This window comes from Sabethes cyaneus, chromosome 2 (genome assembly GCF_943734655.1).
Source record: "Sabethes cyaneus chromosome 2, idSabCyanKW18_F2, whole genome shotgun sequence".
NCBI classification, from domain to species: domain Eukaryota; kingdom Metazoa; phylum Arthropoda; class Insecta; order Diptera; family Culicidae; genus Sabethes; species Sabethes cyaneus.
This window is the reverse complement of record NC_071354.1, coordinates 139975083-140095470: the sequence shown is the minus strand read 5'-3', so window position 1 is coordinate 140095470 and position 120388 is coordinate 139975083. Positions and strand designations below refer to the sequence as shown.

The following is a 120388-nucleotide window of genomic DNA, read 5'->3' as shown; positions in this document are numbered from 1 at the left end:
TCACTTCTGGCATCTCTGGACATAATAGACCAAATCAAGGTGACGTCATCTGGCAGATACTGGCGCCCTTGTTTACAAACAGACCGCAGAGTCCAAAAAAGTTTCACCTGTTTAAACGGCAAGTTTGTTGTTTAAACCGAGTTTAACCAGCATTAGGACTAAATTTAAAAGCCAATATGCCTGTAAACTGTTAAAACACTCGCTACATTCGCTATAAACGAAAAGGAAAATTTTCCAAAACGTAAACAAGGGCGTCAGTATCTGTCAATTGACGGTATGATGATTTGGTCTATAGATCATTTTGCGATGACGTCATTTTGCCGTCAAATGACACCACTTGGTGGTTTGTTTACATGTTTTTGTCACATCCAGCAGTTTCGATTTGAAATTTCGTGAAGGATTACTGCATCAATTTCTGTAAAATGCATGTAAGGCACTTTCTCTTCAATAAAAACTATAAATTTCTATCATTATCTGCCGGACAAAGATAGAAAACTCAATTCAAAATTTAACACCACGTAAACAAACCACCAAGTGCTGTCAAAAAAGTGTGGTTAGGAGCTCCCGTGTAATGATCTATATGTCTGATGGCGTTTTGACCAAGGGGTTTCCAACAGCAATGATTACTACGCATCTTCGAAAAAAGTTACTTTTGATTACTTTACTGATTACTTCTGATTACCAGTAATCAATCTCTTGTGATTACTATAAATTAATCATGATTACCAATGATTACTTAAGATTATCATTGATTACTCTACTGATTACCATTGATTACCTAATTAATTCGTAAATGATTACAAAAGTAATCTCTGATTACTACGCACTTATATGCCCTACTGGAAACCCCTAGGTTTTGACGGCAGTGCTGCCCCACACGCTTAGACAGGGCTACTCAGTGTCTGAGTTGAAATTACTCATTATTAAACCGTTGTATGGAGCTGTCAAAAAATGAGTAGAATTGAATGTTGTCACTGTGCAAAAACTACTCAAAATTGATTTTTCCGCTATCAGTTTTTTTTCGCAAAAATTTGTAGCTGGTTCGCTGTGGTTTTTCGTGTGTTTATGTTTTTTGTGCAAAAATGGAAAAATTTAGGCAAGTCGAGTGCAATTGTGTATTTTTTACGACTGTGCCAGCGGTAGCCGATACGGAAAAATGTACTGATCAAGTATTCCACGTAATAATAAGGAATAATTATTGAAGTGCAAATTGTTTCCATTGCCAACAGCGGATGCCACCCGACAGTCTCAGAATCCTGATTTTTTTTCCGACCTGTCGTACTTAGTTACGGAGCCTCATCACGCCCTTCCAGTTATGGATGAAAATCGTTAGGCCAATTAGCATCGAAGAGGCTTTCGTCATTGGCTGCTGTATCAGCTTCTCTTATGGAATCCGCTATTGCAGACAACCTACAGATCACGGTGGGAAACCTGTCGACGAAGCTGCTGGTGATAATGTTGTGCAGGACATATTCACGGCCTCGGATGACGGCAGATTAATGACGAAGAATTAAATACCGGTGAGATCGTTTTCAACTTCACCTGTTATCTATTTGCTTTTCCTATTCCTATCTATTTGCATTTATACCAACATTTTATTATTCCTTATAATTATGATCATTGTTATTCATCTAAGCAAATAATCCATGTCCAGTCAACATATCTTTAGTAGTTAGGTAGATAGTGTTTCTTTCTATTTTCAGAGAGGGAAATAAGCTGCTTCCCAGATAACACAAAATCGTAATAGAAAGTTCACATTAAATTGTTTTCATGTCAATTTCACATTGAAATTGTATAATGGTTAGAGTATGTCAAATCGAAGTGAACAATAAGTTGTTTTGCAGTCGTGCGTGTCTTCATATACAATTCTAGACTGTGAATTATAAAGCAGTATAGACGATTGCAATATTTGATTATATCTTAATCATATATTCAGGAGTATTTAGTTGCGTGTTATAAAAACTACGCAAAATAGAATTACAAATAATTGTCGAAATTTTCGCACGTATATCGCCTCCACTTTGGTACATATATGCTCTTATATGGCGTGAAATATAACTTTTTCGTTCAGATATGATTTCGTATATCTCAGTTGCAATCGAGATATACAAACCAAATGGTTTACTGGGTTAAGCCTTGGCCTATTGTAGCCTAACTGTGGTTAATGCCATAAGTTCATCCCCAATGGTCCGGAGTATCACTTAACTTTTATAAGCAAAAATACTTCCAACCAAATTTGGCATGTGAGGGTTTTTGGAGGCAATTTTTTTCTATGATGAATTAGGACCCCCCGGCCATTCCTTAGGAGGGGGAGCTCCCATACAAATGAACTAGAAATTTCCGCATATCTCGAGAACTAATCAAGCAAATTGAATCAATTTTGACATGTGGGGGTTTTTGCGGGCAAGAATTGTTGGTATGATGAATTGAGACCACTCCCCTCTTTAGGAGGGGGGAGGGGACCTAATACAAATTCCGTCATATCTTGAGAACTAATCAAATAAATGGAACCAAGTTTGGAACGTGAGGGTTTAACGAGACATGATTATTTCATTGGTGAATTGAGACCCCTCTCCCTCTAAGAGGGGTACAAATAAAATACAAATTTCCTCATAAATCGCGAACTAACCTAGTAAATGGAACCAAATTTTACATGTGAGTGTTTTTGGAGGCAAGAATTTTTTCTATGGTGAATTAAGAAGACCCCTACCCTTTTAAGAGGGGGGCTCCCATACAAATGCAACACAAATTTACACATAACTCAAGAACTAATCAAGCAAATAGAACCATATTTGGCATATGCGAACATTTGGAGGCAAGACTTTTCTATGGTGGTTTGAGACCACTCCCCTTCTGGAAGAGGGGGCTCTCATACAAATAAAACAGGTTTTTTGCGTAACTCAGAAACTAATCCAATTCGAGAAATTTAAGACTCCATAAGACATTAGTCAATAACAATACCACCAAAAACTACCTTTAGTAACACTAGATGATTAAGAGTGAGACAGCCGCAGGTCACTGCGAGGATGAGGATGCAGCCCTCAACAGAAATCTGTCTAGATTTATTTATTTTTCTAGGTCTACTGACCTCTATCCAGCTTTCCACGAGCGATACTGGCGGGTATTGGGCACAAGTGGGCACAGTCTTTTGACATACATTCATAGCAGGTACGTCGGGTTTGCTCTGATGGAGTTACTATGGAAACATCCATGCTGTTCGAGTGTAAAAATGTAAACATTGTTTAGTTTTGCCGATCAGCTGAAGAGGAACATAATTGAACGAATTCAAACTTTTGTGGTCATAATTTTCTGAAATCACCCGCTCAAAATATTTTTTATAATCGTACGAATTTAACACTCCAGTGCACTTAGTGGCTAACATTAACTTCATATTGGTCGAGCCGTGGTCATGTTTGCTCTCGAACAGCGTCTCGGTTCGATAAGAAACTTTTAGTTGCGTATTTGGACGTTCTCCCCGAAGTTTCTGCAGGATTTGTCGGAGAGTAAAAATTTGATCCGTAGTAGCACGGGCCCCCATAAAGCCCGCCTGATACTGCCCTACGAATTCTCTTGCTACTGCTACAGTGGACCCCCGTTCGTTTGAACAATTGCTCATGCAAACTAACGGGGTTAGTTTTTAATTTGAACAACTGGCAACCCTAAATATGTTAAAACTTGTAGGAATTGGCCGCCCTGCTCTTTGTTATTGTTTTGGTGGTTTGATTTAGTTCGCACTTGCAAGCAGTGACTATTTCATTCTTCGATCGGATTTCGGTCATAATCGTTGGGAAAACGGAATGTGAAACAAAATAAACACGCTAGGTTAGTACAAACAACCCGTGCTTATGTGCATTGTCTGCATAAGCAAATGATGTCGTATTCATCCTGGTGCCACTAAGGCGGCAAGAAATATCGTACAACAAACGGATATCACCATTGGCGGCGTCGGTTTCACCTTGTTCGGCTAGGGAGTTAGTCCAGGCTCTCTTGTTCCGCCTAGGCCATGGCGTCCCATTACACGTTCAAGATCCGCATTGTTTGAGCCAATCTTCGCATTGAAGTCGCCCATGTGGAATTGGATGTCCCCTTTTGGGATTTTCTCAACCACACTGTTCAGCTGGCTGTAGAAACTCTCTTTCTCCTGCAGGTCGGCATCATCTGTTGGCGCATAGCACTGGATTGCTGTAAGGTTCCTAACCCGTGTTCTAAATCTGGCAACGATTATTCTTTTGTTCAACGATTCTCACTGCATCAGGGCTGCATGTGCCCTTGGGCTCAGTAGGACTCCTCCTCCTTCTCGAGTAGCAATTTCACCTCGTATACCAGAATAAAGCAAGACTTTCCCGGATGATGTCTTGTGTTCGCCAGTACCCGGCCAGCGGACCTCGCTCAGCCCCAGGATTTCAAGCTTCAGGCGGCCAGCTTCCCTGCAAGATGAGCCAGCTTGCCCTGCTGGGCAAGGGTCAGTATATTCCATGTTCCGATTCCTGTCCGTGTTTTCACGCTAAAGGTCGTTGTCAATAATTCAGATAAATTTCTTCTTCCATTTTCATTAACTTTTTGTTTGCTGGTACAGTAGGCTGTAAACCTAAGGTACTTATCCCACTGACGGGGCTGCCATCTTAAGGTGGGTGGGAGCCACTGTGACCCCTTCCCTGTTAGCGTACGACAACCGAGGTTGCGAACCCCAGCCGGCACCACGTGGAGGTAGGGAGAGGAGTTGGTGAACAGAAGTTATGGAATGCACATGTTCACCTTTGCCAGGCCAGCACGTGTCATTAGCCCGGAATGGTTGTTCCAGCTCCTCACGATCTCTGTCCTCCTTCTAGCGCTTTTTCCTCCGCATGGTCGTGGTCAACTCATTCCGCGCTCGTCGGTACTTGACCAAATTCTCACTCGTGGATATGCTTAGATAGTTTTTCCAAGCTCTTTTTCTCCCTCTATCGCATGTTGGCATTCTCTGTCAAGTCAATCACTTCATGCACTCGAGGTTTCTCTTCCTAGCACCGCGCTTGCGGCCTCGTTGACGTCCGAGCGAATCATACTCCATCCGTTTTCGAGGGTCGAAGCATCTAGCTTCACAGAGGAAGACAGAGCTTCATTCAGTACACGCGCGTAGTTTTCGGCAACTGGTGGGTTGTTTAACTGCCGAATATATAACCGAGGAGGGCGGCTTTGTCGCAAGGTATAAACCGTCGATAGTTTTGAACGCACATGTACTACTACTAGGTAGTGGTCCGAGTCGATATACGCACCTCGTAAGTTGGTGATGTTAGAGCACACTATGAGAATATGGTTGATTTGGTTCGAAGTTCGTTGATCAAGTGATCTCCAACTGGCTTTGTGGCGGAAAGAAAGTGCTTCTGACTGTGGGGAAAGAAAGTGCTTCTGACCACCAAGCCTCGGGAAGCTGTAAAGCTGATGCATCGCTGGCTGTTATCGTTCATGTTGGTGTGCAGGCTATGGAGCCCGGTCACCGGTCTATACATTGCTTCCCTGCCGACCTGGGCGTTCATATCCCCGAAGACGATCTTGATGTCCATCGTGAGCAGCTGTCATAGAACGCCTCCGTCTCGTTGTCGGGTCTACCTTCGTGTGGACAATGCAATGTACGCACGGAGAATAAAAATGTAGTTTCAACCATATTTATGGTTGTTTTACGCACAAACAGGAACTTCATGTGGTTTCAAACTGGAATGTTTGATTGAAATGAAAATATTTATTGTTATATCAATTTTAAATTCAAATTTGAAAATACTTTACTTTTAATTCAAAATTGTTATTTTCTTGATTCAAATAGAATTTCGTTTTGAAACAATATTTTCAGGTTGTTATAAAAATATTTTATTGAAGCTTAAAGCAGCCATCATTTTGTTTGAAACAACTGGAGTTTTTTCGCTCCTTGCGTTTATGATGGTGTAGTTGAAGAAACAACCTTTTATCCTTAATACGCACATCCTCCCGTTGATCGCTTTCCAGTCCATTACGCGATCCTGCATTTTGCCCAACACTACAAAGCCCGTTCCCAGCTCGTTGGCCGCTCCACCGCTCTGGAAAAAGAACCCGCCGATCTATAAAAAGAGCGACAAGTTGGACTGTGAGAACTATCGAGTGATCACTGTTCTCAATGCCGCCTATAAAGTGCTGTCCTGAATCATTTTCCGCCGACTATCACCAATTGCGAACAGATTTGTGGGAACTGATAAACCGGCTTCGTCGAAGGTCGGTCTGCAACGGATCAAATATTTACACTGCGGCAAATCCTCCAAAAGGGCCGTGAATACCGAGTTCCCACGCACGTTTATGAGGGATTGTGCACTTCGGACAATTTTTCTTGCAATCAGCAATATAGTTCGAATTTTCGGAATGGAAAAGAATAATATTAGAGTAAATTTAACATGTTATATCATTTATTTGTTCATTTATTTTATGTTTTTATAGATACTCAACATCCAAGGAGCAACGGAAGCTCGCAAAAATGATCGTTCTAAATCGATCGTTTCCCAAGTTGAAAGATACCCTCTTCAAACATTTAGCACTGGATGAAGTAAGCTGCAATAATTATAGTATTTATCATCGAGGCGAATTTGATCAAATTTATACAGCAGAATTGCATCAAAAAAAGTTTACCCTTGTGAAATCGTCACATTTTGTTGTAACAACACCAGTCATCGTCGTCATCGTTGTCAGCAGCATAGAGCCGGGGTGGCTCGTGCTGTTTCAAGCAGTCGCCTCCATTCAACTCGATCCTGGGCCACTCGTCACCAATTTGCCAGACGTCTCAAAAATCGCAAATCACTTTCGACCTGGTCGAACCATCTGGCACCTCGAGCCTTCCTGTTTCCCGATGCCGGTGGGGTTGTTGAAGAGAACTGTTTTTGTCGCACTGTCGTCCGGCATCTTTACGACGTGTCCTGCCAGTAGAATCAATATATATAGAATGCCAGTGTCGCTGTTTTTCTACAGGACTCATTGTGGTAAACATGATGCTAACAATCTGTATCAAGTCTGTGTATCGGGAGCTTCCCCAATAGAAAATTTTGACAGATGCTGTTTTACGCATCTATCGACCAAATAGGATGCCGAAGAAATCAACCAATTAATCAACCGACTTCGTCGGATCGCGTTGGGTGGTTGTCTCCGTCACCCGACGCATTGGTATATTTAATCTGTGACCGTCGGGTAACGATTAAATCAGATGATGATCGGTTTACTCTGTACAGAATGATGTTTTGACAGCTAAGTCTGATTGATTTTTGAACAAGGCCAGTTTACTTCTAATTTACTTGTTCTTTATTTGAATAGTTAGGTAAGTATCCTTTACATAAAAAGACAGCTGCATTGAATTTGTAACTTATTATCGCTATTTTAGTTGGAATTTCGCACTGAAAATTATCGTGCGACAATTTTTTCCTATCGGATTGTGGAGCCACACAACGGAAATAGAGGTTAGGTCCAGTAACAAGCTGCTCTTGACTCGGTTTATATCTTCCTTAAAGGAACTCCGTCCGGATCTGCGTCGCCGTCAATAAGGCATGGAATCGAAAAGCTCCTGCGACAAGTTCATCTCCTTTGTCACGATGGGAACGGATTGGTTCTGCGGAGGAAATTGATCGATTGGCTTCATGAAGGATGAGCAGGTTAGTGAAATTAAACTATAGGAGTCAATATAAGTGTTCGTGTATGTTCCGCAGAAGAGAGAAATTTCTTCAATGAACAGCTTTTTTCGATTCCAATTAATTACCTTCTGATCGTTACAGGTTGTCATCGCGCCGACGTCGCTCGTGCTATTTCAAGCAGTCTTCTTCGTTCAACTCGGTCTTGGGCCGCTGGTCGCTAATTCTCAGAAGTCGAAAGTCGCTTTTAAACTGGTCGAGCGATCCCGCACGGTGGGCATCTCTGTTCCTGAGGCAGGAGGAGTTGTTGAAGAGGGCCACTTTCAGGGCATTATTAGGAGCATTTTTATTAGAATTTTATTAGGTTTGGTTCTATAGACTTCAATATAATGCTCAAATTGATCCACCTATTTTGTCTGTATTGATAAATTTTATGTCCCGAATAATCGACCTATTTCGTATGGTTCCGTAGGTTACAAAATTTTCTCCATCGATTAATCCACCTATTTCGTATGATTTACGTATTTCGTCATCTGATTCCTCCACCGATTCGATCGGCTTTGGTAGGCAAGTTAACTACATACACCAATTAATCCACCTATTTCGTCGATATATTGACAAATTTTATCTCCCGATTAATCAACCTATTTCATTTGGTTCCATCAGACACCTTTATTTCATCACCCGACTAAACAGCCAATTTAGTCGGTTTTAGTCGATCGATTAAACATACCGACGAATCGGTAGATCGCCCTGTTAAACTCCCATAAGCGTCGTTGCAACAATCGGCCGATTCGTCGGGTCCAAAATCGGGCGATCCAGCCGACGCGAACCTACTAAATCGGGGGAAAAGTAGGGGGGATTTTTTATTGGGTCATTGTCAAAGTTGCTCATTGTTATTTATCTGTTCTTTATCTGTGCGCTGGTTGGTGCTGTCATCAGTGCGCTCATCGCTGTGTTTTCATGCCAGTGAAATGTTTTTGAACGCTAATTTTCTTTTCGTCCGGATGATTGAATCCCAAAACTGCACCTGTTTGCACCGATTTTTTCAGAAATCTGAAGCAAGCGAAGTTTACAATCACATTACTTGGCAGCCATATTCGAAATTTTAAACTGGTTGTCAAAGTTTGACAATGAGATTCCCCTTTTAATGAATCTCAGACACACACACATATGCATATATAATGTAAATACATTATCTGAACATGTATGATGTTTACCACGCGCACTGCAGCGACACTGGCATTCTATATATATTGATTATACTGTCCTGCCCACCGCAGCCTACCGACTTTCGCGAGATGTACGATGGGAACCTCTTCAAGCAGGGTCTGAAGCACATCATGATTCATACGCCTCCCCCACTCTTTCCCCCACTCGCTTTCAGTTTGTGCTTCGCCGAATATTGTCCGCAGCACATTTCGCTCGAACACGGCAAGGGTGCTTAGGCCCTTGGTAAGCAGCGTCACAGTTTCAAGTCCATAACAAAATACCGGTCTGATAAGGGTTTCGTATCATTATACGTCGTTACAATTGTTTTTTTTTATTAATTACAAATAAATATTCAGAAGAATACATCATAAAATTCACAATCATAAAATCATATTCGAAATGAGTAGTTTCTAACCATTCCTCTCAATAAAATGAGTAGTTTCCACTCATTAATCTAGTTAATTAAACTGAGTAGAAACTACTCTGTTTTGACAAAATGCCCGGTTACTCAAAAATGAGTAGTTTCCACCCATTTATCCAAGTAAAAAAAACTGAGCAAAAACTACTCATTTTGGAGAAAATGTATGGCTACTCATTTTTGAGTGACAGCACCTTTACTCATTTTTGCGTACCCACGGTTTTTCCGAAACTGAGTAGTTCTTTACTCAATTTTGAGTAGCCGAGGTTGAGCGTGCATGTAAAATCTGTCCTGCTTTCAAATATTGCGACATTTGCCCCTATTGAGCTTGCTGACGTTTATCGTACGCACACATCGACGCGCGATTTGTTGTTGCTGTTGTTAGATTTTACCTCGGTCAGGACCAACCGGCCGGTCTTTGTAATTTTCAGACTTGGCAACCCTAGTCGGTTTTGATTCACTTATGATGAAATAAAAAAAACAGCGGCATGAAGTTGGAGACAGTACGCATTATTCAGCATGTGTTTGAAATTGTACAGTGGACCCCCGTTCGTTAGAACGATTGCTCATGCAAACTAACGGGGTTAGTTTTTAATTTGAACAACTGGCAACCCTAAATATGCTGGAAATTGTGTGAACTGGTCACCCTACTCTTTGTTATTGTTTTAGTGGTTTGATTCAGTTGGAAGTTGGAAGCAGCGAATATTTCATTCTCCGATCGGATTTCTATCATAATCGTTGGGAAAACGCAATGTGTTCCGAACCGTGGAACAAGCGTGAGGACCGATTTCTTTATAGCAGTACGCAAACCACCGGGTTGAAATTTGTGATTGCGAGACAGCTTTAAGCTGTAATTTTAATTCCGTTTAGTTTTACATTAGTTATTTTAATTCTAGTTTTACTTACATAAATCGGTTTTCTTCTCAGATTAGCAACAGATAGAAATCAAGTACAGTTTATGGTGCTTCTTGCACAAATCTGTTCGCATGAAAATCAATTAAGATAGGTTAAGTTTGTCACTTTTAATATTAAGTTTACTTTTTACTCACTTGAAATCAAATCAAATAATTTTAACTGTAGATAGTAGTAAGTAGAATAATAATTAGTGGTAATTTAAGTACTTTTAATTTAGCACTAAGATTTAGTTGATAAGTAATTATAAAGGTCCAAACACAATGCATACGGATTTTACTACGTTGCGGAAATTTGACAGAAAACCCATGTAAAAGCTGTCAAATTGCCGCAACGTAGTAAAATCCGTATGCATTGTGTTTGGGGCTTAAGAATTTTCGCACTGCGTCTAGCCACCGACAACGTGTTCAATCGACTTCCTCTCGTTCGATCACCATTCCTTTTTCTTCACCGGTTTGACAGTTCGGTTCAAGAGCGTAGTTTTCAGGTCGCGCATTTACCCAACGACAGTTGTATGGGTGCGGTCGCGACAGTGCGGCCAGAACCAACATCCTCCCCCCCGTAACACTGACCCTGAGGCTCAGTTTTACCTCCATCTGTTACTTCTAGGACAGCCAATTTAGCCACGGCCCGACGAACCAACCCCCTCGCAGTTTGTACAATAGCCTGACGAATCTTCCCGTCGTTTCCTCTGATGACTTCGAGAATCCGCCCGCGTTCCCAGTTGTTTCGGGTGGACTCATCCACAATTAGTACCAGATCGCCTTCAGCTACTGGTTTCACGTCTGCAAACCATTTCGTACGTTTAGTCAAAGTGGGCAGGTACTCTCGCACCCATCGTCTCCAGAAGGTATCCAGATGAAGCTGTATCTGTTCCCAGGATGTTCCTAGTGCGGCAGCGGTGTCTTTCGATTCTGCTGCTGGCTGGCGAACTCCACTTGAACTGCCCAGTAGGAAGTGGTTCGGCGTCAACGCTTCACTCTCCTCGGACGCGATGGGTAGATACGTTAGCGGACGAAAGTTCACCAGTCCTTCCGCCTCCACAACTAGGGTTGCTAGCGCCTCGTCGTCCAACTTGCTGTGACTCTTAAAGGTAACGTCCATCGCTGTTTTGATGGAGCGTACCATGCGCTCCCAGGCGCCTCCCATATGGAGAGTCCCAGGAGGGATGAATACCCACTTCGTCGTGGTACTGGTAAACGTGGCTGCTAGCTGCTCAATCTGCTCCTGTAGCAGTCGATTTGCTCCACGGAAATTGTTTCCGTTATCGGAGTAGATCGTCGCTGGTGATCCCCGACGGACAACGAAGCGGCGTATGGCCTTGACACAGGAACTGGTGCTGAGACTATGGACGACTTCCACATGGACAGCCCGCACAGTGAGGCACGTGAAGACTGCAACCCAACGTTTCACACGGCTTCTGCCAATCTTCACCAACACTGGTCCGAACAGATCTAAACCGGTGTGCGTAAACGGTCTTTCAAACGACGCAAGTCGAGCTGCTGGTAGAGGGGCCATCCGGGGAATCCTTGGTTCTGCTTTATATATCTTACACCACTGGCAGGTTTTCATGATCTGCTTCACGGCAACTCTGAGTCGCGGCACGTAGTACTGCTGGCGCACCTCATTTACCACCGTTTCCTGGTTACAGTGACGAAATTTCCTATGATAATCATCTAGCACAAGGTAGGTGTACCTATGTTTTCCGGGTAGTATAACTGGATGCTTGGTGCTATCGGCCACGTTTGGAGCAGCTACGATGCGTCCATCCATTCTCAGGATACCGAACTCATCCAGCATGGGCGACAGTCTGTACAGGCTACTCGATTTCTCGAGTTGTAACGGTTGATCTGATGAACTCTGCTGATTCCGCGTCAGAAGCACCATTTCATCTGGGAACGCCTCCCATTGCGTCAAACGTATCAGTGTCTTTTGTCCTTTTTGCAGCTCCTCCGATTTCAAATATCCTTTGTTCGGCGCTTTTCCGATTGCAGTTCGCTTACAGTTGTCGACATAGCGATGAACGTACGCGGCTGCGTTGATTGCCCTGGACAGACGAGAGAATCGATTCAAATTGAACACCATTTCTGGCACGGAAACATGATGGTGCACGTGGCACGGCCGTAGCTCTTCTTCCGTAGCCAGTGTCGTTGACTTTTGCCGAGGCCACTCGGATGGTGGATATTTCAGGAACTCCGGGCCCATGAACCAAGCGCCGGTCACATCTTGACAGGGACCTTTTCCCCACTTGGTTGCCATATCCGCTGGATTGTGTTTAGATGGCACCCATTGCCACTCGCGAACATTAGATACCGTCAGCAATTCTCCAATCCGACATGCTACAAACTGCTTGTATTTTCGATGATCCGCGCGCAGCGTACGGTTGTTGAGTCGCTCCATAGAAACCGCTGTTGAACCTTCACGTTGTGGCTCTCTTCGACAAACTGCATCAACCTAACTCCCAACACTGCAGCTCGTAGTTCTAAGCGAGGAATTGAGGATGGCTTTAAGGGGCCACTTTGGTCTTTGCCGCGACCAGGACGCTTTTACCAACTCCGTCTGAATTTGTGATTCGAAAATACGCTGCCGCGGCATAAGCAACCTCACTGGCGTCTGCGAAGATGTGCAACTGAAGGTTCTGATAATGCCGACTGGTAGCGTTCTGAAAGTAGCACCGAGGAACACGAATTTCAGCGATAGTCCGGAACAAGCTGGCCCACTCACTCCAACGTTCGAAGGCCGCCTCATCGACTTTTTCATCCCATTGGATTCCGCTGCGCCAGACATCTTGCAGCAGAATTTTCCCGTGCACCAGGAACGCACTCCATAGGCCCAGGGGGTCTAAGAATCCCATTAGGCATTTTAGAATTTGCCTTTTGGTCGGCTGCTTTCCTTCGTCAATCAACTTTTGGATGGGTTCTTGAACCGTTGTAGCTAAACACAGGACATCCTCCTCGGTCAACCATAACATCCCAAGTACGCGTTCAAACGCCTTCCTGTCCGGGCCGACATTTTTGTCGATCAACGGCTTCGTTTCACCGAGACGGCTCAAGACTTCTCCACTATTAGACAACCAGTTCCTTAACTGAAATCCTGCCTTTCCGTGAATCGACCGCATCTCCTCAGAAACGCGTACCGCCTCCTCTACACTGCTATAACTCTCCAGCGAATCATCCACATAGTGGTTTCTAATTATCCCTTCGACAGCCCGGGGATACTGTTTCTCGAATTCTGCCGCATTCTTGTTCTTGATGAACTGTGCGGACGCCGGCGAACACGTTGACCCGAAGGTTGCTACGTCCATTAGATAGACGTCTGGAGGACTTGAAGGATCCTTTCGCCAAAGAAACCGCTGTGAGTTGCGATCTTCCTTTCGAATAAGTATTTGGTGGAACATCTCTTTGATGTCCGCCGAAACTGCCACCTTGAACTGCCGAAAACGTGCCAAAACTGCCGGTAACACTGTGAGTTGATCCGGTCCCTTGAGTAGGAGCGTATTCAGGGAAATATTTCCTACCTTTGCCGCCGCGTCCCATATGAGTCGGACTTTTTCAGGTTTTCTGGGATTTATCACCGCCCCAAGCGGCAAGTACCAGATCCGATCTGCGTTTCCACTCGCCAGCTCCACTTCCGATGCCCGGTGGGCGTATCCCTTCTCATAATCCACCAGCTGAAGATGGAGGTTTTCTCGTAGCTTAGGATTCCGCTCCATCCGCTTTTCGAGACACTGCAGCCGGCGGAGGGCCATGTAATAGCTATCCGGGAACTTAATCTGGTCATACTTCCACAAGAGTCCCGTTTCGAAACGGCTTCCCACGCGAACTGTTGTCTCTTCTAGAATCCGCTGAGCACGCTTCTCTTCCTCCGATAGCAGGCTTATTGTTGTGTGAGTGGCGACGTCCTCAAGAGCAAAGTAGTCCTTTACCGTATGGTGCATATCTTCGTCACTGGTGCAGTCGCAAGAATGACAATTCAGAGATTGTATCGCGTTCCCTGCTCCCTGTCCACCATATACACACCAGCCCAGCCTTGTTTTCGCAGCAACTGGTTCACAACTTCTACCTTCTTTCACCTTCAAGGGCACAATCAAATTCACGTTATTTACACCAATGAGCAATCGCGGCACTGCATCAGTGTAGTTGGCTATTGGCAGCCCACGAAGATGCTGATATTTTCCAGATAACTCTTCATACGATACCGTTTGCTTAGGAAGGGAAAGCTCCTTAACCGTGCGCACATCATCCAGTGTATGTTTTATTTGTCCACTTGCCGGAGAGATTGATAATGACACTTGCTGCGATGAAGATTCCGTTCTGGTTACGTTACCAGTCCACATCAAGCATAGTGGCCGGTTCTCGCCGTTGACTCCCAGTTGCTCCACTAATTTCTCTTCTATCAGCGTCATTGACGACCCGTCGTCGAGGAAAGCGAAAGCATTAACAACAGCATGTGGCCCGAAGAGCGTCACCGGAATTATACGAAAGAATAAAGACTGTCCCATCTGTCGATGGGTATGGTTTTCCCCAGATGATACGTGCGGCGGATGGCTGATTGCACTGTATCTCACAGAGTGGAGTAGAGGATGATGACGGTACTGGCATCCATTCATTCCGCAGATACTCGAACGCTTACAGCTTCGCCTGCCCTGACTACACAAACAGTTCCGACACAGCTTGTTGGTTTGGATGCATCTCCATCGTTCGTCGATAGACAGCGACTTAAATGTTCTGCACTCCTGCACACGGTGTCCAGATTTCTTACAGACGTAGCACGATATATCCTTTTCACGCACCTCCTCCGTTGTATCAGAGTGTGCGTTAACTATTCCTCGAAACTTCGGCTTCGATTTTTCTCACAGTACACTCCTGCCACTTTTTCCGTCATACACTGTCACTTTACTCGCGGATATCACAACGTTTGACATAAACTCACTGAAGGTTTTAAGGTTAACTTCCGGGTAGTCGCGCAGAAAGTAACCCCATTCCATCTTCACATGAGCCGGAAGCTTCCCTACGAGTTCCATTAACAGAGAGGGATTAGACAAATGCGCGAGTTGACCTGCTGCCTCGAGGTGATCGCAAAGACATTGGACAGCCATACCGAAATCGATGAGTGTTTCTAATTTATCGACTTTCGGTGCGGGAACAGAACGAACCTTGTCCAGAAGCGCGTGTATTAGCAGCTCTGGTCTTCCATAAAGTAGATACAGGGTATCCATAACCTGAGGGACTGACTCCGGAAGAAGGAGACGACTTTGTACAGCATCATATGCGGCGCCTTTCAGGCTGCGTTGGAGACGACATAAATTTTCAGTACTGGTGTATCCACAAGCAAGTGTCGAGTTTGTAAAACTGCTTATGAATACGGGCCAGTCTGCAGGATTGCCCGAAAACTGTGGCAGATCCCGCGGCATAACCTGTCGCGCGGCTAGTTGCGAGGGGGTGGGGATATATTCGGAGAACGCCGGAGGCTCAATTGGTACCGGCCGTTTTCCGGAATTCAAAATGTAATTTGGTCGTGGCTTAGGTTGGAAAAGATTTCCAAATTGGCTAATCAGATGTTTGAGGTTTGCATTCTCATCGCTCGGTTGAGCGGGATTAACATTTATTAATGATTGGTTCGGCTTACCTTGCACTTTTGGTACGGGGGGTCTAGGGATGGTTCTACCTTCTACATTCCTTTTCACCAGCGTTGAACAGTCCTGCTGCACCTTGGGAACCGCTCCTTTGCTGGGACCTGCAGCATGTCCTTCCAACGGTCGTGTTTGCTTCGTCGTCAGGTTCGAAGTCTGCTTTACTATCGGTCGCTGCAACAGGGTGGAAGGCATTTTGTTGACCAACGCCTTTGGTCCTAAAGAATGCCGCACTTGCGATGGTATAGCTGGATGCTTTAGTGGACTCCCAGATGCTCGAACGTGGGCAACGGCAACATCGTTTTGGCCGAGCGGTGCGGGGAGCAGCGTCGAGGGGGCGGCATCACTGTCCTCAACAGGACCCGTTGCGCCTTCTCCTTGACCTGCATTCTCGTTGATCCACTTCCTAACCTTGTCGATGTCAGCACGTTTGCTGGTTCGCGTCCGACCACTGGCGTTCTCCTCTGCCGCATCCAGTTCGGCCTCCATCAGCTTGTACTTATCGTCGATGTACTTTCGTTCCAGTTCGTGCTGCTCTTTCAGCTTCTGGTGTTGCAGCGCTAGCCGTGCCGAACCTGCTTTCGATGACGTGGTGTGTACCGATACGATATCTTGTGCACACGACCTACAACTCCACGGTCGATCGGCAATCGAGGGCGCAACGCCGGCACAAGAATGGTGCCACCATGAATCACATGTGTCACACTGCACAAAATCGTCCACGTGGTCTGGGCGATTACAATTCACGCAATTCGCCATCTCTTCGTTGTTGACGGGCGTATTTGGCGTGTCGTTTTCAACGGCGGGACCCTCCATGGTCGGTCGATCGATTTATCTTAAAGAATTGTTCCGAACCGTGGAACAAGCGTGAGGACCGATTTCTTTATAGCAGTACGCAAACCACCGGGTTGAAATTTGTGATTGCGAGACAGCTTTAAGCTGTAATTTTAATTCCGTTTAGTTTTACATTAGTTATTTTAATTCTAGTTTTACTTACATAAATCGGTTTTCTTCTCAGATTAGCAACAAATAGAAATCAAGTACAGTTTATGGTGCTTCTTGCACAAATCTGTTCGCATGAAAATCAATTAAGATAGGTTAAGTTTGTCACTTTTAATATTAAGTTTACTTTTTACTCACTTGAAATCAAATCAAATAATTTTAACTGTAGATAGTAGTAAGTAGAATAATAATTAGTGGTAATTTAAGTACTTTTAATTTAGCACTAAGATTTAGTTGATAAGTAATTATAAGAATTTTCGCACTGCGTCTAGCCACCGACAACGTGTTCAATCGACTTCCTCTCGTTCGATCACCACACCATTCCTTTTTCTTCACCGGTTTGACAGTTCGGTTCAAGAGCGTAGTTTTCAGGTCGCGCATTTACCCAACGACAGTTGTATGGGTGCGGTCGCGACAGTGCGGCCAGAACCAACACAATGTGAAACAGATTAAACCCGCTAGATTAATACAAACAAATCGCGTTTATGCGCATTGTCTGCATAAGCATTTTAAGCAAATGATGTCATGTTGAGAATGACATTTGAACCATTTTTAATTTGCACGTCGTGCAAAACAACGGGGTGCAAATTAAAAAGTGATTAAAAACGGTCAAACGAACGGGGGTCCACGGTATATCAAAATCTGCTGCAAATTGTGCAGCTCGTTATCGACAGTTGTTGTAAGCACCCGCAACCTTGCAGCACAGACAAACAGACATAACTCTTGGAAGAAAAATCAACAAAATTATCGTACCTCACATTTAGCCTGAACACTAGCACCATCTATGATCAACATTCCCAAATACCAAATAGCAATATGGGTGTCCCTCGAAGTAGCAAGTATTTTTTATGGGGAATTCCCCTTCTTTCGTCAAAAAGCGCCACTTTGACCAAAACGGAGACATTCCCAACTAAGCCCAAATTTGAAATGACGGTTTTATCGGTACGATGAATGGAAAACGAGTGTTATGTCTGTTTGTCTGTGCTTGCAGTTTGTTCGCATCGATTCGGAACTCAACTCAATTCGAACGGATTTGTAAAACGATACCGCCGGACCCGCTTACCGTTCAGATAATCAACAGCTACATTTGCAGCTGACTGCGCAGTATTTCCACAGAGAACAGACATCCATTCAGGAACAAATTGTTCGGGAATTCTTGGATAAAATTTCAAATTAAAGTCACCTAATATGCTAGCGTCATCACCACTATAGTTTCCCAACTAAATGATTTTTTTGATTTGCACACTGACAACCATTGGCTCCTCTGGCGCTAGTATATATGGACTGTAAGCGTTATGCTAGCGCCAGAAGCTAGCTGTTGTGAGTTTAGTGTAGAATTTTATGCGCCTTTAGCGACATCATCACTATAGTTTCCCAACTAATTTGACATAAGTTTTATCCAAGTGAGGATCTTTTACTTGGATGTCTGTTCTCTGTGGTATTTCCGCATCATTTTTTGCAAAAAGAATCTTCAAGTGTGTTTAATCTATCAACGTTGTCTGATTATATTATTGATCTGCACAAGTTAAATGTAAACAAGTTTGACATTTGCAGCACAGTACTGTCGTATCCGAATCCAAAACACATCCTTGGTTCTCGAAAATAGCACACAGAATGACTTCGCTCGTTATTCTCGCGTTCCTCGACCTTACGGGAAACGTTGTCCCACTCAATAGGATTATATACATGGCTGCCAGAAACAATATCGACTCAAAGTTTGGGAAGTGCTAACATTTTGAAAGTGACATTATTGTTTTATATTTAAGTTCATAACTAAGCTAGCTATGATTACTCTTGATTTGATCATAAACATTTGCTTACATTCAACCATGTCATTGCTATTCACTACATCTGCCCTCTACTGTACTCCCTTTAGTTTATTAATTAATTGTTAACAGTATCAGAAAAATCAGAGGGGTTGTGTACAAGACACGACCGCATATATAGGTGACGCAGGACTACGTAAGTGTCTTTGTAGTGATAGTAGCATGTATTCATGCTTGTAATCATTCGATTCTTCATGTATACATGCTATATGCAACATATATACATGCTACATGCGTTGTATGTAACATTTATCAAAGTAGTAACATTGCATACGTTCAATTCTCAAAAGATTGTACATTTGAAAACAATTTAACAAAATCAAGAACACAAACTATTGCTTTCCTGCTACCTTACTGAAATTAAAGATTGTTTTTATTATCCATGGTTTCCCACGTTGCCACGACGTTACCAATTCAATCCTATTTTATCAACAGCACATCTTTTCACTACACTTCTAATGAAACGGCAAGCTTTCGTATTCATACAGAGCCGTATTATAACCGAACAGTACAGCTGTAGCACATTTTTCCAACACAGATATCAAGTTCGCCGAGGTTTAATCGTCTCGCAGTAAAGAATTTGCGATCTGTTGGGACAATGAACTTGTGTCATTTTTTCTGGCACACTTCCCTAACACAGACATCAAATTGGACTAGGTTTAATCGCGTTCGTAAGAAATCTGTTAGCACGAGGGGGCTTTGTTACTCTCTCTGGCGTACTTCCCAAACAAGGACATCAAAATGATCTAGGTTGAACCACGGTGTTAAGAAATCTTGTTGAAATAAGGAAACTTGGTCACTTGTTTTGGCTTACTTCCCAAGCACAGATATCAAATTGGTATAGGTTTAGATCATCGTAAAGAATCTTCCAACCAATCACCAAGCAAGAATTCTGGTAAAACATAGGTTTATTATTTTCAATTTTTCAATAGTTCAACATCAAGAATCCATACTTTTCTTCATTTGGGTCAATTCTTAGAAGATTTTCCGGTCGATTGATGTAAGAATATTGAAAATCGATCGGAAAACCGCTGAGCTATTAGCGCTCAAAACCTTTCATTTTTCGTGACGCTCGCATTTTTCGATTTTTTGGAATGACACCCTATCTCAAAACTTGCCGTAAGACGTAGTCCTACGTCAAAAAAAAGACATTCTATTAATTACCAACATCCTCCGTCATAATGCCGCAAATCAATTTACATTTGGAGGGTTTTATTTTCAACACTCTAGAGCCACCACTTGGCCACCACTAGAGCCGTTACGAAACTTGCCCTTTTTATAATTAGTGGTTTCCTCGTGGACGACTAGATTAACGCCAGAGTCTCGTCTGTTCGTTGTTAAAGCTAACGAATAGAGCTTTCTGATAGTTCACACAGACACTCACCCTAACGAACATGAAATAGACGTATATACCGTGGAACAGCTGGATGCAAGGAAATGTGAACAAAACCGAAACACATTCCGAAAATAACGAGTTAGTTGTGTTCCGATTTAGAAATTTAATCAGGAAACTTGGTGACAAATGTATGCAGCTTCTTTGTTTAATGGCTCCTGTTGGCCTCAGTTTCAACCATGGCTCTATTCTCACAGTAACTTCATTTAAATTATTCAGCTGAGAACACAGTTTGCGATTCTGAGACTGATCTACGTGACTCCAGTCACCTGGGTCCTGTCCAGCGATCGGTCCTCCATGGTATCTGGAAGTGCGCACTTCCCAAATTTTGGACCAAACGGTGCAGAGGATCACTTTGACACAACTGCCAGTAGACAAAGAACAGTCTCAATGTCGATTGTCGATCAAATAGGCTGCAAAACACAGCTCTGAGATCCAGGACCCACCTCCAAACATTCAGACCGTACCGATACCACCACAGCAACGCAAATACTAACATCCTCATAACACGTTCAGCAGATAAAGACAGCCATATCGAGATGAACCCATGTAAACGGTGTTACATATCGGCGAACAAGCAGAAGGTTCAATGAGTGTACCAGAAGTACATCAAGTTTCTGTGCTCGAGGCGTTGAAAAATCGAACGTCCCAAATTTTCAAAACATCTGTATACCAGAATAAAGGCCTAGTTCACGTGATAAACCTGCTAGCTTTACAATCGCGAACCCAACTTTCACTGTTCACCCTGAATGCCTCAAACTGATTCACAAGTAGGCACCCCACTCAAACGGAACTGCAGGAATGTCCTTTTTTTTAAGACTAACACCTGCGGTCATATTCAGGCATAATGTTTAAGATTACCAAGCTGCTGCGATGGACTGCGTAGAATCTGTGCTTTACACTAAGATAAAAATAAAGCAATTTATGCAAATATAACAATATACATATAATTTAAATAATACCGAAAGCGCTCTTTGATTTCAATAACAATTAACTCAGAATTGTGCGCTACCAAACTAGCAAACTAAAGAATGGCCCTACACTGAACAACGCGAGGAGAAACGACTCTCAGTAGAGCTACAATGCTGGCACATCAAATCAAGTAGTTCATTCTTGCTGCTTGAACAATTGCATTTTAAGGTCTGTGCTTGTACAGACAACCTCTTGCGAACCGTGACAACGCTGACACTGTGTCCATAAGTGACAGGTGTTCCTGAAGATCCGTCCAAATGAACTAAGCTCCATTTAGCTTAAACTGAAACGTCATTGTCCACAAAGCACCTGACACCTGACACTCGTAAGGAAGCATCTCTTCCTCTTGAAGACAATTAGGCAAGAATCTTAAATATTCCCACCCCATCGACAGACAACCATGCTTTTGCTGCCAACATCACTGCGTGAGCGAAAATGAAATAGTATTTCATCACTTCGTTTCACTCGACTGCCAGCAGCTTGATTTGGGCCCGCTGTCAAATTTTGAGCCCAGGACCTGCTGTCGCTGACGTTCACTGCAGCTCGATATAGAGATGTCGATGGGGTGAATATTCCCTTTGAAAGTTGCCAAGGCTCTGACACACGATGCGACTATACCGGCCTTTGCCGTTGTAAACACTATCCATTCAGGACCACCGTGTCATATCACTCATATTATTTGTCTTGTTTCTATTAATGAATTAAAATCAAGGCAGTTATTCTTTTGCATTTTGCAACACTAAGACTGTTTCGTTACTATTAACTGACATTAACTTTATTTATTGAAACCGCTTCGGTCAATTTTAGCTGTAACCGCTCTGTTAAACTTTTATTTATTTTTTTCATGCTGAGACCCCTCCGCTCAACTGTTTACTACTTTTATTTTTTTTTCATGCTGAGACCGCTCCGCTCAACTTTTTATTATTATTATTGCTGAGACCGCACCGCTCAACTCTTTCATTTTTTTTTTGTTTCGCTGAGATCGTACCGCTCAACGTTTATTTTATTTTTTTTATGCTGAGACCGCACCGCTCACCTTTTTTTTATTATTATTGCTGAGACCGCACCGCTCAACTCATTCATTTTTTTTTTGTTTCGCTGAGATCGTACCGCTCAACGTTTTTTTTTTCACTGTTGCTGAGACCGCTTCGCTCATGCAACTCATAATTGACTTTAATTAGGAACGCTTCGCCCACAAAATTCAACTTTATTCTTAAAAAAAACTACAATTCACTCGATTCAATATTTGATTTTCACTTCACTTACCTACCTACTGCGCCATGTCGTATCCGAATCCAAAACACATCCTTGGTTCTCGAAAATAGCACACAGAATGACTTCGCTCGTTATTCTCGCGTTCCTCGACCTTACGGGAAACGTTGTCCCACTCAATAGGATTATATACATGGCTGCCAGAAACAATATCGACTCAAAGTTTGGGAAGTGCTAACATTTTGAAAGTGACATTATTGTTTTATATTTAAGTTCATAACTAAGCTAGCTATGATTACTCTTGATTTGATCATAAACATTTGCTTACATTCAACCATGTCATTGCTATTCACTACAAGTACATAGCAAAACAGAACATAACCTGTAAGTATCCAGTGATGCCAGCGCCAATACTTGTCTAGAGACTATTAGCGAATTCATTTAACCTGGGTTCGTGCCAGAGATGCCAGAAGTGAAGACATGTCTTCATTTTGAAGACATTTTTGTTACAAAAAAGTGAAATGTCTTCGCTTGAAGACCTGTGAAGACATGTCTTCACCATGCAATTTAAATGGGCGGAAAGCCGAAGGAAGACAAATGAAGACATTTTTTCTTGATTCGTGAAGACTTTTCAAAAAATCACCTGGCATCCCTGGTTCGTGCTAACTCGAATCCGAAATTTATGAACGATACGGGCAGTTTGACAGATCGACCCGTAAACCGTAATGCTAGACAGTTTTAACCTGCGCTTCAAACTGAATGCTGTCAGTTTAACCGAGATGCAACCTCGGTTAATTTATGAACGCTTTGACAGCACTCCGTTTAAAACTGAGTGCTAATCGACCTGAGCCAGGTTAATTTATGAATTCGCTATATGAAGATAGAACTAACAGAAGGGCGAATGTCGCATGCGTGAACAAACCGAGTGAGAGTTGATTTTTCTATGCTGGCCCAGCAAAAAATAACTCTCACTCGTTTTGTTTACATTTGCGACATTCGCCCTTTTGTTAATTCCATCTAGATATGAGGTCTGTTGTTTTTGTTGCATCGAGTGCGAGCTTTTAACCAAGTACACGGAGAAAAATGTATGGCAAAAACAACCATATTTTAGGTTGCTTCAACCAGCTTTTCACATTGAAATTTGCGTAAATATATACTTGATTACTTTGACAAACCGCGATGCTTGAAATTAACTAAAATATTAGGTTGTTTTTGCTTTAGGAATTAACTTCAATTCAACAAATATTTGCTTGAAATAACCAGAATCTTGGTTGTTTGGTTTTGACAGTTGATATCTTTTAGGTAATATCAACCAAACTTTATAGTTTGATCTAAACAAATTTTAGTTTAAAACAAACTGATTAAATCTGTCAAGTCAAACATTGAAACGTTTGAAACAAACTAATATTATTTTTTGAAATAAACCTGAAATGAACGTTAAATGTAACCAAAAATGTTGTTTGCAACAACCAAGAAATTTATTGAAACAATTTTTGCGGTTTTAAACATACATACGCATTGCCGTTGCAGTTCAAAACCGAGTCTACCATTCGCCCAGATAACACAAAATCGTAATAGAAAGTTTACATTAAATCGTTTTCATGTCAATTTCATATTGGAGTTGTATAATGATTAGAGTATGTCAAATCGAAGTAAACAATAAGTTGCTTTGCAGTCATGCGTGTCTTCATATACAATTCATGACTGTGAATTATAAAGCAGGATAGACAATTGCAATATTTGATTATATCTATGTCATATATCTAGGAGTATTTAGTCGCGTGTTATAAAAACTACGCAAAATAGAATTACAGTACCGCCCCGCTAATCCGACAAATTTATAGCCGGATTAGCGAATTTTGACTTGATAATCCGACAGTCAAACTGACGTCAGTGTGAGTTTGAAATGTGGTTTTGTTTACATCCATACGTAAACAACTCCGGAAATTTTTGAAAATATTTGTAAGTACGCAATAAATATGTTTTATACGCGGTAATACTCAATTTCGTCAACAAAATACTTTGAAATTCTTAGTTAGTGTCGAAATAAGCGCAAGCATATCAGCCTATTGAGAATAGCAATGAAAATACTATAGCCATGGCAAAAGTGAACGTAGTTAGAAGCAGCACCGTGTACCATTTCCATTTAGTTAGAAAGAGTGCCATTTTGACTTTAACGGAGAAGCCAAACGAAGGTAGTGTTCGATTGAAAGAAGTCAAGTACAATACGTTTTAATTCGGAATTTTCCGGATTAGCGAGATCCGGACTATTGAGTCGTCGGATTATTGGGTGTCGGATTAGCGGGGGGATACTGTACAAATAGTTGTCAAAATTTTCGCACGTATATCGCCTCCACTTTGGTACATATATGCTCTTATATGGCGTAAAATATAACTTTTTCGTTCAGATATGATTTCGTATATCTCAGTTGCAATCGAGATATATAAACCAAATGGTTTACTGGGCGGTTTTATTGTTGTTCTGTACGTCGCAAGTTGTGTGCTATATCACTGTGCGATTACAGCTTACCGCTTTCGACTTAATTGCGACACACAGAACAAGAATAAAATCGATTATCGCAGGTCGATTACTACGGTGTTCAACTGCATCAGCAATATCTTATTCGGAATACGAGACAATTTCATGAAAATAAAAAGTTATAAGTTATCACTAGTTTTAAATTTATGTCAGCTACTGTCGCTGATGACCCAAATCGACTGCTTCGGCTTTCGGTCCACCTTGAAATCATTCGGGTACGCCAGCTTGTACGAGTTCTTCTCACCAGCCAGATTGTTACGATTTCGCCAGATCCCATCAATTAACGCCGCTCTGCTGGACCAAAGAGATAAACTGAAACTGAATTGTTGTTTTTGCCACCTCGAAAGTAGACGAATGACCACCCTTGTCTTGGCTTCCGATCAGTTTAAATGTTTTACCAGGCCAAAATCTCGCAAGATTCTTTTTCTAGTACCGGCACTGGGACTTCGAACGCCGTAAAACTAGACATTGGATGATAAAAAAAAACATACGATAACCATCAAGATGAACTGGCGAAAGGGAAATCCGAAATATTCCATCCGATCAATGGAAGTTCAAGTCCAAATAGTTCAATTGCTGACGAAAGGATTTTGAATTTGTATGAATAGTTGCTAATATTCTGGCTTTTGAACTCACACAAACTAAAAACGATGATGCAGAAACGCGACACGTCGGCCACGTATGCAAAAGCATCGTTACACTGACCATCCTGGATGTCCACCACCATATTCATATCCAACGAGTCCTGCCTGACTTGATCCGGTAGCAGAACGTACGTCAACAGCGCCTTGTCGGTGTGGAGGTCGAAGGTCAAGCACTTTGAGAGTACAAATTTGATGCAGAATTGTTAGTGGGTCGATAACTCCGGCGTCCAGAACCCACAGTGGATCGCATTTATCGTCGTCAATTCGATACAATGAAACCAACTTGCTACAGTCCGGATTCCCAGAATCCGATTGTGGGGTGGTGTAGAAGCTCCAGTCCGGATGCGGACTACAGGGAGTGCTGGGGTTTTTTTTATCGGTGACGGCATATAGGATAAAGTCGCAGGAACACCAGGATTCCAGCGGGGAGTAGTGATGAAGACGTGATTGATATATCGTTCCATGACGGAATATACATCCATCTGCATGACACCGAAAAGTCCTATGGCAAATCATGTAAGAAAACGTGAGAAAATGGAATGAATAATCTTTAATGAATGTTACTTATTTCGGAACCTACCTCCGCGTATTCATACATGACCCAGGACAAACCATATTTCCCACAAGAGGTTTATTGTTTCAGATTTCAGTTTTCCTCTTGTGATGTGACGACGAACAGACCGCGAAAACGCGAGCGACGCGACGACCTACACGGCAAAAAATAATGACATCATCGCAACTTAAATTTTGGTTGGAATAAACATGCTTATGGTTGAAAATAAATAAGCTTTTAGTTTGGATCAACTGATATTTAATTTGTAACAATGCGAGTTAATCAAGTTGAAATAATGTGTAAAAGTCGTTACTTTCAACTAGATTTGTGGATTTAATGCAAACAAATTTCGATGTTAACGTAATCAAAACTTTAGTTTGGCTCCAACCAAATTTATGGTTGTTTTAAACTAGCCACATTTGTAAACGCAAACTAAGAACACGTTTGTTTTGAACTATTTTTAAGGTTGGTATTTGCGTAACCATAAATTTAGTTTATTTATGCCAACGGTTTAGGTTGATTTAAACTAACACCTCAATTTGAATTCAGGTAACATTAACTGTATTTTGCAACCTAAATTTTGGTTGAAATAAACAAGATTATGGTTGAAAAAAGCAAACTTTTAGTTTGGATCAACTGATACTTAATTTGAAACAATGCGAGTTAATAAAGTTGAAATAATGTGGAAAAGTCGTTTCTTTCAACTAGATTAGTGAATTTAATTTAAACAAATTCCGATGTTAACGTAATCAAAAATTTAGTTTGGGCTTCAACCAAATTTATGGTTGTTTTAAACTAGCCACATTTTTCTCCGTGTAATAACAATAATTTTACTTTATTTAGAGTAAAACTGAATTAATGTGTAAGTCATCAAACTGTCAGTCTTCCGCTTCTCTCTTCTCATCTTCTCTAAACGCACCACGCACTAAACACACCTCGACTTTGACATATAATTGCTTTTAGCTTCTCTTTCTCTTCTGCTTTTGCTTTTACGTAGGCATTAGCTGCGTGTCTTCAACTTTTCGCTGTTGAAATAAAAAATCCGGTAAAGTCTTTAAATTTGCGTTTCAAAATGTACTCTAACGAAGATTACGTTGAAGGGGTAAGTATTATTGAAATAATATGATCATTTGCTGTAGTAGCTGTGATTAAATGCAACGCTTAGGATTATACTTCAACATAACCTAATATTTTAGGGATACGATGACTACGGTTACGATATGGAACCTTTAGACGATGGAATCTACGACCGTTCATATTATCCAATGCATGAGGACGTCAAAAAGTTCCTGATGTATTTTTGCAGTGTAATCAAAGGAGGTGTAGTGTATGAGATTCAGAATTTATACGAAAACACTTTCCCTAAGTTGAGCGAGCAACATTTTGAGAAAAAAGCTTGGCCCAGCGAGAAAGAGGTAGCTCTACTAGTGGAGAACGATAATTTGTTTATGATCCTGTACAGAGAATTATATTATCGGCACTTGCATGCTAGAATTCAAGGCGGACCATCACTGGAGCAGCGTTTAAATTCGTTTTACAATTATTGTAGTTTCTTCAATACTATTCTCCCGTCTATGGAACCAGTCCAATTAGAGTTACCCGATATTTGGCTGTGGGAGCTTATTGATGAATTTGTCTATCAGTTCCAAAACTTTGCGCAATATCGTGCCAGGTTGACTGATAAGACTGAGGAAGAGATGGACACTTTGCTAAACAACAACAGCAAAGTTTGGAATATTCTCTGTATCTTGAATGTACTTCATTCATTGGTATCGATGTCAAAGATTAAAGATCAGTTGGAGGCTGCTGCAGCAGGTCGTGATCCCGAAGAAGTTGCTGGTGAATTCGGACGCCATTCATTTTACAAAATGCTTGGGTATTTCAGTTTAGTTGGATTGTTACGTGTTCACTCACTGCTGGGTGATTACCATCAAGCTATCAAAGTGCTTGAACCGATTGAGATCCATAAGAAGAGTCAATATTCACATATTCCGGCCTGTCAAATTTCTACTTCCTACTATGTCGGATTTGCTTACATGATGATGCGTCGTTATTCGGATGCCATTCGTACGTTCTCCTCAATTCTGCTGTACATTCAACGCACTAAACAACTATATAGTGCACGCTCTTATCAAAACGATCAAATCAACAAACAAACAGACCAGATGTACCATTTGTTAGCTATTTGCTTAGTATTACATCCGCAATGTATCGACGAATCAATTCAGCAGGTGCTTCGTGAAAAAAATTACCACGATAATATGTACAAAATGCAATGCGGTGATTTAGATACTTTCCGCAACTTTTTTGTTTTTGCTTGCCCTAAATTTGTATCACCTGTTCCGCCGCCACCAGATGCGCCTATTGAAGATTATGTGAAGGAAGCATTGGAGCACCAGACCAATGTGTTTATGGACGAAGTTCGTCAGCAACAAGAATTGCCTACTATACGGTCTTATTTGAAGTTGTACACCACTCTGCCGTTATTGAAATTAGCTTCTTTCATGGATCACATTCCACAAGATGAAATTGGAGAACAGAAAATCGAAAATCTATTGACCCATTTGCTGTGCTTCAAGCATAAGATGAAGAATATTGTTTGGACCAAGGGCTCTAGCGGATTGGAAGGCAAATTTCAGTCAGGGTCAGAGTTGGACTTCTTTATCGACAAAGATATGATTCACATTGCTGATACAAAAGTTTCGCATCGTTATGGTGATTTCTTCATTAGAAAAATTATGAAATTTGAAGACTTGAACCGTCGTCTTCATAATTTGAAAGGTTAATTTGCTATTCATTGGGTAGCTGGGCAACATAAGGCATGTTTAACTATAAAACTATTGTCGTCAATGCACTTATAGAGGTAAACGCTACTGTAACTAACAATATTAATTGAATAAATACTTTGGTTTCCTGTGGGAATGCTTTTTTATTGCCGGGAGTGGATATCTCATTCATTTAGAAAATTAGAAAAAGTATAGCTTATATGCAGGGTTGGCTCCGCACGATCAGTTTGGTTCAAAACATTCATTTAATAGTACCGTCTCAGCTAAGCAAACTTTTAAAAAGTTATAAATGGGGCTTTTATAGAGCTAGTTATTATCTACAATATTGCCTAACAAAGCTAGGCTGTCACCGCTATTCTATATTTCGAACGGATTGGTTTTTCGAACGAAAATTCCGCCAGCAAAATCAAATGTATATCTTGTATTTATGGTGCTATATGGCTGGTACCCCGTTAGTAACCAAATGAACTATCACTTGGCTAGCAACGGGGTAGCAGTAGAAGCTTTTTTTTTGGCACCGTTACTACAAAAGATGCAGCTTAACTTTATTCAGGAAAATTGTATATAATAACTTGCTCTACGATTGTCCAATACACAACTTTTTTAAATTTTGCTTGGTAAGTAACTGTGGGAAAACACTGATATCCGAATGTTTTGCGGCGTACGCGCATCATTAGGAGCAAGGCACTGTAAACGCTTTATAGATGATTTAAAGCCAGAATCAGTTTTATTTAGGTGCAAGCATTTTGCTAGGTTTACTTTTAGTTCAGTCAGAATGATCGATAGTGAGTAAAGACTGACATAAAGACAATTGAGCAGCCTGAAGGCTGCGGATGTTTTCGATGTACATATTTTCGAACTGCAACAGTTAAATTCAATGACCCGTATTATCCCCACATCTCTATCCCTGGCACAAACGTCATTCCCATATACATTTCTCTGTAAATCGTTTGAGATTGCCGAGATTATCCCATTCCATAAATTACAAATTATTATTCCAGTAAAAACAGCAGCTGAATTGGAGGAGCAATGGCTGTTTACTGGTTGGGTTAAAGCGATTAAAGCTGCATAAAGTAAGCACTACAATGGTATTTGAACAAGCGAAGCTATTTACTTTAAGTTCTGCAAATCAGGTTTCTCCCAAAAGCTGATAAAGAAGCTTAATAACGGGTTTTTGTGCCAAATAGCCCACTTCTAAACAACCATAAACATCAAGCTACTTTACAGTTCCTTAAAGGTGTCAAAGCGGTTTTAAACCAGTAAGAATTTTTATTACTACTACAACACTATGGTAGTGTTAATTGGTAAGAATTAGTGATGATTTTCCTCCTAAGGTGCGGAGAACAGAGGGTAGGCCCAAAATGCCCAAAATAGAAACAGGCTGAAGAACTAGTGCCGTCGATGTCTCATGGCAAAATAAGCAAGCATTGACGCCATCCTATACATAAAATTTTTAAACATAAAAGTATTATTGGCTGGATTGGATTAAGCGACTGTAAAAGCGTTGCAAAATTATTTCACATTCTAAAAATAGCTATTAAACTTCATTGCAGTTTCTATAGAAACTCTATAGAGCAGCCATTAACAATCTCAAAGCATGATGAAATAGCCAGTTTAAACGATTAAGGGCTGAAAAGAGATTATCATTTCTAAAACAGACAAGACAAAGGTTGAATAATATCAGCTATAAAAGCGTTTGATCAACCTGAAATTATTACTTGGGTGGTAGTACTTTGGGACTGCTCAATTTTTTTTTAACTTTTAACATTATCGTGTATGCACCTGTATTCGCATTCATTAAGCAATACGTCGTAGACGAACAACAAGCGGTCCACGACAACCAAAGTTCTAATTCTTACGCCCGACGTGATAGAAAGTTTTAAAGACCGTTCGCAGACGGACGTTATTTACACGGACCTTTCCGCTTCTTTCGATAAATTGAACCATCGAATTGCCATCGCCAAACTGGACAAACTCGGAATCGGAGGCTCGTTGCTACAATGGCTTAATTCATGCCTCTCCGACCGCCACCTAGAAGTTAGCATCGATGGGTTACCTCCAGACCTTTCACTGCTAACTCTGGAATTCAACAAGTTTGCCATTGAAGACCTTTGGTCTTCCTCGTCTACTTTAACGATGTCAACTTCTTGCTTAAATGCCCACGACTCTCTTTTGCCGACGATCTGAAGCTTTATATTAAAGTCCATAGTCTATCCGACGCCGCATTCCTGCAAGAGCAGGCATTGATTTTTGCGAAATGAGGCACAGATAACCGCATGCTGCTAAACAAATATGAAATAATTACTTTCTCCAGGAAATTAAAGCCTCTCGTCTTTGGCTACATGCTATCAGACGTGCCTTTACGCCGCAAAAACTGTGTCAAGAACTTAGAAATACTGCTTGACTCTAAGCTTCACTTCAAACAGCACATCGCATTTATTGTCGACAAGGCCTGCAGGAATTTGGGATTTATCATGCGGATCGCCAAGAACTTCAACAACATCTACTGCCTCATGCGCTCTTGTCCGGTCCAATCTTGAGTACTGCGCTCCAGTGTGGAGTCCTTACCAGAATGGAGTTGACCGAATCGAGCCTGTGCAGCGCAGATTCATACGTTTCACTCTTCGGAGATTGCCCTGGAACGACCCCTTTCAGCTGCCTTGCTATGAACAACACTGCAGACTCATCGATCCCGACCCTTTGAACACTCGTCGCGATGCGATCAGAGCATTAACTGTTGCGGATTTGCTGACCTCGAGAGTGGATTGTCCTTGTCTACTAGCAAATCTCAACATATATACGCTCATAGTCGCGTCGCCGCGAGGTACTGAAAACTCGATTCCTGGCACTAGGTCGTAGATTCTAGGTTAAGTGTATCAGTAGGGCAGTTATAAAAAAGACCTCACAGCGGTCAATCCAGTCAATCCAGTTTTATCCAGCAACTTCTGTGTCTACCTTCTCGTGGTATCATATCAGCCAGAACACTAGCAACCTTGGTGGAGATCGTGTAACCAACCCCGGTGGAAACTATGATCGTATACCGACAGTGAAGGAGGCACTCATACTTCCGCTGAGTGTTGGCAAAAGAAACATCCTTGCCAGACGTAGGAGCGGGGTGGCTGACGACGGTGATCCCAATGCACCGTGAATCGTCGTTTTCGTAACAGGAATGCCGCTATATATCAGATTAGGGGTGACATACAACAGCGACTGATCCGAAGTGGACGGCTGACTTATGAAACGCTGTATCTTGCCAACTATACCCAAGACGGCAGCCCTGTCCGTGAGACTAGGCATCGCAGCCCTAGAAGGCGGTATGCTTAAAAACTTATAGTAGGAGAAATTCAGGAAATGAACTACAACGGTATAATCGATATGAACCCAGGCAAAAGGAAAAGGATGATTGTTCGAAACTTGATACTTGAAATGTCAGGAGTCTAATTGGAACGGTACACGCGGGTGTCCTGGTAAGAGAGCTGCAGAAGATGAAGATCGAGTTTGTAGCCATCCAGGAAGTGCGATGGCCGAAGACGGAAGAACACGAATTCCACGCAGTAGATCCTATTGCGGTCACGACATTCAAATATCACATGCACTACAGTGGCGGCAATAAAGCAGCGCATGGAGTCGGATTCGTATTACATGAAAAACAAATAAAGCGTGTCATTAGGTGGAGGCACATTAATGACCGCCTATGCGTGTTGAGAATTAAGGCCAAATTCTTTAACTACAGCCTGATAAATGTGTGCGCATCAACGAACGAAAAACCCGAAGACGTAAAAGAGAAGTTCTACGATCTTCTCGAGAGGACATATGGAGAGTACTCAGGATATGACATAAAGATCGTCTTCGGGGGTACAAACGCACAGGTCAGACGCGAAGAGTTCTTTTCGGTCCCGCCCGCCTGTATATACTTCATTTTAGACGTATTTATCTTCAACCCAATCTTCTCTGCTTCGCGCGTACTGATCTTCAGAAGCAGATAAATTGACTGGATTTATTAAAAATCTTGACCCGCATTTCGATCGCCGCTCGTCTTATAACACCTTCAAGTGCAAAGTTGAATAGCAGGCAGGAAAGAACATCTCCTTGTCGAAGTCCCTTGCGAGATTCAAATGGGTCCGACAATCCACCCGAGATTCTCACACAGCACTGGATCCCATCCATCGTAGCAATGATAAGTCTAGTAAGCTTACCCGAAAAGCCGTTTTCGTCCAAAATTTTCTATAGCTCTTGTCGGTTTACGCTATCATATGCGGCTTTGAAATCGATGAATAGGTGATGCGTGGGGACTCGGAATTCGCGGCACTTCTGGAGGATCTGCCGCAGGGTGAAGATTTGGTCGGTTGTAGACCAACCCTCCATGAAGCCGGCCTTGTAACTTTCCACAAAACTATTGGCTATTGGCGATAGGCGATGCAAGATGACTTGGGATAGCACTTTGTAGGCGGCATTCAGGATAGTGATTGCTCGGTAGCCGCAGGATAGGTGGCACATCTTCGTTGCTTGCTACACCAATGTGGTCACTTCCTCTGCTATCATGGCCTTTTGCCTGTACGCCATTCAGGTATTCATCGTAGTGCTGCTTCCACCTTTCGATCATCGCACGGTCGTCAGTCAAGATCAGGGCCTTTAATTATCACCGAATTTCAAACATAACAGAAAATCTTTTTTCTTAGCATACATTGTTTTTTATGCCTCTGAGTTTCGTATGTACAACTGCACAGTGATTTTCATCATAGTATATAAGTTCAATATATCGTGAAAATAGAACAGGGGAAAGTGATTTTCAAAGCCAGAAGGTGATATTCACTTCAGGAAAAAAACAATTTTAAATGCAGTAAATGAAAAGAAAAATCTTATGTCCAACAGTTGAACGCAATAGATGCTAAATAACAACATAAATTTTTTTTATTGATTTTCACTGCTCAAACGTGAATATCAGTTTGTTACAATATCACAGGGCGCTGATATTCTATATTCTCGTGCATGAAGTTCATGCTTACTATATATAGTTATTATGTACGTTTGATCAAAGCAAGCAGATTTTCAATGCAAGACAGACTGATAATCCAGAAGTTTGAACGTTATGCTGATGAATATTAACAGCACTGGTCAAGATACCTCCATCTTTATCTCTGCACATTTCGGCCCGCGGCACAAAGCCTTTGCGAGATTCATTGAGTCTCTGATAGTGTGTCCTGAAAGCGGTACAGCTGCATGAGTTCTTCGCACTCCTTTTCCTCTTGGTGGCGCTTCTTCTCCTTGAAGAGTCGGGTTTGCTGTCTCCGCTTCTGTTTGTATCGCTCCACATTCTGACGGGTGGCTCTACGCAACATTTGTACCCGCGCCGCGTTATTTTCAGCCAATATCTGCTGGCATTCTTCGTCAAACCATTCGTTACGTCGATTCGGTGCCACACGGCCTAGGACGTTCTTCGCTACGCTGTTAATGGCTGTTTTCACGGCATTCCAACAGTCCTCAAGAGGGGCCTTATCCAGCTCATCCTCGTCCGGCAGCGCGGTTTCGAGAGATAACGCGTAGCTTTCGGCGACATCCAGTTGCTTCAGTCACGCTAGATTATATCGTGGCGGGCGTAAGTTGTTCACAACAGATAGTTTTTGACGTACCCTTACCATCACTAGGTAGGGATCCGAATCGATGTTAGCACCCGGATAAGTTCTGACTTCGACAATGTCTGAAAAGTGCCGACCATCTAACAGAACGTGGTCGATTTGTGATTCTGTCTAGTTGGGTGATCTCCAGGTGTACCGATGGTAGAGGTTATGCTGGAAGAAGGTACTATGTATGGCGATGTTCTTGAAGGCGGCGAAGTCGACAAGTCTTAGGCCGTTTTCGTTCGTTTGCGGGTGGGCGCTGAACCGTCCAATCACCGGTTTGAATTTCTCCTCCTGACCAACCTGAGCATTACAGTCCTCGATGACAATTTTGACATCATGTATTGGGCAGCGGTCGTATTCACGCTCCAACTGCTTTGTCATCTTCGGTACTTCCGAGTTGAGGGCTGTGCACGTTAATTATGCTAATATTAAAGAATCGGCCCATGATTCTTAATTTGCCCATTCGGGGGCTGATCGGCCACCACTCGATCACCCGCTTCTGCATCTCGTCCACCACTATGAAAGCTGTGCCCAGCTCGTGTGTATTGCAGCAGCTCTGATAGATGGTATGACCATCTTTATACGTACGTACCATCGTTCCTTTCCAGCATACCTACTGCAGCGCTACGATGTCGAACTTACGGCTCTTCAATTCTTTAGAAAGCACGTGGCTACTTCCGAGGAAATTTAGAGACCGACAATTCCTAATTTTCAATCGTTAGTTCGTTTTTGTCGCCTGGGTCTTTACCGATTGTTCCGATTAGAGTTATTATTACTGACTGTGAATGATGACTATCTGTAGTACCATTTTTGTGCGATGGAACATTCGAAAGCACATCTGAAAATACCCTAATGGAGAGGCCTGCTCTCACTTTTCTGATGTTGCAGACGTGCGATCATTCCGGGGACCAAACGTCGACTCGGATCACTATCAAGCAAGCAAGATCCACGCTGAATTGTTCAATGTATTCAAATCAAAACCAACGAGGAAGATAAGACTGATCATTCGGCGGCTATCAGCGGAAGAAGTTTCTGTAGAGTATTCTCAGAAGACAGAGGAGCGGATCGGTGAGTAACTTGGAGAGAATCTGAACGAACAGTGGAAGCACATCCACAACGCGAGAACTATTGCGTGCTACTGCTGCAGCCACTTCCAGTGAGTGGTTTAATGCAAAGTGAGAACGAGTGACTGATGAGAAGAGTCGAGCCAAAAGTCACATATTGGCTGCAACGGTGACTCGCCAGAGCAGAGGGAGATACCGAGATACTAGAGCTGCCGAAAAGAGACTTTACCGTCGTAAGAAACGCCAACACTGGGATCGCGTTCTTACGGAAGCGGAAAATTGCTTCGAGAGGCTCAATACAAGAAGCTTCTTCAATACGATCAACGGAATCAGGAACCGAACCGTGCCAACTTCTGTTATGTGCAACGACAAAGAGGGGAACCTGATTAACGAACGATCAGAGATGGCTAGGCGTTGGAAAGAATAAAAAATAAGAAAACAAAAGTTATTTATATCCTTTAATTCTACTACTGTGTTTTATTGATAAATACGTATTTCGGTCTCGACGTGAGACCTTCATCAGTATCTCACGTCGAGACCGGAATACGTATTTATCAATAAAACACAGTAGTAGAATTAAAGGATATAAATAACTTTTGTTTTCTAATTTTTTATCGTTTCAGGTATTCTACTAAGACGCTCAAATAAACATTAGTTAGTTGGAAACAACACTTCGATGTATTTTTGAATGATGAACAGGATGAAGCGGTTAACATGAGGATGATGAATAAGCTGTGGATCCACCAACTCTCGATGAGGTTAGAAAAGCAGTGAGAGAGCTGACAACTACAAGGCAGCTTGAAAGGACGGCATCCCCGCGGAACTTTTGAAAGTCGGAAGCTAATGGCTGTATTATGCAATCCAACAGGTTATACTAAAGGTATGGTGAGGAGCAGAGGTTGGAAAATCCGCAAAATGTATATATACGCCGAGCATCGGCAGGCGGTTTTATCATTAGAAAACAGCGAAGCGAGTGGTTCAACTCGCCTATAACAATGAGCCACATACGCTTCATTCACGCTTCATAGCATCGCTGAATATACGAATATCGTGTGCAACGCAAAATAGAGAAATAACACCTTCTGCTGCCCGTAAAGCCACTAACACTATTTTAAACTATTCTCTTTTCGAGGTAATATTATTTTGAATACTTTCCGGTGTCCCCGGGCATCCAATACCCGCTAAATCGAACACACTCAATGTTCAATATTTAATTTTTGAACGAATTCTGATGCTCACAATGAGGTTCTTTTCGTGATAAAATTCAAAGCTGATGCGTGCGTTCTCGGCGAGCTAGGCGAATAGTGTATGTTCATGAGGAATGTTTATCGATTCAAATAATCACTTTTTCGCGAATTCTCCAACCACTGCTGAGGAGGAACTATTTACGGACTGGTTGGAAGGTCTTATATGCCCTATTTACAAATAGCGCCATCGACTCGAATGCAGCAATATTGAGATATTACACTCCACATTTCTGCATACAGAATTTCCTCTCGGATCCTATTGCATAGACTGAGGCCATTGCAGGAAACCTTTGTTGATGAATACCAGTGCGGTTTTCGAAAAGGACGCTCCACGTTGGACCGAATGTTCACCTTGCTACAAATCCTTGATAAATTCCGGGAATTCAACTTGCAGACTAACCATTTGTTTATAGACTTCAAGGTGGCGTACGATTCAGTTAAACGAAATGAGTTGCGGCGCATTATGCTTGAACATGGTTTTCTAACAAAACTGATTAGGCTGATACGTGCTACCCTTGATGGTTCAAAATCAAGCGTCAGAATAGCGGATGAGACATTGGACTCGTTTGTGACGTTAGATGTTGTGATGACATCGATATTATCGGTGTTATCTGTAGAGCTGTGGAAGAGGCGTACACGTTTATTAAGGAAGAAGCTGCGAGGATAGAACTTAACATAAATTCTGTCTAATCGAAGTATACGATGACTGGGAAGCGTGGATTCCCTTCGGGTGTTGGAACTGCGATAGTGATACTGTTTGTTGATGATTGTTTACCTTGGTACGTTAGTGACATTTGACAACGATGTTAGCCGTGAAATAAATAGGTGGATAGCGGCTGCCAACAGCGCCTTCTACAGATTACGTAGCCAGTCGAGAAATTGGCTTTAGGGGAATTGGTATCATTTGGGAAAATATCTTACGAGGAATTAGTGCATTCGGGTAAATAGTTTTCGGAGAGTTGATATATCTACCTACAATCATGCTGCTTTATGTTCTTTCAAAATAAAAAATAGAGTGCAAATCATTATTTATATATTTCTATAAATCTAGTTATAGCCTACTATATTTGCTTATGTATCAAAATCAACTAGAATACTTGACTCTATCCAGAACCCACATCAAGAAACTAGTCATCTGCGTTTTTGTTTCGATACGGCAACTTATTTTTCAGAATCGAACGAATCTTCAATAACGTACGAAAATTCGCTCGAGACATTTCACCTTCTTGGGTTTGACAACAGATTCGATCGAATTTTAACTTCATTGGGGGGCAGTCCAGCTGCTGCACCATCCACCGGCATTCACTTAGAAGTGACTCGACTTTTTGTTTTTTGAAAGATAACTTCGAACTCTTTGGTGTAGCATGTTGTTGTCGAATTGTTGCTAACGCTGCTGATTCAATAGCTGCTGCGGATTGTTTAAATTCATTCGTTGAGGTTTCTAGGTTCGGTAGAGCTATTAGTTGATTGGAAATATTCAAGATTAGATCTTCATTGTGAGATTGTTCGACAAAACTGTTATCTTCGTAGTTCAGACCCTTCGTCGAGTTGTACGATTCATCAGCAATGTCCTTGTCTGCTGACAGTACGTTTTTACTCGATGGAAGCGGAAGTAAATCTAAATCCTCGGTCTTTATCTTATTCAACTTCTGACTTTTCCTCAGGTCTTCGAATTCATTGAGAATGTCAGCATAGTCGGCATGATCATATGCAGTGAAAATGTAACGAATATGCTGATTGATTTCATTTCTAATATCCATTGACACATTAATTTCTTGGCTATTTCGTAATGCTTTCAGATTGACTTGAAGTTTGTTAAGGTGATCTCTACCTTTCCGTAATCCAAATTGTCCAAACAGTATTATGTTTAGATTTCGACGAATTTTATCAGCGGTTTTTGCGCTGCCACCTTGCTCCTCAAAATGTTGGTAGCGCCGAAACATGCTTTTAACATTCTCATATGGCCGTGTAAGTAGTCGCAAATGTTCCACTATATACAGAATAGTTTTTTCGGTAAGCTTAGGGACATTGTTGATGTGCATGAGTTGATCGTTTTGGTGCGAACCATCATTTAGAAATTTTACTAGTTCATTGTGAAAATTGTCTTGATCTTTCGATAAGCCATTCACCAATAAAACGTTTCCAACTGATTGGAAGAGAACACTCAACTGAAGCGCAAATTTTTCCGATGCATCTTTTAGAAAAGCGGTGCCATTTGGCCCTAAAAGCACTTTGGCATGCTGCTTAGTAAGGAAAATTTTTGCGTTCGTTTTCCTGGGTTCGATTTCAGCAGTTAAAGGTTCAAGCGGTGTGACTATACTGGATGTTAGTGGAATAAAATCCGCTGGAGATTTCATCCTTTGCGGAGTTTGTGTTGAAGATGCGTCTTCAAAAAACTCAGAAAAACTATAGTTTGAATCCTCTCGAGCTAGCTTTTCCGTAACGTCTTTAGAAGCCGAATTTGTGTTGGTTTCCATAACAGCTTCCTCGATAGTTGCGTCTATTTCTTTCAAAGGATCCTGTTCAGCAACCACATTTTTTGCTGCTTGTTTTCGTTTTCTTCTTTCTCTCTGTATCTTTCGGGACATTATTTCCTCTCTTTGTTTCTTTTTCTCAAACAGTCCAACTGATTTCACAAATCTATTATAAAAGCTTTTATCATTCATCGCAAATGAACTATCAAAGTTTAATTGATAGTCTGTTAAATCGCCAAACATGTTAAATTTTTGTCCCGAATTTGGATTTCGCTGTTGACGGAATTCGTTAATGTTGTACATTGGCTGGTAACTTTTCACTTCTGTCGTTGGAACAAGCTGGCCAAAGATACGTAGTGCAGAGTTGCACATGTGCGCTTGGTGACCCGGACGCGAGCAAATGCAACAATGTTTCGCATTTGGATTGCGATTGAGGGTTTGTGTTAGTGGTACGTTATCCTCAATCTGAAGCGATTATGCGTTCACCCACAGGAGTAAATATTCCGATGATCGAAGGAAAAGAAACGGTAATCGGAATAAAATACGATTAGATTCGTATCGAAATATTGTTATCAACGAGAATGCTGGGTCAGGTGATTCGGGCATGCTGGACGCGAGAAGATATCTAATCGCAAATTTTTTAATAGGTCTTTATATAGTTTCAGTGCAATACATTAAAAAAAGTCTTGTTTAAGTTACAAACTAACAATATTTATACAGCGTTTTAAAACAATTATGATAAATTCAAACGAAAAGAGATAGTGAACGAATGTATACAGCACTGAAAATATCAAGACACTTACCGGAATACTTACCTCAATCACACGTTAATTGTGCGCAACCAGCACCATTATCACCATTCCACCCCGCATTGCTATCGTCAACAACATAATATTTCAAACAAGTAGGTATACGTGGAAAAAATAGTGATCGTCACCTTACGGGATGGTCACACCTTCCACTGGCTGGGTTCTGATCTATTCAAATACAACTTACCGTTGAATGATAACGACGCCATTTGTCCGGACAGTTACGATGGGCATGCCCACGAATTCCACACAGATGACAGGACATGTTTTGTTCTCGACTGCAAGCTTGACATCCTCGCATGAAATTTCTGGTCTTCTCTCCACACTGTGGATAAATTATAGGTAAGTTAAAATCATATACCAAAGCAAAAAATAGCTCAGGTATTATTATTAAAGTAAAAGTTTGCTCATTTTTCTCTTGTCACCATTTTGACGAAAACTGTAATTACCTTAAGGCACAAAGTATTGGGACAGCGCGGTTCCTGATGGCCTGTTTGTCCACACATGAAACAAATTCCTGGTTTGGGCCGATTACGGCATTTGTAGCGCATGTGACCTCGTTCCCCGCAATTGTTGCAGATTATTTCTTTTCGTGGTGGATCTGGATATTTATCTAGATGCACGATTGGCCAACTTTTACTGGAGCCTGAAATCAAAATACATTAGATTTTCCATGATCATGGACCACAAAAAACGATTTCTCGGCTTCAACTTACGCGGCATATTAAACAATACCGTTGAAATATTAAAATCTTCGCAATCCCAAGAATTATGGTAAAATCGCTTCATTTCATCATTCCAGCAATGTTCTGGATCATCGGCACAAAAACCTACACGTTCGCCGCAATCGAAATCATCAATTTCGTTGGATTCTGTTAAATTGATCACTGTTGGAGTTTCGGTGGGTATGTCTGACGGACTACATACTTGTTCCAATGAAACAGAACTATTAGATATTTCTGTCGCCTTCGGTTCTACCACGGGTGAATCTATATCGACTTCCTGATCTTTCGGCACCGACGTTTCGCCAAGACTATTTCTGGGGTCTTTCCCTGTCGGATTTTCGACCGTTTGATCCGTCGAAGCCGTATCAAGTGTTGACGATTCCAACTGACCTACATAGCTTTCCTCGGAACTAATATCTTTATCTTTTTCGTTCTCGGACATTGCATGTACAATATCAGTTAGCATTAGAGCAAAATCCTCATCAGAGTAATGCTCGCTTTCTTGCTTGCGACGTTTCTTATGCGATCTTTTTGAACTTTTGCAACTGCTATCTGAATGAACAGACTTAGACCGCCTTGAGTGAGAAGAAATGTTTCCACCGGTGCTATTGTCTGATGAATCACTACTGGCAAGCTTTTCCGTAGCTGATGTTGGTTTGCGAGTGGATGTGGCAGTGTAAATGCTGTCAGCATCTACCAATTTTTCATTATCCTTAGGCATGATTTGCTTTTTCAAAGGTAATAATTGTTTTGGCGTCGAAGACTTAGGCATAACCACAGGCTGACGTATATCAGGAGGCCGTCCTGCGACCGCTTTTATTCCGTTTCGCTTATCAGGATCAGTAGTATCGCTACTAGTAGCAACTGTTCCTTCGGAGGAAATTGATGGGGCACGGCCTACGCGGGAAATATCCGTTAAATCTCCGTGGTCTCCAGTGTCCAACTCGTCATCATTCGTGATACCTTCTATAAAACTATCATTCAGTCGCGCTCGATCATTCTGCCCAAGAAAATCATCAGACATCATGGAACTATTCGAGGGACTTAAACAGCGTGGCGATATAGTCTTTTTAACTCCAGAATTTTTCTTTTTTTTAGAGTTTGGGCGAGTAAATTTGCCTTTATCAACTTCATCGTCACTGCTTTCGATACAAACAAGGGGAGGTGGAGCAGATGGTATAACAACTACTTCATCTGGATCTGAATCCTCTAAATCCTGACACTCTATTTCTTGTTTGATAGGCTCTGGTGAATGATATTCTCCATCTTCTTCCGAGGACGATTCTATTTCAATTGTTGCTACCAACCTCTCAGTGCAAGTTTTTTGGCGACATCGCTGAGCCTTAGTTTTCTTTGCTTTCATTTTTCTAAATTGTTCAATTTTTCTGCTTCTTTCAGGATTTACATTGGTAGTGCTTTTTACATTGCTTTCTAATATTTTTTTCTTTTTCGGCCTCTCTTCCGTGTGTGACCTCATCGGTAAAAATTCAGTCCCTTCTACATCATTTTTTGTAAGGCCTCCTAGAATTGACTGGTAAGGTTTGAATGTCTGTTTCTTCTCAAATGTGCTTGTACTGCTAGTATCCATTTTTGCATTACCATCAATCCAGACTTTATTTCCCTGAATTCCAGGATAGGGTTTTACATGATGTTGCTGTAATGAGCTCCAGTATCGCTTCAACTTTGAATTACTTTGACGAGCATCATTAATAACTACCTTATCGGTTACCACACGTTTTTGTGAACGTGACGAATTAGGATCTATCAAATCAGCACAAGGCTTCGACGCACTGTCAAGAATGCACGGTTCTGTACTCACATGATGAACACTAGAATAAAGTCTTTCTTCCAATTCGGCCAACTCATGTTCGCTTAGATCCTAGAAATAAAATACTTATCTGTAATGCTACCATATTAAGAACTAAATTAATTTTACCATTAGTAGCACTAAAGTTAGAACCTTAAGCTGAAATATTATATTTTTGAAAATAAAAATAGTTGCTTTCGTTGTAGGAGCATTAAAAGTTTAAATGCCACGAGTTTCCGAAACTTTTTAATTTTGATTATGACAATATAGTCCGCAGTTCTACCCTGCTCTACTTGACATTTCTGATTTCTGCACTCTACCAGGAAAGTACCTAATGAAAACGTCGAAATCACCTAAATTTAGGTAAAGCTGAATGTTTATACCAGTTAGGTAAAAAATACAGCGGGGTGCTATCCCTATCTTAACGAACGGTGTTCGACAGTCGACTTAACGAAGAGCGCTTTTGCAGGAAAAGCGCCCGTCTGGCAGGTAAATTTGCTGCCAACCTTGTCGAGATGTGCTGAGATGTTAGCAACAAAAACATGGCACCCATCGCAAGCCCCTGAAAAAATACTAGTGAAAATTAGGTGAAAATTGCTAATCGCATCACCACACCTAATTTACGTAATTTTGGGTGAAAAAGTGTTAGCGTTTCTTCGAATCTGTTACTTTGCTAAAAGCGGAGCGGACTGAAAATTTTCTTGCAAGTTGCATGTAAATAGTTTTTTGTATAAATATCTCTGCGCGAAAATTTTGTGTGCAATTTTTAGGATTGTGTCAGGTTTTATTTGCAGATAGTTTTAAACAGTTAGTATACCGTTCCGGAAAATGCCGTCAGTGTGAAAAGTGAACTAATCGCCGGAAGTGAATATGCGTCGGAAAATAAAGGAAAAAATCATCGAAGAAATGAAGCAATCGCCTCAAAGATTGAACTCGAAGGATTGCAGATGGAAGGATCTCGACGACACACTATTGCATCAGTTCTAGCGTAAATAAATTGCGTTTCTTTGAAAACCGGTTTCTGTAAAGGAATGCAGCATACGTGTCGCACCCTTTTCCGACGAGTTGCGGTATTTCGTATTGTTTTCCGGCAGTCAGTTCCGTATGCTCGACCACTTCATAAATTTAGGCAGTGGAAATTTCTTCAGCTTTACAGGAGATGGTAAGTTATACTAATTTTTTTAAAAGTGAAAAATACTGAAGTTAATGGTTTGTTTTCAGATACACCTTAACATTCTCTGTTACGCCAATCACAAATATAAACGGTAACAGTATTAGTAGAACCCCTGTTCAGTAGAATCAGAATAGCTCCTTGAGTAGGAGCAGTACTTCGTCAGTGTAAGTCGTATTCGGCGCCTATCCAATAATACATCAATGTCTAATTATCACCCCTATTCTGTATTTCGAATGAGTCTTTATTTCGTTCGACTTGCTTCGAACGAGATGTTTTGCCCATTTGATTTTGCTGGCGGAAATTTCGTTCGAAAGAACTTTCGTTCGAAATACCAAGTCGTTCGAAATATAGAATAGCGGTGTATGTATCGATCCGTATGCCTGCTTACGATTCTATTAGCGGTAATTTAATGTTTATACAAAAAATCTAGATTTTTCAATTAATCTTTTTTCTAGAACTACCACCTGTATGCACGTCGCCGTATCAACCAGCGAACCAGAACCAGTTTCGGACGCATACCATTGGTTAGGTAAGTAAGACAAGATGTTTTAGCCCTGTCGAATATCATCATCACTGCGACTTGTTTTAGATCTATTATGTATAACCCTCAACTTCATTTTACTATCGCTTCAAGATGACACGCCACTATAAGAAGCGGTCAAGGCCCAAACACAATACATACGGGCTACTCAAATACATTGTGGAATTTTGCATGTTTTTCATGCGTTTTCTGTCAGATTTCTGCAACGTAGCCAAAACTGCATGCATTGTGTTTGGGCTTTCATTGTTTGACTAATAGCGGTTTTCCAGCACGGTGCTTAGCTTCGAATAACGTTCACTACCAACCTGGGAATTGTTCTCCAAATATCAGAGGGTTTTACTACTGTGTTACCTGACTCACTGCGAATATGCGTTGTGTTCGCGGGATTGTGTTGGTTTGAAAGGTTTCGAAAAATATCGCCCTTGTATCGAAAATATCCTTAATTTTGATCACTAAAAATAACGTACTTAAACGTTATATTTCAAGTGCCAGTAGTACGCAATAATTGTATTGTGAAACTTGATTGTTATTTATGCAACTTTTTACAAGTTAAATGCAATAACAAAAGCATAACTTATAAAAATCGTTTGTTATCGATATTAGCTGCACATGCGTTATATACGAATAAAACGTATGGTTACGTTTTATTTCAATAAAACGTATATTCGCAGTGAGTCGCTTTTGCTAAAAGTTGCCGCGCACCGGTATCCAGCTTTTTACGAGCCATAATGGCGAACCTGTTCGTAATATTTGAACAGCATTTTTGACATTTCCCTAATACATCGCACGTAGTCTTTCCGTACATTCCTTTAGTTTTACGGGGAACGCGCGGAAAGAAAACGTGTGATGTATTAGGGAAATGTCAAAAATGTTGTTCAAATATTACGAACACGTCCGCCATTATGGCTCGTAAAAAGCTGGATAATAGGTATTCTGGGTCTTCATTTTCTATACTGCAGAAGCGACGTATATCATTTTGAAGTTATAAGCACTGTATACCGTGGACCTCCGTTCGTTTGACCGTTTTTAATCTGAACACTTTAATTTGAACCCCGTTGGTTTGCATGACGTGCAAATTAAAAATGGTTCAAATGTCATTCTCAATATAACATCATTTGCTTATGCAGATAATGCACATAAATACGATTTGTTTGTACTGATCTAGCGTGCTTATTCTGTTTTACAATGCGTTTTCCCAACTGTTACGATACCGCATATATGGCAACACTGCAAACATATCGTGCAGGTTGTTTACATTGTGGTCGAATGTTTAGTGTCAAAAGAAGTGAGCGGGTAGGTAAATAAAAATTAGCCATTGCACAGTGGTCCAGAAACGAAAGTTAAGTGGAAACTTACTTTTGCGGCTAAGCGTTTTATAATAGCTCCCTACAATGTTCAGCAAAGTTGTCCAACTCTAAAAGACAATTAATGCGAAATCAACGACTAAGTTCCAGTTTGGCTTGTAAACACATAATCCATAATAACTTTTTATAAGAAAGAGATAGAAGGATAATTTCTTCGACAAAGTTGTAACTAAAGATTATATAAGTAACTTTGCCAAAGACATAGTAGGCGTATTTTTAGGCGTTTCTAACTTACAGGGTGTTTTACAACAAGACCTCTCAAAAATCACTTTTTCGCTGATTTCTTCAAATGCAGTGGTTTTATTGCATCATAATGTTTTACAAAGTTGGTTATCTTATCAAAAGACATATTTTTGTAGAACATTGTATGTTGAAAACTCATACGTATAACGAGTTCTAACGTTTTTCCTGTGTCTTTTTAGTCTTTTTTGGAATAGAATATCTCAAAAAGGGGCAAACGAAAAAAATCAAACTTGGCCGTTTCTGAAAGCTTGGAGTTTTATCTCAAGCATATGTGAAAATAAAAAACTGGTTTTTTCTCTAACTCGAGTAATTTCAATTTAATTATTTCATGTTTGACCATTTTCTACTATGCAGTATTTTCCAATATCTTCTTGAAGACGATTAAAGTCAACATGTCAATAGTAAAAAAGAAATTTGTCGTATCTAGACACAATTTCTTCTGATTGTCACGTAAAATAGTCTTCGAACTCCAGATATGACATCAGTTTTCTATCAGCACCAGCTGTTTTTGATAAATATCTATCTTTCAATTTTCATTATTTTGCAAATATGCTCAATCTACCATCAATAATGTTTTAAAATTAATTTTCAATAAAAAAGCAACAAATATTGGCTATTTCATACGTAATATTGTTAACTGTTATTTTAGTTTTATGCCATTTTTTAATAGCAGGTAAGTATATCAAAACAGGCAAAGAGGTAAAAGAGAAAAAAACCTATAGATCCTTTTCGAACTTCAACCACCTTATACAGCAAAGTTTCGTTAATTGGTGGTTCGTTAATTGGGCGGTTCGTTAATTGGGTGTTCGCTAATTGGGCTATGTGACAACCTGAATGTCAAAATTGTATGGAATTTTCGAGTTTAGAAATTTCTAACAACTGTCAGTCGGCCCAATTAGCGAATCAGCTGGAGTGCAGTCGTGGCCCAATTAACGAATTCAGGCTGTATCAGTATATCGTTGATTTGGAAAAAAAGCGTAGTCATTTATTTGAGAGATTCAATAAATGTTTTGTTTTCGAAATATTTTATTATTGTTAGCAATATAATAATTTATTATATTAATAATTGGTTTGCGCTTGGTGGAAGCTCCAGAGTACGTGTACAATAAGAACGATTTTGTATTGCAATGACTGGATCGGACGACAGCAGTCAGCAGGAGGCGTTTGAACACATCCTCCAAATTGGCAATCCGGTTAAATTTTCTGACGTGAAATTCCCTGAACTTACAAATACATTTATTTCGCGTTTCCTGTACCTCTTTGCTTCATAACCCTATGAGTTGTGCCGTGGCCTTAATAATATCTGCGCCGTGTACTAACATTATATAGCTAATATGGAATTGAATGGGAAATAATCTCCTAAACTACCGAATTACTTTCACGAACATTTTAGATACTAATTTAAAATAACAGTAACGGTACCCTCAAATCTTTTGACAAAAAACTCCAGGACTCTAATAGGATTTGCTTGAAAATGTTCCTCCTTTTTTACTACGATCATAGTCATGTTCCTGTTCCTGAATACGTATAAGACATCAACTTTGAAGACTTCTCAGCTTTCTGACACTAAAGCAATTTAAAAGATTACTTTAGACTAGAATCAGAAATATCAATATAAAATTTAATTTCATGTGCATATATCCAAATGAAGATTTCCATGACTATTTGTAAAATAATTAAAATTGTAAGATAGATATTTATCAAAAACAGCTGGTGCTGAGCTCCATTTGCAGAGAGGACGATACGACAGTGATTATTTGAAATCCAGGATAACTGTTAACCAGAGTACAGTAGTTTTGTGGAGACCAAGGCCCTTCACTCTAAACCACCGTCGAACTAACTACGCGCGCAATGAACCAGCCTGCCGCTGTATGCAGCTAATGAACAATTTTAGAAACATACTAAACTTAAACATGTCGTCTGATACTATTAAGAAAAAACTTTCTGACTATTTCTGAGAGGTCAATTTCATGTAAACTAATACCACTGCATTTTATATTATTTTGTATTTGGTATTATAATTTATTTTTATATGTATGGATTGGATGACGGGCGAAGTCCATATATCTTGACAATAAACAATTGTAAAAACTACCGTTATAAAAAATTATTTGATGAATATTTCAGCAGTGGTTCGAAAACTAGCATAAGGTCAAAAAACTAGATCTCTAAACTTATCCGGAGTTCGAAGACTATTTTACGTGGCAATCAGAAGAAATTGTGTCATGGTACGACAAATTTCTTTTTTACTATTTACATGTTCAAGAAGATATTAGAAAATACTGCATAGTAGAAAATGGTCAAACATGAAATAATTAAACTGAAATTACTCGAGTTAGAGAAAAAACCAGTTTTTTATTTTCACATATGTTTGAGATAAAACTCCAAGCTTTCAGAAACGGCCAAGTTTGATTTTTTTCGTTTGCCCCTTTTTGAGATATTCTATTCCTAAAAAGACTAAAAAACGCAGGAAAAACGTTAGAACTCGTTATACGTATGAGTTTTCAACATACAATGTTCTACAAAAATATGTCTTTTGATAAGATAACCAACTTTGCAAGACATTATGATGCAATAAAACCATTGCATTAGCAGAAATCAGCGAAAAAGTGATTTTTGAGAGGTCTTTTTATAAAACACCATGTAAGTTAGAAACGCCTAGAAATACGCCTACTATGTCTTTGGCAAAGTTACTTATATAATCTTTAGCTACAACTTTGTCGAAGAAGTTATCCTTCTATCTCTTTCTTATAAAAAGTTATTATGGATTATGTGTTCACAAGCCAAACTGGAACTTAGTCGTTGATTTCGCATTAATTGTCTATTAGAGTTGTACAACTTTGCTGAACATTGTGGGGAGCTATTTTGAACCACAAAAAACTTTCCACTTAATTTTCGCTGCTGGACCACTGTGCATTGTACAAAGTGTTCTAGATTGCAGATCACAAAGATAATTCTAATTCTAAGTTCAATTAAAATACCTCTTTTCGTGTGAAATAACACCAGGATTGCAAAATAGCTCCTGCTAAGTGGTTGAAGTTTGTAATTGAAGTGGTAAGAAAGAGAGTGTGTAGTGAATTAGTGTAAACTAAAATATGTAAACAAATTCATTTGTACTTACCTGCAGAAATAGCGACAGTGAAATCTAGTAGTATTCTGGAATACTTACCTGTTAGATACTTACCGTAATCAATCGAAGCCCTGTAGTAAGTAACCTGAAACCAACCGAAAATGTATAAAATGTATACTTACCAGATTGAATCTTTGGTATCATTCACAGCCGTGCAAATTAAAAGTAGGGTAGCTCACCCCAAGTTGTTCTTTGGCACAAAGCGTATAGCCGCCGTAAATTGGGTATTTTAATTTTCCCAAAAAAGTGGATTTTTCTATCTTATTTGATAGCCCGTCGTTTCCTGAATCTAGCAGTTCTTTTTTTATTTCAATTAAGTCAATATTCGATGAAAAAATTAATAAAAATCAAAACTAGAATGATTTGCTGTTTGACAGATATCAACCAAGCCGATTGATTGACTTGATGTCAGAAGTTCTCTCCCTCTCTTCTATCTCTCTGATAGAGCTCTTCATTTTAACCGAGCTTTTAAAGCTCTCATATGAAACCTGTATCGTTCAATGACCATAGTGTATCTATTCACTGTGTTGTCTAAGGCGAGCTAAAAAGAAAAGTGGTTTACTTATAAGCTATCGTCTTATTTCAAAATTTTTTTTCAAATATAAAAAAAATGTTTTTTCATTACTTCCATTAGTCAAATTCGGAAAAGTCTTCATGTAGCGATTGAATGGCATCATATCTTGTCAGAATATGCGGAAATGTATATACCACTAAAATACCCAATTGTAACAGCGTAGGATAAGAAGGTGTAAACGGAAACAGTAAAACCACTTCTTGTAAGTTTATTGTATATATTTTAAAACGTTGATTTAACACAAATATATTACAGTTTGAGCATTACCGAAAAATAATCGGTTGCTACAGAAAATTGGTTCGTATCCGAACATTCTCAAAAAGAAGTGACTAAAACCGGTCATAAGAGATGTCGGATGTACCCCGTAACGCACCTTCCACTTCTAGAGCTACATCGGAGAGCGAGTTTCTGGACTTAACTACGAACCCGTGTGGGATTTGCGGCCCGTCGACGTGTGACGAGCAAATGATTGGTTGCGACAGTTGTGCGAAATGGTTCCATTCCCGTTGTGTTGGAGTTGCGGAAGATTCGGCTCTGCAAAAATGGTACTGCCAAAGTAAAGCTTGTCAGCAGGAGTACCAGAAGCAGCAAAAAGATGCCCAAAGGCAGACTCGCAGTAAAAAGGCCGTCGAAGAGTCTGACAAACCCAGTGCGGTCGTCCGCAAGGGCACCTCCGACATCGAACAGAGGATGAAGGAGCTGGAGGAGAAGCGAAAGCGGCAGGACAAAGAGCTGGAGGCGGAAATGCAGCTGCAGCAGATGGAAAGAAGAATGCAGCGCGACTTCGAGAGAAAAAAGTTGGAAATGGAGATCAGATTGCGGGACGAAGAAGAAGAAGAAAGGAGAGCTCTGCATGAAGAGATTCTGCAGAAGAAGAGGATGCAGATCGAGCGAATGAAAGCAAGTCAGCGGTCATTCGAGCAACAGGTGGCCGATCTCGACAGAGAATTAAAGGAGCTTTCTGTCATAAAAACTCCGAAGGTGGTTGCGAAACAGTCACAAAGGGTCTTTCCGAGCGAAAGCAAAAACGATGCGCTGAAGCAGGATCAGGCGAACACCAACAAGTTGGCTAGAGAAAGGGACGCAGTAGGGGAGTTCGATGACGATGAGTATGATGAGGATTCGGAGTGCAGCCAGCACACCAATCCGTTCAGTGGCAACAATACACCGCAAAATTGCACGAAAGTGGGTAATGCCAGCCGAAACAGGCTTGGGCAACAAGCCGAGCCTACACGAGCGCAGCTAGTGGCGAGAAGCGGTTTAACAACCAAGCTTCCGAAGTTTTCGGGCCATCCAAGGCAGTGGCCATTGTTTTATGCTTCCTACAAAGCATCGAACGATGCCTGTGGCTACATGAATCACGAAAATCTGGTTCGGCTGCAGGAGTGTTTGGAAGGTAGAGCATTGGAACTGGTGGCTGGTCAGCTGCTTCTCCCCGAGTCGGTTCCAAGAGTCATCGAAAAGTTACGGCGGCATTTTGGGCGTCCGGAGCAACTGCTTCAAGAGTTCTTGGACCAAGTCACCGAGCTAGAACCACCAAAACCAGACAACTTGAAGAGTTTCATACCGTTTGGGAACACGGTGGAGCAGCTCTGTGAGCATTTAGAAGCTGCGGGACTTCGGCACCATCTCGTTAATCCGTTGCTAATTAGGCAACTTGTGGCAAAGATACCGGACCGCGAGAAACGGGAGTGGGTACACTACCAAAGGAGAAATGCCGGCGGAGAACCAACACTACGAACGCTTACGGATTTCCTAATGGAGATAGTCGACGATGCCTGCGATGCGAACGTCGACGTGCAAGATACACGCTATCAGTCCGGAGGTGTTCCACCGCCCAGAAGGGAAACGTCGGAAGGAAGAGGTGTGTTGCTTAGTCACAGTGAAGCTTGCAGTTCGAGTGATATTTCAACCGAGCAAAGGGAGCTGAAACCTTGCAAAGTATGCCAGAGTACAGGACACCGCCTGCGTCACTGTGATCGTTTTGGGAGAATGCCGTATAGTGAACGTTTGAGGATGGTTATCCGGGAGAAACTATGCAATGTGTGCCTAAACGAGCATGGCGGTCAGTGCAAATTCCGTATACGCTGTAACATTGGCGATTGCAGAGAGCGTCACAATCCGCTAATGCACCCCGTTGAAAGCACGATAGGCATGAGCGCGCATATCCGCAGTGACTCAACCGTCATATTCCGAATAGTTCCCGTACAACTATACTGTGGCGAAAAGATGGTAACGGTGCTTGCATTCCTGGATGAAGGTGCCTCGATAACGTTGGTGGAGAAGAAATTAGCCGATCGCTTAGGTGTGGTTGGCGTTCAAGAAGGCCTGACCCTAAAGTGGACGGCCAATGTCAAGCGCGAGGAAAAGAATTCGCGGCGTATGGATTTGTGGGCATCTGGTGTCGGTGATGGCGCAAATAAGCTGCTGTTGCATGATGTCCGGACTGTTGGTAAGCTTATGCTGCCTCGTCAGAAGTTGGACAAGGAGAAACTTACCGCACAATACGCCTACATGCGAGAATTACCAATGGAGTCGTACGATGGTCACCCAGAGTTATTAATCGGATTAAACAACATCCACTCGTTTGCGCCATTGGAAGCAAAGACGGGTACACCTGTCGAACCGATCGCAGTTCGATGCAAGCTCGGGTGGACTGTCTATGGAACGAATACTCTGGGGGTTTCAAACCTGGGAGCAAATATGACTGCTGGTAATCTTGGTAATTCGAACTTTACAAGTCGGCGGAATGCTCCAAGAAATCTGAGTCCTGGAATATCTAACCAACAGGGTATGCTAGGCCGTAGTAGTCGACTGGCATCCGGTAGCATTGCCGCCTCTGTCCTCACACCTATCAACGGTATCCTTCGAAAGGACCAGGTCATTATCAAACAAGCTTTAGTCGAAAAGGCTGAGAAAAAAGGCGAAAAAGATAAGGGTTCCGATAAAGATGTATTTATGAAGAAGTGTTCTTTGTTCACTGCTGAAGTGTTGCTGGAGAGTCTGAAGCGACAAATCGATGAGGCACGACATCAAAAAAACCAAGCTAGAAATTCAATAGAAAATGGCGGGGCTGTGCAAGCAGTAGACGTTGAAGTGGTAGATAAAATTCCAAATCGAAACGTTGCAAGCAAAGTCGATATCGGTTCGAAGACGATGAAATCCGAAGATGAAGATAAACAGATTGTGATAAACCCGAGTGAGTCTCTGTTAGGACGGGAGTTTAGCGAAATAAAGGTGCCGGAAGAGTTCATGCGTGACTCAATACGCAAAATGGTGAACGAAGTACAGTGCTGTACAGATCCAGGGTTTATTACCGGCAACAATAACGGTTTTCTTGAAGTATATTAACAGAATCGTGCAGGTGCAGGTGTCAGACAGGCGGAATTAAGGTAGTGGAGCAATAATCCTAGCGGTATCTGAGATTTGGTAAATCCGGAAGTGCCAGATGTTACGGGCGGGAGTGTTACGATACCGCATATATGGCAACACTGCAAACATATCGTGCAGGTTGTTTACATTGTGGTCGAATGTTTAGTGTCAAAAGAAGTGAGCGGGTAGGTAAATAAAAATTAGCCATTGTACAAAGTGTTCTAGATTGCAGATCACAAAGATAATTCTAATTCTAAGTTCAATTAAAATACCTCTTTTCGTGTGAAATAACACCAGGATTGCAAAATAGCTCCTGCTAAGTGGTTGAAGTTTGTAATTGAAGTGGTAAGAAAGAGAGTGTGTAGTGAATTAGTGTAAACTAAAATATGTAAACAAATTCATTTGTACTTACCTGCAGAAATAGCGACAGTGAAATCTAGTAGTATTCTGGAATACTTACCTGTTAGATACTTACCGTAATCAATCGAAGCCCTGTAGTAAGTAACCTGAAACCAACCGAAAATGTATAAAATGTATACTTACCAGATTGAATCTTTGGTATCATTCACAGCCGTGCAAATTAAAAGTAGGGTAGCTCACCCCAAGTTGTTCTTTGGCACAAAGCGTATAGCCGCCGTAAATTGTAACAGCGTAGGATAAGAAGGTGTAAACGGAAACAGTAAAACCACTTCTTGTAAGTTTATTGTATATATTTTAAAACGTTGATTTAACACAAATATATTACAGTTTGAGCATTACCGAAAAATAATCGGTTGCTACAGAAAATTGGTTCGTATCCGAACACCAACGATTATGGTAGAAATCTGATCGGAGAATGAAATATTCGCTGCTTGCAACTGCCAACTGAATCAAACCACAAAAACAATAATAAAGAACAGGGCAGCCAGTTCACACAAGCTCCAGCATATTTAGGGTTACCAGTTGTTCAAATTAAAAACTAACCCCGTTAGTTTGCATGAGGAATCGTTCAAACGAACGGGGGTCCACTGTATATGCTAAGATCTTTTAAAGTTCCAGAACTTTGCAAATATATGAAACGTTTGAAAAATAAAAATAAGGTATCGACCATCGCGGAATGAGTCGACCACAATCCTGAGATAAAAAATGCGCCAAAAGGAGGACAATTTTGGGAGCGTCTCAGTAGAATACGAAACCTGGAATTAAAATAAAAAGAAAACTTATCCAATTTAATTCTACTACCATGCGGTATCGAAATCCGTACAGCTTCGAAATCCGTACACCTAATACAATTTGCTTGATTATATGTATTAAAAAGTCTAAATGCAAAATATCAATAATAGGCCTAGACCCGTGGTTTATTAGCATTACGTCAATGTCAAAATATAGGTAGTAGGCCATCAAATACAAGTAATAAACATTAAAACGTTAATGCCTATCAGATTTCCCTCTAAATTGGCTGTGTTGTTAGCAATTTGCTAAGAAAATAACTTCCAATAAAATGAAGTGTAAAGCGCACTTGAAGTGATTTTCCTATTTAAAATCCCGAAAATGAATTTGAACTAAAGGTGTTCATCGTTCTACAGCTTAATTTCATTCATTATGGCATTTAAATAATATTTATTCATCATAATTAGTACTGTACGGATTTTGATTTAGTTTTACTAGTTGAATCTAAATCCGTACACCTGTGCAGTATCCTTAGTGATCCAACTCTATTCTATGTTTTGCCAAACAAAATGGAAATAACTAAAGCTAAATATATGTCGATAAACTGGAAGATGGCAATTACGATAATACATGGTGGATAATCCCTTAATAAAAGCATCGAGATAGTTTAAGTTCCGGTCACTACGATAAGAGCTACTATATTGAATTGGTACTCTCGAAATACCGGAGTCTTTTCTGCAATTTTTCAGCTTTCCGTATAATTTGCAACAAAAATCAAGAAAAAATGTTATATATTGTTTATAAGTGAAGTTAATTTACTCTAAAATGTTAAAAAAGTTTGTTTCTAAGCCTAGTATTTCCTGAGGCATAAGGAAAAGAATGTAGGAACATTTAACACAAACGAGGTTTTGTTACAAGTGGGATGGATAGAGGCAATATTTAATCAGTACCAAACCTGATATTTTAACTTTCCGACCGAAAATGAACAATTACCCATAATTTGGCTTAAAAACAAAAAGATTGATTCCTTGTAGTGTTCCTACTGTGCGTGTGAACGACTCTTAGATGAGTAGGACTAAAATACAATGCGTCAATTATCGAGAAAAGCATATTTTATAAAGCAATTAGTCAAATAAAGAAAAACAGTTTAGCCACAAACTTTAAACTCATTTCGATCAAGCTTACACGGATTTAGATTCAAAATTATGCGGACTTTGATTGATTTTTAACATGGTGTACGGATTTTGAGTCACAGGTGTACGGATTTTGAATCAGGCATAAAAAAGTGTTCGGATTTTGAATCAAGAGATGTACATTTTGATCTCGTTTTTTTATAACTAGGATTAATTTTAGCTTCATGTTATTTTAAATAACGTTAAAATGAGCATTATACTGTCAAAAGAAAACATGACGAAATGCTTATTACAATATCATAATTTTATATTGACCATTTAAAATTGTCTAGCTCTTAGGTGTACGGATTTCGATACGGCACGGTATGTATAATTCTTCTTGACAGACACTGATGAAGCCTGAAAGTCGTAGACGAAATACGTATCTGTCAAGAATAAATATACATATTAGAATTAAATTGGATAAGTTTTCTTTTTTTTTAATTCCAGGTTTCGTATTCTACTGAGACACTCCCAAAATTGTCCTATTGGCGCATTTTCCATCTCAGGATTGTGGTCGACTCATTCCGCGATCGTCGATTCGTCGATACTTGGCCCAATTCTTCCTCGTGGTAAATGCTCAGTTCGATTTGATTCAATCTTTGTTGGTTAGGTGATCTCCAGGTTAACTTTGTGGATATCTTTGCGGGAAAAGAAAGTGCTTCTTATCACCAAACCTCAGGAAGCTGCAAAGTGGATGCATCGCTGACCGTTATCGTTCGTGTCGGTATGCAGGCTATAGAGCCCGTTCACCGGTCTATACATTGCTTTCCTTCCGCTTATATTTCCCCCGCCGTGAGCTTTTATATTTCCGATGACGATCTTGATGTTCCGTGGCGAGCAGCTGCCGTACGTTGCCTAAAGCTGCGCATAGAACGCTTCCTTTTCGTCGTTGGGTCTACGTGTGAACATTGACATGTTTATGATGATGTAATTGAAGGAACTGTCTTTTATCCTCAACATACGCATCCTCTCGTTGATCGCCTTGCCGTCCATAACGCCATCCACGTTCGTTGACTGCTCAGATGATTCGAGGTACGATGCTGGTTTAGCAAGTCAGTCGTTGTATGATCAAATCCTGGCTGGGAGAGGCTATTAGACTTAAAGGGATAGAAGCAGTAGCCCCGCAATTGTCCTGTATTCTAACAGCTGGCCGCGAAGTCTGCCATAAACAGAATATCAAGTTTCGATAACGCATATTGTTAATGTATCTGGCAAGAACGACAACAATAGTATTTTGTACTGATTATTCTCTGCTAGGTGTGAAGGTCAACGCGATCATAATGCAGCTTTGTGCCGCATCACAAATATTTTGACAGTTGTTCGATTAGAACTTGGGCGAACCTATGTTGGACCTAAGCAAAAATAAAAGCGCTATTTATATTTGTAAAAAATAAATATTTGAGCAAAATTAAATAATTAAAGCAAATAATATCAAATGACACACAATAAGGATAAAAATCATTTATGTCCACAATTTCTTTGTGCTTTTAAGTAAAAATCCTCTAGAGGGGAATTGTTGAAATTCACTGTTTCGTTATCAGCGTCCAAGCATCATGACAAAAAACAAGCATCATGAAAAAACAGTAACCAAAGATTGGAGAAACCATATTTCGTCGATAACGTAACAAATAAAATTAATCACAACGGACACATTTTTCGATCAACATTTGTTATTTTATTGAATTTGTTGCATTATATATGTATATATTAGTTATAGCACTGCGCCAATCATTGCTTTCGTTTCACCTAATTGATTTCCAAATTGATCCTAATTATACAGTTTACTATGTTCTGCGCGCATTTTTAGACAATATTTTAAAAATTAAACTTTTAGCGAAGGTCAGCGCAGGCTAAGTTGCCAGTTATCTTGTCCATTGTTCCTGCCATTAGTCGACATATGTCGACCAACATTAGAAAAGGGTGAATAAGCCAAATGTCAAACAGAACGAGTGAGAGTTATTTTTTGCTGAAGTAGCAAAGGAAAATGAACTCTCACTCGTGGTGTTTGACATTAGGCTTATTCGCCCTGTTCAAATGTTGGTCGTTATATGGTATAGGTCATTTCGTTTTAGACTAAATTTTGATACAATTATACATAAAACATTGTAAGCACTAGTTTACGTAGCAGCATTGGTCGAAGTGGCTTCAGTAGTAGTCGAAGCGTTGTCAGAGGGTAGAGTTTCTGTGATTGCTAACCATGGCAATCGTTTCTGCAGCTCTACTCTATACCTTGGGTGACTGATCGCATACACATAAGGATCAAGACAAGCAACAAATTTGCAAGCACATGCTGGGAACATGGTAACTCCAGGTGTCAGCAAGCTTTGGTTACCGAATGCTCCGATCAACGCTAAAACTGCATATGGGGTCCAAGATGCGACGAACAGAAAGCATACTGTAATGGCAGCTTTAGCAATTCGTACTTCAACAGTAGTATTAGCTTGGCTCTGGTTGGACCGCAGTGAATCAACATTCATCTTTTTGGCCTGTTCTCGTAGTGCTTTCTCGTGATTCACCACATGGCTCACTATTTGGCTATAATAGTAGATAATCAGGCTCATCGGAAGAACGTAACTGAATGTGAAGATCGCACCAACAAACATACGTGTGTCGAAGGTATTAGTGAGGTAATCAAATGTGCATGACGTGAGATAGCCCTCTGAAAAAAAAAGAATTTTTTATGTTCAGATATATTTTGTCATACTTTGAAGTAGATTAAGACTGTGAACATTGGTGGGAAATGTTGCAGTTGAGCACCACCCCGGTATAGTAGGGTAACGAATGTATTTTGGACCCTTTAAGCAGCTGCAACAAGGATTATATCCAGCTCTTTACGCGCTATAATGATGGCCGCTATAAATTGTGTTCGTAATATGCGAACAATCTTTTTGACAACTCTGCATACATCAAATCTGGCACTTTTCTCTTCCAACACTATCGTGCTCTTTCTTTCGCTTACGCCAAAGAAGGAGAGCGAAAATGTGCGAAATGTAAACAAAACTATTGCTCTCCTTTTGCGTAAACGAAAGAAAGAGCAACACTGCCGTATAGGAGAAGAGTGCCCAGTTTTGATGGATGCAGAGTTATCAAAAAGATTGTTTGAATATTACGAACACAATTTATAGCGTCCCGGGCAACCATTTCTTCATGTTTCTTCATTTTTCGATATATCAGTCTTTAAAGACACCAATAGAGAAAATCGATGGCGATCGTTACCATTTCTAAAAGAAATTTCTACAAACTTAATAGAAAATTAAAGTTTATTTTATAAAGATCTTCACCAAAATATCGATATCAACCGTCATCTTCGAAAATAAATATCAATTTCTGTCGCCAATTCGCTATTAATCTTTACGTAATTTTTTTTTGTTTTTATTTTTGGCTCGGGCAAGTTTCGAACCCATGCAATTTCTAAACTGTACCACTAATCCTCAGATCTACGACTACTCTTGAGGAGCTTAGATTAAAATGGCAATCATATTCTAAAGGACCCCATGCATGTATATTAACATATTGGCGAATTCGTCTATTTACGAGAGTCGCGAACTAATTTGGCGAAACGCAGAAGAAGATGTTTGGGTTCAGTGCTCAGTTCAAATGATTTGGCCAACATATTGTTAATTTCGAGTTGAACATACATCATTTATGCACATGTATACGCATCGATGCCATTCTTCATTATCCTTTATCAATGTTAAAAGATACAATGATATCAAAACAGAAGTAGTTTTAGATAAATATCTGCGAAGAAAATTGAAGTTTTTGCGATACTTTCATACTGAACAAAATTTAGTGTAATATCTTTAAAGATTTTTATCAAATTACTGACAAAGAAAATGTTTTAAATGCGAGTATCGATCTATGAAGAAGTTCAAATATTCGTATCGATATTATTGAAAATTAAACGTAAAGATTTATCGTCACAAAGCTTTATTTTTGTATAAAGTACTACAAAGGAATTTCACGAGTGGTTTACCGGGGTCCGCCATTATAGCGCGTAAAAAGCTGGATACAATATTGGAGGGTAAAATTAAGGGGACACGCCAGTGAATTTTGGCAGAAAAGATTTCTGTTTAGCTTAAGCATTGTTCTAGTCAAAATTAGGGTAACCAACGTATTTTAGACCCCCTCAACAGCTGTACATAATTTGGACACTTACAGCAAAATCAAATGGAAGTGTCTAAATTATGTACAGCTGCTGATGGGGTCCAAAATATGTTGGTTACCCTACTATACGTTACTTTCGGCGTTACCCTGATGTAAGACAAAAATAACAGAATCGTCAAAATTACTAGACATTACCATGAAAAGCCTATAGTCGATACTAGTATCGACCTGAAAAAAATGGGTAAAAAGATAGGCCAAGAAATGCTAAAGAAAAGATTTTCCGTTTGCGATTACTTTACCAGTATGCACTTCACAAGAAATATTGTTTCATTTTCAGATGGCGCAGTTTTACATGCAAGTGAATTGAAACGTCACTTTTCCGTACGGAATGGATATTATTCCGGCGCAATTATTACCACAAAAAAAATGACAGATAATTGCTTGCCTTGCAGTTGTCAAAATTTCTTCGGGAAATGGCAGGATTTTTTCTAGAGCTGGATACTACACACTTAAACGATTCGGTAAAATTTACCGAAATCTAAACAGCGGAACGTTCGATAAAAATGTTGGTGGTGCATATCGACGTTTACGGATCATTAGTAATGTATGGCATCATAAAAAATTTTACCGAACGTTCAGCTGTTTAGATTTCTGTAAAAAAATTTCCGAACTCGGTGCGTTTTATTAAGTGTGTAGGCGGTAAAATTAACTGAGAACAATGCTCTACTAATGCTTATTTTCTCTCTCTTTCCTGCATACGCGTTGGATTGGTCGTCTGCTCGAATGGAATGACACTGACAGATAATTATCATTCCAATTTTGACATTGTCGCCACCCTATACAAGAATCATGGTAAATTTCAATATTTTTTTGAAACGATGGTTCTACAATTGATGATGACCTTGTAAGTCGCAAGGGCCTGCATAGTGTCGTCGTGCCGCCAGTAAACACAAAGTTAGATTAAACTTCTCGGTCGGTGATCTCTACAGTAGGTGAAGGAAGAGGTACAATTGTATCTAAAAATAGCCCAACCCACGTCACTACGTTAATAAGGGGGTTTGTGCAGACTCCTTTTGTCCAGCGCCTCTGTGGTTCATAGGTACACGGGTACCAACGAGCCACATGCCCTGGCGAGTGTTGTGGGTTCAAATCCGGTTATAGTATCAGATTATAGCTTGGTTCGATCCATGCACCTTCCAGCATTGGACAAAAGGTAGGAGTCACAAAGACAACTTGTTAAGCGTAGCTACCTATTACCCCCTCCTTTCCACTCTTCCCCGCTCCATTCCCAAAAAATCCTTCTTCATTATTTTCTCATACCGTCCCTTCATCAATTGTAGAACCATCGTTTCAAAAAAATATTAATATATGCGTGACCGCATTTCAAGGTCATGACTAAAATCACGAGGTTTGGTCAAATTTGAATAGCTTTTTCGTGGTATTGACAAAAAGCAAGCGTTTTCTGCAAAATGGCACGAGATACCATGGTTCTTGTTTCAGTGTGTACATAATTTGGACACTTACAGCAAAATCAAATGGCATTATGTACAGATGCTGAGAGGGTCGTTGGTTACCCTATATCGTCTTTAGTCGGAAATAGTTAAATTGACACGGGGTAAATCAGTAGAATCAATATATATAGAATGCCAGTGTCGCTGTTTTTCTACAGGACTCATTGTGGTAAACATGATGCTAACAATCTGTATCAAGTCTGTGAATCGGGAACTTCACTGTCAAAGTTGCTTATTGTTATTTATCTGTGCGCTGGTTGGTGCTGTCATCAGTGCGCTCATCGCTGTGTTTTCATGCTAGTGAAATATTTTTAAACGCTCATATTCTTTTCGTCCGGATGAATTGAATCCCTCAACTGAGTCTTTTTGCACCGATTTTTTCAGAAATTTGAAGCAAGCGAAGTTTACAATCACATTACTTGGCAGCCATATTCAAAATTTTAAACTGGTTGTCAAAGTTCGACAATGAGATTCCCCTTTTGCTGAATCTCAGGCACAAACACATATGCAAGTATAATGTTAATACATTATCTGAATATGTATGATGTTTGCCACGCGCACTGCAGCGTCACTGGCATTCTATATATATTGACTATACTGGTAAATCACTTACTGCATAAATATTCAATATGTGGTAAACATATTTACTATTTTAAATGTGTTCACCTCATCATAACAACTCGTGCCAAATACTGTTATGGGACTTGTCAGCTCAAGATCGTGTTGAAAAAGGTGGAAAATTCCATAAAATATTCATCAATACCTATAGGACAGGACGTGCCAAGTGTCAACCGCGGCGTTGACCCAAAATTGACTCAATTTCTGATTGGCTGGAAGCGACGAGCAACCGTTGACTGGAAAATGTAACGCGATATCGCTTTCAGTGTTGCTGAAACTCATTAGTGGGAATGCGACAATAAGTTATCATTTCCAAATTTCGATTTCTTTTGTATTCTGTAGTTCTATGCTTGGTTCTACATTAGTTTTGTTTGTACACGAATTTTAATTTCCAAAATGCAATGCAAAACATGATTTTGGTCGCATAAACTCTGGCGTATTCGGGAGCTGTTGTTCGACAAACGAAGTTATTCTTAAAATAATATGTGCAGGCAACAGTGGTGCAGAGTGTAACAAAGAATATTCAATCGGGATGGCGGTAATAATAATAAGAAGAATAAGAAGCTAGTTGGCACGTCCTGTCCTAGATCAATACCGGTAAATATATTAGCACCCGGGTAAAAGTATGTAAATACGCATAAATATATTTAATATATTTAATTAATTTGAAGTGATTCGCAACGGGGTAAATCACTGCCTGCATAGATATTCAATATGTGATAAATATATTTACTATTTTAAATGTGTTCACCTCATCATAACAACTCTTGTCACATGCTGTTATGGGATTTGACAGCTTCAAGATCGGGTAGAAGAAGGTGGAAACTTTTGTATAGTTTTTATTACGGCTAAATATATTTGAAGATAGAATTAACAAAAAGGCGAATGTCGCAAGCGTAAACAAACCGAGTGAGGGTTGATATTCCTATGCTGGCCCAGCAAAAAATAGCTCACCCGTTTTGTTTACATTTGCGACATTCGCCCTTTTGTTAATTATATCTAGATTTAGCACCCGAGTAAAAATATGTAATATGTATAAATATATTTAATAAATTTGAAGTGATTAGCCCCGTGAATATAACTCTACCAATTTTTTCGGGATTCTTTACGCTTCGTTGGTTAGTTTTTGGATAGAGTGTACAAAGTAGACAAGTTGCCGATTTGAGTGAAAAACACATAAATTTGAATTTTGTAGTTTTCTGTGTAAACAAACGTCAGTGACGACCTGAACCTGACGAAGTGACGATCAAGTGACGACAATCTATAACATGGAATGTTCACTTTGTATGTAATTATCCAATTGTGCATAATAAGATATATTTGATATTTAGTTTATTCAAAGTATTGTCCCGGCAGTTCCGGAAAACGCAAAAAATTAAAATAAAACCTATTTGGACGTCAGATATGTTATTCATGCCTTTCGTTTATTAACATAAAACTAGCTTATAATGAGTTTCAGGTAATAAAGTGCTATGAAAAGAATAAGATAAATATGGTACGTAATACAGAAATAGCTCCCGAGCAGAAAAGGAAAGAAGCAAAAGCCAAAAGTGAAAACACTTTCAAACAGTTGGGAGTAAAGGTGAGATTTAAGGGTAGATTTTTTAATATTCTACATTTAAAATCCCGTTATGTTGACTGTAATTAGCACTATTGTTTTTGTAGCTTGTGATTTCTGCAAGAGAACCTACTAGAGTGATGGAGATTTAATAGTGGTTTCTGTTTTTTGCATTATTGGCATTCACTCATTTAGGTGGAGTGGCTGTCAAAAAAGAGGCGGAGGTGGCAGAACTCCAGCAGCAGCTGAACAGTAATTAACTTGTTTATTACAAGGCGATTTTATTTTCAAATGCAACATTGTTTTATTTGTCATTATTTTAGTAGGTGCAAGCTTACATTTGGATTCGTGATAAAGTAACACTGCCAACGAGCTACCAGCAGAAGCAAAATGTCTAATAAAAACAACAACCCGAAAAGACGAGAAGTCACCGGATCATCTTCTTCTAACTCCTCTATTTCTTCGGTCGGTGCAGGAGACAATGGAATTTCAGCAGATTTAGCGTCGTTATTCGAATGTCCAGTATGCTTTGATTATGTGCTACCACCAATATTGCAGTGCCAAAGTGGTCACTTAGTATGCACAAGTTGTCGTTCAAAATTAACCTGCTGTCCCACATGTCGTGGTTCTTTGGGAAACATTCGTAACTTAGCAATGGAGAAGGTGGCTTCAAATGTAAAATTTCCATGTAAACATTCAAACCACGGCTGTACTGTCTCACTGGTTTACACTGAGAAGGCCGAGCATGAAGAAGCTTGCGAATTTCGACCGTATCTTTGTCCTTGCCCTGGAGCATCTTGTAAATGGCAAGGGTCATTAGACTACGTAATGCCACATCTTATGATGTCCCATAAGAGTATTACAACATTGCAGGGTGAAGATATTGTATTTTTAGCCACAGATATAAATCTTCCGGGGGCTGTAGACTGGGTAATGATGCAGTCCTGTTTTGGACATCATTTCATGCTGGTTTTAGAAAAGCAGGAAAAATATGACGGTCACCAGCAGTTCTACGCTATTGTGCAGCTTATTGGATCTCGTAAAGAAGCCGAAAATTTCGCGTATCGGCTTGAGCTAAATGGAAACAGGCGTCGATTGACTTGGGAGGCAATGCCACGGTCCATCCATGAAGGTGTGGCTAGCGCAATTCTTAACTCAGACTGCCTCGTATTTGATACCTCCATCGCACAATTGTTCGCAGACAATGGAAATCTCGGAATTAACGTAACTATTTCCGTTGTCTAGAAAGCCGTTTCGTTGACATTTCATTATTTTTAACTAAAGCACTAACTGAAATAATTTGCTAATACTGATATACACATGCAGGTAATAAGCGTGTATAATAGCAAAATTCTACGCGGAATCCTCCCGTTAAATCATTCGACAACTATTATAGCTTACACTTGGAATATGTTATTGTGTATAAAATTGCAATCGATAATGCAAACAGAATTAAAGTAGCGATTTAGAGGTGCAAGAATTAAATAATGAATATAACAAATACAATCAAGCAGTTTTGTGTGTGAAACAATGCAGATAAATGAACTCGTCTCGGAAATAGCTGAACTGAAGCTGGAACTTGCCTTCGTTTCCTACGAGCAGGCGAAAAGATTTAAAATGTTTTGCCTCACATTAAGTTTACATTGTAAGGATGTAATATTTTCAGTCAATAAACTAATTTTATCGAATCAAAAAAGTAGTTTATTAACTTTCTGAATAACCTGGCCAGAGACTCCAAAATCTGTAAGGCAGAATGGAAATAGAAATCGGTAGAAATTGTTTTGTATTCGGTTGTGTTGTCTATAAAGGAATAACTAGAGGGCATTATTAGACAGGCTGACTATGAGAATTCAAGTAGGGTCATGGTCTACTACTGTTGATAGTTTTTGTATTGAGGGTTATACATCGCTATCCCGTTTAGATAAAAACTTTGAAATGAATCCTATGAATAGGTCAGTTTAACCTTCTGCGGTTGGGGTGGTAGTCTGACAGACACCAGAAATCAGAAAAATGGTGCAGATGCGTTTGGTATTGTATTTTGATTCTTATGTTTCCAGTGTCTTTCTTCCCGATTCATATCTCCAGTCTAATTACACCCAAAAGGTTGCTAAAGATATGTACTCAATTCTAAACTAATTAATATCGGAATTTAAATAATTTAATAATATTAGGAATAATTAAGATAAGTTTGGGTGTCCAGCAGACTACCACGTCAGCATAATCGTTAAGATTAGGGCACCTCAGCCGCAGAAGGTTAAATTACTTGCTATTCACTACATTATATCTAATTTGATCTGATTATTCAAATTTTTTTTAAATAACTAGAATTTTTTAATATTTGGAAAAAATCTGGAACTATCCAGAATTAGGCATTGTCTTGAATGTCTTACAGTAAAGTACAGTCTTACGGTAAAGCTCCTACCACAGACTAACACTACCTACGTTGCTTGTATTAACAGTATAATCAATATATTATACTATATATATTGATTCTACTGTATTAACGCGCACATTCTGCTTTAAAGAGTTTTATAGAGTCAAAGGGGTCAGTTTTTCAAATTTTTGTAAGAGAACAATTTAGTTTAATTATGTATAAATTAATGCATACCTATCCCGGACAACACTGAATGTAACACACCGTTGCTGTAATATAACACAGAAGTAACATCGTAATGTTACACAAGTATCAAAATTTAACATAGCATTTAAATAGAAAAATGGTAACTGTCGAGAAGAGAAATTGACGGTTTACTAGTAGCTCTGAGTAATATCTCACAAATACATTTACTAATTGAAAAAGGGAAATAAAGTTCATATTTTTTTTCTGTTTTACTTGACTCTGACTCTATCGCCGTCCAACGTAAACTTTTTTTTATAAAGTGAAGGAGTTTTTGGTAAGAAGAATGGTAAACTGGATGAAACTGGGAAATTTCGATGAGGCCAAAAATATGTTGGCTCGGTTGGTACCCGAGTGTTATGGCAATTAAACTACAGCCACACCCTCTATTCTGATAGTTTCATGTCTAATTTTGTCCCTCCAGTCTAACCATTCCTTAAACGCACATCGGCGGGGATGATTTTTAGATGAAACCAATTATATTCGACGTCTAAATTTTTCTAGTTTTTCTAAAATAATTCAAAATTCGTAGTAGCTGGTGGACGTCTGAGATATACCGGGTTGTCCGGGGGTATGTCAAAAACTGATGTTTTCATCGCTTGTATCTTTTTCTGTCATAAAAATTTACTGGTATTCATATTTTATCCTAAAACTAGACTTCATTTTGAGTGGATTGGTGATAAGAGAACGGAGATCCGTTGAGAACAACCGAGATATGGCCATTTCAGTAAAATAAGTGCTGGAAATGTTGCCAGTAATGTCCTACCTTTATGGCAATTTGTAACGAAAATCATGTCAAAATGTATTAAAATATAAGAATGTAAATATGGATGCCAAATTTTAGGGTTAAAAATGCTGAAGTTTAACACCCATATTGAATGATTTCGGATATTCCTAAAAACGTCCCTAGAACCTGCTACAGGGCTGCTATGGCAAGCTGCGGGACCTGGAATTGCTTTTAGTGTCAGTGGCTTATAAAATTTTAATGTTTGACGCTCATATTGATATGGTTTGCGTCATGTCTTAAAATGGTCAGAGCAATAGATGTTACTGGTACTGTAGAGATGGTCGGGTCTCGGGTTTTCAGACCCGAAACCCGAAAAAAACCCGAACCCGTCGGGTTCGGGTCGGGTTCGGGCTTGACGCTTTTACCAGGTGTCGGGTTCGGGTCGGGTACGGGTTTGGCCAAAAAAAAATATTCGGGCTCGGGTCGGGTTCGGGCTTAGCGAAAAAAAATAAGTACGGGTTTCGGGTTTGGGTAATGAGAAACCGAACCATCTCCACATTCAGTTCTTGTAAAAATATTATTTTAACGTAATAAAATATTTAGTATGACTCAGATATCAGTTACACTGGACTGATTGCTTTTTAGACAGTTTAGTGTTTTTTAGATTTAGATCGAGTTTAGACCAAAAGTTATATATTCCAGAATTCGCCAGAATTCGTTAGTTGGATCATGTTATAACTGCGCCCAAACTAGTGATTGGGTGGACTGACAAAAGACTAGAATTGTCTGCTATCATAAATTATTGGTTTCTATTCCGATTTCCAAAAAGTTTCGTGCCTCGGAATAGTTGTAAGTTTAGCTGTCTTTAACACTAAACATACCGTGAAGCAGAACTGCCACAAATACAGGTATTTGTGCATGCATAAATTTGGGACCCATCAATTATTTCAATTGCTGTGATTTCTGGCTCTACTGAATGTTCCTGAATTTCAAAGTACTTCATAAACTAGTTATGTTACTTAAAAGATTAGATCGAGAAAATAAAATACTCCGGAGAAAACGGTAGGGTCCCAAATTTATGCATGCACAAATATCTGTATTTATGGCAGCTCTGCCGTGAAGGGGTCATTTGACCCATAGCTTTTTTGGTTCATTTTCACGGCGTTATAACACAATTCTGTTTAGCTACTTTTATTAGAAAATATATATAAAACATAATGCAAAGTTTGGTCCTCTACTATTTCTTTTTTTTATCGAGAAAAATATTAACGCTAATACGTGGAGTTAAGTCGGTATGTTTAGTGTTAAAATCAATCCCTTTTATGTTTGCTACCTTTAAGCTAAGGTGCTAGTGCTTTAGACCAAGAACAAGCTTTCGGTTACCGGTATAACTTAATGAAACAAGATCCAAGCGTTTCAAAATAATTTTTCATGTAAATTTTTCTTTTCGCTTTCATAGAATTCATAGGTTTCATAGAAAACTTAAGAGATATTCCCGCGAAAAGTAAAAGAAACTATTCTAGTGTATAATTTAATTTTTTAGAATTAAATTAAATAACTTTTTAAGAGGGATGAAAAAAACCTAAAATTTCTAATGAATTTTAGAGCTCGAACGTTATAGAGAATACGAAAAGAAAACTGCCGAGATTTAAATCGAGGTGAGTTTTATGAAAATTAATATAAAATTCAAGTTCAGGGCTTGATTCAAATTTAACATAATATAAAAATTCGGGTTCGGATCGGGTTTTGGTTTAGCCGAAAAAAAAAATTCGGGTTCGGGTCGGGTTCGGGTTTAACGAAAAAAATAAATCCGGGTTCGGGTCGGGTTCGGGTTTGACTGAAAATAAAATTTCGGGTTCGGGTCGGGCTCGGGTTTGACAGAAAATAAAAATTCGGGTTCGGGTCGGGTCCGGGTTTGACAGTAAAAAAATTTTCGGGCCCGGGTCGGGTTCGGGCTTGGAAAATATGAAACCCGACCATCTCTATGGTACTGATCTTTTTACCAATCGACAAGAAATGAAGTCTAGTTTTGGGATAAAATATGAACACCATTAAATTTTTATGACAGAAAAAGATACAAGCGATGAAAAAAATCAGTTTTTGACATAACCCCGGACAACCCGGAATATCTTCGGTGTCCACTGGCTGCTGCCAATCTTGAAATATTTTACAAAAATCTAAAAATAATTCCCAAATGCAATTGGTTTCATCTAAAAAGGACGTATTTTGTAGAAGATAGGGCCGTTTGAATTTCGTCAAAATTTTGCCTGCCCCGATCATTTTGTCTAACCCCTGTTGATGGGCTTGATGCTTGGCTTGAAGAAGAAATGCCAATATACGCGACCACGAAGCTACACGATGTCTTTTACCCTCATAAAAGTGCTCATATGTGAGTGTGCGTGAAGAATGGTTCAAAATCTCTCTGTTTCTAGCACTCTTTAACAAATTCCATATCCTTGCTTCACGCATATACTAAACTTATCCAGGTGGCAGCACCTTAACTTCGTAATCGCGAATTCTTGATGGAATGGGTTTGCAACAAGGGATTGGCAACCCTATCCCTACTCAATGTGTTTGACAGTAGCCAACATTTACTGCCGGCGTGGGTATTATTTGCAAAAATTTGGCTAAGATTTGAAAATACTACCCATCTGCCAGCATACCGGCTTTGCAGAGTGAAACGAACAGAACGTATAACGCTGTCATGCTGTTTCATTTACGCAAATGGTTAGATGTTGACTGTAAAAACTTGGCTGCCTACCAGAACTGTGGTTTGCAATGATTTTACATGTTTGCCTTTTCGTAGTTTCTATTGCTTATAGTTAGCAAAAGTTAGCAAAAATCTTACCATCAAAAGTACACAATCGCTCATAAAAGTGTTATCACAGAGAACAGACTACCAGGTAATTGACGAGAAGTGCGTAAAAGGTATTTATGTAATCAACGAGTAATTCTACGATGGAGCACCCCTGGAGCTGTAAGTGACAAACTAAAACTTGATGTCGCTGCCATCGCTACTATGTAACTACAGCACAAAGTAATATTGGTAAAGGTGCATACATATTTTTGTATCCGTTTGGCAAACTATTTCTGGAGGGCGCCAACGGCAGATTTGACTCACAAAAAATCGATTACTTCCCTCGATCCTGTTTATCTGTTCTCTGTGGTGTTATTTTCAATTAAATCGTTTCGGGGTCTTTGGGGCACTTTTTGCTTGGAATATTGCTAATTGCAAGGAAAATTGTCCAATCAATAAGTGCTGTTTTAGCTTAAATCGTTTCGGTCTCTTCGGTGCACTTTTTGCTTGGAATGTAAAGAAAAAGTACACCGAAGAGACCGAAACAATTTAATGGAAAAGAGCACTTTTATTAGCGATTGCGCACTTTTAATGGTACAATTTTTCTTGCAATCAGCCTCGATCAGTAATATAATTAAAAAGTGCGCCGAAGATTTCGAAACGATTCATTTCAGCAATAAATTACTTTTAATTGATAATTATTGACTCACCTGGAACATAGCGACCCCAAATTTCTAGAAGCGGCAAGGTAGACCAAGGAATTACATATGCCCAAACCATACATGTTACGAATATTGCCTTTGTATGTGTCAATCTGCCTTCGAAAGGACGGGCAATGGTGTTGTACCTGTAAACATTTAATAATTTAGATAAGGTGTTTATAATATACCTGCCTGATTCAAGCGCACATCTGTCTGCCTTTGACCATAATCAACTAATCCGCTATGTATGCAAAACGGGGCTGCCACATGCGGAAATTAGTTCGAAGAAGTGGTTGATGAGTACATATATTTGGGATGTCTGAACATCGCCGACAACAACATAATTAAGCAGATTTAACGACGCATTCTAGCAGTAAGTCGGGCCTACTTTTCGCTTCGCAAGACATGTCGATAAAGTAGCATATGCCACCGCACAAAGCCAACTATTTACAAAACGATAACCAAACAGGTAGTTCTTTACGGACTCGAGACTGTAACTTTACTTACAGAAGATATACCTACGTGCATTTTCTGTATTTAAATAAAAATGTTGCGGGCTATTTTTAACGTAGTACAAAAGGAATGCGAGGAGTGGCACAGGCGAATGAACCACGAGCCTTGGGCACTACTTGAAGAGATCCCCATCGTACCTTTGGTGAAAGTAGGGATGCTATGGTGGGTCGGCCCCGTCGTAAGGATGCCAATCAATTGTACAACAGAATCATTTCTCTTCAAGGGCCTTGACCAGTTTGAAGTTGCCTTGAGTTTAGAATTTTCAGGCACTTAACGAGTTGGCGACGAGTAGCTCAGGACCGAGTACAATGGAGACGAGTGCTAGATAAGGCACGAACCACCCCGACTATAAGCTGCTACTGTTAGAGGAGAGGATGTGGAGGAGCAGGTGATGATGATCCTAATACTGTATTTAATTGATAAACCATACCAAAGACCATATGTTGATGGGTTTGCTACACTGTCTACGATCTAGCAGTCGATATACCTAAATGGAATACTTTGGTCTTGCAGCTAAGTCTTTCTATCAAACACTTTGGGATAGACCCCATGTTGGTTATAGATAGCAGAATACTACAATAGAGTCATTTGTTATCTTTCATGTTAGTAAGTGGTAGCTGATTATGCATATGCAGTGTTTTGTTTTTTATTTACTTGTATATGACACTATACACGATTATGAACGTAAACACTTTTCTGGGAAGGGAGGAATGTCTGATGCGAAGAATGATTAATTGAATGAACTGTAAAATTTCGATATAGATCAAAAATATATCGGGTTATGTAATGCTAGGTGGGGTTCGCATTCACGATCTTTCGATTGGTACTCGACTGTTTTACTGACTAAACTACCGGCACCCGTTCTATCAGGTAGTCTAACAGGTCTACTATCTACTAAATTCTCAATTTATATACAGTTGTGGATGCCAATTTACAACAGTTATGCAGCCAAAACGCTGATAAACAGCAACCTGCAGTATAAAACACCAGGAATGCTAATAAACGATTGATTCACTGCTTATACTAATGCTTATTGGTTACCTGGGTAGGTTACTAAGCAGGCTTTTTTACAAATAACCTTCTACGGTTGACGTGATAATCTCAAAACATCAAAGATCTCGTATTTTGGACATATATCGTATTATGATACTAAAGTTAGGAGTGTCTCTTTTTGACTCGTATGCCCACCCCACTGTCACAAATGTCATTCCCATACATTTTTCGTGTAGCCAACATCTCATCTAGCCCACAACAAACTTTGCCTCGGACAAAATATATTTGTGAGTAGCCCGCTCTAACTTCAGCCTCGGATGAATCTGTATTGGTAAGCTCCCGAACAAAGTTACTTTTTCGTTTTTTTTCTTTTTGTGTCGGACGTGTAGGAAGCGTAAAAAGATGTTAGCTACTTCTTTACCCTTCAGTTTCATACGCCTGCGTATACCTTGTATAGTTGTATCATTTTCTATAATAATCAATAGATTGCTAAACATACGTTTCCTATTCCAAAATAATTCAGATTTGAATTTACTAAATACATAAGCAATAATTGTTTAAGTTAAACAAGGTGTTTAGCAGACTACCAGGTTGGCATATTTGTTAAGATCAGAGCATGTTCACCGCAGTAGGTCATATTATCAAATGAGCAATCTTACCTATCGTAAGCAATACATGCGTTTGTTGCACTGGCTCCAATACCTGTAAAAATATTGTATAATTATTCTCTAGAAAGCAGTATAATAACATATTTCACTTTTGAACTAGCAATTGTTACAATTAAAATGACCTGTTCGGATTTTACCGAACAGTCCCGGACTTGTTCCGGATAACCAAGTATCCCGAACGCTACAGATGAGATATTTTGTTCTGGAAATATTTTATTCACGACAGATACGTATTTCGCCTACGACTTGCAGGCTTCCTCAGACACTCCTCAGCTTCCTCCCTCCTCCCAGATCCTTCCAGACACTGAGGAAGCCTGCAAGTCTTAGGCGAAATACGTATCTGTCGTGAATAAAATACACATAGTAGAATTAAATTGGATAAGTTTTCTTATTTTCTATTTTTAGGTTTCGTATTCTACTAAGACGCTCCAAAAACTTCAGTCAATGAACAAATTGTTAAACTCAACTTTACATTCACCTGAAAAATACATATAATTTTGTACTCAGTTGCCTTTAGATAAATTTGTCATGCACTATCGATTTAATTTTCTTTTTCATTGCTGTCCACTAAGTTTTGAATTCATCTAGAAATAGTGTGATCACATTAGGTTTTACGAGTATATTCAAAATCTTATACATTGATTACCTACCGATCAAATTTTATGGGTTGGCGTTCTAAAGTGGTATTTTGATATCTTTGCAACAAACGATTTTTTATATGTTGTGCTTTTGGTATTGCATTAACTTGTAAAAAGTTTCATAAATAACAATTCAGTTTCACAATACAATTATTGCGTACTACTAGCACTTGCAATATAACGTTTAAATACGTTATTTTTAGTGATCAAAATCAATGATATTTTCGATACAAGGGCGATATTTTTCGAAACCTTTCGAACCAACACGATCCCGCGAATACAACGCATATTCGCAGTGAGTCAGGTAACAAAGTAGTTCTAATGGAAGAACAGAACTGGTGATTTTGATTTTTAACAACAGAAGATTACTTACGTTCATAAAAAACTAGTTATAACATATTAAAGTTGTACTATTTGCAAAGTATTTATAAAAGGAAAAATAAAAAATATAAGGAAAATAGATTGAATTTAGAAGTAGGCTGAAAATACCTTCCCGTACCCTATATGATGTGATTTAAAAAAAATTAATATTTTCGTGTTACCTGTACCTGGAGAACAAATTTATTACCACGAAACGAATGTGCAGTGCAACCCTAGTCATTGGTGGAACTAGGGGGCGGGGCTAGGGGGGGCTAAGCCTTAGGCTAAGATTTAGCCCCCCCTAGAAAAATTGACTAAGTTTTTAAAATTTTTGAAAAACCAATAGTTAGATAACTATAGGTACGAAAAACTTCAGAGTAAAGTTTATTTGCATGACTGTTATAAGATTCTAGGCATTAATGTGCATTAAATTTTAATATGCCGACGAAATAAAACGGTTGAAAAAAATTCCGAGGACTATAGCCCCCCCTAGGAACGAGCGCTAGTTCCGCCAATGACCCTAGTAGTGAATATTTACCCCCCTCCCCTCCAAAATGACTTATGACCAGGGATGGAAGATCAGTGATTTTGATAAAATCTGTGAGTTATCGCCACACGCACAGATCACGATCCGTTCAGATCATGACAAACAGTGGATCTTTAGCGTTGATCACAAGATTTTGTTCTCTAAACAGTCTCAGCAGTCGATCACAGTGTTACATCTTACCTAGCTGCGAGAAAAAAGATCACACATGTTGTTTGTATTGTGATTCATACGATGCACACAACCAATCGTCTGTATTTGTTATATTTCTCAACGCAATCATGCAATGAACATGATCTGACATGAGCTTTGTCATAATCTGTTCGGATCGCGACAAAGTGTTTGTCGCTTACAAGTAGTGATGTCAATGAATCTGAATCTAATTCGCTTCTATGATCTTGATCGCTAGAAGCGATTTTTTTCCATCACTGCTTATGACTTTTGTTGAAAAATATACTGAAAAATTAACATTTTTTCTCAAACTACATTATGTGTTATAGATTAACAAACTTTACTTTAGAAGAAAATATCATGGATCTTGAATGTTTTATGGCGAAGTTATTCCCGCTATCTCACTGTTCAAACCCATCGGCGGCGTTATTTTTCGATCATTTTATTTATTTCGTCGGCATAGGGTTATTGATCGTGGTTCGGCCTATGCAAAAACTGATCCTGGTTCGGCCCATCAGCTTAATCATCGATAATTCATTGAATATTTAGAGATTCAAAGGCAAAATAGGTTTATAAGCTGCTTACATTATTTTCCTATGCATTGCCTTCATTTATTTGCCATAAAAAATAATGTAACTAGCTCAGATAATTAAATTCATAACATATGTAAAAGCGGCTTCCAATGTCGTCATCAAAGCTGTCTTTTTAAACACCTAGAAAGTGTATTAGTCTGTGAAGTATAGGTTAAGAACAATTTTAAAACATAGATTCATCTATATTCTTCCATTATTGGAACGTGTTTTTCCAAACAAAAAGCGAAATTACGACTTATTCAGAAAATACGATTTTAATTTTTTGTTTTGTTTTTACCTTTGTTATACTATAACAAAGGTTTAAAAATTGGTCGAAAAACACGAAATTGATCCGAGGCCCGGAGGGCCAAGTCACATATACCAATCGATAGGGTTCGACGATTTGAGCAATGTCTGTGTGTGTGTGTGTGTGTGTATGTATGTAATGATTTTTTCTATCGCCTGTTTCTCAGAGATGGCTGAACCGAATGGTTCGCTATTACTTTTGTTAGAAAGGTGTTATTGTCTAGTAGATCACTATTGAGTTGCTTCGTGATACGACGTTTCGTTTAAAAGTTATAAGCAAAAATGTGAAAAATACGTGACACGGGTTCCTTCGAAACTACATGACCGATTTCATCGATCTTAGTATCAAATGAAAGCCCTTATTAAAGGTAAATTGTTCAGGAATTTTTAATTGAAAACAAACAAGTAGTTTAAAAGTTAGCCTTAAAAAACCTGTTTTGACAAGGTAATAATTATCGCCTGTTTCTTAGAGATGGCCAAACCGATTTATGCGCTGTTAGTCTCATTCGATAGATAATATATCCTAATAGATCACTATTGAATGATTTTTTGATTGGACGTTTAATTTGAAAGTTATGAGCAACCGTATACACCACACCAAAATTAACAATAATTTATAATGATTTTAACCAAGATAATTTACCTAATTTCAATTATTTTAATATCAAACGAGAGGTTTTGACACTACGAATACATATGCAAAATTTCATAAGAATTGGTTTTACCGGTTAAAATATATTAACCGTCGAACACTCGCGCCAACTTTTATAACACAGTTACTCGCGCGCAAAATAGCCCCAAACCAAAGAAAACGTGTGCACTAGAGTTTTGACTGGGAAAACTTGGTTTTAGGTTTATCGAACCTTTGGAAGAGTTTCTTGAAATTGAAAGCTCTATCGTCTGGTGGAATCTAAATTTTTATTAATCCCCCTAAAAGTGAAATAAAAAAAATATTTTTCTTCAGTGTCAATACCGTGGACCCCCGTTCATTTGACCGTTTTTAATCTGAACACTTTTTAATTTGAACCCCGTTGGTTTGCACGACGTGCAAATTAAAAATGGTTCAAACGTCATACTCAATATGACATCATTTGCTTATGCAGACAATGCACATAAACACGATTTATTTGTGCTGATCTCGCGTGTTTAATCTGTTTCAAATTGCGTTTTCCCAACGATAATGGTAGAAATCTGAACGGAGAATGAATATTCGCTGCTTGCAACTGCCAACTGAATCAAATCACCAAAACAATAACAAAGAGCAGGGCAGCCAGTTCACACAAGTTCCAGCATATTTAGGGTAGCCAGTTGTTCAAATTAAAAACTAACCCCGTTAGTTTGCATGAGGAATCGTTCAAACGAACGGGGGTCCACTGTATAACACATTGATGTGTTCTGCAAAGTTATAGAGCATATTATTACAAGAAATTTTGCTAAAGACAGTAACCTTCTATCTCTGCAGCGACGATAGAAATATCTTATTTATTGTATATGAATTTGTAAAATCAGTTTTTCTATTTTTGCTCTTTTTGTAATTGTTGTATGGCTTTTTCATGTTATACAAAATTGTACAAATAGTAAAAATACACAACTTTGCTGAAAATAGTATACCTCTATGTTTGCTTGTTTAGGAGCTGTAGAACTTTGATTATAAAGAATACCCTAATTTTGACTCCGAATTACTCGACTACCAGCAGACGGATACATTTTAAACATTTTACATTTGCTGATAGTTTTGCTGCATAAATTTTCCCAACAATTTAATTTATTAATGCATTGAATAATTATGATATTTTGCTCACAATAAGTTTGTTCAAGAATATACGTTAGTTAAACAACGATTTGTAACTTTATAACAATATGGCGTTGAAAAACCTACACGTGTTGTATAAAATGCAACAGCGTGAGTTAATAAAAATTGATGAAAATTATTCAAGAAAACTCTATTGATGTGATTCAAATAGAATGGCATTACAGGAAACTATGCATAGTTCAAAAACCTATAAACTAAACCTTTACTAGACAATGTATATGCTAAAGGATAAGATTTCCTCTTACAACTTACTTTTATTTGCACTTACTCAGATTAATAACAACTTACTTATCCTTACTCAGCAATTTCATGAAAAAAGAATCTATCAAAATTTAAAAGTGTTCCTATTTTGTTCAAATTTTGTAAACTTTTTCAATTTTCAAAAATTTTATGTAAACCAACGCACTACGCAACGATAACCAATAGATAAATTATGTTCTGAAGACGTGTTGATTTCTATCTCAAATAGCAAGTAAGACCGTATAACAAAGGTTCCTTTCACCACTAGGTGGATTAAATCGGGTTTTTTTGTTTTATTCCATGTTTTATTATTTTATGCATTTCAGAAACAAAATTATTAACATCCTAAAATTGAGTTTTGCCTTTCTACTATATAAATATATAGTATAAAGGTATAGAAATCACTTGGAAAACCGAAAATGGAAAGAAGGTCCTGCGGGCCGAATGTCATATACCATTCGACTCAGTTTCGAAAACTGAGCATTTTCTGTGTGTGTATGTATGTGTGTGTGTGTGTGTGTGTGTGTGTGTGTGTGTGTGTGTGTGTGTGTGTGTGTGTGTGTGTGTGTGTGTGTGTGTGTGTGTGTGTGTGTGTGTGTGTGTGTGTGTGTGTGTGTGTGTGTGTGTGTGTGTGTGTGTGTGTGTGTGTGTGTGTGTGTGTGTGTGTGTGTGTGTGTGTGTGTGTGTGTGTGTGTGTGTGTGTGTGTGTGTGTGTGTGTGTGTGTGTGTGTGTGTATGTGTGTGTGTGTGTGTGTGTGTGTGTGTGTGTGTGTGTATGTGACGCTTTTAATCTCACTCACTTTTCTCGGAGATGGCTGGACCGATTTTAATGTTCTTAGTGTCAAATGAAAGGTCTAGGTGTCCCATTGGTCGCTATTGAATTTCATACTGATCGGACTTTTAGTTCAAAAGTTATGTATAAAAATATGAAAAATATGGGACTTCATTATCTCATAGGTCCCTTAACCGATTTGAACAAAATTGATTGCATATGAAAGAGGAGCCTTGCAAACCCTTAACTTCCAAATTTCATGACGATTGGACTTGTAGTTTGAAAGTTACATAAAGAAATGTGAAAAAATAGTATTTAAAACATATTTTTGTAACATATAAGCATTAATTCAATGAAAAACATCACACATTTTATTATTATTTGAAAATAACTGCTGAGATCTATCAAACGAAACCGAGTTATTTAAAATCGGACGATTCATTCAAAAGTTATTTAAACTTTAACACTTAAGCACCGTATATTAAACCGTTAAAACGCGTGAAATCAAAACAAATGTTGATTGTATTTAATGTGTGTGATGTATGTATGTATGTATGTATGTATTATGTATGTATGTATGCATGTATGTATGTATGTATGTATGTATGTATGTATATATGCATGTATGTATGTATGTATGTATGTATGTATGTATGTATGTATGTATGTATGTATGTATGTATGTATGTATGTATGTATGTATGTATGTATGTATGTATGTATGTATGTATGTATGTATGTATGTATGTATGTATATATGTATGTATGTATGTATGTATGTATATATGTATGTATGTATGTGTGTATGTGATCCCAAGCAACAATGTGAGTTTGATTGTACTCTTATGGTGGTTTTCATGACCAATTGTGGTCTTGAATGCTATCATAAGAGTGTAATAAAACTCAAATTGTTACTTGGGATGACAATTTGCAATTTTTAAATTTGCATTGAAATTCAAGAAAAGATGTTTCTCACTTTTCTGAATCAATTGTCTAAAGTTTTTGAAGCCTCTTAGTGGAATACGAAATTTGAAATTAAAGAAAAGAAAAAACTTTTACCGACTAAATTCCACTATTTAATATTTATTCGCGACAGATACGTATACGCTTTGAAATAAGACACTGACGAAGCCTGCGCGTCGTAGGCGAACTACGTATCTGTTGCAAATAAATATTAAATAGTGGGATTCAATCGAAAAGCTTTTTCTTTTCTTTGATTTCAGATTTCAATTGTCATTTTGTTCACTTGCTGTTACTCACAATTGTACAAGAAAAGCAAACAGCGAAGAAAAGCAGTTAATTTAAGCATGTAGGTCTTTTTAATCAATAGATACTAGAGCTTAGAAATGTTATATGAAAAATAGGAAGTAAACGTTGCACGGTAGTAATTTTGTAAGATTTGTTTTCGTTAATGACATTTTAAAGGACAGATGTCTTATGCCATGTATCATGTTTCAACAAATAAATCAAAAATGACAAGCACTGGAAATCATGTCGATCATATTTCCTATTCTCAAGCATGTTTAAGGCGCAGCTTGCAGTATTTTTCGACCTCATCTTGTTTTCCTAACCCTCTAACATTGTAAAAACGATGCGATCAAGCTAATGACTATCTTTTCATGAAAGTACATTCAAAAGAAGCTTAAGTTTTGATTTTCATGCAAAAATAATTATCTGAAGGAGCGCCAGCTAAGAAAAAGTTCAATTTCTCTTTTTCATATCTAATGCTCTATTCAGTTATTTTTTCTAATTCAGATATATCGCAAAATTGAAGCCAAGCAAATTAATAGTAAAATTTTGAGATTAATCATTTTGTTGTCGATATCCTTTGTCTTCAAAAGCGAAGTATAATAATAATTTTTCTGAACTCTTGTTTTTCAAAGATGCTAACTTTTGAACGCATGGTATTAATTAATTATCAAAAAATCTGTTATGAACACATATTTCATATTGTCAATTCAAAACAAGTTTCGTATATGGCTCTGAAACCCAAAAGTTAAGGCCGACCGATTATAAAACTAAATAAGGTTTTACAAGTACTTACGCACCCAAGGAAAGAAAATTTAATTATTCTACGCAATACGTTGGTAATTTGACTGGCAAATAAGGATTTTGAGGAATACGGAACGGATATTTAAAAATATAGTCAAGTTAATTATACATAGACGTTCCTGAGAAATTAAATAATGATTATTATGGCAGTAGAAAGGCTAGGTCACGCCGCTAGGTGGATTAATTCGGGTTTTCTTAACAACAATAAATATGAGGGTATTTTTTTCAAAGTAGCGTTCAAACTGGGTTGTAAAGTTTTAGAATTTTATGCAACCTTGTACACGGCTCCAATGCTTGTGCATGAAGCAATTTTAAAAAAATTGTATCGTGTTTTCCTAGAAAACTCAAATGAAAATTTTCCGATTTTCGTGTACATCCCCTATTTTAAAAATTCATAGCTGTTGAGCCAAGTATTGTAAAATATATATTTTTTCATGGTGATGTAAGCAAATTTACTCAACAATCCAGAAAAATACTATCTGGAAAAACATTCTATGATTATGGGAAACTCCAAGGAAAAATCAATAACAGTAGTATCACGTACTAATTGGAAATAAATTCGTTTGAGTTCTACTATAATTTGACTTAAGTCACTTAGGGGGAAGTCCTGTATGGCCGGATACTATCGATTTCTCAAAAACAAGGAATAATAAAATTATTAGGAAAGAATAGGCTAATAGTACCATTAATGTAGTTTTTCGGTTCGCCAATTTCTAGTCTTTTACTGATAGGGATTTAGCATTCTATTTTGTTCCTGAATTAGGTCAAAAATCAATGACTAACGTCGGTGTAAGGCCGATTATTTGTTAACGCAGTTGTGATTTCAAAAGCAACTATTTTCATTGATCCATTGGAAAATATTCTAAAATTAACCCTCTCTGTCCCAGGGGTATTTGGGTGGTTTACAACTTTTCGTCATCTAAAACAGTTACTAATAAGCAATTCGTAAAGCGAAACTATGCAGCTTATACCACAATGTTTCTAGTACGTTCTAAGATAGAAACAACCATATTTAAAAACCTTTAAAATTTTATCGGCTGATTTTGGTGTCGCAAGTCATGGATCACCTGTGCTACCATGGGACAGAGAGGGTTAAATGTAAATTCTGTCTTTCTTCGAAGGCACTTGTTAGAATACAGGACAATTGCGAGGTTAGTGCTTTGATCCTATCGACTCTTACAGCCTCTTCCTGTCGAAATTACAACATGCGATGCCTGGATCAGCGTTGTACTTCGAGGCCAACTGGGAGGAGAAATAGAAAACTGTATCTAAATTAATCTTGTTTCAAATAACCACATTATTGTTAATATACAAGCTTGAATAACACTGCTAGGTAGATAACGTGAAAAAAGATACTATGTTTAGCAACAAAAATACATCTGTACTTGTAATGCTTCAATATTCCATTGAATTTGTCTAAATTTATATAACTCGAAATAATTAGAATATTGACCATGTACAAGGTTACTTAACACTGCTATGTAGATAAATTGAAGAAGGATGCTATATTAGGCACCAAAAGTAAGCTTACGCCATTTCTGATTGTTTAATTTATAAAAATTTTGGATTGGTTTTGGAAACTTTATATCGGAATAGGCCGAACCAAGATCATCGATGGGCCGAACCACGATCAACATAGGCCGAACCAGCATCATAATTTGACTGTCATTAAAAATCAAATTATAGATCAACAGGTTTTCTAAGGTTTCTTCTAAATTAAGAAATAGAGTCGTCTTTAGTTGTTTTTCCCATACATTCTAAATTTTTTACGAAAAACATTGTGATTTTGTAGATATACGTGCATTAGTCCATGGGTGCTATGTGAAACATTGAGAATAGGCCGAACCACGATCAATCACCCTATTAAAATTCAATGTACATTAATGCATCGGATCTTGTAACAGTGGTGGAATGAAAAGTTACTCTTAAGTTTTAGGTATCTAGAGTTATCTAACTACAGTTTTTCCTCCTTCCTTAGTCCTCCCCAGTTCCACCAGTGTGTTATCATTAAAGTAAAATATGTAAAATTGATTTAGTAATTTAATTGGAGTTGAAAGTATGTTAAGGGATGCTAGAGTTGCGCGCTTATCAAATATGATGCCCATTTCTTTTAAACCAATTTTGGATTTGTAATATTTTCTTTTCACCAAACTGTCACGTAGGTATTAAAAAATATAATGTACTTATACCGCGTGCTAATTTTATTACTGTTTATAAAATAAATTAGAATATCATACAACAAAATCAATTAAATTTGATAGCTTCAGATACATACCGGAAATGGAGCCCATAAATGCAAAAATTTGACAACCCAGAAAGCCAGTTGTAAATCCTTTAGTAAATGAGTTATAGATGAATATGGGAGTTTTGAGCATCATAATAAAGTCACATATGGCTAAATTTACGACGAAAATATTTGATGGCGTTCTTAAAGATTTTGCACTGAGAAACACGAGATACGTTATTTCAACTGAAACAGAGCCCAATTATAAGTTAACTCACGATGAGAAAATCCATATAACCAATCCGTTTCCAACCAAGGAAAATATCGTGAAAGCAATATACAGCAATCCCAATAAATAATGAAGTGAGGATTCTGGTTCAGGATACTTCAGCCAATGTTCCGGAATATGAGGTAAATCTTCCGGAGCCACATTCCATCCCAAGTAACGCGTTTCAGGAGAGAGTCGTGGTTCCGGCCTAAGCACTGTGTAATTGTCCTTGATGTAGAACATTTTTGCGTTCAGTGATGTAGCAGGCACGAAGAAAATAACGCATTTAACACACTGTTGCTCTTCAGTATTACTATAATAAACGTGTTCTTATCTTAGGATCTGCGACACCGTCCTAGACACTTTTGCGGTGTCTACTGACAAAGTTAAAGTTATTCCCACGGTCTTTTATACTAGAGTTTAATATAAAGGATTTTATCTACGAAATGTAAGCAAATGCAATTAAACTGCTTTGATAGGATTACTGGATTCTTTTTATTTGCTTCAATCGATTTACGCCATATCGAACGCATGCGACGTTTGATGGCACGACACAACTAATGTAATTCAATTAAACGGATTTAAAAGAGTGCGTATTGGTGGAGTGATTCGGAAGGTGTTATATCTAGTTGCAATTAAACTGAAACGCAAGCAATGTGTCACGAGTACAATTTCTGACTATAAGAATGTTGCAGAAAACAAATGAGAATTGTATAAAATGCGATCTTAAGCTTTAAACACGAAACGCCGATTTCTGGAATTTCAAATGTGGTGCGTACGTATACGCCTCACGAAGGAAATAATATTCGAGGCAGGATTTGTTGTGGACTCATAACGAGAGTGGGCTCTAGATTTGTGTTAGAAACAAACCCAGTGTAGTAATATATGGGTATCAGTAGCCTAGTCAGCTCCGGTAATCGCAAAATTAATCAAAAATTAAGCGGAAGTGTACGCATGTGTAACGTTAAATTCATCTAGGTATTCCTTGGGATTCCGCCTAAAGCTACTGTTAGTTATGTAACTTTGTTACGATGTAAGGTTGTAGTTACGTAACCTGAGAGTACCTAGAAGGTTGAAATTGTAATATTGTAGTAATGTTTATTTAACATTGCAATTACGTCTAAACAATGTAACGTGCCGTATTACCATTCTTATTGACATATAGTAATTTTGTTGTTTCTGATAGTAATATATAGGTAAATACTTTGCTGCTAACTTTAAGCTATACGATGACACTAAACAAGGCCGTTGGCTGCTACTGCTAGTAAGCAACCTTAGAGCTGATCATGACTCGCTAACCTGCCAGTTAATTGACACCGATTTCCAGTAGTAAAGTACAAGTTTACGGATAGCTCGGAGGCTCGCTTGCTAGAAGCCAGCAAACTCTTCTAGTAACATTACGATTGCCAAGTGGCCGGTTTTTGGTCGTCCCAGCCAGATTTGCATCCACAAGGCCAATAGCCGGTCAATTCGGCACAAAGGCTGATTTTCCGACACAAGTAGCCGAAGTTTTAAGTGTTGATTACATTTTGCAAAATTGTCAATTTGATTTTCAGCTGATACCTTTAATTTTGCATTTTCAGGGTTACCAGATGATTTTTTGAAAAGTCTTCACGAATCAAGAAAAAAAAAATGTCTTCATTTGTCTTCTTTCGGCTCTGCAAAATTTCCTGCCATTAAATTGCATGGTGAAGACATGGTCTTCAAGTAAAGACATTTCAAAATAAAAGTCTTCTTTTTAACTCAAATCTTCAAAAATGTCTTCAAAATGGAGTATTTTTGCTGAAGCTGCTTACAGTAGGAATAATTTCAACAATATCAAATTTCAAACACTTGGATCCTCTCCTTCACTCTTTGCTCCTCGTACCAAACCAAGCACAAACGTGCCAGGGGCCACAGCTAATGTCATCCTCGTAAGTGACGTAACCACAAAATACTTCATGAAGACATGTCTTCAGTTCTATGGCATCTCTGCTCATAATAGGCTTTGACACATTAGCCTATTTTCATAAAACTGTAAATAATTTGCAAATTTTCAATAAACACCAAAACCCAAGGGTAAGTCGCTTAGAACATTGTTGCAGGCTCAATTTAGGGAACAGCTTACCTCATTGATTACAATTGCGGTACATTCATTTCACAGTTCATAGCACACTGTGGCCCACCTTTTGGACATTTAAATTTTGAAATGTTAGAAATGCCATTGTTTGTTATTGTCAAAACGATCAAAGCAGACGAGTTTGACAGGTTTCACACGAACAGCAGACAGACACAATGCATACGGATTTTACTGCGTTGCGGCAATTTGAGTTTTTCCATGGGTTTTCTGTCAAACTTCCGCAACGTAGTAAAATCCGTATGCATTGTGGCTGGGCCTTAAGGCACAGACTGAACAACATTTCTATGAATGAGGTGATCGGAATGTTCTCAACGACTTACCCTTGCCAAAACCACTTTCTCCGCCAGCAGCACGTACCTAATTAGGCCTTATATGTATCCGCTCTCGATGATGGTTTGGAAAAAATGTTCTGAGTAATTTAATTATTTAATATTACTCAAAATCACCGTTCACACCAAGGTTTACACCACCCCGCTGTCACAAATGTCATTCCCATACATTTTTCGTGTAGCCAACATCTCATCTAGCCCATAACCAACTTTGCCTCGGAGCAAATGTATTTGTGAGTAGCCCGCTCTAACCTCAGCCTCGGATAAATGTGTATTGGTAAGCGCTCGAAAAAAATTACTTTTTTGCTTCTTTTCTTTTTATGTCGGACGTGTAGGAAGCGTAAAAAGATGTTAGCCGCATCTTTACCCTTCAGTTTCATACGCCTGGTTTACACCTTCACACCAGACAAATGGTAATTTTTGTACTCATAATTAGGTAAACCCATTTAAGCGTGTATGGAATTTAAGTTGAAAAGAAGGATTTTTGTTTGTTTTGTTTATCATCTCTCCATCTCTTCCTCTTGTGTCAAAATCAAAATATTTAATACGGTTTAATTTGAATTTTTTGGTTCCAATTTCAATTTTAATGTTTAAAACCGAAAAGTTATCTAGTGTACAGTTTCTTTATTCGTTTCAAACCGAGATGGAAATGGACGGGATAGAAACACTTTTAGCCAAACAAGTTCAAATGATACATCGCATGGAAAAGTTTTTTGAATTACATGTAACTAGATCTGCTATAACTAATGAACTTGTCGTTTTGGAAGAACAGACGCGAAATAGTTCAGATTCAATTCATAAGGCAAGAAATACCGTAGAACGATTTTGTGATAAGCAGTGCTCAGCATATTCCGTTATAATTCGAAAAATGCATCGGAATCAGTTACTCATGCTACAATTGTTGGAATATTTGAATAAAACGGATAAAACTGTACGAGGAGTACTAAAAGAGCAAAAACTCAATAATGATCATTTAAAGCAAAATTTAGCTTCTGTTGATAAAATGTTTCTGGCTGATTACCAAAAATCACCATTTGTTTCAAAAATGAAACCAAGGTGCCTATCTTTTTTGGATTTCAATGTCCAAATTACTCCCGAAGAATTTGAGCGGATTCCAAAATATATGCGAGGACGAGACACTTTAGATGAGCTTGTTGGGTTTTTACAAACAGTGATCATATCTTCGTTTGAAGAGAAATACTCCCTTTTGTATAAAAACAAAAAAGCCGTTACTAACCAACAGGATTTGGTTTTGTGGAAAGCCTATAATCAGCAACAATCAACTTTTCCCAGTAAGTAATGGTCGATGATAGTTTAGGTAGATTTTATATAAAGTATAATAAATTACAGATAACAAATTCATCACTCAGGGCGATATTGCACGGAAAATTGGTAGACTTATAGATAAAAAAGTCAATTCTAAGCTCACAATGCTTCGTCATTTGCATATCCTGCAAGAGACACGCCATGAAGCCACTGTTTTCTATCTCTGGATCCGCGAATAAACGATTTTTTTGTAATATTATTTCAAAAATTTTAAAACTTGCATTACACATAAGTGGAAAAACAAGACAGACTGCCAAATAAAAATTACATGCCTAAAATTCTACTAATTATAGAAAACCCTTCAGGCATAAGCCGGTTTGTCGAATCCTTTAACATCCGATTAAGTTTCAGTTTTGTGTTTTGTAATCTAACTTATATAACTTTGTTATACTATATAACAAAGGTTTAGAAATTGATCGAAAAACATGAAGTTGAGCCGAGGCCCGGAGGGCCGAATCTCATATACCAATCGATAGAGCTCGATGAACTGAGCAATGTCTGTGTGTGCAGTTCATTTTCTATCTCGGAGATGACTGAACCGATTTGTCCGTTATTACTTTTGTTTGAAAGGTGTTATTGTCTAGTATAGGGTAGTTGATCCAATAGTTGTGGTAGTACCAATAGTTGCGCTACTATTCATTATTAATGCATATTTTCGTCACCGTAGCATTTTAGATAAAACAATTACATTCATTATATAAAACAGGTTTTTAGAAGTATTGGTAGTTAGACTACACCATTTAAAATTAAAGCATTATTTGCTAAATTGCCAATTTTCCAAAATCTAACGCGCGGATGAAGCGCACAACTATAGGCGCTCATCTATAGTTTTGCTACGATGTTTTTTCACTTAGCAACCTAGCAATGTATATGGAATACCACAATTAAAGGAACATCAAACTTAATTAAGGAACCATTAGCGCAACTGTTGGTACAATATAATTGAATTCGGAAATTCTTTATAAATCTTTTCGTACAACGAAAGCAATTGTCTTGCCTTGTGACAAATACCTTGTATTTAATAAATTTTAATCCCACAAGCATTAATTGAAGCATATACCTCAATAAACAAGCAAAATGAAGTTATATTGTGCTTAGTGGCGCAACTAATGGATCATCTACCCTATCACTATTGAATAGTTTCGTGGTTCGATGTTTCGTTTAAAGTTGTAAGCAAAAATTATAAAACTACCGGACACGATTTTCTCCGGAACCATACAACCGATTTTAATGATCTTTGTACCAAATGGAAGCTCTTGCTATCATAAAAATTTTCAGGAAGTTTTATTGAGAACGAGTAGTTTAAAAGTTAATCTTAAAAAACCTGTTTTGACAAGGTAATAATTATCGCATGTTTCTCAGAGTTGGCCAAACCACTTTTTGCGCTATTAGTCTCATTTGAACGGTAATATAGCCTAATAGATCACTATTGAATTGTTTTTTGATTGAACGTTTAAGTTGAAAGTTAAGTTAGGTACGACCAGCATTATGATCTATTATGATATACAGCCCGGACTCGATTATCCGGGTGTTGATTTTTATTTTCAGCCCGGATAATCGAATCACCCCGATAATCGAATCATTATTTTTGGAACAAATTTTTTTGGTATCTCAAGTTTTTTGGCTTTTAGGTATCATGAATGTTTTATTTATTATTGATCTATCTACCCAAAAGTCAGAACATTCCTTTTTTACGGTTTTTTCCACTGATGATTTGTTTTTGGAACAAAATTATTTTTTGTGTGTTATGATTTTCGATATTTAGGTGTTATAAATGATTTTTTTTATTATTGATCAATCTCCCCTAAAGTCATAAGATACCTTTTTTGCAATATTTTTTATCAATGATTACGATAATGATGATGATGATGATCATGATGATGATGATGATTTTTAAGTAAAAAATTGAATTCATTATAACAGGATTTATTTTTGTTTTGTTCGCCGATAAAAGGGATATAAGAAAGGAATTTTGTAACTTTAGGGAGGTGAATCAATATTTGTCAAGTAAGAATCATCATGTAGCATGAAAACTATAACATTAAGGTTTAAAATAAATCATCGAAAAAAAATAATTTTTTTTTCACCCGGATAATCGAGTCTAAAAACCCGGATAATCGAATCCCCGGATAATTGAATCCCCGATTAATCGAATCCCCGGATAATCGAGTCCGGCCTGTACCGCACTTCCCACCAAACTGGACTCAGCAGTTTTAAACTGCGACTGCACCGAACTGCGATCAAACTGCGACATACTGAAATTACTGTAGTCAGAGAGAGAGAAAGAGCAACAACGGCAGTGTTGCTGTTTCATTCCAGCATATACATAGTATTAGGGAAAATAATCCAGATTTAGCTGCCAGGCACTATCATTGTGTTGTTCCGCACTTCGATATTTTTGCAGTATCGCTATAGAGTGAGCGAACTGCTTATTATCCGTGCTTAAAGTGTCGTGTTTTCATCCCCTTTTTTTCTTTTACGCTTCCATCCTACCCAGGTAACCAATAAGCATTTCCAATGTAATTTAAATGCAAGCCAATAAGCATTTACGTTGCCTTAAATGCTATTTTGGCAAAATATGCGGTTACTTTACTGCTAGCCCTCTTATAGTGCTGACAATGCTTATCTAGTTACCGACAAGAAGACTTTAAATAGAATTGTGGACGCCAATTTATAACAGTTAAGCAGTCGAAAGGCTGATAAACAGCAACCTGCAGTATAAAATGCCAAGGATGCTAACGGGTCAACTAAAATTTTGGAATTTACAATATTCCAACAATATAATATTAACAAAAAGAGGAGAGAGAGAGCTAACACATACATATACTCTCATATCTCTCTGAGCTCGTTTGTTGTTGAACATAAGGCCTGCGAAAAAATTCCAAAATTTTAGTTGCCACCCGTTAATAAACGATTGATTTACTGCTTATACTAATGCTTATTGGTTACCTGGATACTTTTCAACCAATCTAGCTCTAGAGCCAGGAAGTCGGAAACCAGTTATAATTTGTCCTTGGACAAGAGGCTTCATTCGCACCTCGAGCAAGTATCATTCTTATAAGCAGCCCCGTCTAAAGGCTTCATGGTCGGTAAAGCAGAGTTCAGCACAGAGTGAGGGTGCGTATGTATGTGTATGTGCTCCTTACTACTTATGCATCACCAATCTCGTTCCTAGAACCAGGAAGCGTAACAAGCTATAATTTGCCCTTGAACAAGAGGCTTCATTCGCACCTCAAGCAAGTACCAGTCTTACAAGTTGCCCTGGCAAGAGGCTTTCATTGTTAGTAAATGCGGAATGCAGAAGGACGGATGACGAGGGGCCTGGGAATAAATCCATGCTAAAGTCACTTAACATCGAATGGCCTGATTCTACTAAGATTCGAACCCACGACCAGCCACGTAGCCAGGAGGGGTGCCCTGGGAGCCTTGGTCCTTCCCCCCGAAATATTTTGGCTTATATAAAAAACTATCAATGCAGAATAATAATACACCAAGCTAAAACTGTAGCACAAGTATATTTTTGATGAGTGCGCCTTTGAATAACAATATAACCGACATCGTTTTGCATCTCTCATAGTGTGTGAAAACACTCAACACTCAACAAGCACTCCGTTACTTGGAACATTCGGCATGAACAAATGCGACGAAATAAGGACATGGAATGGAGACTTGGTACCTGGAACTGCAGATCGTTAAATTTTGTTGGTGGCGATAGGGTGCTGGTCGATTAGTTAGAACCCCGAAAGTTTGGCATCTGGCACTGCAGGAGATATGTCGCAAAGGCGAGAAGGTGTGGAGGATCCGTGGCATTAAAGCCCAATTTTTCCAGAGTAGAGCGACCAACGAGCTGGGAACGGGCTTCGTAGTGTTGGGCAAAATGCAGAATCGCATAATGGACTGGAAAACGATCAACGAGAGGATGTGCGTGTTGAGGATAAAAGGCCGTTTCTTCAATTACAGTATTATCAACGTACACGATGGTATACCCGACGACGAGAAGGAAGCGTTCTATGCGCAGCTGAAGGCAACGTACGACAGCTGTTCATGATAGGACATCAAGATCGTCACCGGGGCTATGAACGCCCAGGTCGGCAGGGAAGCAATGTATAGACCTGTGATCGGGCCCCATAGCCTGCATCCCGACACAAACGACAACAGCCAGCGATGTATCAACTTTGCAGTTCCCGAGCACTTTCTTTTCCCACAAAGATATCTACAAAGCCACCTGAAGATCACCTGACCAACCAACTTCGAACCAAATCGACCATATTCTAATCGAGGGCCGGGTTTTCTCGAACATCAACAACGTATGCTCCCTATCGACTCGGACCATTACCTAGTAGCAGTACATGTGCGCTTAAAACTATCGACGGTTTATACCTCACGACAAAACCGGTTAAACATTCGGCAGTTACCGTTGGGGAAGAATAAATGCTCAATGCGAGAAATGTACAGTGAAGAATTACGGCATAAAATAAATTGGGAGAGTGCGAAATTAATCAAAATCATTATGAAGGTTTCACTGCTAAATGCATGGGAATCAATGTGTATCGCCAATGCAGAGAAACCTCTTATGAATGGAGATGATCCACCAATAATTTCCCCTCTCTTTGGATTGGCAAAAAAAAGTGAGATCAAGTTAACAATTTCTCCCGCTCTTCGACGTGGGTACAACCAGATAAACAATACGTAATCAGTTGGACATCGGCATCGTCCTGATGATAGGCTTAGAATGCCTGAAACCGGTCGACGCGTAGGTAAAAATAATTTCTTTTAATATTGTTTTTATCCTTAAATGTTGTAAGAGTGATACGTGTTTGTGTCTTGTCCACCAATTTTATTATAGCGAGAAATGTAGATTCAGGCAAACTGAAAATTCTTGATATTAGGCCAAAAATCACCTCTCACCTTCGCTAAGTCTATATTTTTGGCCTAATATGAAGCCATAATGTATGTTTGTCATAATGGACGGGAGCCATACAGACGGATGCCATAATGTATGTTTGCCATAATGGACGGGAGCCATAATGCACGTTTGCCATACGTACGATTGCCATACAGACGAATGCCATAATGTATGTTTGCCATAATGGACGGGAGCCATAATATACGTTTGCCATAATTCATATTTTTGGTATGGAGGCCCAGAACTACACTTCGACCAGTTCAAAGCTTAAAGGACCTGCGCGACCAAGTCGCAAGAGGCCTAATTCATTTAGTTTAAAAACAGCAGCTTTGCCGCTTTTCATTTTATAAACGAACAGACCTAGACAGATGTGATTTCTGCAGGGGGCTGCCCCCTCCGTAGTGGCCGGCGCTTCTGACGGCGGGTCACCGGCGAACACTCGCCGAAATCACATCTGTCTAGGTTTGTTCGTTTTCCTAGTTTTACCGTCCTCTAGTTAGTTTTTCCCAGTCCTCGCATCGAGATACCCTTTATAAAATGAAAAGCGGCAAAGCCGCTTTTTTAAACTAGATGAATTAGGCCTCTTGCGACTTGGTCGCGCAGGTCGTTTAAGCTTTGAACTGGTCGAAGTGTAGTTCTGGGCCTCCATACCAAAAATATGAATTATGGCAAACGTACATTATGGCTCCCGTCCATTATGGCAAACATACATTATGGCATTCGTCTGTATGGCAATCGTACGTATGGCAAACGTGCATTATGGCTCCCGTCCATTATGGCAAACATACATTATGGCATCCGTCTGTATGGCTCCCGTCCATTATGGCAAACATATATTATGGCTTTCGTCTATATGGCATTCGTACGTATGGCAACCATCCGTATGGCTATCGTATTTATGGCTCTCGTCCGGTCACCTCTTATCACAGACAAACAGACATAACTCTTGGAAGAAAAATCAACAAAAATTATCGTATCTCACATTTAGCCTGAACACCAGCATCATCTATGATAGACATTCCCAAATATCAAATAGCAACAGGAGTATCCCTCGAAGTAGCAAGTATTTTTCATGGGGAATTCCCCTTCTTTCGTCAAAAAGCGCTACTTTGACCAAAACGGAGACATTCCCAACTAAGCCCAAATTTGAAATGACGGTTTAATCGGTACGAAGAATTGAAATCGAGTATTATGTCTGTTTGTCTGTGATCTAATGTTGAAAAGAGTAATTTGAAATATTCCAGTATTACCCTTTCAGTGTTAGTGGGTTTCCTATACACTTCAAATTCGAAACTACTAAATTTTCTTATCACAATAACATCTAAGAACGGGTGTCTGCCATTCTGTTCAACTTCGAATGTGAATTTGATGTCATTGTGGATATTTTCTATCTATTGCCCCTTTTATAACTATTTAGACTACTGTGATAATCATTTAATGAAACATACCGCATTTTGCACTGTTAATCTGACACTAGAGTGGCGTTTAGTTTAATCAACTAATGAGTCTGACTTCTTTTTCCCTCATGCCCTTCTTTTTCGCTTTATTTTTCTTGAGCGAAATTGTGTGCGAGATTCGACTGTGAGTAATAATCGTGTAAATCGGGGTAGTCTAAATAGGGGTAAATGTCGCAACATATAAAAGTGAGCGTGAGCATGTTTGTATGTTTATATGTTCCACCATAACTCCAGAACGCCTTGATCGGTGTCCACCAAATTTGGCATATTGTGCTTCCCGAGATAATATTTCGTTTTTCAGCTTTGTATAGTTGTGCGCAAAGGTAAATCATGTATTATTGACAGTGTAAGCACGTGTAAGTTTTCTATGTTTATGCTCTTATTCTTTGCTTAGATAACTTTTGTTTTGTTCTATTACGTACAGACTTACAAACAACAAAGTTACAATGTCTTACGTTAACCGAAAATGATTAAATTTAAACGCAGATTGCGTTTGTAAAAATTTGTCCATGTTTGTACGGGCAAACACGAAGCAAGCTACCCTAGCATTCAGCTGATGAGCGAGAGAGAAATATTGTTGCCTTTCTCATCACTCTTGCGTTGACAGTTTCTTACGAGATTTCGTGTGAGTGTAAAAGAGATAATTTGACTGCGAGCAACCAGAACAGAGCTGCGCGCAACTGTTAGGCGCACAACTAAACCTACGAAAGAAAAATTTTAGATAATAATCGCAATACATGTTTCTTGATATAATGGAATCAATGGTTCTACAATTGATGAAGGGACGGTAAGAGAAAGAAATGGAAATTTTTGGTGAAGGAGGGGAAGAGCGGAAAGGAAAGGAGGGGGGATATTGGTAGCTACTATTTTGACTCCTACCTTTTGTCCAATGCTGGAAGGTGCATGAGTCGAACCAAGCTATAATCTGAGATTATAACCGGATTCTCAGATTATAGCTTGGTTCGACTCATGCACCTTCCAGCATTGGACAAAAGGTAGGAGATAAAATGACTACTTGTCAAGCGTAGCTACCAATATCCCCCCCTCTCCTTTCCTTTCCGCTCTTCCCCTCCTTCACCAAAAATTTTCATTTCTTTCCCCTACCGTCCCTTCATCAATTGTAGAACCATCGTTTCAAAAAAAATAATATATATGTATGACCGCATTTCAAGGTCAAGACTAAAAACTTGAGATCAGTCTATAAAGGAAACAGCACTGCGGGGTTGACAAAAATGGGGGGGGGGGGGGGGGGCACAACAGGGGGAGGCCGTAACTCCGAAATACCTGGACGGTTATTCATTAAACTTGGCATATATAAGAGAACCATCACTGGGGGGTTTACAAAAAGGGTGGAGGAAGGTTCCCTAACAGAGGAAGGGGTGAGGGTCTCTAATAGGGGGAGGCCATAACTACGAAACGACATGACCGTTCTTAATCAAACTTGGCATACATGTTTCTTGACGTAAGGGAATCCGAACTGAAGGAGGAGTGGACAAAAGAGGGGAGGAGGCTCCGAAATGTTTGGACAGTTCTCTCATAAGTGTCGGTGGGTCAAAAAGGGGAACTGATGACCGGAGGTTGCTGACATGAACGGAGGAGTAACGCCCACCTGACTGTAACAATTTATCCATACAACAGAAAAACTACGAATACGAAACACTAAACTGCAATGCTCGCAACTGTAGATTTGTTAATTATAATTATGCACCAAATCAGTGTGTTCACCTTATAAAATGTGTTCGATTATTAGTGCTAATCGTTGTTGGCCGACTCTATTTGAGTCACAAGGGCAATAATTCAGTGTGGAGTTGATCTGAGAACACCATGTTTTTCCCATGGTCTACTTTATGTGACATATTCCAGAGTGGGCTCAGCGAGGGGCAAGACACTGTTGAAAATATATTACTTTTCCCTATGGAAATATTTTTTCAACCTTAATATATTTACCGTTCCCACCAATAACAGAACCTAAAGCCCTATAAAGTTATATATTTATAGGGCTTTGATAGGGCCTAATGTATTAATATATGATAATATTATGAAGTGTCTTGCCCCTCGGGGCTCAGCAAATAATTTGTGCATACCTGCTCCTGGTGGTGAAACTAAAAACATTATTTACAAACAAGTTTTGTATCAAAGTGAAATGAAAGGAATGATTAATGAAAGGTTTGTTGTATCCATGGAAGGAACACTGTGGCACCTGAAAACAGAAGTGCAAGTGGCCGATTAGACAAAAGAGGGGAAGCTGGCAAATGGAAAGGAACGTCCAAATGACGAACAAGCGTTATATTTTTGCATTATAAGCATTTCGGTTACAATAACTGATGTGCAAGTGGGTGTAAGACAAAGGCGCTCCGGGTAAGAGCGGACAGTCAGCTAGTTGATAATATCAAAAAAAAAATATCAATTTCTTCTTCTTTCAAGATACAAAAACTGTCGTCAACATATGTTCACCAGCGGTTTGGAAGGAGACTACTTTCATTTAATTTATTCTCTATGTGCGCAATGAAAAGCTCACATAGAATAGGTGAGATGGGGTTTCCCATTGGGGCCCCTTTCATTTGTTTGAAAAATTTTACCCTGAATGTGAAGAAATGTTCTTTTATGCGTGTTCTGGTTAACAGCAAGTATTTATTAATTTTGGTTTTCCAATTACTATCACTTTATTGAGTTAGTAACCTAGCGTGGTGAATGACCAATTGGTCATTTAAAACCACATTGAAAATAAAAAAAAGTTAGTAACCAGTCTTTTAAGATATTTAAGGTTTCATTCACTGGTTGGGAAAAGCGCTGCCACGTCGAATAAAACCAGAAGACCTTAATTTTTCTACGAAATCTCCTGTGCTCATAACCGATCGACTCGGAAATTTCTTTGGTATGGCTTTTTCTGTTGGCGCTCACACTGCCGAAACGATTCCCCTCCTCTCATTCAAATTGTTTGTGAATATTTGGTAAACCCTTTATTCTGGGTAAAATAGGGTTTGAAAATCGAAGGTTTTTCCATGCATCTCCTATGACGGATTTGCAATCTTTCATTACATTATCAACACGTGTCACCATATCTGCAAGGGGGTTGGTTTTAAGTTGCCTATATGAACGTTGTTAATTTTTTGAAGCATCTGTTCATCATAGTCCGTTTTGTCCATGATAACAATTTTATTGCCCTTGTCTGCTTTCAAATAGAAGACGGGTTTTTCGCGTAATTCTTTCACCACCTGTATGTCAGAACTGCTCTCATGATGGGGGAGCTATCTAACAATTTCTGAAAAAAATTTTCGCACGTCATTAATTTGCAATACCTGCAATTAATTTGCTGATACCTGATTGAATGTCATAACTTTTAAATAGTTAATTTTCAAAAGGTTGCAAATTACTTTTATTACTTATAGATAAAAAAATCGACGATGACGTATTTTGGGTATTTTGATAGTGTTTCTGATTTTTGGAAAAATGTGAATTAATTTAATAATTTTGGAGCAATCGATAATTTTCGGTATAAAATTTTACAAACATAACTTCCATACAATAAATAGTCTTTTAAAAAATGAGTTTTGTTTAAAAATGGTGCTAATATTTGTGGAATATGCATTTTTCCTTCTATCAAACATGTAGGTAAAGTTTAAGCCAAATTAGAAGGGTTAAAATTTTGCAATTTACCTATTTCACGTAGAGCTGCTCTATGCGTAAACCTTCCAAAAGTGAGACAAAATCGAAAGAGAATTTTTTACCCAGTTTTGATCATTGTATTGCACGAACTTCCACTTCTGCTCTGTGACAATCTGTTCTGCTGTTATTACAATCAGGATCAACTAATGGTTGAACGAATTTCAACGTCATTCATGTGTCTCATTTTTTTGCATGAAATGCACAACGATACGCCGTACCTCAGTGTTAAGTAATTGGGAAAATACCCTACCTAACAAATATCCTGGACCTGATTGGGAAACGAACCTAATCTCAACAACCTGAAAAGCTAGCCGACCAATAAAGCTAGCCACAGAGCTACTGGACTACTCGACAATACAGCATATGTTATACTTAGTAGAGTAATAAAATGGGCCATTGTAGTGAATACTTTCGATTTGAGTTATTTCACTTAGTTTTCGAATTCAAGCATACCATTCCTCATTATTATTATTTAAAAAAACAGTAAAAATTACAATATGTTTCAGTACCCGTGTCGTGTTTGTTTCGTTTTTGGATATGCATTATGACAATGAATAAGTAGAACACATTTGAAATATTTAAAAGCTTGGAACATTTTTATTTTTGTTTGTTATCAGACACCTTATCATAAAAAATATTTTGAGCCTTATAATTATATAAAAAGTGCTATAAATTACTGCTGCGATTGTAACTATCAATTCTTATTGCTGCTGTCATGATTTCTAGTAAATGTAGGTACAATGACAAAATGCCACAAGATTCGGTTCATTGGAACAATTTTATTGCAAAGTTAAGATTTGTATAGTTATATCGACCAAACCTTGCAGCGCTTGAAATATCCAATCATTTTACACCAACTAGATATCCGTGGTTGGTAATCAATGTTAACGTATGATAGAGAGAATATTCCGAGAACTGGTTCAGTAGATTTTTTTGCTTTTTAGTATAGGCTTTAGTCTTGTACAATTCTATTATCCACTCTACGTTTTCGTCCTGGTCCACCTGCAAAATTTGCGACGGCCATTGCCATTCTGTGCTTAGCTTCTTGAGCCCCTGAATATCCTCTTGAAAGTCCGAAATCCACAGTTCTCTTGCTGTTTTCCAGATCATCTCTGGCTCGCATAATTGTTTGTCCATATCTGGTGATTAAATCGATTAACACGTCTTCGGGCTGATCTTCCATACTGTTATCAAAATTTTCAAAACTTTTAATTGGCGATGAGTGGATGCACAGAATTAATTTTACTGCCATGGCCAGGAACACACACACGAAACACCATATGTTAGATGAGAGCATTGCTTTCGAATCCTTTTACGATATATTTGAGCTTTAAATTGTTACACGATTGTCAAATTATGCTATTTTCAACACTTCACTTTTATCCTTTTCTAATGATTCAGTAATGGCACAAATTTTGTAACCATATGGATATGTAATTTGCTTTGATGAAAAAATGTATGTACAACACGTGGTCGCTTCACAATTAGCAGTGCAGAGTTCTGTTGCGTTCTCATGTTATTTATACCTAATCAATGCTAAAGAATCCAGGTCTACACAACTCTACAGGTTGTGGTCCATATGCTAAATAATGAAAATCACGGTTTTATCTGAAAGTAAATGCATTTATGGGCCTGCGCACAATTAATCAAGGGGGCAGCAGAGGTAAAATATTTTCGCATTATGGTATGGTATTGAGTGTTATCTTACCCAAAGCTAATGATTGTGACAATATAGTGATGCTACATCGAATGCTGCATTTTTCTTAAATGCTGAGATTTTTCATAATTTTTGATCGATTGATTTTATTGCCGCTTTTTTGCAAGTGAAAACTGGGGTGCGGATGCATCGTGAACACCATCATAGTTTATGCAAAGTTCGTTTGGATTTCATAAACTGCAAACAACATGTTTTTACAATTGACGAGCAAAATTTTAAAATTATTTCAACTTGTATGTGTTCCATTTTTGGTTATCTAATGGATGGATGACTAATACCATTTACATATACAAAAAGCATTTAAAATCCTTTCATGTTTTTTGCGCTTTCCAGTAATTTGCAGAACAAAAAAAAATATGATTGCATGTAACGCCCTACTTAAAATATGATTATATGTAACGCTTCGTTTTTGTGAACAGACGCGATTTATATTGTTTCAATATATTTTTATGGTAGCAGCTCTTGCTTAATTAATTCTGAACACTGAACATTTTACTAAAGTGTAGTAGTAAGAGGGTAAAGTGGAGAGAAAGAAGAGTAATTTATCAAATCTTCATACATTTAGGTGATTAGATGGCAATATGACTGCTCTTTCCAATTACCACCCTTATTATTGAATGTTTCGCATCCCAGATTCGATCGATAAACTGATTTAATAATCAGACGGTTTATTCCATTGAAAGCTTTTCATATTATGCCAACTAAAGCAAATGGAGAGTACGGTGCTGAATATAATTACTGTACGCATAGGTCGATAAATTTCGTGGAACGTCTAATATAAAGAATTTATTACAAATTGTGTTTGGGGTTTTAGTCACCGTAACTTTTAGAAAAGGTTTTGTTGACTTTTTTCGGTGAAATTATCACAGAAATAGCCGTAATAATTTGACCGGAAAAAGTCAACAAAACCTGGAAATAAATATTTATTACGTATTGCTGCAATTTTTTTTTACTTTATGCTGAATTACAAAAAAAATGAGATAGTTCGCCAGTTATAATTTAATTTAATTTATTTATTCGTTTTATTTATTTATTTGCAGACTACATACAATAATATTATTTCAATGTTTACTTATATACTATACATTATTCCTATGGCTAAGCCGTAGTTTAATTTCGATTCTGAACAGATTCAATGCGTCCTTCGTGTAACGCAGTGTGTGGGTGCCATACAATATGGCAATATTCCAGAATAGGTCTTACGTATGTAATGTATAAAAGTTTTATTGTGTACGGGTCTTTGAAATTATGACTGAAGCGTTTTATAAAGCCCAGCATTCTATTTGCTTTGTTAATGGTATTGCAAAGTTCTGTGAATGTTAGTTTTGACTCTAAGATTATTCCTAGATCCCCTACAATTTTACATTTTGGTACAATACTTTTTCCTAAATATACGTCAATAGAAGGAGTCTGAATTTTCCTGCTAAATGCTATTGAGTTACATTTTTTTACATTAAGGTTTAGTAAAGATTTGTTGTACCAAGTGTTGAATACATTGAATATTGCGACGTCATGAGCATTTTTTATTTCCATATATATTTTCATGTAGTCTGCACTGCATATACAGGTACTTTTGAGCGTTTAAGTATAAAGGAAATGTCATTTACGTGTAAAATGAAGTGACCCTAAGTGGTAAGCTTGGGGAACCCCAGAGGTGACTTGAATAGGGTCCGAAAAGGGCAGTTTGTTAGCGAACAATTTGTTTGCGCTCCGTTAAATATGACTAAAACCATTTCAAGAGTTTCGGTTCTATTCCAATTTTTGCTAATTTAAAGAAATGGCAAATAGCTTCTAGGAGCTTGTCATTATCTATTGAATTTAGAGTAAAAGTTACAAATTCCAGAAGATTTGAGACAGTAGAACGGCCTTTAAAGAAGCCGTGTTGTTAACTTGTAATTCTGTGTTTTACTCGCTGAATTTTTTTTTCGTATATAATTGATTCAAATAATTTAGGAATGCAAGGCATAATGGCAATGCCACAGTAGTTTCGGATGTTTGATTTTGTTCCTGATTTGAAGATAGGGACTAAATAGGAAGATTTCCATATTTCCGGGAATTTTCCATTTTTCAGAGACATGTTAAATAGGTCCTTTTGACGCATCTGCCTTTGAGTGCTACAAATACGTCAATTTCTGATAGTTGGGAGCAGGGATGGCACCTCCTCAGAAGAAAAAAAGAGAAGAGAAAAATTCAGACTGTGCTCAGTCTTCAACGCGATTTGTTCTGCTCCGTTTCATTTTAACTGTGCTCTTTCTTGCTGAACGCAGTTGTACACTCAAAATATATTTCACGTCGAAGTTACCTGAAAAGTTATGTGAATATTTTCCACCCAGCTTTTCCTATACTATTTACGTGATTTTCAGGTAGTTCGCACGCATACTAATGCGTTAACGTGAAAATCGGATAGATGTTATTATTTTTTCCAATAACAATCACCAGAAAGTCACGTAAATCCCTGTAGAGAAATTTACGTGATTTATCACGTGGAAAGGACGTGTGGATTATTTTGAGTGTATGAGCAACCGCACACTGTGCTACTCATTGAGGAGAATGGAAAAAACGACGATTGTCAGTAGCGGTCATTGCCATCAGAAATATATTAAACCATTAATGCAGTTGAATCATGATTCTTACATTTAGTATATTCAGTTGAGTTTGGCTGCCCGTGAACGCAACTGCATCATATGGTTAGGCATGTCACAGCGGCAACAGTGCGAAAAATGTTATTTATATATTGCAACATTTGAATTCCCATACATTTGCTTCTTGTCGCGTACCAACAGGAAAGTCCCATTATAAACAAAGGCAATTCTCCGCTAAGATTCAAAATATAACGACTTTTGATTGTCTTGACGCCTCTGAGTCTATAGTTGCTGTACGCGCACCGGTTGTTTTGTTTCCACGTTTACTGCTGTAGCTACCGTGAAGACCGGGAGCAAAACCGAAAGTTGCTCATTTAAAGAGCGCATTAAGAAATTTTTCTGCACGTCAGTTTTTCTCATTGTGTTTAGTCTGTTTCTCATTGTGTGGATTTACTTCTCATTTCTGAAAGCAGTTCTGCTCATTGTGTTGAACAAAAAAAGTTGCACTTTTTGCACAATGAGTGAGGAAATAACAAGCCTGGTTGGGAGACAGATATGTCGTTGGAAAATTCAGGGTTAAATGAGAAATATTTCGGCTCATCTGATATTTATCAGACATGAGATAAACTTCCTGTCTATAGTTAATTTTTGCTGCAAATGTTTCAACTCCAGTTTACCAAATGATATTAAATACCAAATTATCTGAAATTCACTATTGTCATTGAGTTTGCTTTTAGTAATCAAATTTAACTCAGATCGACTGCGGAAATAGTGTTGCGGAAAGAGCCCTTCCACGGTGACTTTCAGCTTTTGGGGGCAGGTTTCCTGCGGAGCGGATGCACCCTTCATCTTATTCATCACCACCTGGTATGCACCACCCTAGGGGTTCGAATCCGCATAGTGGTATCACATGCCCGTATTAGGACGTTGGTCAGCTCACGGGCACTCAGGTTCCAGCGGTTGCTCTCTGCGCTGAGTGCTTCAATGAACATGTCTGTCGAAGGACTTCACTTTCCACCTTTCTCCCTGTCGACTTTAACCCGCGTGGCCGTCCCATCCGTCGTTCAATCGTGTACCGTATAGCTTGGTGGTCGCTATGCGTGTACTCATTTGACACCCTCCATCCCAAGTTGGCAAGCAACGTTGGGTTGCAGAAGGTGATATCGATGATCGATTGTTGAACCCCCCTACAAAAGGTACTGACGGATCCCACGTTAGCCAGACTTACGTCCAGCTTAGACAGAGCTTCCAGCAAGCTTTGTCCCCTAGGGGTGGTGCACCTGCTACCCCAGTCGACAGCCCAAGCATTGAAGTCTCCTCCAATGACAACGTGCGCTCGTCGGTGAGCACGTCTAGCATCCGGTCAAACTGCTCCGGCGACCACCTAGGTGGAGCGTAGCAGCTACAGATGCAGACGCCATCGACCACAGCAATCACGAACCCTTCCTGGTCGGACGAAACCACCTCTTGGATGGGGTATCTACCCATCACAGATATCGCTACCATCCGCCCCTTGTCGAATACCCAATTAGTGCCGCCCTGGGGGACCCGGTAGGGGTCCGCGATAATGGCAATATCGCACTCCGTTTCGGCTGCCGTCTGCCAAAATAGCTCCTGTGCCGTGTCACAGTGGTTCAAGTTAATCTGTATAACATGCATCGTTATCGTTGCAAAGCCCTCCTATAAGCCGCACACAGTGGGCCACCTGTGCCATGCTTATTTTCCGCTTCGGGCGTGCAGAGCAAGCACGTGGGGGATTGCTACATCCCCTAGCAAAGCGGCCGTCTTCACCGCACCGCTTGCACAGCTTAGACCGATCGGGGGCTTTGCACCGTAACCGGATGTCTGCGGGTGCCACATCAACATTAAGCTGATCCCGCAGAGCATCCTTCAGGTCAACTGCCGTCGTAATCTCGTCGAGGTTTTTACACTCGACAAGAACACGCTGCGACAGCGCTTTAACCTGGCCCGCTTCGCCCAGGGATTGCTCAACCAATTTCCTGTAGTTCGAGCTCTGGACCGTTGGGCCCTTTTTGAGCTCGAAGAGCATATCCCCCGCCTGGGTTCGGCGGGTCTTCACCACGTTGGCCCCAAGCTCCTGCATATTGGGGTCTACTGTAACCTTACGAAGTAGGTCAGCGTACGACAGATTACCTGTCAGCTTCAGTACTAAGGCGTCGCCCTTATGCACCCGCCTTGGCTTTGGCTTTGCAGCCGCAGCCTCGCTCGGTTTCGGCTTAGGTGATTTACGCCTAACCACCCGCCAGTCGTCATCCTCGGTCCTAGCAGCACCATCCGGGACCGCCTCCGCGTGTTCGCTGGTAGAGGCGCGGTCCGAAGTCCGCTGCCTCTTGGCAACCAGCGTTGGTCCATGGTCGGGCGTAACCGCCTTGCGCTTGGCAAGCGGCCTACGCGGCTGACTAGGCATGGCCACAGCCTTAGCGGTTATGACCAGAGCTTCGGCGATCTCGCATCGCTGCAGAAGCTCCTGCCTCTCCACCTCGGCAGTTATGACGGTAGAGCGGAGGATCACCGCCAGCTTTTTAATGTCCAGGTGGACATTTGACCGCGAGTTGATGAACGAGTACAACTCGTCCACCAACCTTTTGGCTTCCTTCAGCATGCTACTGGCTGGTGGGAGCCCAACTCCCGCTGCAAGGGAGTGCACCAAGTCCTGTATCGACTTTTTCCTACCGCTGTCGCCCGCCTTTTTGACTGAGCTAACCGGCGTTCTAACTGGGTTTGACACCCCTGGTGGTGGTTTGGTGGAGTCAACTTTTTCTTCGGTATTGCCCCCGTTCTCGGAGGACTTTCCTTTTTGGGCTGTGCCCCCGATTTCGGCGGGCTTCCCTTCTTGGCTTGCGCTCCTGGTAACGGGGGGCTACCTATTTTTGCTGGCGGCGATCTCGCCAGCTTACTACTTTTGGCAAAGATATCTTTGCTTCCAGCAGCACCCGCATTCGTTTCCTCCGTCGTCGTTTTTAGGAACTTGTCCATGCTTATGGGTCCCAATTCCCAACGCTATCTCCAGTCGTATTGTGTAGTAATCCTTAACGATCCCATGGTGATCCAGGCAAGCAGTGAGGCCATGGCTCACTGCGTTAGTCTGGAATGTATGATGTATCATCTGAGCACGTGAGTGACGAGCTTTGAATGTACCTAGAGACCAGCCACGGTTTTAACGGGACGGAAGGCAGCTGTACCATTAGCCTACTCCCCGTTTCGGGAAGGTACCACCCTTCCTTACCTAAGGTAGTAGAATAGCACAGCCGTCAGCCCTATAGCCTCGAATCCAAACGTTTTTTCCGCCCGTCCAGTACACCATAATTCCAACACCATCTTCCTGGAACCGATCCTAATGTGCCCACGGCACTCCTGACACGGCTTTTTTGTTTAAAGTCCTGAGTTCTAACAGGACACTACGGCGTCTGCGGCTGGCTTAAAGGAGTTGAACACCGCTCGCCTCTTTACACCACTGCACCACGCCACCCGCAAGCACAACGTGCCCCCCTCTCCCTGTTAGCATACAACTGAGAATGTAACCAAAGACTGGTATTTGGTCGACGCTAGGCCCAGTTGCATCGCGGCCGACACCGCGTGGAGGTAGGGATAAGAATTCCCGCTCTTATATTAGTGGCTATATGGGGTCGCGCAAAGTCGAATGTGGCTTTGTTCGGCACCATAACCTCGCTGGGTTAGAGCCTTCACCGGACCTTCAGATAAATAAATATTTGACCTTGAAAAGGGCCGTTTGTTGGATGGTTATAGAAAGGCTGATCGAACACATTTACTTGGAGCTGGTATGTTTGTAGACTACTTTGGTACATGCCGGTGTACTTGGTAAACTCACCTTAGCAAAAACAAGGGAACAGAAATTTGGACGTCGCGAGAGGTGGATGGAAGGTGTGGTTTGAGTTTCAGTGCGGTGGGTGTGGATGTGGGTTGAAGTGAAAAACAGGGGATTCTGTGATAGTAGCCATTTATAAAAATATTTCTCCGGTTAGAAACCAGAAGTTAAACAAACATAGTATACAAAATAGAGTTACGATAACGGTTTTTCGGCAACAAAATAAAACTCAAATAAAAATAACATGAATGTTGTATGTTTGTATGTATGTTCCACCATAACTCCAGAACGCCACTGGGGGTTGGTAGGAGGGGGAGTTCGTAACATTGGGGGCGAGTTCATAACCCCGAAATGCCTGGACAGTAGTTCTTCATCAAACTTGACACACTTGTTACAAAAGCAGATGTACAAGTGACTGAGTGACAAAGGGGCTCTGAGTGAGAACGGGCAATCAGATAGTAGTACGGTGGGATTTCGAATTTGGCATGGTTCGATTTTGGCAACAAAAGTATCCGTTTTTGGCAACACAATATATTCAACGGGGTGGCACGCGTGGATTTCAGCGTAACAAACGCCTAGTTTCATTCCGCTTTCACCAAAACTGGATAAACTGCTGTCGTATTTTCACTCATTCAACAGAAAAATAGTATACAATGTATAATATATTACAAAACTGCAAGAATATTCAGCAAATTGTACTAAACTGCATAAATAATCTTAAACTGCCATCATTTGGTACAGCCAGGAACAAGTTTTGTTACCCGATTTAACATTGCTTTAGGGTGAACAGGCCATTTTTCGGGTGAAGGTACAGTCATGTCGGTTACGCACCAAATATATGGGAGATGACAACCTTGCCATCCCGTTGAATATATTTAACTTCCAAAAGTATGCTTAAATATCACCCAGTCTCCGCATACATGCTTTAAATGACGAAAAAATGATGCCCTCAGTGTGCTTATGAAAACAAATTTGTGATTATAGAAGGTTTCGAACAATAATATATTTATTGCCGTAGGACTACGCGGATAGCCCTTGGATCCTACTGTATTATAAAATTATATACACTAAAGTCGCTTTTTATGCAGTTTTTTTTCGCGGTTTGTTTTTCACGCGACTATTTTTACGCGAATTTTGGAATATTCGCGGTTTTTTCGTATTTTCGTATAACGTTCGGGTACGAACATTCATACGAGTAATACGACATGCGTATTTTTTAATTATGTATTCTTCCCGCACTCCAAAGGGTTCAATAAACATAGTTCGTATTGCCTAATTAATATGTACGCACTATGTACTATTGGCGTAGCTTAATGCATCATCCGATGATGACCTACATTTGCATCTTATCTAACTCTGCTTCCACATGATTCGTATTTGCTTGTACTTTAGTTTTCTCCACGACTGGTTTCGGTGGCATTTTCTTACTCTTTTTTGACGTTACTATCTGCGAATGAAGGTTCTGAAAGTTTTTATCGACCTTTTCTCGTTTCTCGTGGACATTTATCTGAAATGAAAAAAATAAAGATGCAAAAACTTTTTTTATCCTGTACACCTCCATATTTACCTTTTTGAGCTTCGATGACACCTCTTTTGCCTTTTTAACATTGTTCTTTTTTGCTTGAGAAACTGCAAAAATGTTTTTAGCTTTTTTTGCAATCTGCTTTTGCTGATTGCGATTTTTCGTGTTCTTTTTGCCCATTTTCGTGGTGTATTTCAGCACCTGAAATGAAATAAAATCAAACATCTATGTCAGGGTATTTGAATGCCATTATATTACAATGGCGTTTTATAGTTTCATCTGAAAAGTCTGAGTGATCTCCTAACGGACGTTTCTCGCTGAACCTGGTAGAAAATAGTATTTCCTCCGTTAAATTGAAACTAACTCTCATCATATCCTTGTTTGGTGATACATTTCTAACAAAAGCGATTTCTATTAGATTAGTATCTAGTGGGAATCCCATGCTACTCTCAACCATGTGACGGGCAATTATTTTGCTATCCTCAATTCCCTTGGCAAAACAGTACAAATGCACCATCGGAAGTTGAATTAATTTCAAAGTCTCTGTTTGAAGCAAACCGACGAAATTAACTAAATGTTCTACTGCCAATGCTGGTAGATTCATAGTAATGTGAATATTCCCTTGAAAGTCGCAATCTTTATTTTTTTCTATTACTAGTTGACGAACTTCTTCCCGTATAAAATTAATTCCATCTTTATTAAAGCAGGTAATTTGCTTTTGAACTTTGTTCTTTTTGCAGTTGTTTGCTAGTGCTTTATAAGAATCTGGATTTAAATCATTTGCTATTACAGTACAACCTTTCTTTGCCGCAGGCACACTGAACGGTCCAACTCCGGCGTATATATCTACTAGTACATCGTTTGCACTTAGCATTTTAACTATTTTTTCATGTTCAGTAGAGAGCCGTGGATTCCAGTACACTTTAGAAAAATCAAACTCAAAAGCAATTCCATTCTCTTTAACTGTAACGTCAAAGTTGTCTTCTCCTGCTAGTATTTCCATTTGAAAATTACGGTAAGTGTTGTCAATTGTAAGGAGTTTGTTCACGACCGTTCTGCAGCCAGGCACTTTGTCTTTGATCACCTCTCCTATGAGGCTTTTGTACTCCAGCAAATGCTCCTTCAGATTCACATGTACTATGTGACCGACTTTCGAAAATGCTGACAAAGCTTCTTTATCTTTTGGTAGTACTGCTTTTAATATTTCGTCGTATTTCCAGTTGTCATACTCAAGCTGGATAGTTTCCCATGTGAGGTTACTTCTAGAGAATACATTGGCAGTTGGGACATTCTTTTCGAAATCTTCCCAGTTCTTTATAATCAGAGGGTGCAAAATAATTTTATGTTCCTCTGCTTTTACTGGCTTAAAGTGTTCCATTTTTAGCATGAACTTTTTTACGCTCTGGCAAATTTTGTTAAAATTTTCCGTTTCTGGGACACTTAAATGAGGCACACTAACTTGTTTTCTAAAAGCACATTTGTCGAGCATGGTCATTCCATTGACTGCGGTAGGTGGTCGAAGGTTTATACAATCCATATTACGAAAGAAATGACGATTTCTACAGATATACCAGCGAGAAAGTGATTGGAATGGTATATGCATACGCCGTACATCAAAAAATAGTATATGAAACGGCTAATAAAAGGTATCGGATTATTTAAGGATATGACAGGCGAATATAACATACCTCAAGCTAGGGAAAACAAGCAAAGACTTTATACGCTTTATACACGAAACAGTTTGTTGAACTAAGTAGCTACAATCTCACACGTTTTTCGAAAATGTTCTCGTTCTGTTGCAAAAGGTAATCCTGTCCGTCCTGTCTTCTGTGCCTGTCCTGAGAATCAGTCGAATCAGTGTATATATATAAGGTTATGTTATGACATGCACATGACATTAAATGAATGAATATAAATTTTATTCAATGACATTAGAGATGGGAAAGTAATCCATATTTATCGATAGCGAGGGGTTTCCAGTAAGGCTTATAAGCGCGTAGTAATCAGAGATTACTTTTGTAATCATCTGAAGATAGAACTAACAAAAGGGCGAATGTCGCAAGCGTAAACAAACCGAGTGAGAGTTGATTTTCCTATGCTGGCCCAGCAAAAATTAACTCTCACTCGTTTTGTTTACATTTGCGACATTCGCCCTGTTGTTAATTCTATCTAGATTTACGAATTAATTAGTTAATCAGTGGTAATCAGCATAGTTATCAATGATAATCTCAAGTAATCATTGGTAAACATGAATAATTTTTAGTTCGGTGGTACGAATTACTATAGTAATAAACCCACTAGTAATAAATTTAGGTTACAAAAGGGAATCAAAACAAACCACACAAAAATTTTCAAACCAGAGTTGAGGTTAGGCACCGTGCAAAGCTTTATATCTTCATGAGCCTATATCGAATCGAAACATCGAGAACAAGTCTAGAGTGCATATTTCGGGTCTCCTACGAAAGGCTGAAAATCGAAAGGCTGAAATCTCGAAAGGCTGAAAACCGAAAGGCTGAAATTTCAAAAGGCTGAAAGCTACGATAGGCTGAAAATCAAAAGGCTGAATATCACGTAAGGCTGAAACATCATAAGGCTGAAAAATATATAAGACTTCGTCTATAAGGTTTGCCAGGGGAAAGCAAAGCAAACAGAACTGTTTTATTCATACGGGCGAGTATGTCATAAAACTTTCGCGGCTTTCTGCCTGCTCAATTGTTCGTTATATGCTGTCCTTACTCGCTGCCGCTCGTTCGGACTCAACTAAGGGATAACCCCTACTAGTCAGTAAACCTAGGAAAATGCTTGCACCTAAATAGAGGTGGTTTCTGCGGGGGGGCTGCCCCCCCGCAGTGGCCGGCGCTTCCGACGGCGGGTCGCCGGCGAACACTCGCGGCCTGCGGCCGTCTCGTCCTGAATCATCTAGGAATGTATTTGGCACATAAACATGGGATCATTGTAAAAATTTACTGGAACACATTGAAACGAGATGAAAAGCATGCAATGCCTTCTCAGTGCACAGGTTAAGCTTAAATGATACGCTGTCCCCGTAGGACACTATAAAATGTAGTGTAATTATTTTTCATAATTTATAAAAAACTAGCTGACCCGACAAACTTCGTATTGCCACAAATTAATCTGTGTTGTACATAAATCATGAATCTCGGATGATCTTTGTCACAATCTCAAGTTTTGCAAGCCCCCAGTGGGCGGCGCTTCCGACGGCGGGTCACCGGCAACACTCGCGACCGTCTCGTCCTGAATGATCTAGTGTTACTATAGATAGTTTTTGTGGTCTTGTATTGACTAATGTTTTATGGAAGAGTCTCGAATTTCTCGAGTTCGATTAGTTTTTGAGTTTCGCAAAAATTTCTGTTTTATTTGTATGAGAGTCCATATCCCCCTACCACAGGTGTGAGAGGTCTCTAACTATCGTAAAATAAATTCAAGACTCCAAAATCTCCCACATGCCAAATTTGGTTCCATTTGCTTGATTAGTTCTCAAGTTATAAGGAAATTTGAATTTCATTTGTATGGGAGCTCCCCTCTTAAAAGGGGAAGGGGTCGTAATTCACCATAGAAAAAATTTTTGCCATCTAAAACTCCCACATGCCAAATTTGGTTCCATTTGCTTGATTAGTTCTCGACATAAGAGGAAATTTGCATTTCATTTGTATGGAAGCCCACCCTCTTAAAGGGGAGATGGGCCATAACTCGCTTTCTAAAGAAGAGAGGGGTCTCAATTCACCATAGAAAAAAATCTTGCGTCCAAAACCACTTACATGTCAAATTTGGTTCCAATTGCTTGATTAGTTCTCGAGTTATGAGGAAATTTGTTTTTCATTTGTATAGGAGCCCCCCCCCCCTCTTAAAGTGGGGAAATCCATAGAAAATATACCATAGAAAATATTCTTGCCTCCAAAAACACCCACATGCCAAATATGGTTCCATTTGCTTGATTAGTTCTCGAATTATGAGGAAATTTGTATTTCATTTGTGTAGAAGCACCCCCTCTTAAAGTTGGGAGGGGTCCTAATTCACCATAGAAAATATTTTTGGCTCCAGAAACCTCCACATGCCAAATTTGGTTCTATTTGCTTGATTAGTTCTCGAGTTATGAGGAAATTTGAATTTCATTTGTATAGGAGCCCCCCTCCTAAAGTGGGTAGGGGTCCCAATTCATCATAGAAAAAATGTTTGTCTCCAAAAACACCCACGTGCCAAATTTGGTTCCATTTGCTTGGTTAGTTCTCGAGTTATGAGGAAATTTGTATTTCATTTGTATAGGAGCACCCCCCCCCCTCTTAAAGTTGGGAGGGGTCCTAATTCACCATAGAAAATATTCTTGCCCTCGAAAACTTTCACATGCCAAATTTGGTTTCATTTGCTTGATTAGCTCTCGAGTTATGAGGAAATTTGTATTTCATTTGTATAGGAGCCCCCCCTCCTAAAGTGAGGAGGGGTCCCAGTTCACCATAGAAAAAATTTTTGTCTCCAGAAACACCCACGTGCCAAATTTGTCTCCATTTGCTTGATTATTTCTCGAGTTATGAGGAAATTTGTATTTCGTTTGTATAGGAGCCCCCCCTCTTAAAGTGGGGAGGGGTTCTAATTCACCATAGAAAATATTCATGCCCTAGAAAACTTTCACATGCCAAATTTGGTTCCATTTGCTTGATTAATTCTCGAGTTATGAGGAAATTTGCATTTCATTTGTATAGGAGCCCCCCTTCCTAAAGTGGGGAGGGGTCCCAATTCATCATAGGAAAAAATTTTGTCTCCAAAAACACCCACGTGCCAAATTTTGTTCCATTTTCTTGATTAGTTCTCGAGTTATGAGGAAATGTGCATTTCGTTTGTATAGGAGCCCCCCCTCTTAAAGTGGGGAGGGGTCCTTATTCACCATAGAAAATATTTTTGCCATCGAAAACTTTCACATGCCAAATTTTGTTCCATTTGCTTGATTAGTTCTTCAGTTATGAGGAAATTTGTATTTCATGTGTATAGGAATCCCCCCCTCCTAAAATGGGGAGGGGTCCCAATTCATCATAGAAAAAATTTTTGTCTCCAAAAACACCCACATGCCAAATTTGGTTCCATTTGCTTAATTACTTCTCGAGTTATGAGGAAAATTGTGTTTCCATGGTACAGGAGCCCCCCTCTTAAAGTGGGGAGGGGTCCTAATTTACTATAGAAAATATTCTTGCCCTCAAAAACCTTCACATGCCAAATTTGGTTCCATTTGCTTGATTAGTTCTCGAGTTATGAGGAGATTTATATGGAAGCCCCCCCTTTTAAAAAGGAGAGGAGTTATAATTCCCCTTATAAAGAGGGGAGGGGTCTCAATTTACCATAGAATAAATTCTTGTCACCGAAAACACCCACATGCCAAATTTTGTTCTATTTGCTTGATTAGTTGTCGAGTTATGCAGAAATTTGTGTTTCATTAGTATGGGAGCCCCCCCTCTTAGTGGGGGGAGGGGTTTCTAACCATCACTAAAACCTTTCCTGGCCCCAAAAAAACTCTACATGCATATTTTCATGCCGATTGGTTCAGTAGTTTTCGATTCTATAAGGAACATACGGACAGACAGACAGACAGACAGACAGACAGACAGACAGACAGACAGACAGAAATCCTTCTTTATAGGTATAGATTATCAAAAATTAATTAAGTTATCTTCGATTTAAGTTAAAATTGTGAAAAATTCTGAAATTTCTGCCTTTAGCATTACATACATATTGTTTATTCAAAGTTTCAGCCATTCGTTATTCAGCCTTTCGAACATTCAGCCTTATGAGATTTCAGCCTTTTGTCCATTCAGCCTTATGTAGGCGTTACTTAGTTTTCAGCCTTTCGAATTTCAGCCTTTCGTGTTTCAGCCTTATGATTTTCAGCCTTATGTTGCTAACCCCATATTTCATGCATGCAATGCGTATTTTCTTTCTCTTCTTTCTCTTGGTCGTCTGCTCAATTGAAATGACAACTGACAGATAATTATCATTCCAATTTTGACATTGTCGCCATTCTATATATAGTCACTCTAATTTGTAGATAGAATTAACAAAAGGGCGAATGTCGCTAATGTAAACAAAACGGGTGAGAGTCATTTTTTGCTGGACCGCAGCACAGGAAAATCAACTCTCACTCGGTTTGTTTACGCTTCGCGACATTCGCCCTTTTGTTGGTTCTATCTTCAATTTCTTTGGTTCCGATTTATCGCTGTGACATCGCCCATTACTATCGATAAAAGCGGTAAAACGTAAACAAGTTTTATGCGTTCAGCACAGGTTATGTTTAGTCCTAGAATCTAGAGATACTAGATTTTTGTTCGTTTCAGTTTCAGTTTACATGATATTTCCTGTGCGTTTTGTTTTACCTAGTTCTGTGCTGGTGTGCTAGGACAATTAGTGTTTCGTTATTTATTCTATTTAAAAATATAGATATGGCCGAAAAAAGTCAAAACAGTACGATTGATCCAGAAGACGTAATCAAGATACTTGTGGCAAGTGATATACACTTGGGACACAATGAAAAGGATGTAATCAGAGGTATCTAAGCATATATATCAAACTACTCAAAGTTTCTAATGATCGATGATTCTAGGCGAAGACAGCTTTGTTGCATTTGAAGAGGTGCTCCAACATGCATTGGAAAATGATGTAGATGCAGTGATTCTTGGAGGTGATCTGTTTGATATAGCAAACCCGACAACAAATACATTGAACCGATGCACTCGTTTACTGAAAACATATATGTTGGGAGATAAACCCATTAAGCTAGAGTTTCTCAGTGATCAAAACGAAAATTTTCTGGAATCGTTAACCCAGACTGTTAATTATGAGGATCCAAACATGAATATTGCAATACCAGTGTTTTCTATACACGGAAATCACGATGACCCAAGTGGTTTCGGTCGTATCAGTTCTCTAGATCTGTTGAGTACTAATGGATATGTGAATTATTTTGGTAAATGGACAGATCTTAGTAAGATTAATATTAATCCGATTCTGCTGAAAAAAGGTGAGACAAAGTTAGCTTTATATGGCCTAAGCTACATCAGTGACCCGCGGTTGGCACGGTTGTTCAATGAAGCGAAAGTTTTTCTTGAAAAACCTGAGGATGCTGGCTGGTTCAACATAATGGTTCTGCATCAAAATCGGGCGGATCGTGGACCGAAAAATTATCTACCTGAAAAATCGCTGCCAGGTACTTATGATGAAATAAATAATTACTGGCAAAACATTTAAAATAAGGACTTTTCGACTTTTGTAGGATTTTTAGATCTTATTATCTGGGGACATGAGCATGATTGCCGTATCGTACCGGAGGAGAATCCAACAAAGAAATTTTACGTCAGTCAACCAGGATCGACAGTTGCCACTTCGTTGGCAGAGGGCGAGTCCATTGATAAGTGCTGTGGCATTCTCAGCATCTACAAGAAACAATTTCGGCTAGACCCGATTCGGCTACAGACAGTTCGGCCATTTATATTTGAATCGATCAATTTAGCCCACTTAGTAGACGAATTGCAACTTGACGAAGGAGATGCACAAGCGAAGGTGCAATCATTTGCAGCTGATAAAGTAGAGGAAATGATCGAAAGAGCAAAGGAGAAGTTAACTGGCAATGAAAAACAGCCAAAACTGCCACTCATTCGGCTTCGTCTGGAAGTAACCGAAGTAGCCCAACAATTTAATCAGATCCGATTCGGACAACAATACAGCGGGCGAGTGGCTAATCCTCAGGATATGATTACCTTTAAAAGAAAGATTTCACGGGTGAAAGATGAATGTAAACCATTGGATAAGGATGCCTTAAATCAAGCCTACCAAAACCAACGCGAGACGGCGGCTAAACGAGCGGAAGAAGTTGTCGAGCGATACTTCAAGGAGGCAGGAGAAAACAAGCAGTTAGAAATTTTATCATCGAAAAGTATGACCGAATTAACACGACGTATGGTTGATTACGAAGATGATGATGCTGCCGAAAATATTATTAGATTTTACGAAAAACAGGCTATGAAGTATCTAGAAGGTTTTACGGTTGTTGAAGATAATATTGAAGAAATTTTGCTAAAATTTCATGCTCAAGAACGAGATACGCACAACGAAATGCTGAAGGTAGTAATTTGTGCTCATACGTATGCTTAAGAAGCCTCAAACCATTACGTTATCAACATCAATAATCACCATTTTTTAAAATAATTTCAGATGCTGGACAATCGTTCACACAGACGAGTAGATCCAAACGACCGGTCTCGATCTATAGTTGACGATGAAGACGACAAGGATGAGCCCAAGACGACAAACACTCGAGCTAATATTACGACTACAAACCGTGGCGGCGGACGTGGTAGCCGTGGCGGAAGGGGGTCAAGGGCACCCAGTCGTGGCAGAGGTCGAGGAAAAGGAGCTGCAAGTAGTTCCGTAAGCAACATTGATTCATTTTTCAACAGTACAGTCAAACCCGAAAAACGTTCAAGCGGAAGAAATGTTTCGAAGGTAGTTTACATTTCCGATGACGATGATGACTGAAAATAAATCCCGTATTTCCAAATCTCTATTTGTTGCTTTCTTCGTTGTGATTTTAAAATCATCTCGTAACTGTTTCCGTTAATAAACGTACGATACGTAATTACAACTTTCCTAGTGTTGTGTTGTTTTAGTAGTTTGTAGTACCTTGAATGCACAATGGTCACCGCGCATGTTTAAGCGGTTAGGTATATACGGTTGGGAGGCCTTAAAGTCGATTTTCTCAGATTTTTCTGAAAAAAGTTTGTATGCTGTAATAGAATTTTAATTTGTTTTATTTGTAAAAATAGTTTTTCAAATAGAAAGCTTGTGTCAAGATTTGAAGTGGTCAACCGTTTTTGAGTCATCTTGGTGCAAGAGGGTTCCATATGAAACTCAAATGGTTAATAATCATCTAAGACGCAATGTTTAGAATGCAAAAAAACCGAATCGATACGAAGAAAATTATTTGAAATGAGGCAACAAGCAAAAATGTAAAGTCATGGGTAAAAAAACCGTCCTGTTGAGAACTTGACCCTTCTTTATCGACAGACTTCGCAGCCGGTTATTACAGTAAAGGACAATTACGGGACTAGTGCAACGATCTTTCTGACTCTATATAATAATAGCAGCACCTTCCAGCCGAGATTCGAACATACGACGACTGGCTTTTGTTAGGCCAGCATCGTACCCCGGCAGCATCGAAGCTTACTTTGCGGAACAATGAGGCAACAAATATGATGCTACCGATTAAAGGAATTGCATAATGTGCGTGTTCCATCATCTTATGTTCGCCCTGTATCAACTAGGAAACGTTTGCTACAGAAACGGTAAATACAATTTCGGCCTTCTATGACAGTTGTTGAAACTCGTCCATTTGTGTTTTGGCCATTTGGTGCCAGTATGGTCAGGCTTGGCAAGCATGGATTACCGGTGGTTGGTAAATAGATGGGTAATGCGTACCATTGGTGCCTTGCAGACTGGGTATAAATTAGACCCTATAATGATCCAAGGCCGCGTAAGTTTCGAAATTCGCGTAAAAAAATCGCGTAAATTCCAAAATTCGCGTAAAAAAATGCGTGCAAATTCCGCAATTCGCGTAAAAAACCGCGTAAATTCCGAAATTCGCGTAAAAATAGTCGCGTAAAAACAAACCGCGTAAAAAGTGACTATAGTGTATTGCATAGCATAAATTTAAACTGCATAGTAGTAACGGGGAATAGCCTTGTTAGCCTTGAGCGTCTGTTCCCATGTTAGGAGCGGCTCTTGATGGCTTGGCGATGCCTCAACCAAGTCAGTGATCCATCGTTTTTTTTGGCAGAAAGGTTTAGCGTATAGGTAGTGATGTCCAAAATTTTCGATTATTCGATTACCAATTAGTCGGTGAGCGTTGCCTGTACAGATCGATTAATTCAACTATTCGTGCCAGTGTTGTTTGATTAAAAATATTCGAATATTCCTTTGATTAATTCGATTAATCGAACGATTATGAACGATTAACGAGCTTTATTCGGGGATTATTCGTACTCATTGAACTATTCTATTAACTCAGCTGCTCGTGCTGGCAGTATTCGATTAAAAATTATTCGAATATTCCATGTGTTATTCGATTAGTTGAATTAATCGTACGAATAACGGACATCACTAGGCATAGGGTTAAAATGCCACTGCGACAGTCTTAATGATCAAAAGGCCACAAAAGGCAGGTCCCGATTGCTGTACACAGTTTGCGGACCGCTCATATCCATGGATGGAGTTGAGCGGGATAGTTATAATCCTGCGCCCCAATTCGGTACTATGTACATGGTTTATAGAGCCAATGACCGTTTTGGGATTTAGTCCCCATACTTGATATGGAGTAAGAAGGAAACTTCCGAAGAAGTTGTACCTTGATAATGCAAGAGCCCCGCAATTGCAGAGCAGATGCGTTGAACTTTCAGGTTCAGAGTTACAAAAGTGGCAGGTGTCGGATGATACTTTACCGATATTCTTTAAATGATAAACAGCGGGGCTGTGTCCAGCCACGTAGTCAGGGGTGGGCCCTGGAGCCTTGCCCCCCCCCCCCCGAAATAATTTGGCTTACATTAAAAAAAAAATTCGGCGCAGAATAACAATACACCAAGCTAAAACAGTAGCGCAAGTATATTTTGGATGAGTGCGTCTTTGAATAACAGTATAACCGACATCGTTTTCTATCTCTCACGGTCTGTGAAGATTCTCAACTATGTAGCTCTCTGTTACTCGGAACATTTCGGTGACGAATTAACGACATGGTATGGAGTCTTGGTACCTGGAACTGCAAATCGCTCGATTTCGTTGGTGGTGACATGCTGCTCCATCAGTTAGAGCCCCGAAAGTTTGGCATCGTGGCACTGCAGGATATCTGTCGCAAAGGCGAGAAGGTGTGGAGGATCCGTGGCGGTAAAGTCCAATTTTTCCAGAGCGATGCAGCGACCAACTGCGAGCTGGGAACGGGCTTCGTAGTGTTGGGCAAAATGCAGGATCGCGTAATGGACTGGAAAGCGAGCAATGAGAGGATGTGCGTGTTGAGGATAAAAGACCGTTTCTTCAATTACACCATCTTAAACGTATATTTTCCACACGACGGTAGACCAGACGACGAGAGGGAAGTGTTCTATGCGCAGCTGGAGGCCACGTACGATAGCTGCTCGCGATAGGACATCAAGATCGTCATCGGGGATATGAACGCCCGGGTCGGCAAGGAAGCAATGTATAGACCGGTGATCGGGCCCCATAGCCTGCACACCGACACGAACGAAAACGGCCAAGGATGCATCAACTTTGCAACTTCCCTGGATTTGGTGATCAAAAGCACTTTCTTTTCCCACAAAGATATCCACAAAGCCATCTGGAGATCACCTGATCAACAAATTTCGAATCAAGTCGACCATATTCTCATCGAGGGCCGGTTTTTCTCGAAAATCATCAACGTACGCTCCCTACGGGATACGGATATCGACTCGGACCATTACATAGTAGCGGTACATGTGCGCTCAAAAATATCGACGGTTTATACCTCGCGACAAAGCCGCCCTTCTAGGTTAAACCTTCGGCAGTTAAACATTCCGCCGAACCAGTTACCGAAAACTACGAGCGCGTACTGGATGAAGCTCTGCCTTCTGTGGAGCTAGATGCTTCGACCCTCGAAAACGGATGAAGTATGATACGCTCGGCCATCAACGGGGAGGACGTGCTAGGAGTGGAAACCTCGAGTGCACGAAATGATTGGTTTGATGGAGAATGCCAACAAGAGGTATAGAGAGGAAAAAAAGAGCTTGGAAAAACTATCTAAGCATATCCACGAGAGAATTTGGCCAAGTAATGACGAGCGCGGAATGAGTTGGCCAAGATCCTGAGGAGGAAAAAGTGCCAGAAGGAGGACAAAGATCGGGCGGAGCTGGAACAACTATTCCGAGCTAATGGCACGCGCAAGTTTTACGAGAAGGTGAACCAAACTTGTGAGGGCTACACACCTAAACCTGACATATGTAGGGATGAGGGAGGGAATCTAATCGCAAATGAGCGCGAGGTGGTCGACAGATGGAAGCAGTATTTCGATGCGCACCTTAACGACGAGCAATAGGAGACGTAACGGAAGTTGACCTCGAAGTGTCTACAAAGGACAACAGCGTGCCGGATCCCGATCTCGAATAGAACCGGCAAGAAATTCGTCAGCTGAAGAATAGAACTACCGCTCTGATTAGCGCTTTATACATCATCAGCTTTGAGCGGCGTATGCTCCTTAATCGAAGCGTCTTGTGGAGGAAAAAGTAGGCTTGATGCGAGAGTGCCAGGATCTATGCAGTCTTTCAAAATCCTATAAAACATTTTTCTCAACAGCAATTAATTAGCAGAAATCATATTGTACGCAACTTTTGAAAACCATTAGAAAGTTACTTGTGTTACATCATGTAACTTACATGAATACTTAGCTAAATTAATTAATTAATTAATTGGAAAAAAATTCTGTAACATCAGCATTAAATATATTTCTTAAACAAATGGTTTTCTGCATAATAACTTGGCCTTCTTCAAGAGGCGAGTGAACCTCTTAGGTTTAAAACTTCTTTAATAAAAAATGGCTTGGCCCCCTCCAAACGAAAATCCTGGCTACGTCACTGGCTGTGTCCTGTTAGGAGTCCTGTGATTGTGCGTAGTTCACTACGAGTTAAATGGAGTAGTTTTTTTGCTACTGCAGGGTTTGGGTAGATAAACTGTTTAACTTGTCTACAACCCTGAGTTTGACTCTAACGGAATACTATTTCTAGTGTCGCGACGAGCCCCTCGTTGACGCGGCGCTACCACGAACGTACTACCATGCAAAATGTACGATCGGTTTCGTCGATCAATCGATCATGCACTGATAACAATAGTCGATCTGCCAGGAGATTGACCAGCAGATTCCATGTGCATTCGAACAAAAGAAGTACTTACGAGCTAAAGTGAAATCTTAATTAGAGTAAGGAGGGGTAAAAGTACGATGCGGGTAAAAGTGCGATTCAATGATTTATCAGTGCGGATTCCGAGTAAATTGACTACATTGGCATGGATGGGTGAGTACTTTGACAGCTTAAATCCATCATAAACATTTGTTGTTTACGAATCATAGTTGCTAAGTTATGGGTAAAAGTTATTTTAGAACGGTTTTGATGTAATATTTCGTTGTACGGCAAATACGATATCAACAGGAGGATATTACTTATTCACAAATTGTAGTAGCGTTTTACATCACTCATATCTCTCTCTTGAAATTGCGGTGAGAAGAATTTACAAAATATATGTTGCATTTCCATAATTTAATCAAACCCCGTCAAGCGCCTAGCGGGGCAAAAGTTCGATTTATTGACGGGGTAAAAGTTCGATTCATGGATCGAGAATCTAACTCATTTTACTGACGGGACGACGACACTATGCAAGTCCTTGCGACTTGTAAAGTACTGCGGGCGACGCTGTTCGTCCGTCAGCGTTACCTATAGCCGTGATTCTCAACGGGGTTGTTCGGGGAAAGGTTTCGTTTCTATCACGGAGCGAAAAAATTCGTTTGTTTCAAACGAAATTTTTATAACAACCTAAAAATATTTTTGTTTCGAAACGAAATTCTATTTGAATCAAGAAAATAACAGTTTTGAATTAAAAGTAAAGTATTGTCAAATTAAGTTTTCGATGCGGTTGAAACTACATTTTTACCTTTGTTATAGAGTAAGGATGCGATTTAATGATTTATCGGTGCAGATTCGAGTAAATTGACTACTTTGGCATTAATGGGTGACTACTTTGACTGCTTGAATCTAACGTAAACTTTGGTTGCTTACGAAGCATAATTGCTGAGTTATGTGCAAATGTTATTTTAGGGCGGTTTTGATGTAATTTTTTGTTATACGGGTAATACGATAACAACAGGAGGATATTACTTGTTGAAAATTTGTAGCAGTGTTTTACACCACTCGCATATCTGTTTTGAAAATACGGTGAAAAGTGTTTACAAAATATATTTCGCTTTTCCATAATTTAATCAAACCCCGTCAAGCGCCTAGCGGAGTAAAGGTGCGATTCACGGACGGGGCAAAACTGTATAGCTTATATACAGCTTTTGGCACTATATTACAGATACTAGAAATGGAAGATCTGCAGAAAACTGTGCTCTACAGATGTTGGTCGAAGGAAAACAATGTTTTTCCGCTGATGAAACATAAAACAAACGTTTGGGAAAGTTTCGATCTGTCGGAGGCTGCAATACACCAGCGGAAAATAGGAAAGGTGTAAATTGAGAATATTCCTTACCGAAACATACCGCAGATTGACGATAATATGGTTTTGTTAGCTACTGCTGTGCTAATTTCATGGATTCGAGCTTCGCACTTTTGCCCCGCGGTAATCGAACTTTTACCCCACTAGTGGGGTAAAAGTGCGAATCGGCACGTGTTCAGAAGAATGAAGAATTTATTTTCAATAACACTATTATTCCAAATGATTTATAGTTGAATGTAAAGACATTGAGTAGCTGCATCACTGTAAAATATATTTTGTTGCTGTTCTTCTTTATATCTCGCGAAAATTGATGACAACTTCAAACATCGCACTTATGCCCCGCCCTACTCTAATGGTTTTTATTATATCGCTTATATATCTATACTTATAAATCCTACATCTAATCGGTTAAACTTACACTGTGTACTTACATATAATCTAAAACTAGTGAGTATTGGTCTTAATTACGATTGAAGTGAACTGAAATTATGATTGTGACATGCAATGAACCTATCTACATTATAACCTATTTATACTTAATTATTGCCTAAAATTAGAATTTGTCTTAAACTACGCGTAAGATAAAACTACTGGAATTTAATTCTATACAGTGGGACTAAACCTACTTAATCCTAGTCCAGAAGTGAGTAATAATATAATGAAAATCACAGCAAAGTTTGA

General features: G+C 39.3%; 8 protein-coding genes across 10 annotated transcripts; 4 read left to right on the top strand and 4 right to left on the bottom strand.

The window, feature by feature from the left end:
* Positions 1-10641: 10641 nt before the first annotated feature.
* On the bottom strand, positions 10642-12558 carry LOC128736080 (uncharacterized). The gene has a single exon (XM_053830563.1). The coding sequence runs from the start codon at positions 12556-12558 to the stop codon at positions 10642-10644; it is 1917 nt and encodes a 638-aa protein (XP_053686538.1).
* A 14343-nt stretch (positions 12559-26901) lies between these two features.
* Positions 26902-28845, top strand: LOC128738013 (eukaryotic translation initiation factor 3 subunit L). The gene is made up of 2 exons (XM_053832812.1): positions 26902-27033; positions 27128-28845. The coding sequence occupies exons 1-2, from the start codon at positions 27004-27006 to the stop codon at positions 28715-28717; spliced, it is 1620 nt and encodes a 539-aa protein (XP_053688787.1). The 5' UTR covers positions 26902-27003; the 3' UTR covers positions 28718-28845.
* An 8865-nt stretch (positions 28846-37710) lies between these two features.
* Positions 37711-42694, bottom strand: LOC128733932 (uncharacterized). Its single transcript, XM_053827808.1, has 5 exons — positions 42594-42694; positions 40649-42536; positions 40382-40578; positions 40120-40257; positions 37711-39588 (listed from the first exon to the last, which is right to left on the bottom strand). The coding sequence occupies exons 1-5, from the start codon at positions 42594-42596 to the stop codon at positions 37777-37779; spliced, it is 4038 nt and encodes a 1345-aa protein (XP_053683783.1). The 5' UTR covers positions 42597-42694; the 3' UTR covers positions 37711-37776.
* A 1453-nt stretch (positions 42695-44147) lies between these two features.
* LOC128738740 (double-strand break repair protein MRE11) lies at positions 44148-114046 on the top strand. The gene is made up of 5 exons (XM_053834088.1): positions 44148-44167; positions 111869-111976; positions 112032-112634; positions 112701-113548; positions 113639-114046. Exons 2-5 carry the CDS (start codon positions 111871-111873, stop codon positions 113960-113962), a joined length of 1881 nt encoding a protein of 626 aa, XP_053690063.1. The 5' UTR covers positions 44148-44167; positions 111869-111870; the 3' UTR covers positions 113963-114046.
* LOC128738742 (opsin, ultraviolet-sensitive-like) lies at positions 56891-82235 on the bottom strand. The gene is made up of 5 exons (XM_053834091.1): positions 81967-82235; positions 81740-81906; positions 71988-72030; positions 69832-69968; positions 56891-57845 (listed from the first exon to the last, which is right to left on the bottom strand). The coding sequence occupies exons 1-5, from the start codon at positions 82197-82199 to the stop codon at positions 57304-57306; spliced, it is 1122 nt and encodes a 373-aa protein (XP_053690066.1). The 5' UTR covers positions 82200-82235; the 3' UTR covers positions 56891-57303.
* On the top strand, positions 62931-64664 carry LOC128738744 (E3 ubiquitin-protein ligase sina). 2 transcript variants are annotated; one of them, XM_053834093.1, is made up of 3 exons: positions 62931-63004; positions 63088-63232; positions 63304-64664. In XM_053834093.1, exon 3 carries the CDS (start codon positions 63371-63373, stop codon positions 64223-64225), a length of 855 nt encoding a protein of 284 aa, XP_053690068.1. In that variant the 5' UTR covers positions 62931-63004; positions 63088-63232; positions 63304-63370; the 3' UTR covers positions 64226-64664. The 2 variants fall into 2 exon arrangements, with proteins under 2 accessions (XP_053690068.1, XP_053690069.1); XM_053834094.1 differs by lacking the exon at positions 62931-63004 and adding an exon at positions 63005-63017.
* On the top strand, positions 84989-85997 carry LOC128738743 (uncharacterized). Its single transcript, XM_053834092.1, has 2 exons — positions 84989-85696; positions 85755-85997. The coding sequence occupies exons 1-2, from the start codon at positions 84991-84993 to the stop codon at positions 85907-85909; spliced, it is 861 nt and encodes a 286-aa protein (XP_053690067.1). The 5' UTR covers positions 84989-84990; the 3' UTR covers positions 85910-85997.
* Positions 104894-107265, bottom strand: LOC128738741 (tRNA (guanine(37)-N1)-methyltransferase). Of its 2 annotated transcripts, none has more exons than XM_053834090.1 (4): positions 107116-107265; positions 105675-107063; positions 105473-105595; positions 104894-105412 (listed from the first exon to the last, which is right to left on the bottom strand). In XM_053834090.1, exons 2-4 carry the CDS (start codon positions 107028-107030, stop codon positions 105239-105241), a joined length of 1653 nt encoding a protein of 550 aa, XP_053690065.1. In that variant the 5' UTR covers positions 107031-107063; positions 107116-107265; the 3' UTR covers positions 104894-105238. The 2 variants fall into 2 exon arrangements, 1 of the variants encoding a protein (XP_053690065.1); XR_008412126.1 differs by having other exon boundaries at positions 105300-105412; positions 105473-105628; positions 105686-107063.
* Positions 114047-120388: the final 6342 nt, after the last annotated feature.

Bases quoted from the DNA above. Each gene is read 5' to 3' on its own strand.
- LOC128738743 (XM_053834092.1), top strand. From the start codon at position 84,991: ATGTTTAAAACCGAAAAGTTATCTAGTGTACAGTTTCTTTATTCGTTT. The intron at 85,697-85,754 runs GTAAGTAATGGT...AATAAATTACAG, and splicing joins GCAACAATCAACTTTTCCCA to ATAACAAATTCATCACTCAG.
- LOC128738742 (XM_053834091.1), bottom strand. From the start codon at position 82,199: ATGTTCTACATCAAGGACAATTACACAGTGCTTAGGCCGGAACCACGA. The intron at 69,969-71,987 runs GTAAGATTGCTC...AAATGTTTACAG, and splicing joins GCATGTATTGCTTACGATAG to GTACAACACCATTGCCCGTC. The intron at 57,846-69,831 runs GTGAGTCAATAA...TTTTTTTTTCAG, and splicing joins TTGGGGTCGCTATGTTCCAG to AGGGCTATCTCACGTCATGC.
- LOC128736080 (XM_053830563.1), bottom strand. From the start codon at position 12,558: ATGGAGCGACTCAACAACCGTACGCTGCGCGCGGATCATCGAAAATAC.
- LOC128738013 (XM_053832812.1), top strand. From the start codon at position 27,004: ATGTACTCTAACGAAGATTACGTTGAAGGG. The intron at 27,034-27,127 runs GTAAGTATTATT...CTAATATTTTAG, and splicing joins ACGAAGATTACGTTGAAGGG to GGATACGATGACTACGGTTA.
- LOC128733932 (XM_053827808.1), bottom strand. The intron at 40,579-40,648 runs GTAAGTTGAAGC...TTTTGATTTCAG, and splicing joins GGTATTGTTTAATATGCCGC to GCTCCAGTAAAAGTTGGCCA. The intron at 39,589-40,119 runs GTAAGTTGTATT...TAATCGCTTCAG, and splicing joins GGCGTCGTTATCATTCAACG to ATTGAGGATAACGTACCACT.
- LOC128738744 (XM_053834093.1), top strand. From the start codon at position 63,371: ATGTCTAATAAAAACAACAACCCGAAAAGACGAGAAGTCACCGGATCA.
- LOC128738741 (XM_053834090.1), bottom strand. From the start codon at position 107,030: ATGCATATACCATTCCAATCACTTTCTCGCTGGTATATCTGTAGAAAT. The intron at 105,596-105,674 runs GCATTCAAATAC...ATGGGCAAAAAG, and splicing joins AACGCCATTGTAATATAATG to AACACGAAAAATCGCAATCA. The intron at 105,413-105,472 runs GTAAATATGGAG...TTTTCATTTCAG, and splicing joins TGTCATCGAAGCTCAAAAAG to ATAAATGTCCACGAGAAACG.
- LOC128738740 (XM_053834088.1), top strand. From the start codon at position 111,871: ATGGCCGAAAAAAGTCAAAACAGTACGATTGATCCAGAAGACGTAATC. The intron at 111,977-112,031 runs GTATCTAAGCAT...CGATGATTCTAG, and splicing joins TGAAAAGGATGTAATCAGAG to GCGAAGACAGCTTTGTTGCA. The intron at 112,635-112,700 runs GTACTTATGATG...CGACTTTTGTAG, and splicing joins ACCTGAAAAATCGCTGCCAG to GATTTTTAGATCTTATTATC.